Raw genomic sequence first — 144,179 nt, 5'->3', positions numbered from 1 at the left:
GTTACTTACGCGGTGTTCACTGAACTGGGATGTGACAGCATTGTTGATTAGGTGCAGGACGAGCTCCACAGGCATACGGTTGACTGGCGTCATACGCAACTGTTGCATATGCCCGTGTGAAACGAAAAAGTTGCTTGACAGGGCTGGGACGAGAACGTGAATGGGGAGACTTGCCTGAGGCTGTACCGCAAGATGCTGCGGCTTCAACAGCTCTATCGCGCATCAAAAAACTTTTCTTTCCAAATAAAAGTGCTTCTCGAATTCATTGAACGTGAAAGTGTCTCGGAACTCTCGAACCATGCTTTGCGACAAGGCTTCTACTTCCGTGCGGATAGTTAGTGCGGGAGCGTGGGAGTGAAAGGTGTCGTCTATACGCCATACGCAATTTGGTGAGCGAGTCCACAATTTCACCTATGTGTGCCGCAAACCAAGTGATGGTGTGCATAGTTATAGTCCTGTTTTTAAGAACGTCATGTGCCTTTTTCGCTATGGAGCCCGACACAAGTGCCCTGACTGTCGATAGAATCTGAGTACATTTGCATCATCTTGTCATTCAATAGTGACAAAGCAGTAGCAACCTGCTCCACTTTAGAAGAGTTGGTACCAGTCACGAAGGCCGTCGAGATGAATTGACCTTCGTTCGCCTTTGCGACCACAACATAGTGAGATGAGCATTTCTATTGTGCCGCATCTACGAAGCAGACTGATTGGAGATCATACTTGACTTTCTTCAAGATCGCAATCGCTCTTGCTCTACGGCTTCCTTCATTGTTCTGTGGGTGCATTTCGCGAGAAATTGGTGCTACAAGAATATTTTCGCTTTGCTCCTCGGTGATTCGATAGATTTTGTTCTCTGCCGACACTGAATAGAGACCCAGAATGGCCAAGATTTTCCTCCTCGACAAAGAGGTGGATAGTCGAGTGGGCTGGGCTGATTTCTCTGCTTCGATGAGTTCGTACAGCGTATTGTGAGCACCTGATTTACGGAGGTGCTTTGTGCTAGAAGTTATAGGAATACTGAGCATCCTTTTGATTTTTTTCTGAATGAGGCTGATAAGTGTCTTTCTTTCGAAGTTGGGCCAGTTGTGCATGGCCGCTAGATATAGATGATTTGGCCCACGAGGAAGGCATAGAAATTTTGCAGCAAATTGTCTTCTTTCAGTTCTCCTCCTCTATTTAACACCCTAGTAATGAGTCTGATGACCATTGCCATTTTCTCAGTAATCCTGTCAACGTAAGCTTGTTCGATCTATTGGTATTGACAATCACGCCCTACATTCAAGGAATGACGTTTTTAATCACGTGTTGTCAGCCTGATATGGACATCGGCAAGTGGCTTGGGAGTTGGTAAACACGGATGCATTTTTCAGTCCGGCTATGTCAGGCGTCTGTCGAGATCCGTCCACGACCGTCTCCTCTAGCAACAGCTGTGGACGCGCACGCCCTAGCAACAAGAGCCCCCACCATGTCACGCTTCAGCGTCGGCAGCTGCCAGCAACAGCGGCCGGCGCGCGCCCTTATCCTCGCCGCTAGCCAATCGGAACCCCCTTCTCTTTGAATTGAACATGGCCTGCCGCCACCTGAATGCGGTGCGTTAGAAATGCGTTCGCAGTGTTTGGGCTGCCGATGAAGATTCCTTGGAGGTCACCCTTCGCAAAATTTTCAAGAGAGCCCTAGATCTCCCGATCACTACTTCAAATGCAAAACATCTTGCGTGTGGTAAACACCTATCTTGGGAGTGGTAACTTCTTGGGAGTGGTAAACACCTATCGGGAGCTCCGGGAGGCTCACCTAACAAATCTATACACGCGTCTGGCAAAGACCCCGTCAGGCAGACGGCTCCTAGATCGCCTACACATTCGGCATGAATTCCACACAGAGGAGCGGGCTCGAGTGCCCGAACATTGGAAATACGCGATTCATGTTCGACGCCTCCCCACCAATTTGTCACGTAAATCACACGCTGGCCGTCGAGAGGCGCGGGCTCTTGCTCTCCAGCACCAATTCGGCTCTAAACAAAACGTATTTTACACGGACATCACCGGCCCTCACCACGGTGGTTGGTATACGGCCACCGTAATCCATCAGGAAAGGCAGGTGGATGGTGTGTCCTTCCGCGCAACCAATGCTACACATGCTGAAGAGGTGGCCATAGCTGTGGCTATATCACACGACAGTTCTCAAATTATATTATCAGACTCTAAAGCAGCTTGCCCAAATTTCGAACTGGGATGGACCACACCCCTAGCTGCCAAGATTCTTAAATATTGTCCGCGAGTAGGTTACCCCTCTCCGCGTTCAATAATCTGGACTCCTGGTCATCAGGGCCTCACAGGCAATGAGGCGGCGCACGCTGCCGCCTGCGCAGTCATTCCCTGGGCTACTGCCTCGCCCCCCGATGACCCCTGGGTTCCAGAAGAAAACGCTCCTCTCCTAACATATATAGAGATAATTACCCATTACCGGGACTCCCACCACCATTTTCCTCCGCCCTGAAAAGGACTTAGGAAGGCGGACGAGAGAATTCTTCCCAGCTATTTACCAATACTTTACTGTGCCCGGCAGTGTTTAAACACTTAAGCTATTCCTTTTCCGGCCTCTGCCAGTACTGTGTGGATGTGGTTGACACCTACCACATGGCATGGGCATGCCAGCTCAGTCCTTCTTTACCCCCGAACCCAAATCCAACAAGAGAGGACTTGAAGGCGGCCCTGCTCAGTTGCCAGGACCTTGCGGCCCAACGAGCCATGGTCCAGCATGCCAGGACCGCGGCCACAATCAATGGGGTCCCTGATTAGGGACTCCAACTAGTACTGCAGGGAGGCTGACTCACTAGAGGCTAGTCTCCCAAGCAACCACTGTTTTTTTTAAAATAAATGTTTACTGCTACTACTACTACTTTGTGCTGCTGGCGTTTGTATGGCATTGCCGTGTTGACCAGTTCATGTTGAATTTCAAGGGAAAAGGTGGAGCAACTTTTTTTGCTCTTTTCGGAGCAAGTGTCTTTCTATGGCATAGGGAGAGCGGGAGTCAAGAGTTCTAATGAGAGAAATAGAGGGATCTCAGAGCGGGAGTCACTCCGTGGAGCAGAAAAATCTGCTCCGTCAGAATCGGTGGAGTGGATCGGAACTCCACAAACCTGCATAGGGACGCGACGGCACTTCCGGTCACCCGCGAGTTGTGATTGCAATGGCGGAAAACATAGACGGCGCAGCTGGCCTGGCTGCCCCTGCTAAGCGTGCGACAATGCTTCTGCTTCTGGACAGTGACAGCTCCGAATCGGACAGCTCAAATTCCAACACTACAGGAAGCTTGTGCGTACGAGCGGGAATTTCACAAGATATTCCGCATTCCTGCGAAGACACCCAAAGACGTGTGTTTCGTCGAGGACGTCTTTCAGCAGTACTCGGACTATGATGTAAAAAAAGAGAAAGCTTCCTACGCAAGTTTCAACACGTTGTGGAGATTTCGTGTGTTTCTTTTTTTGCAGTTCCGGAGGCAATTTCGGCTGGCTCAACCTGTGGCCGAGAAGTTCATCACAGAGTTCGCTGCCTCGTCAATGCGCCCTTTGACTACACATGGAGGAGTTCCAGCGAAATCTGCGGAAACGCATGCCTTGGCAATTATCTGGTAAGTTACGCCCCCCCCCCCCTTTTTATTGTGCGATGCCTGCATAAGGTCGTTGCTTGCGTGCAGTGTGCTGTGAAGCTGTTTTTTTTCTGGTACCTGTCCTCTCACTGCGCAGGTACGTGGCCAACAAAACCTGCATGCGAGACGTAGCAAGTCGTTTCGACTTGTCAAGAAGCTCCGTTCACTTAGTCCTTCAGAGAGTGGCCGAGTTCCTCTTGACGCTGGGACCATCAGTTATAAGGTTTTCTGCAGACCTGTAGAGCCTCGCCGGCAATTTTGAGAAGGTTTGTGCTGATTTTATTTATCATAGGCACCAACGAAATCCGATCAGCCAGACTTTGTTGATGGATATCGCAACATGAATGCATATTTGTTTTGTGTTATGACAAGCTCAATAGTACTCTGTGCGGAGCCTTTATGAAAACATAACAGGTCGTGATTATAAAGCCTAGTTTTTGTCAGTGGTGATCGAAACAATTAAGATATGTCTGTACTGCAGTCACAACCGATACCTTTCACGTGAATGGGGCTGCATTTCCGTTCAGATGTGGCTTACGATAAGTACCGGGTCTGGTCAAATGGTCAAAAGCAACAAAATTTCACAATGTGCTTCACCGGGGTGAAGGAGAAAACATATTTGGGCTTCGTTTTGTTTTCTCTCCCACAATACTGTCGCAAAAAGAGATGTGGACATGAAAATTTTAATATATATTGTGGACAGCTATTTATTTACCTTCACCGTTTTTGGAAATGAATTTGGTTTGCATTTTTGAGCTAAAGTATATTGTACCATGCCATGATGGAGGTACTAGGTTGGAGGACTAGCATTTCCTGGTAAAGATTCTTGCGAATGGTCATTTCTTGCGTAGACATAGATGAAATCACTCAGTGGAAGGGTACGACTTGCTTGCAGGTGTCTGGAATACCTGCTGTCATCGGCTGCATAGATGTGTCGTACCTGAGGATACAGTGCCCAGCCAAAAAAGTCGCCTCTACCTACTGCTGTAGACACTACCACCTTGCCTTGACCGTGCAAGCCGTACAAGACCACAAGAGGCGCTTCTTTGATGCATTCATTGGAGCCTCTAGCAAAATTCACGATTCTCATGTGTTCAGCTTGTCGCCACTGTCAAAGAGAATTGCTTCATCATGTCAGAGCCATTACCACATATTAGGGGACGCAGCTAATCCTCTACGAGAATACCTCTTGACACCATACAGGGATTATGATACTATGACGAAGGAAGATATAGAGTTTAGCTATAAGTTTTCAGCAACGCGAGTGCTCATTGAAACTGCATTCAGCACACTTAAGAAGCGATTCATGCAGCTCATGTACCTAGAGTTACACACTATTCACTGGCTCCATTAGTTTATCATCAGCTATTGTATTCTTCATAACTTTTATGTAGAATATAGTGTTGAAGAGCCTGATAATAATCACGATGAAGAAAGAACGCCCAATGCTATTCAGGTGCAAGACAAAACTGATGACAACATTGATGAAAATTTTGAAGAGCAAGCTTTGCGCAAGCTTGGTGAAATTAAGCGTGCAAAGGTATTGAAAAAGGTGTTACAAAAAGATTGTGGGAACTAACACCATCTAAGGATCTTGCAGTGTGCTGTCTTACTTTATTGTTACAAACATTACAAACGCACTTTATAAATTTGTGGATATTGTAAGCAATTTTAATGCATTTTCAAAATTAATTTCAGCTGCAGTGTAGTCATTTTTTATTTCATAGTACCACTTGTGTTTTTTCAAGCATTATCCGCAGCGCCACATTATGCATTAGTACGGGGGGAAGGGTACAGTGCTTCATAGAATGAATTCACAGTCTTGTGGTGAACTACATCGCCTAATAATATATTACATTCGGCAATAGCTTGTGGAAAAAAAAGTAATGCTGACACAGATCAGTTCTGGAGTTGTATAACCGCACTGTAAATTTGTGGCCATGACGAAAAGATTGATAACGTGCTGGTTTGAAACATTCTGAAGGATTAATGCCTTTTTTGTTATACATTGAAAAAATAGTTTAAATCTTAGATTCTGTCTTCAATCATGCAAGTATTACCAATTAAGATTTCTCTTGATACATTGGGAGCTTCAAAATCGGTCATATATTCCCCAAACAAATTTTGCTGTGAACGACTGAATGCGCTCAAGCACATAATTATCTACTTTGTGAAACTGATTCCACACAGGACATGTGTATTACACTATTGGTTTAACGTAGACATTATACGCGGCCTGTTTAACCTTCTTTTCTAGTGTTTCTGAGGTTTGCTTGCCAAAATGATGCTGTATTCCAGAAATTTCGACTGCCTGCTTCAATATCAAGTGCCACCTCACAACACATGAGGCTTTACTGAAATTTGTATTCAGAATAAACGCAGAATTTGTGCCTTGGAAGCTTAATTTACTCAGCATGCTGCTGTCCTTTTTCAAGTCGACAGCGTTCTTTGTATGCCTGCCTTTCTATGAGACGCTTGTTTTTTTTTCTTCATGGTCAGCTCGTTTTTTTTTCTTTTTCCCTCTGGGAGTTTGGCCATTTCATTGAAGAAATCTCCCATTTCCAAATTTCAGGAATAAGACAGCTTGGCATGTGTGGGCTCTGGTTCCTTTGTTGCGCTCGTCGACTCCTGGATTGTCAACTCCTGGCTAGTAAACGATTGGCTGGTGGATGATTCGCTGGTGGTGGACGCTTGGCTCGGCGTTCTTTTTACAGCCACATTGTCCGAGCTGTTCCTCAGTTTTTGGGGCTCTAGGCTGTCATCGAGCCAACGAATCTTGGCGATGTCATCTTTGTAAGGGACATCGCAAGGAGAATTAGCCGATTTTTTGTTATGTGCTGTGTCAGTCTTTTTGCGTCGCATGACGGTCTTGTAGCGGCTACAGCACTGTTTCCCCGTTTCGCGAGCACCAATTGTCTGTGTGATGCTTGTCGCCATTTTCGCGAACATTTTCTTCCGGTATTAAACTTCTTCAATTGACCTATTTGCGGAAAGTATTGTTGATAATAATCCAACAGAAGTTCCGTCTCTCCACTGGTCGAATCGCAGCCTGGATCTTCAAATAAAAAGTGCTTGAGGCAATAGTAGAAATTTCACCAGTGGCATGTCATCTCACATAGGTGCTTCGAGAGTTATGGTAATTCACTGAGTTGGTACGTACTTTAGAACTTATAAGTACCCTGTTTGGGTTTCTGTGTTGATGTAGATTTTTCTACCCCATTTTTGTCGTTACAGTGCTTGGTGTTCTTTGCTCTGATTTAACTGTACATACCAAATGTAATTCATTATATATATATATATATATATATATATATATATATATATATATATATATATATATCCATTTCTGCAAGGGCCTCTCCTGTCGCATTCTCCAAGAGAATAAAAAAACGACCCAGTGCGTTGCTCAGTCTTTTGGCTGTGCCCCGGCACTGTGGATGGAAAAATGAAATGCATTGTTATTCGTAAAGATGGCGAACATCAAGCGACATATTTACCAAAAAATTGTAATCTGACACAATTGATATGCGAACAGAGCTCATTGAACCACCATGACCATTTTGTGCAACATGTCAGCAAATAATCAAGCTAAGCCACGTGAGGCTTCGCAACACAGTCAAACAACAGTACCTCTGTTTTCTTTGCTACGTTACGGCGACAAAAATATGAAATGACCTCAGATAAACATACATAGTGTTGTGGAAGTCGTTCAACATTAGCTTATGACACGGTGCACAGTTTTGGATCAGCTGACTCTAAATAAACATTGAACACAATCTTTCAGGCCTGAAAGTTGAGTGCACTGAAACTCGCCACATTGTACAGTACTGCGCTCGCACAGTCGCAAAGCTCGCACTGCATTCGTACAGTTAATGCATTACATTAAAGGTACCTCACCAAAAGCAAATACTTGCAAACCTAGTCACTTCTAAAGTGCGAAAAATCACAGTTGGAGCGAGGTGCGGGAGCAGAAAAATATTGTTTTGGACAATTGGTCAACAAGGTTGCCTGTAATAAACACAGTTGTGGGAAACACGGCTCGTTTCTGAGGCTATACATCCTGAAGTGACTGCAAGACGGCACACGATGCGGTTTCTTTCAAGAACAGGGGTGACGCGTGCAAGGTTATGTTTCGCTGCACATATACAGCACTCTTTGTGCGATCACATGTAAAAAAACATGTCAATGCGGCGCAACATTTCTTCTTCCACGGACACATGCAAAAACACCATGGAATAATGGATGCGATGTGTTTAAATGAAAGGATCGCATCAACAGTAAAGTGACGCGCGGACGGACCTGCGTTCCACACAACATGTGCGTTGCCCTGAACAAACAATTACAGTGCTGTGTTAAATTTAGGAGACACCTGCCATGTTTCTCCGCTTCATGAGTGGTCCCCGTAGTCGCCATAGGGGACAACTAACGCTTGGTGAAATGTCCATTCAGCAAGGATGAATAACTATCAACGCCTGCAGAAACATGCAAACGGTGCACCTATGCTGGCGTTCCGATGGTACTGGTGGTGCCGTCAGGTGCCGCTTTGCAGGGGACAGCGGAAAAGATCACGCTCAAGGTGTTGTGTGTAACTCGGCCGCTTCTGCCTTGCTCCAGCTGCAGGGATTGTGTTCCATTGGTGTATCTGGAGGATTTGCTCTACGCCAGAGTCGAGTGCTCACTCGTGGAGTCGGCTGGCTGCTCTGAATCCGCCATTGGGATTCAACATCAGACCCAGTAATCCAGACAAGGACCGTGGATTGGGCCACACAGGTTGCCGTCAACCTTGGGCTGATGGCTCTCCACACGGAATCATCTACAGTTGCATTATGACGACACAAAGTTTTGCCCTCCACCATCTATTTATTGTGTGAAAAGAACTGCAACTGGGAGCGGCTGCGTCAGCAGCACGGGTAAGTGAGCTCTGCACATACCTACCTATAACTTTAGCAATTTTGGTTCTAGGAGAGTCAGAGTGGTGTCTATTTGTTCGCGAAGGTACAAGGAGTTGAACCGCCACAAATACTGCTATTACAAACGAAAATTTTATATTTTAGGAGCGGAAAACAGTGTGAATCTGTGAAAACAACAACAGTCGGACTACGTGTTTTTTACGATCGCTTGTAGCTTCGTTAATATTCTACCGGGAAACTTCTTACTTATAAGGTTGAAAGTCCTTAGGGTGGAGCTGACGCTACTGAAGTTTAATCAGGCTAGGTTTAATAGTTCCACAGTACTTCCGCAATCAAAATTAGGCCTAATCACTAAAAGATTAAATTGTTAGTATCACCTCGAAAACGCATTTAAATTTTGTCCGCTTGTTATAATAATAAACCGCACCCCATAGGCTACCAGGAGGCCCAATTCCGTACACTCTAGGCCCTTAATTAAGGTGGTAATCAGCAAAACGCTCATTTCATTAAAACAAATTTTCAAAAGGAGCTACAAACGCCACCGAAAAATAGCTAATATCTTCTTTTAGAACACAACAGTCTGGTTTTTTTCGTGTAAAAATAATTTTGATAGCTTAAGGTAACCGGAAGATACAGAGTTAGAAAGAACATAACGAGAACCGCTAATAAACGTGTGGCGCCCGCATCTTCCCTCCCTCAGAGGAGGAGGGTGGCTCACTGCTCGGGAGAAAGGTACGCCCGTCAGATCAAAGTCTTGAACCACGTGTTTTTTTCCCCTGACAATCGCTTTTAACTTTCCTAATAACCAACCGGGAAACTTCTAACTCATACAGTGCAAAGCCCTAGTTGTAGACCTGTCGCCGCTCAGGTTTTATCAGGACAGGAGTAATAGTACCGGAACTATTTCATGACCAAAATTAAGCCTAATCACTAAAAAGATTAATTTGGTAAGATCACCTCACAAACAAATTTAAATTTTGTCCGCTTAATATATTAATAAACAGCACCCCATAGGCTAATCGGAGGCCCAAATTCGTACTCTCTAGACCCTTAATTAAGGGGGTAATCAGGAGAAATCTCATCTCATTAAAACATTTTTATAAAAATAACCACAAACTTGACTGATACACCGCTGAAACCTACATTTAGAACATAACAATCCAGGTGCGGCGATGGCGTAGTGGTTAGAGCATCCGCCTCACATGCAAGAGGTCCGTGGTTCAAATCCCGGTGCCGCGCAGTTCAAAACCGAAAAAAAATCCGCGTGTTGATGGAACTGCATTAAGAGGCCTGGGGTGCGGCCTCACTGGAATCCACCGCCGGGAACGCACTCCCTCACCAGAGAAAAATTGGCCACCCTCGTGCAGTATCTGGCCACTACCTCCCACATGCATACGTCAAATAAATCATGGCCTTCAGTCCCCAGCAGCTGCGAAGCAACTGACCATGGCGGCGGTCAGATCTGCAACGCAGCAGAGGGTGCTAAGAATCTCTGGACTACAGGCCGCCATTGGAACCTGAACTTGGCAACGTGTAACGCTAGAACCTTATCTAGTGAGGGAAGTCTACCTGTACTATTCGAGGAACTAGAGGGTGTTAAATGGAATATAATAGGGCTCAGTGAGGTTAGAAGGACAGACGTGGCCTATACTGTGCTACAAAATGGGCACGTCCTTTACTATCGGGGCTTGGCAGACAGAAGAGAACTGGGAGTGGGGTTCCTAATTCACAGAAATATAGCTGGCAACATAGAGGAATACTATAGCATTAATGAAAGGGTGGGAGTTATTGTAATTAAACAGAATAAAAGATACAAGATGAAGGTAGTACAGGCTTACGCGCCTACATCCAGCAATGATGACGCTTCAGTTGAAAGCTTCTATGAAGACGTGGAATTGGCAATGAGTAAGGTAAAAACACAGTATACTATACTGATGGGAGACTTTCTAGCAAATGTAGGGAAGAAGCAGGCTGGAGACCAGGCAGCAGGAGATTATGGCATCGGCACTAGAAACGCCAGAGGAGAGCTACTAGTAGAATTCGCAGAACTCAATAAGTTGCGGATTGTGAATACCTTCTACTGAAAACGAGAAAACCGCAAGTGGACATGGAGGAGCTCTAATAGAGAAAATAAGAACGAAATAGAATTTATAATGACTGCACACCCAGAAATCGTGCAGGCTGTGGAAGTGGTTGGCAAGGTACGATGCAGTGACCATAGATTGGTACGGTCTCGAATTCGCCTAGACTTGAGGAAGGAACGACAGAAACTGATACGCAAGAAGCCAATCAATGAGCTAGCACTGAGAGGGAAAGTACAGGAATTCAGAGTGTCGCTGCAAAACAGGTACTCGGCTCTTAGTGAGGAAACCAACCTTAGCGTAGATACAATGAATGATAATCTGACGAGTATCATTACGGAGTGTGCAGTGGAAGTTGGAGGCAGGGTAGTTGGACAGCACACTGGCAAGCTTTCCCAGGAAACGAAGAACCTAATTAAGAAGCGTCAAATCATGAAAGTGTCAGTACAACAGATAAAATAGAACTGGCAGAGCTTTCGATGTTGATTAATAGACGTAAAGTATGCAACGTAAGAAGGTATAACATGGGGAGAATTGAACACGCTCTGAAAAACGGAAGAAGCGTCAAAGCAATGAAGAGGAAACTTGGGATAGGCAAAAGTCAGATGTACGCACTACGGGACAAAGAAGGCAAAATAACTATATATATGGATAGGATAGTTCAAATAGCGGAGGAGTTCTGCAGAGATCTGTACAGAAGCCGGGACAACTACGACCTTAATAATATAAGAACTAGCAGTAACCCAGATGACACCCCACCAGTAATGATAGAAGAAGTCAGAAAAGCTTTGGAAAGCATGCAAAGAGGCAAAGCTGCTGGTGAGGATCAGGTAACATCAGATCTGCTGAAAGATGGAGGACAGATTGTGTTAGAAAAACTAGCCGCCCTGTTTACGAGGTGTCTGCTGACGGGAAGGGTACCATAGTCTTGGGAAAACGCTAACATCATCTTAATACATAAGAAAGGAGATGACAAGGACTTGAAGAATTACAGGCCGATCAGCTTGCTCTCTGTAGTATACAAGCTATTTACAAAGGTAATTGCTAACAGAGTAAAGAAAACATTAGAATTCAATCAACCAAAGGAACAAGCAGGATTTCGAACAGGCTACTCAACAATTGACCACATTCATACTATCAATCAGGTAATAGAGAAATGCTCAGAGTATAACCAACCACTATACATAGCTTTCATAGATTACGAGAAGGCGTTTGATTCAGTAGAAATATCAGCCGTCATGCAGACACTGTGGAATCAGGGCGTAGAAGAAGTATATATAAACATTCTGGAAGAAATCTACAGGGGATCAACTGCTACCATAGTGCTTCATAAAGAAAGCAACAGAATACCAATCAAGAAGGGTGTAAGGCAGGGGGACACAATCTCCCCAATGCTATTTACCGCGTGCTTACAGGAGGTTTTCAGAAGCCTAGAATGGGAACAGTTAGGGATAAGAGTTAATGGAGAATACCTTAGTAACCTGCGCTTCGCCGATGACATTGCATTGCTGAGTAACTCAGGGGACGATTTGCAACTCATGATTACGGAATTTGACAAGGAGAGCAGAAAGGTGGGTCTTAAAATTAATCTGCAGAAAACGAAAGTAATGTACAACAACCTCGGAAAGGAGCAGCGCTTCGAGATAGGTAATAGTGCACTTGAATTTGTAAAAGACTATGTCTACTTAGGGCAGGTAATAACCGCAGAGCCTAACCACGAGATTGAATTAACTAGAAGAATAAGAATGGGGTGGAGCACATTCGGCAAGCACTCTCAAATTATGACAGGTAGATTGCCACTATCCCTCAAGAGGAAGGTATATAACAGCTGTATCTTGCCGGTACTTAGCTACGGAGCAGAAACCTGGAGACTTACAAAGAGGGTTCAGCTTAAATTGAGGACGACGCAGCGAGCAATGGAAAGAAAAATGGTAGGTGTAACCTTAAGAGAAAAGAAGAGAGCAGAGTGGATTAGGGGACAAACGGTGGTTAAGGATATCATACTTGAAATAAAGAAGAGGAAATGGACATGGGCCGGACATGTAGCGCGTAGACGGGATAACCGCTAATCTTTAAGGTTAACTAGCTGGATTCCCAGAGAAGGGAAGCGGGTTAGGTGGAGACAGAAGGTTAGGTGGGCAGATGAGATTAAGAAGTTTGCGGGTATAAATTGGCAGCAGCAAGCACAGGACCGGGTTAACTGGCGGAACATTGGAGAGGCCTTTGTCCTGCAGTGGACGTAGTCAGGCTGATGATGATGATCTCTTTGTTTAAAGACGCTGGCATTATGACCATCGGGTACGATGACAGGTGCAGTGCTTCGGTACTTCTTGTCTAGTCATTCGCTCCCTCACCTTCCTGCGCCCGACTTTCCCGTCCACTCACGCCTCACTCTCAAACATTCGCTGCATGGCTGGACATCCGAAATTGTGTGCTCGAGACGCCGCTGTGAAACGCCAACGCCGAGCCGAGAACGCTGTTTATTTTGTTCACTGCATAGTATTTTTAACCGTGCACGCTAGCTATTGGAGCTGGAAACGCATACCACGTTTCAAAACGCCACGTACACTGTGAACGGCACTCTTGGCTGCATGGCGTATGGACTCGCTCTCTGGATTTCGTGCCGACCGGTTGTGCCCCACGATCTCCGACGACCGCGCTGCTCTGGCCGACTGACTCGCCCTATTCCATTCCCTGCCGCCGACAAGAGCTCTTGCTGAGTGGTGCCCCGTCCTCGTAGTCCTGCGACCGTGTCCATCATTCCTATCTCCTCGTCACTTACGTCGTTTTCTGTTGTTCGCTGTCCCTGCGCCACGCTCTCTCCTTCTCTCTATCTATTTACCTTTATTCGTATCCGTTTAAGCCCTCTTTATCCGCATCCCACGTGAGCTACTGTTGAGGTGTCGCACTCTGATGCAGACTGTTACGGGGCTCACTTGTCTCTTTTCTCTTTGAGAATCACATAAGATTCACATAAAAATTATTCTTCTAACGCTGGGTTCTGACGCAGGAAACGCCAATATGGGTGTTTCACATTGCATTCACATTTCCTTACGATTTCCTTTGGAGAAGGGGGGGGGGGCTGTTTTTAGGGGCCGAAGCTCCTTAAGGAGCCACTCACTAGGCCCCAAACAAAATTTTAGTTAGACCGTGGAAGTTGTGTGTTCTATGATGAAAATTTTGCAACAAAACTTTTCTTCAAGGTTCATTGTGAGCTCAGAAAACATTTTTTTAAACGGCGCGCAACGAGGATGAGAGGAGGCGAGCTCAAAACTCTTGCAGCTCCTCCGCGCAGCCTTCGCAAGCCAAATCACTTCGCTACCTTACCCGGCATCCGACCAAGAGGTCACGTGCGCATGACTTGCCCGAACAAGCCGAACTTGCCCAACGCCCGTGCACGCAAGCGTCGTTTTTTTTAATGCATTTCTTAGCGAACTTCGGCGAGTTTGAGCGTATCTATCTATCTAGCCGCCTAAGACTTTTAGCTCTCCTAGCCATTTCGATAATGGCGTCAATACCAAACTTTGTATGGCCTGACATGACTGTGTGAACATATTTGACTAGTCATAACATGAAAATTATGACATGTATGTCATGAATGTAATGATTTACATTCGATGGTCCTGCAGGCTCTTGCGGTGGTTTCGTTCACATGGCATGCTGCAAAACTGATATGGTATGGCATGTTGCATGGCGAACAGAAGTGGCAGACCATAACATATGAAAATCATGACAGGCATGTCATGTAACACTATGACTACATGCCACTCTCATGATGCGCTCGTGGCCGTTTCGCTAGCGTCACTTATATCATGTTTGGTATTACGGGACGTGAATGGATGATGAAGGTATGTGAGTGGTGCAAACATGATAATCATGAGATGCGTGTCTTGAGCAACATGACTACATGCCACGCTCATGAGGCGCTGCCGGCCATTTTGCTAGTTTCACTTACAGCAAATTTGGTATTATGGGACGCGAGTGGATGACGAAGTATGATGCTGTTGCAAACATGATAAACATGAGATGCGTGTCATGTAACAACATGAATACATGCTACGCTCATGATGTGCTTGCACCTGTTTCCCTTGCTTCACAGGTACCAAACTCGGTATTACGTGAGGCGAACAGACGACAAAAGTAAATAACAGATCCAAACTTGATTATCATGACATGCGTGGTAGATGACAACATAACTACATGCCACACTCATGGTGAGCTCGAGGCCGTTTCGCTAGCTTCACATATGCCAAATTTTGTATTACATGACGTCAATGGGTGACGAGGGTATGTGACTAGTGCAAACATAGTAATCATGGGATGCGTGTCACATGAGAACATGACTACATGCCACAGTCAAGGCGCCAACACATTTAGACGCGACGCGGTGCGCGTGCTCGCCGGCGGTGCCACGCCAGGCGCCGGTCCTGCCATATATACGCAGGCACGCGCCGCGCTGCATTGCTTTGACGCATGCGCGTTTCAGCGTGTCCGGCATCCCTATGTCACAAAAAATTGCCCGCAGCTTCCCTCGGGGGAACACTGAGGAGGATGCGGAGCATATAATTGGTTAACGGGGTGTTAAAGTGCGACTTACTTGGGTCGATGGCTAAATTGGTTAACGTGGTTGTGAAATGGGGTGTTAAATTGCGACTTACTTGGGTCGATGGCTAAATTGGTTAACGTGGTTGTAGGAGGGGGTGTAACACCCCCTCCTACAACCACGTTAACCTACTGTGATCTACTGTGATCTACTGTGAATCTACTGTGATCTACGTGAATCTACTGTGATCTATCCTGCGCGGCAATCGACAGTGGCACCACAAATATTCAGGAAATCAAGTCCTAGAATTACATCATGCGTTGAATGAAACAGAACAGCAAAATCAGCAATAAAATTCTGGCCATCCAAACTAACAGTCACTGTGCAAACACCAACAGGTTGAAAGACATCTTCGCTAACTCCACAAAACTTATCAGCACGGTCTCAATGGAACATAACCTTTCGTCCAAGAAGGGATTTGAATGCTAGACTCATCACTGATATGGTTGCACCTGTGTCCACTAAGGCCATTGTTGAGACACCGTTAATTAGCAAATGAACCTTAATTTTAAACATGCAAAATAAAGGAGGTATTTCTGTGGAAATCAAAGACTGTCCAGCCAACTCACCTCCAACGGTCGCGCCGACTAGTTTTCCGGAGGCGGCGAATGGTAGCGGTGCCTAGGAGACGGCGACCGATTGGGACGAGGGGCTGGCGGAGGTGTCAAGCTACGGTCAGAGGCCGGAGAACGGTTTCGCAGTGGACTTATCTCATGATATGTGCTTCCAGGGAATTTTGGTGCTCGTGCGGACAGGTGGGATCATGGTGAGCGGTCGTACCTCGGCGGCTGCTGGTAGTTGCAGTACCTGGCAATGTGCGCACGACGCCACAGTTGTAGCAGACGGGTAGGGGTCGTTCGCCGAACCACTGCTGAGAGCGCTCCGCTGTGAAAGGTCGCCTACCCGAACGGAGTGGAGCAGCTTGCTGAACGGGAACTGCCCGCCTCTGTGCATCGGGGCCGGTACGAAGGCGTCGGTCATACCACTGGTCAGGCGCGAATAAGTCTCGGCGTGGCCAAGCAGTTCCAGCTTCGCTAAAGTCCGTCACACAAACCGATGGTGGCAGAGGAGCGAACGGCGCCGTGTAATAGGATGAACAGGTAGGTGGATGATGGATGATGTCGTCGACCAGTGTGTCTTGTCGCTGTAGCTCTTCGCGCACTATTGCCCTGATAGTAGCGGCAAGGTCGGCACGCGGGCTTACGTCGACGCTGGCGGCCGTTGTTACATTTGCCAGCCTACGAAATTTCGGGGCGATACGACGGGTCTTCAGCTTCTCGAAAGTACGTCAGTGACGTTGGACGGCGGAGACAGAAGTGAGGTCTTCCCTGCCTATCAAAAAATTGTAGACGTCCTCTGCTATACTTTTCAGAAAGTGTCCGACCATGTCCTCTTCAGAAATATGCGTGTCTATGATCTCGCAGAGCATCAGAACCTCCTCTATTTAGGTGGTACACCTTTCTCCAGGTGTCTGGGCTCTTTGAGCCAAAGTGCGCTCCGCGCTTTTCTTTTTCGCATCAGAGTCGCCGAAGCATTTTTTTGAGTTCTTCAGCGAAACGATCCCACGTTGTTAATGAATCTTCGTGGTTTTCGTACCACATCAAGGCGGTTTACGTGAGAAACAGCGCGAAAGTCCCCAGTTTTTCGGTGGAGTCCCAGCCGTTGTACCAGCTCATCCTTTTGTAGTGTGTCAGCCACGCATCCACATCTTCCCCTGCTCTTCCCGCGAACGGGCGGGGTTCCATATAGCGATACCGAGGTGCAGGCGGCACTCTGACATTTTAGTGAGCGTTCTCTGCTGCAGCGTTGGCATGCTCATTATGGATGATTCCGCTGTGGCCTGGTAACCAATCAAAAGTTACATCATGTCCTTTCTGTAGTACTTGCTGATACAATTTTCTTGTTTCTAACACCAGTTGGTCTTGAGGTCCAGCACGCGGCGCTGTTCAAGTACGATACATAGCTGGTTTCTAATCGGTGAAAATGCACCACTTTAGAGGTGCTTCTTGATCAATCCTGTGGAGAGCACAGTGGAGTGTTACGAGCTCTGCGGCTGTCGATGTTGTTTTGTGAGGCATTCAAAATTGGTTGGTTTTGGCTTTTGCTGGAAACATCACAGCTCCTGCTGATCCCATAACTTTTGTCGAACCATCCGTGTAAAGTTTAACGTGGTGTTTGTATCCTTCGTGCAGCATATGTAAAGTCAGCTGCCTCAAAGCTGGTGTCGAGAGATCCGCCTTTTTTCTAATTCCTGGCACTGTCAAGCGTAGGTTTGGACGGTCTAAGCACCAAGGGGCTGCTGGAAGGCACTCACGGTAACTCAATACTCCCTTACAGAAAGAGGCACTCTGTCAGTCTTCTGGAATAGAAGCGAGGTGTTGGGTATGGGCACGAGGAAGTTGCCTAATATGCGCTCCAAGCACCTCTAGAGTAATGTACACTAAGACTGGATGATCTTTGACGATTGCGATGGTCTCCGCTGTGAATGTGCAGCGCGGTAATCTAAGACAAATTCGGAGTGCCTGACCCTGGGCGTTTTCAATTGTGCGTATGCTACTTTTGCAGGTGTTCGTCAAAACAGGCAAGCTGTACCACAGGTACGACAGGAACAACGTCCTGTATAGCCGCAGCATTGCGTGTACTGACGCGCCCCCTTCTTTCCTCCGAGAAAGTTTAAACGTTGGGAGATGGCTGTTAGGCGCTTTTTCAGTGTGCCAACATGGGGATTACAGCACAGATTTTGATCAATGGTGACTCCCAAGAAGCTGTTTGTGCGGGTGTAGCAGACAATTTGTCCATTGATGGTGACGGGACATGATGTCGTTGCCTTCCGCGTGAGCGCAACCAGCACCAATATGTCTGGAGAAATCTCGAGACTTTGCTCTCTAAGGTACGCCGAAGTAGAGTTCTGCGGACGTATCTGCGGATGTAACGCGTATCTGCCAACGTGTTACACCGGATGTCCAAACACCAATATCGTATGCATAGATGGATATCTCCACAGACTCTGGTAGACTGAATAGTGTGGTGCTCAATACACTACCCTGGGGAACACCGCGGCGTATGTAATTTTCAGATCTCGGCCCATCATCAGTTTTTATAAACAATGATCTCATATGAAGGTAGCAGCAGATCCAGCGGTACCCTCGCCCACCCGAGTCAACAAACTTGAGAGCATGAAGTACGGTTTCATGAGAGACATTGTCATAAGCTCCTTTGACATCCAAAAATAATGCTACAAATAGCCGTCGGCTCATATAATGGTGTTGTACGTATGTCACAACATCAATGACGTTATCAATGGAGCTACGGAGACGACGAAAGGTGACCATGGCATCTAGATAGATTTTATATCTCTTTAAGAAACACTCGAATCTCGCAAAAATCATTCGCTCCCCATCAGCTTGCCCGCGAAACTAGCCAGCGCTATTAGTCGGTATGACGCCAGCTCTAGAGATGATTTTCCCGGTTTTGAGAATTTGAACCAAACGTCTTGTTTTCTATTCTCTGGAAAGAGCTCCAGCTCGCCAAGCCTCGTTTAACTCGTCCAGTAAAGCACTACGTGCGCGATCTTCGAGGTTGCACAATAGGCGGTATGATATACCATCTGCCCTGGGCGACGACGACTGATTACAAGAAGAGAGAGCTGCGTCCAGATCTTCCATCGAAAAAGGCAGGTCTATCCACGGATTAAAGGAGTGTGGTGCGGTAGATGCAGTAAGGACCCCTGTGCAACGTGATGGGCCTGCAATCTTCATACAAAAATCTTTTTCTATCTTGATGTTCTTTCTACGTTGGAAAAGGGGCCAGGGCTTTAAACGGAAAACGTCTTTCGGGAAATGTGCGTAAGCATCGCATGGTTCGCCATACTTAAGAAAGTGATTTGCGAGGGTCTAGAAAATTGCAAAACTTCGCAGGCTCTGGAACTTATTTTGCATGTGCCTTGCTATGCGTAGACCTTCAATGGACTTCGTCAGTCGATATCTGCGCTCTGCACGTCGACGAATCGTGCGAAGTCGCTCTAACTCTACGTCCATTTCCGAGGGCCTTGAAGAGCACGTCAGCGTGCAAATCGCGTTCTGTACTGTTTCCTGATGATGATGAGTGGTTTTTTAATGGCTCAAGGGCCAATTAATGGCCAAAGAGCGCCATTTCGAAAGACTAGATATGTAAACAATAATATGATGCGTGGCAATAAAGGGGCCTTAAAAGTCCTCGCGCTAACGCGGGTAAAAACATGGAAGTAATAAAATCATGACAGTGGCATGAGAAATGTGCACTGAAAGTGGATGGAAAACTGACATGACAATAAAGCCATGATAGAGATGTCGTCCCTGCAGCTGCGACCACGGTACAAAGGTCGTGCTACGAAGAACCTCGAAATAGGGGGTGAAAGCTGTGAACATCTTATAAAAACGTGAAAAGTGATTGCAGTTTAAAAAGCGGATCCCTACCAATAAGTATCCCAGGGTGTAGTGGAAGATGCTGCTGGTAGGGCAGTAAAAAGTGTTTTTTAGAGCATCTAGCTCATTGCACTGGACGATGGTGTGGAGAACTGTAAGTGGTTCTCCACATCTGTCACAATATTGCCACGTTCCATTTCCCAAGTTTTCGTTATCGTCCCAAAACACCACACGATTCTCAGCGCAAACCGCGCCTGCAGTTTTCCAGAGGGTTCCGGACTGTAGTAGATCATTTCGATAAGATCACGCCCACTGTGCGAACGGTACAGATTGTTCCGGAACCTATGCCACTGCCAGCGATAACACTAGAACATTCGATGGCAAGAGTATAAATGCCGACGCGCTTCGCCGCTTGTCAGTTGTTGTTGAACGAAGGTCGACGCTCTGTTCGCCGCTATCAGTCGGAGACTGCTATCTGTGCAAGACTGCTGCTGTAATCGGACTCTCCGTTTACTGGGCACAGTTTCGCCCAAATAAACAGTTAAATCCCAACACGGAGTCTCCTGTCTTCGGCCACGTCACGACCCCGTGACATCTGGTGGAGGTGCTGCTTCGTTCATGTACCGGACGCCCCCGTCAAGCCGTGAACCCAGCCCACGTCGCGGAGAAGACACTGACGCCAACCAAGAGCAGCGAACAAGCCGCCGAAAGCAAGGTCTCCCACCGGAGTACGGGCTTCTACAAGACAAGGCGCGGAAAGCCAAGGCCATGACCTCTACTGCAGTGACTATGACAACCGGAGCGTCCCAGCCCGCGATTGTCATTCATCAACCCAGGGAACCACCAACGTTTCATGGGTCATCGTTTGAAGACCCGGAAACCTGCCTAGAAACATACGACCGTGTGGCCGCCCTCAACCACTGGGACAACGAAGAAAAGCTCCGTCGTGTGTACTTCTACCTGGAAGACACCGCAAGGACCTGGCTAGAGAATCGGGAGTCCGCGATCCGAACGTGGGATGTCTTCTGCGGCGAATTTCTGCAAACGTTCGCGAGCGTCGCTCGCAAAGAGAGGGCCGCTGCTCTACTAGAGACCCGGGTTCAGCTACCAAACGAAAAGGTTGGAATTTTTACAGAGGAGATGACCCGCCTATTTCGTCACGCTGACCCAGACATGCCTGAGGAGAAGAAAGTTCGTTTCCTCATGCGAGGGGTCAAACAGGATCTCTTCGCGGGACTAATGAGGAATCCACCGAACACCGTCCAAGAATTTGTATCCGAGGCGACCATCATCGAAAAAACCCTGGACATGCGCACCAGACAATATAATCGTCGCCTGACTACAGAATGCGCTGCTGCTCAAGCCAGTGACTCCGACAAGCTGCGTGAAACCATCCGAGTGATCGTGCGGGAAGAGCTGCGGAAACTGTTGCCTTCGGCGCAACCTCAAGTGGATTCGATCGCCGACATTGTGCGAGAAGAAGTTCGGCAATCGCTTCGAATTCCCTAAACACCGCTGCCCGAGCCAGAAACTATGAGCTACGCCACTGCCGCGCGCCACAACGCTCCTCCCCATCCACTCCGAAACGCCGCCCCGTCGCACTTCCGTCGCCAGACACCACCGCCGCCACCGCCCCCACCGACGACCTACCGTTCGCCAGCGGGCCAGCGCAGTGCGCCGAGGAAAACCGACGTTTGGCGCACCCCTGACTACCGCCCACTGTGCTACCACTGCGGCGAGGCCGGGCACACTTACCGCCGTTGCCAGTACCGACAGATGGGACTGCGTGGCTTCGCCGTCGATGCACCACGTCCGCAGCCAGGGGTGACATCGCTGACTACCTGACAGGAACTTAATGGACACCACGAAGTCCTTCCCGTTCGCCGTCGCCCAGCCGCCGCATGTCACCGAACCCCCGGCAGAACTCCGGCCCAACGCGGGGCCGGTCTCCTAGCCCGTATCCGGGAAACTAAGGGCAGCAACTGGTGGAGGTGCGGTTGCTGTGCGACGAACTACCGAAGATCCTCCGATGACGACGACGCCGCGACGGAGCTTTCCGAACACAACGCCAACCAGACAAAGCTTTGACGGCGAAAGCTCACTTACCGAAGGTGGCCTGACGACGCAACATGGAAGCAGCGGAACAAGCCGACGCAGCCGTGACCCGACGCCACGCCCTAACTGTAATGCGAGACGGCGAACTAGCGATCTCGACGTTCTTATCGACGGCCACAGTGTGACTGCTCTCGTCGATACTGGAGCTGACTATTCTGTCATCAGTGGGTCGTTCGCCGCGAAGTTAAAGAAAGTTAGGACAGCTTGGAAAGGCCCTGAAATCCGCACAGCTGGAGGTCATCTCGTATTGCCTGCAGGAATCTGCACAGCGAGAGTCACCATTAACGGCCGTATTTATTCTACAGACTTCGTAGTCCTACAGCGTTGCTCGAGAGATGTCAACCTTGGCATGGACTTCTTATGCCTCTATGGTGCTGTCATCAACCTAAAAACAAAGTCGATAACGTTATCCACAGAAGAAGCACTACCGCCGCGCACGCCGTCAGGACACCATGCCTTGAATGTGCTGGAAGAACAAGTCACCATTCCGCCTCGCTCAAGCGTCATTATTTCAGTCGGTGCTCCTAAATCACCTGACTTGGAAGGCGTCGTTGAAGGCAGTGAGCATCTGTTGGTCACCCGAAATATTTGCGTCGCAAGAGGAATTGCAGAGCTGCGGGGAGGAAAAGCAACGGTTATGCTCACGAATTTCACCAATGAGTACAAACATGTGAACAAAGGAACAACGGTCGCATACATCGAAGAAATTGTCGAAGCCACCAGTGCTTTCACCCTCGCCGATTCTGCGGAACCTGCTCAGAGGAACCAAGCCCCTCCCATAGCTTTCGACGTCAATCCCAGACTTCCGAACGATAAGCAAGAACAGCTCAAGGCTCTGCTCCTGCAATACGAAGATTGCTTTTCGTCGTCATCGAAAATTCGGCAGACCCCAATCACGAAACATCGCATCATAACCGAAGAAAATGCCAGAACACTCTGTCAGAGTCCGTACAGGGTTTCGACGCGAGAACGTGAGGCCATGAAGAGACAATTTGATAAAATGCTGCGGGATGACATTATCCAGCCGTCCAAGAGCCCTTGGGCATCCCCCGTGGTGTTAGTGAAGAAAAAGGATGGGACCCTACGTTTCTGCGTCGATTATCGCCACCTGAACAAAATCACAAGAAAGGACGTGTATCCTCTCCCACGAATAGACGACGCACTTGATCGGCTCCATAACGCCAAGTACTTTTCGTCAATAGACCTCAAGACTGGCTATTGGCAAATCGAAGTCGACGAAAGAGACCGAGAGAAGACGGCGTTTATAACGCCGGACGGCCTCTTCGAGTTTAAGGCGATGCCCTTCGGCCTTTGCTCAGCGCCTGCAACTTTTCAACGCGTTATGGATACAGTACTGGCAGGATTGAAGTGGCAGACATGCCTTGTGTACTTGGACGACGTCGTCGTGTTTTCCTCGAGCTTCGACGAGCATCTTCGGCGCCTTGAAGCTGTACTTTAAGCCATCAAGACGTCCGGACTCACACTGAAGCCAGAAAAGTGCAGATTTGCGTATGAGGAGCTCTTGTTTCTGGGGCACGTTATCAGCAAGTCTGGAGTTCGTCCCAATCCACGGAAAACAGCCGCCATCGCCAACTTCCCGCCGCCCACTGACAAGAAGGCCGTGTGCTGATTTCTGGGCCTGTGTGCCTATTATAGACGGTTCGTGAAAAACTTCGCCCGCATCGCCGATCCTCTCACTAACCTTACCAAGGCCGACGTGGAATTCAAGTGGGAAACGCCACAGGAACACGCTTTCCAGGAGCTTAAACATCGCCTCCAGACGCCTCCGTTACTTGCCCATTTCAACGAATTCGCCGAGACAGAAATACATACTGACGCAAGCAGCGTAGGTCTTGGCGCCGTTCTTGTGCAGAGAGCTGACGAACTTGAAAGAGTTATTAGTTACGCCAGCCGATCGCTATCCAAAGCAGAAGCAAATTATTCCACAACAGAAAAGGAGTGTCTCGCCATCATCTGGGCTACGTCGAAATTTCGCCCCTACCTCTACGGCAGGCCCTTCAAAGTTGTGAGCGACCACCACGCCTTGTGTCGGCTAGCCACCTTGAAGGACCCTTCAGGTCGCCTGGCACGATGGAGCCTGAGACTTCAAGAATATGACATTACTGTCATTTACAAGTCCGGCAAAAAACACTCCGATGCCGACTGTCTCTCTCGTGCGCCTGCCGACCAACCGCTACCCGACGACCCAGATGACGACTACTTCTTGGGAACGATAACTACAGACGACTTCGCTGAACGACAGCGGGCCGACCCGGAACTTAAGGCCCTAATAGAATACCTCGAAGGCAGGCCCGCCGAAGTCCCGAAGGTATTCAAGCGCGCACTTGCGTCGTTCTTCCTACGAAACGGTCTTCTACAAAAGAAAAACTTTTCACTGCTTCGAGCTAAGTACCTCCTTGTGGTGCCTTCAGCTTTGCGACCAGAACTCCTGCAGGCCCTGCACGACGATCCGACGGCAGGGCACCTCGGTGTTTCTCGCACGCTCGCGAGGATACAAGAAAGGTACTACTGACCACGTCTTACCACCGACGTCACTCGTTATGTGAGGACATGCCGGGACTGTCAGCGATGCAAAACACCGCCGACAAGGCCAGCGGGACTTCTGCAGCCAATTGATCCACCTTGTCGACCTTTCCAGCAGATTGGTATGGACCTACTAGGGCCGTTTCCGGCGTCGGCTTTCGGAAACAAGTGGATCGTGGTAGCTACCGACTACCTCACCCGCTACGCCGAGACAAAAGCCCTGCCAAAAGGCAGTGCATCCAAGGTAGCTAAATTCTTCGTCGAAAATATCGTCCTACGTCACGGCGCCCAGGAGGTCCTTATCACCGACAGAGGAACGGCATTCACTGCCGACTTAACTCAAGCGATCTTGGCATACAGCCAAACAAACCACCGCCGGACGACAGCGCACCACCCACGGACCAACGGCCTCACCGAGCGGCTTAACAAGACGATCGCCGACATGCTGTCAATGTACGTCGATGTCGAACACAAGACGTGGGACGCCATTCTTCCGTATGTGACCTTCGCATACAACACGGCGGCGCAGGAGACGACGCAGATATCTCCATACAAATTGGTCTACGGAAGGAGCCCGGCCATGACGCTCGATGCCATGTTACCCAACGTCACCGACGAAGAAAGCCTCGATGTGAGCGAGTACCTTCAACGCACCGAAGAAGCCCGACAATTTGCGCGTCTCCGTATCAAGAATCAACAGACGACTGACAGCCACCGATACAATCTTCGACGATGCTTCGTTTAATACCAGCCCGGTGAACGTGTTTGGGTGTGGACGCCAATACGCCGACGTGGACTAAGTGAAAAGCTTCTGCGACGCTACTTCGGACCGTACAGGGTGGTTTGATGTCTCGGCCCACTTGATTACGAGGTTGTCCCCGACGGCATCACAAACTCTCAACGACGCCGATCGCGACCTGAAGTCGTGTATGTCACGCTCCTCAAGCCGTTTCATGCGCGTAAACAAACTGAAACAGTGATTTTTTTGTATTATTGTTTCATCGTATTTTATTTATTGTACTTTCTTGCATTATTATTGTTGTACCTTCATCTTTAGTTAAAGCATCGGGACGATGCCTTTTTTTTCAGAGGGGGGCAATGCCACGTTCCATTTCCCAAGTTTTCGTTATCGTCCCAAAACACCACACGATTCTCAGCGCAAACCGCGCCTGCAGTTTTCCAGAAGGTTCCGCACTGTAGTAGATCATTTCGATAAGATCACGCCCACTGTGCGAACGGTACAGATTGTTCCGGAACCTACGCCACCGCCAGCGATAACACTAGAACATTCGATGGCAAGAGTATAAATGCCGACGCGCTTCGCCGCTTGTCAGTTGTTGTTGAACGAAGGCCGACGCTCTCAGTCCGAGACTGCTATCTGTGCAAGACTGCTGCTGTAATCGGACTCTCCGTTTAGTGGGCGCAGGTTCGCCCAAATAAACAGCTAAATCCCAACACGAAGTCTCCTGTCTTCGGCCACGTCACGACCCCGTGACAATATGGTCGATTGCCGGTAGATAGGAGATATGAGAGTGTGGAGTGTGTATGTCCTATTCTTAGCCTTGTTAGTGTTACCTCTGTGTGCCGTGAGTTTGATAGTGGCGGCCAATAACCTAGTTGTGGCTTAATAGCATGGAGTTTATTATCTTTTTCTTTATCTCACGTGCTCTGCCATTACCCCCTGAGGTTTCGTTTTAGAAAAGATTTTAAGTCAAGTGCAGGGATTGGTATTGGTGCATTGGAGGTAGTGTCGTTGGCGGAAATCGCCAGCTTGTCGGCGAAAACGTTTCCTTGTATCTCACGGTGGCCTGGAACCCAGCAGACAACAATATGCTTTTTTGATGTGTGCAGTGTGCACATAATTCAGTAAAGTGACACCAGCACGGGGTTCTTGTGTTTTTAGGAGCTTTCTGGGCTTCGACTACGCACAGGGAATTTGTGTATATTACTGCCTTTTGTACTTTTATCTGTTTGATGCGTTTTACGACCGCCAGTTTTGCCTAAGCTTCTCCTGTGAAAATGCTTGCATCAGGATGAAGAAATTCGGCCTCGCAAAAGGATTGGCCTACCGCTGCATATGACACAAAAGTGTTGTACTTTGACGCATCTGTAAAGAACTCAGGGCATGTGTATTTATGTTGCAGTTCAAGGAAGTCTGTATGTATGTGTGCAAGTGGTGCGTGCTTTGTGACTTCAACAAAAGAGACATAACAATCTATAAGCTGCCACGTCGGCAGATATGTTGCAGAGGCCATCAAACTGTGTTAAAGAAGAGGCACACCTGTTTCTTCAGCCAGGCCTCTTACACGGAGCGCGTAGGGCTGCCTAAACGAAGGACGGTTCTCGAACAAGCCAGAACAAGACAAATTATTAATTGTGAAATCGGAAGGGTGTTTCTTGTCTACCTTCACCTTCAAAAAGTACAGCAAGGACAGGAAACATCTTTGTAGGAGGAGCGACCATTCATTCGAGTCCTAGTACAGGCTCTCCACAGTGCTAGTTCGGAAAGCACCCGTAGAGAGGCGAATGCCTAGGTGGTGTACGGGGTCGAGAATGTTCAAGGCTGATGGTGTTGCCGACTGATAGACTGTAGCACCATAATCCAGGTGTGTGCGTACGAGGCTGTTATATAGATTCATTAGACATTTCGCGTCACTACCCCATGTAGTTCTTGACAGCAATTTCAAAATGTTCATTGTTTTTAAGCACCTGCCCCTTAAATACTTGATGTGTGGGATGAAGGTTAGTTTAGTGTCTAATATGAGACCAAGAAACTTGTGCTCGGTCTTCACTGACAGAGGTTGACCATGCAGGTCAATGTAGGGGCCAGAATGGAGACGCCTCTTTCGGCTGAACAAGACACAAGTGCTCTATTGCGCGTTGGGTATAAAACCATTCCCGTTCGCCCATTGGGATACCTTGTTCAACCCTAGTTGAACTTGACGTTGGCTCATTGAGATGTCGCAAGATTTGAAACCAATCTGTACATCATCGACTATATGCAATAAAAATATTACGTGGGAGAGACAGGTGCAAGGAATTCATTTTAACTATGAGAAGTGTGCAGCTCAATACACCTCCTTGTGGCACTCCCGTTTCTTGGACAAGTACTCGAGATAAGACAGTGTCAACTCGAACATGGAATGTACGGTTGGACAGGTAGTTTTTGATAATTGTCAGAATTCTACCCCACACACCTAAATTTGACAAGTCTCTCAATATGCCGAAGCGCCATGTAGTGTCATATGCTTTTTCCATAACGAGAAACACAGAAAGAAAAAAATGCTTATGATACAGACAAGGTTGTCAGTGGTGGACGGAGCCTCTCGAAACACATACTGGTATGGGTCAAGTAGGCCATTAATTTCAAGGAAATGCATCAGGCGCCTGTTAATCATTTTTTAAACAACCTTGCAAAGACAGCTGGTTGATGCTATTGGCTTGTAGCTGGAAACTGAGGCTGGGTCCTTGCCTTGTTTTAGAATTGGGATAACGATAGCTTTCTTCCAGGCTGAGGGTAGCTCGCTGGAAGACCATATCGCATTATACAGAGAGAGGAGAGCTTTCTTGGTTTCAGTGGGCAGGTGTTATAACATTTCATATGCCACACTGTCTGGGACTGGGGTAGATTTATTGTAGCATGTAAGTGAGGCTTGTAGTTCAGCCAAACAGAAAGGTTCAGTGTAGGCCTGATGTGCTGTGGGTTTGTGCTCTAATCTCTGTTTTTCTATTTTTGTTTTGTATACTTGGAACGCCTCACTATAGTGTGATGAGCTGGAGACCTGTTCGAAGTACACTCTGAGAGTGTTTGCCTGGTCTTCCAAACTCTCCTCTTGTGTGTTCACTAGAGGAAGTGAATGTGCTTTTCGTCCTCCCACCTTACCAGCCATGTTCCAGACTCTCGACTCATTTGTGTATGAGTTAATGCCTGATAAAAATTTGCGCCAACTTTCCCTTCTCGCCTGTCAGCGCGTCCTCCTTGCTTGCGACTTAGCATTCTTAAAGTTTACAAGATTCTCAGCTGTGGGCGAGTCTCCAACTTCCATGCCTTATTTTGTTTTTTTTTTGAGAATCACGGCACTCGTTATTCCACCATTCGACTCATCGTTTGCTTGACGGTCCACATGTTTGGCGAATACATTTTGTTGCTGCATCAACCAAGAAGGCTGTAAAATAGCACACAGCATCCTCTATGCTCAACGCCGCCATGTCCGTCCAAGGTAATAGAGTCATTTTTTGAAACTTTTCTCAATCGGCTTTGTCGGTGAGCCATTTGAGAACTTGTGCAGGACGCGTATTTGTTATTGATGTGCTGATAACGATAGGAAAACGGTCACTACCATATGGATTAATAATGACTTCCCATTTAAGTAGAGGCAGGAGTGATGGGGATGTTATGCTGAGGTCTATTGTTGAGTACGTATTGTTAGCGATGTTGTGATATGTGGCTCTTTTCGATTCAGCAGGTACGCACCGGAATAAAAAAAGGAACTGTTCAATCAGGTGACCTCGAGCATCACAGCGAGAGTCACCCCATAAATTGCTATGTGCATTGAAATCTCCAAGAAGAATATAAGGTTCTGGAAGTTCGTCTATGAGGGACTCGAATTCATGTTTTTCAAGACGGTGTTGTGGATGTATGTAGAGAGTGCAGATGGTGACGAGCTAATTCATAAGAACTGCTCGAACAGCCACCGCCTCAATGGTTGTTCGCAGTGGTAGGTCTGTGCATGCAATCCCTTGATTGACTATATTGGCAACACCACCGAATGGCACAATGGCATCATTCCGGTCCTTCCGAAAAATAACGTAATGACGTGAAAACTTGGCGTGTTTAGGTTTCAGGTGTGTGTCTTGTACGCACAGCACCTTAGGTGTGTGTTTGTGTAAACGTTCCTGGATATCGTCGAGGTTTCTCAGCAGTTCTCTGACGTTACACTGTAGTATTTGTGTCATTTTATTGTTGTGTGGTGCTGTGTGTACAAATGTGTTGCGTTAAGTGACAGAGTCTTTGGGGGCCCCGTGTTTCGAGGTTTTTCTTTTTTGGCGCGCTCCAAGGAGTTGTGGCTATCCTTCGGCATCTGAGGTGCCGGAGGACTGGAACTTCTATCCATCACCTTTTGTGAGGTGGGGGATGGTGCCTGCTTAGCAGGCATGGTCATAGAACTTTCGGACCTAACTGCGCTTGCAGTGGTTAAAGGTTCGAGGCTCAGCAGACACGGGGGTCTGCCGGCACTGTTTGTCAGGTGGCGGAGCAGTACAGGCTGCTCCAGCCGGGGGCACAGGTGGCATGACCACGGCCACACACTGGGTGACATTCGTGGGTGCAGGGACATGTGGCGCGGCTCCCCGGCGCGTCACATCTGCGAAGGAGGGATAAGATGGGTTGTGTAGTACAAAACGTTGGCGTGCTTCATGGAATGAGAGATTGAATTTGGCCTCAGGTTCTACTAATTGTTTCTCTTTTTTCCATGCGGGGCATGATCGCAAGTAGGCAGCGTGATCTTCTTCACAGTTCCAACAATGAGTTGTTTCTGAGGTCGGCTATGTGTTGCATGGATGCACACTTTGCGCAAGTGGTGCGCCCTCTTCAACTCAGGGAATAATGACTGAAACGTTGACACTTGAAAAATCGACGGGGGTTGGAAATGTATGGTCTTACACGGAGCATACAAAAGACGGTTTCGATTAATTCTGGTAGGTTACTTGTTCCGAAGGTAATCATTACGTGTTTTGTAGGGTTCTGTTGTTGCGCCTTATTGTTATTCTTTTGACTTTTACCACGTTCTGGTGCTGCCAACCTTCGAGCAGCTCACTTTCAGAAAGCTCAGTAAGATCATCATCGGAAGTAAGGCCACGGACAGTAGGCCTTCTGAAACAGGGGTTTCCCCAAACGCTACAAGCTTAGCTACTCATACTGAGCTCTGTCACGAACTTCCAGAAGAAGATCGCCACTTCCCATTTTGTCACTTTATAACCTGGGCCTATTGCTTCTGTGAGAGTTTTGAAAACGAGGAAAGGTGAAGTGGCTCGGACTGTCTTCTTTTCGTTTTGACTATGGATAACATGGTACTTTGGGAATGTCGGCTTTGGTGTGTTAGGCATAAAAGTGTCTTCGGTGTGCCACCTTTTCAGGGAGCGATCAAGAAGGGGGGGGGGGGGGAAGGTTTTGCCATAAAAATACTATAAAGTTCGGTGGCGATGGTGGCCACCCACCACCGAGCCCAACATGGGGACGCTACAATGTTGAAAGAAAACACTTGGAGACGCCAGCCATACATTGCTGCTATAACCTGTTATAATTATCCTAGGTTGGACAGGTACACCAGGTTAACCCTCACCGCCAGGAAATTCGGAAGTAAACGGAAGAGACAAGATGACAGGACAGATAGAAAGTGAGCGATAAAGAAGAAAGTTAGAGGGAGAGAGGTAGGAAAAGGCGACTGCCAATTTGCCCTGGGTGGGACAGCCCAGGGGTGCCTTCTACGTGAAGCCTGGGCCATCGGGGTGTGTTGCCTCTGCCGGGAAGCCTTAAAGGACTAATTACCCGGCGTCGGCTCAACCCCCAGGATCACCTTTTCTCCGGACACGGCAAAGCCACACACGGCTAGGCGTGGGAGGGAGTCAACCCCCCCCCCCCCCATAACCTCGGGTCCGTGGTGTCGCTACACACCAAACGCCTACTTGCGCAGGCGCCCCTGCGGGGAGCACAGCTTCCTTTATCGCTTGCCCCACCACGGTAGTGTGGCTAAGGTACTCGACTGCTGGCCCGCAGGTCACAGGATCAAATCCCGGCTGCGGCGGCTGTGATTTCGATGGAGGCAGAAATGTTGTAGGCCTGTGTGCTCAGATTTGGGTGCACGTCAAAGAACCCCAGGTGGTCGAAACTTCCGGAGCCCTCCACTACGGCGTTTCTCATAATCATATGGTGGTTGCTGGGACGTTAAACCTCCAAATGAGTCATCAATCTTTTATCGCTTGCTCAATGCCAGAGGATAAACCTTTTGCACTTGCGTCTTCTATGTTGGTTGTGAATGCAGACAAATTGATCCTCCAGATAGTTTTCGGCAGGTGACCACTAGCGAAGCCTTTGAAGTGATGAATATATGATGAAAAGATGCGACATGGTGGTACTTGAAGTTTTCGCTAGATGGACGACGAATAGACGCACGGACGGACGGAGGGGCACAAAGACAGATGCACAGACAGACGGACGCATGGACGAATGCAGGGATGGGCAATAGGACGGACGTATGAATAACTGGACGTAGGAATGGACGCACGGAAGAACGGACGAATGCACAGAAAGACGATGGACGCGCGGACGGATGCAGGAATGGACGCATGGACGGAACGCACGTATGGACGAACAAATGGAGGTAACGTGGATGGACCGATGGATGCTTCCCCACTCATCATCATGCGCTCCGTGGACGTGCTGTGATTTTTTATAACAAGCATGACTAGATCAGTCGAATACATTCAATATTTACTACTTTCGAAATCTCCTTACAAATCTTTCTACCAAAAGGCTTTTTTTTCGTAAAAATTGCTGTGCCTTGTGAGCTCGTTGTGAGCTCATACTTTACGTGTTTTAGAGACGAAACTCCTTTTGCCGTGGTTTGTGCGTCCCCGATGTATGAAGTAGTAGTAGTAGCTGTCGTCGTAGTAGTATGTAGCCACCTCCCGTTTAGTTCTCGGAATGTCCGCTGGATGACAGTTCGTGTACAGGATGAATACATGAATAAAAGATCTGAGATTGCAGTACTTAGAGTGTTCACTAAATAGATGGATGGACGGACGAACAGATGGACGGATGGGTAGTCAGCCAGACACACTGACGGACGGATGAATGGATGGATGGACGCACGCATGAACGCACGGACCGTTGGACGGATAGACGCACGGATGGATGGAAGCAACAATGAACGTATAGACAGAAGCACGGAAGGACCGACAAACGCTCGCTCCACTCATCATCATTCCCTCCGTGGATATGCTGAGAGTTTTTTGACAGGAAATGATGGTTGTCTTACGATCAGCTTTTTCAAAAATTTCCAAACTTAAGGAACCTTTTGCGAAAAGTAATCTGACCAATATAGCTCATATTTTCTCACAATACGCCGAAGTATCTTCCAATAGTGTAAATTTAGAACTCAGAAAACTGCCTATGAAAAAAATAAAATTTGAAGGTCTCCTTCTAGACAAGAGACAAATAAGGGCAATATTTTTTCTTGTGAGATAAATCTAGAAGCCCTTTTTATACCTTTGATTAATACCGCCAAACTGTTGAACACGCGTGACAAATTTCATGGTCATACTATTATTGGCTTTTCAGACTAGGGACATTTAATATTGTGGACGAATATGAAATTTGTACATAACCGGAACGAAGCAAAAGATTGTTATAGCAGATGAGGCCCAATCGTTCTTATTTCATATGTAAAGCCTGCGAACGAAGTATGTTACAACTTCACTGATAAAGGTGAAACCAAAAAAATCTGTTCACCCTGGTGCCATTCTTTCTGCAGTTTCCGCTTCTTCTGGGCTTTTTCGCGAACGTAGCACCACTTATTTTGGGCTGATCCCCTGAAGTTTCCACATATTTCGCAACACTGGGGGAGACGTGGCGAGTGCTGAAAGCCATAGAGTTTTTCAAAATTAACTAGAGGGGACTCTGTCGCTGCGATCGTTCAGTGACTATGGGAATGATGCATAGTATATACATTTGCCTAGTCTTCGTACTTGCGGGTGGCGAATCGTACTTGCGGCTTCATTAATTGTTGTGTTTCGGTTTTGTTTTCAAAGAAAAATTCAACCCTTTTGAACTTCGTGACCCCAATTTGGAAAGGAAAGTCTAAAAGAATAAGGTAGTGAAGTGCAACCGCTGAACATTTGCTCATTATTGTTTCGTGAGAAAAGAGCTCCAAGCCACACGAACACAGGCGGAGCCAAAAGCAGGCCAGAAGTACAAAGATTAGACAAATGGGTGTGCTACCCATCATTCCCATGCTCGCTGAAGCACCGTGCGCTGCAGCTGTCATAGACACTAGCGCCAGAGTTCCCTCCAGTGTATCTTGGGAAACTCTATGCTGGAAGTGATCGGACGCGTCTGCACCGAACTCCGGTGTTTTCCGATACTTCAGTAGGAAGGCGTGCCCATAGCTTTCTTTTATGAATGTTTTCCGCAAGTCCTAGCGGTTCCGAGGATACAACTTTCCAGTAAATATTGGTCACAATTTTCAAATAAGCTTTGCATCTATTCACGCCAGGCCGGCAAGCCCCGGCACTGGACGCCTAGGCCTAGCTTCGCTGTCCCGGACGCCACTCTCGCGGCCGCTGGGACACCAGCCGACATGGAAACCGAGGTCGATGGAGTCGAAATTTCTCTTTAGGAATGGTTAGACGATACCTGGACACCACATCAAGGTGTCCGAGCCCAGGCGGAACGCCACCAGGCAGTGAAGCAACAAGCCCAAATGAACGACGCGCAAGCAAGCAAAGCCCCCAAAACTGTACTAACCCTCCGGCTGCCACCGGAACTGAAACACCAATCCTTGCCAAGACTGCCGTCGCACACTTACCACACCGTGGGACGCCCCAAGACACCCATCGGCCTTACGCGCACATCACCCGAAGACTTGCAAAGATCACTGCTTAGAGTGGCATCTCTGTGTGACCTGGAGCCTGCCAAGCGTGACCAAATACCCATACACCCAAGGAATAACACTATAACCGTTAGTGTGGCTACCACCGACCGAGAAGCCGCGTACCAACGCATCACGTCAGGCCTCCTCGGATAAGACCAGCAGATTGAGCTACACATACGCCTTGCCACCCGACGACGCAATACGAAGCATCGCTTTCTACGCCCAAACGTTTTCCACCGATGATGAGACACTGAAGGGCCACCCAGAAAGCAACCCTGACTACCAAATACTAGGTGGCAGACGCATGGGAAAAACGAAGAATTTACTCATGACGCTGCTCGGGAACCATTTACCTTGATGGCTTTTACACCGTAGACGTCTCGTCCGAGTGTACCCTTTCTATCTAAAATTAGACGCATGCTCCAACTGCAGGAAGACTGGGCACCACTCCATGTGTGCTCTCAACCTAGGCGCCGACGCCACCAGCGTTCCAGAGAAGACCATGAGCCACCGCCACGAGGAACGCCATCAACATGCCATGCACGCTGTATCGTCTGTCAAGGAGGACACATGACTAACAGTTCAAGATGCCAGTACCAGTTCGCCAAAAAGCCTGCACCACTTAACTAAGCACAAGCAGAAAAGACGCTACAAACCGAGTAACCAGCGACGTAGCCAACCTCAAATGACGACAGCCCACCTGTCTTGGACGAGTGTAACTACCACAGTCTCGGGACATCAGAAAAGCTGACGAAACGGGGCAGCCGATCGAAGTCACGATCTCGTCAGGGTCATACAACCTCCCACTCAAGGCCCAAATCAAGAACCCTGTTATCAAGTACCATCTGGCATGCCAATTTATCAAAAACATCACCAAGCAACCCTAGTGTGATATGGGCGCAAAGCCCAGCGTCTCCGCTTGCATTTCGATGGCTTCCCTCACAGTCATCGAAATCGTGTGCCTCCACGCATAAACCACTCGTCAAGGAACTCACGCAAACAATCAATGCGTTCAAATCTCAAATGACAACGCAACCAGCTCAGATCGAAACGCTGCTTGCGCAGAACCGCTTCCTAGAAAGCAGGCTGGCACTCAATTGACAGCTAGGCAAAAAGGTGACACCTGTTACGCCACTTACTGGATCTCGACGACTCGAAAACAGCCGCATGGCACAGACTTAAGCGACTTGTCTTCCAACACTCCGGATCAAACGGTGATCTACTAACCAACCTGGCGGACAAATACATCAAGCAAGCCCACCAACCAGCGGCACCACTACCACCCTATGAAGGTAAAGCAAACCCAACTTTTGATGCCGACATCACAGAACCCGAAGTGTATGCAGCCATTCTAAAGCTTCGCACAACTTCGGCACCCGGTCCAGACGGCGTTTCCAGCAGAAAACATTTCGGAACTTAGACGCGAGGTCAGTAACTGCCCTCACTGAGTATTTCAACGACTGCTGGCATGCCGGCAGTATACCAGAATAATAGAAGCACGTGAAAATAGTGTTTATACCTAAGCCCAGAAAAAAAGGCAGATTTATTAAATCTATGCCGCATCTCGTTAGCTTCAAACCTTGGCAAATTACTTGAGCACGTGGTTTTTGCTTGGCTAGAAACACTTGCTGAAGAGCAAGACCTTTTCCCTCCAACCATACTCGGTTTTCACGCCCACTTATCTACTCAAGACGCCTTGGTAGAAATTCACTCCGATTTATTGAAAGAACCTGTACGTGCGGCCACGTGAGCAATGCTAGGCATAGACCTACGCAAGGCGTTCGATAAGGTGACACATTAAGCGATAGCCCACCTATTGGCTTCAACAAACCCTGGGGAACGTATACACAACTACGTGTGCTCCTTCTTACAAGGCAGCACCGTGGAACTTTCCCTGAATGACAACAACTCCACGAAGCGACTTGCCCTATAGAACAAAGGCACGCCACAGGGAGCCATTATTTCACCTTTCCTCTACAATCTCGTAACGAGGCAAATTCCACAGTTACTAGACCGCATACACAACATGCGACACACCCTATACGCGCACGACGTGATGGTATGGGCCCCTACTTGCTCCCTCGGACAGGTCGAGGAGGGACTACAACGCGCCGTAGACACAGTGGCCGAATACGTCGCACGTTCGGGTAGAAAAATCGTGTTCAGTGTTCAGTAGTGTTCAGTTCAGTAGTGTTCAGTAGAAAATCGGAACTCCTCCTTCTTCGTCCTCCTGACTATTGCAAAGGTTAAACACCAGCCACTACCAACCATCACTCTCAAGATCGCCGGATCCGAAATAGCGATCGAGCAGCACATGCGCATTCTCGGCCTTCGCGTACAAGACCGCAGGAACAATACCGTCACACTACAGAGGCTTGCGGTCACCCTCACTTAGACTGCCTCTCTATTGGGAAGAATCTCTGCGCTGAAACACGGCATGAAACAAAATGAACTTCTCCACCAAGTGAACGCTTTCGTAACCACAAAAATCACTTACGCCTTACCGTACCTACGACTCCTCAATGCTGAAAAATAAAAAGTTGACAGACTTATTCGCACAGCCCACAAAATCACCTTGGGCCACACCCCGTACACATCGACAACACACCTCCTCAGTCTTGAAATCCACGTCACAATAAATGAACATTTTGAAGCACACTAAACTGCACACACATATTGAACGATTGCGTGGTAGTAAGAACTGAATATGGATACTCCAACGTATCGGCATTCCCTCGTCACCAAGCAGACAAGATTTGATCTCGCCACCACCCCTTATCAAGCAGCGCTTCATTGTGCAGCCGTTGCCGAAGAATATGCCGGCCGGCATTCATGACGGTAGACGATCGGTCAGCGCCAGAAACCTTCACAGTACCTACGGTACGAAAACTGAGGCTGCTCACGTCGACGCGGCAAGATACCCAGCCCACAAACAGGCATACGCTGTCAATGTCTCGTCGAAACGTACCCCAGTCGATAAAGAGTAGACCACGGTGTGTACCGGCTCGATACGCACGCAGGACCCAACCTAGGCCGAAGAAGCTGCCGTAGCACTCGCCTCAATTGATTTAAAATAATCATTAGTGACTCCAAATCTGTCATTATCCGACTTGCCCGTGGCACTGTTTCCCCAACCACGGCGCGTCATCCTCTGCCCCAAACGGGACGCAACGCCTCAGACGACAGTACTGCCAGATGCACCGACGATGATGATCTGCGTTTAATCCAGCTCATCTGGGTCCCAGCGAACGCAAGAAACGCAACTAACGAAGCCGCCCACAGACAAGCTCGAGGACTCGTACACCGAAAGGTGGGCCAGACTTCGAACAACAATACCGAAGCAACCGAACCAATCATCACCTTTCACGACATCGCGCATTACTACAAGCTATCAAGGCAAACCAGACCACCCCCACACACGCTACAAAACAAAGCTCAACGAATGACTTCGAGGCGACTTCAAACAAACTTATTCCCTTCCCCGTGCATATACAGACACATATACCCATCCCTATTCACATCTACTTGCACCCTTGTCAAGACACAAGACCGCAACCTTGAACCATCATTTGGGGATGCAGCAAGGACCCTCCCCGAGCTGAGGACCCTCTTAGGTCTGTCAGCTGCAAATGAGGCCTGGGAGAGAACCCTCACCACCACAAGCCTGGACACCCAGCTCCGGGCCATCAAACGCGCTGACAAGGTGGCAACCAGGCATGGCCTGACAGCCCTCGCCACTTGGGAAACCGTGAACTGCCTTAATCAAGTTGTTTGCTACTACTCGCAACACTGCTTGGTCCATTGTCATTATTAGGGATGTCATAGATCATCGTTGTGACAGACTGTTTCTTTCTTATTCCGGTGTCGTTGCTTGATGTTTGAACTCAGACTAAATCTCCTTGCGGACCTTACAATATCCCCCACATATATTTGAGTTAGCTTTGCAGAGTCTGTTGCGAAATATCTGACATTTTTTGTGTCTCTTTGTTGCCAACAGAATCGCCAGAGGACTGGAAGCCGGCACGAATGGTTCCTGTATTACAAAAAGACGACCGTCTTGTAGTAGAAAATTACCGAACGATATCTTTAACATCATTATGTTGTAAGCTTATCGAGCATATAATAGCACACAAATCAAATGAATTCTCAGAACACTCTGTTTTAACAAATCATCAACATGGGTTTCAAAAAAGATTTTCTATATATACTAACACTCAATTGGTTAATACCGTTCACACCTTTTCAGCTTCTCTTTATGCAAACAGCCAAACGGAAATGATGTTCTTAGCTTAGAGTAAAGAATTCAACACAGTTACACACTATAAACTAAGTATAAAGCTTAGGTTAATTCGTATACCTGAATTATTCATCTCCTGGATCTCAGCTTATCTCCACAACCGCAACCAATACGTTCAGCTGGGAGAAGAACAATCCAGCTGCTTTGCGGTGACTTCTGGTGTTCCGCAGAGGAGCGTGCTTGGCATCCTATTGTTTTTATTCTACATAAACGACATTATCAATGTAATTAGCACCCCTGTACAAACTAGTCTATTGGCAGATGATTGTGTTTTGTTTAGAGAAGTAACTTGCATTAGTGACCAATGCGACCTTAATACTAAATTGAGCAATGTCTGAAAGTGTTGTAAACAATCGGGAATGCTTCTTAATGCAAATAAATGTGTGTATCTTCATTTAACACGCAAGAAATTCTCCTAAGACGACACATACAATTTAGCTGAGGCACCTTTGTTTAAAGTATCCTCCCCAAATACTTAGGTGAAACATTAACGGGTACCTTATCCTGGAATATGCACATAAATACCATTTGCTCTGCCGATTTTCGGAAATCATGCCTTCCCCGCCACAAGCTCACGACTGCGCCGCCTAGTGTTAAACTCCTGCCCTACTTTTCTTAATTGGGCCAAAACTTGAGAATTCCTCCATAGTTTGGAATCGCCACACAAAAATTAACATCCAGAACCCAGAAAGATTTCAAATGAAAGCAGTACGATTTATTTATAGTAAATTTAAGTCAAATGACTCCCCTACTGCACTACTAACTGCAAATGATATTGAACTATTACAAACTCGGAAAAACAAAAGTCGTCTAGAGTTCCTTTCCGCCATATTAAGCCACAGGCTATCTTTGGACACCACAGCGTACGTTTCCCCTTGTTAAGCAGACCCACTTGGCACCACTGTCCTAATTTTCTAACGCCAATTTTCGCAAGGACTGACACTTTTCACTACTCCTCTTTCCCACAAACTATAGCTGATTGGAATAAACTAACAGAAGCATTCCCCGAACGTCTGTGACTATACTGTTGTTCTTTCATTGTCATGAGGAAGTTGTTAAATTGCATTTTTTTCGCCTTATAACCAAGAAATAAAAAAAAACACTTTTCAACCTTGTTCTCTGTTACCGTTATGAATTTCGCTCACCCTGCTTAGACTTTTTGCCTGCTGTATTTTATAAATATAATATATAAATTAGTGTATATGCACAGGCAGCATCGTTTGTTCGGGGAACGGCTGCAGAAGTAGCCGAATTCGCTGTGACTAATATTGTACGCCGACGCGGAGCTCCTACGGTGATGATGAGGGCTCGATGAACAACGTTTGCAGCTGAGATGACAAATTTCATTATGAGAGTGACGCACACCTGTTGGAAAAGTAGCAGCATATCATCCCCAAGTCAATGGAATCACCAAACAGCTCAATAGAACTTTGACTCACATGTTGTCGATGTACGTCGAGGTACATCATCGAACATGACACAGAATATTAATGCACCGTATGCTACGTTCACATATACTACCTTTCTCCAAGAGATTACAGGAGTGACGCATTTTCAACTTCTTTTTGGCAGAACAGTTACTTTGCTCTCGCATGACATCCTACCTCCCTATGACAACTGTGACCTAGACCGATACACCGGTGACTTCCCGAAAAGAGCTGAAGAAGCGTGAAAGTCGTCCGCCATCTCTTCCAGCGGCAACAAAAAGACGATACCAATTGGTATAATTTGCAAAAAAGAGGCAGAGTATTGTTACGTACGCCAATAATTGTACATGGGCTCTCCAAAAAGGTACTTCGTCTCTATTTTTGACCGTGCAAGGTGCTCCGCCAGCTTGGTCCTTTGAACAATGAGGTTGTCCCCCAACAGAAAATAACATTGTCAAGACGGTGGCATCACACAGAAGTTGCACACGTCATTCAAATGCAGCCATACTACGAAAGGTGATAAGAAATCAAGTAAGACGGCTCAATGATGCTGCGTCTACCAGCAAACACTATAACTACTAGCCTGGAAGCAAAACAAGCATCGGGACGGGATGGAGCACTCTCGAAATGGGAATAATGACGCAATATACATCTAAAGTACGTGCACCAGCCCATCGCTACGCACTCCATAGCGTTTACAGCATCCGTACAGAACAGAGGAAGCGAAACCATGGCGGAGCCCGTCAGAATCAACGCTCCCAACTCAGGGACATACGAAGTGTGTGGTACAAGAGAAGATGAAGTGTGGAACTCTAAAGAAGGGAAGGTGTGCTTGCATTGGCCGTATGCACATCGTCTCTAAGTTTTTGTTTATATAGAGCACAAGTGCACACCATTTGGCTACAGAATTAAATATGCGTTTATGCGTGACAATATGTGTACTCTTGCTACCTCGCTGTACGAGGGCAGCACCGATGCCATGGCTAGGGTTGGTGTGCAGACAGGTAGGGGCATGCTCATTGAAATGACAGGAGACGAGGTCAGATGTCGGCACCACCTGGAGGGCGTCAAAAGTTATGTCTTAATAGTTTCTGCAAGTGAAGGTGCACCAGGAGCTCCTGCAGTGGCGTTGCTAATGGACGCGAAGGTGATGATGAAGTTACCCAAAAAAAATAGGGCGCGAGGGAGAGAGAACTGCATAATTGCTTTGATATTTGGGTGAGAGAATCATGTGACAGCAATCACTTTGTCTGGATTCGCTGGAACACCCTTTTCCTAGCGCGGTGGCCCACCACTATATTCTTTCTAGCGAAATAACATTCTTTTTGCTATTAAGAAGCCGAGCGTTAGAAGTGCGCGTCGCAAGTTCGTTCAACCCCTTGAGATGCTGACGGGAAGTGGATCAAATGATAACGAAGTCATCCAGATAACATAAGAATGTCCTTCACTTAAGGACACGAAGAACTCAAGTAGAACGTTTTGTTGGGCTAGTTTGAGTGTATTTATAGGAGCATTCACGCAAAAATTTTTCACCTTGCCTTTTTTGGCAATAGTGTGCTTACAATACACGTATCACAAATGCAAACATCGTCTGCCCGAGTGAACCACACTTATTCATATAGAGACGTTTTCAGAGCGCCCAGTATCAGTTTAGGTGTGAAAGAGCACCCAGCAAGGTAGCAGCCATTCCGGGCGTAAGGAAAACACAGCTGGCCACGTCACCACGCACAACTGTGACGTGGCGCTGCGCCCACGTCACCACCCATATAACACACCTGAAGCCATCGGCAAGGAGGAGGAAATTGCAGGGGGCGCAAACGCTAGGTGCGTACCAGCAACCAGCCAGCACGAAGTCATGACGCAGGCTTGTTTACATTGCCCCTGCGTTAATAACGGTGTCGCAACGGTTTCAGAAGCTGACTCATTCACGTGGAGTGAACATTAAAATACATTTCAAATATGGTATAGGCTGTGTGTACCCTTGACATCTTGTAGAAGTTGTGTGTGTCTCCACATTATTCTATCTCACTCATTATCGTGCTTTCAATTTTTGTATCGGTGCTTCTTTGACGGAACAAATAAAGCGCCAACAAGACGAACACAAGACGAGATATGAACAAACGCCAGAGTTCGTTTATGTCACTTTTCTTGTCAATTCTTCTTGTTTGCACCTTAATGATTCCGTTAACTATGAAGGTTTGTATCTCATGCGCTAAAACATTGCCAGAGCGTTGCATAAACCAAACGGCCTTACATTGCGCTCATAGAAGCCATTGGGTACTGCAAAGGCCACCTTCTGCTCGTTGTCCACTTCATGTTTTTTACAAGATCGAAATGCCAAAAATATTCAGCTGCCTGGAGGAAGTTCACGGCGCTGTCATTCTGCGGCACCGGATCAAAAACTTTGTGCATGATCTAATTTAGTGTTGGAAAATTGAGGCGAATTCTTACCGAGCCTTCGTTATTTCGGACCAGCACAACATATGATGACCAAGACCTTGACAGCAGCCTAATGTTCTCCTGTTTCATCATGTGAGTTAAGCTATCACCGATGATTTTGGCCTCTGCCGCAGACAGCTGGTGTGGTCCGTGGTGTATACGTTCGAATTGCCCTCGTTGTCAACACGGTGCACTGCGACTGAAGTTTCCCGAGAAGCTTGGATCTTGTTACAATTGTGTGCAATAATGGGAAGCTTGCTATAACTGTGGTCAGATTGCTGAAAGACTTAGGTAGAGTAAAAATGTTGGCGTACAAAAATTGTGTTTATTGAGGACAATACCGCAAACATACGTCATAATATTATCAGAATTGAACTTTAGTTTTCTGAGTTACACCTATGCACGTCTAAAATTACGGACGCAGTTTCCCTGGCGTAGTTTCATTGAAATTGCACATTGTGTGGTATTTTCGCATGAAATAGAAATAACTCTGAAGGTCGCTGCAATTCCTGAAGAATGCTTCCTCGCAATCCGAGAGGCCACTTCCTTTGCTCCCTTCTTGGACCCAGTAGAGACATTTTCGATCAGCTGAAACGAAATTAAAATGAATAAGATAGAAATGAAGATCAGGTGGAAGCAACGAGCTAACCAATCGGCTTAGTCTCTGACTTCCATTCGTTTTATGGTAAAATAAAACACTTGAACGTTTTACATATGATACTGTGTGTGGTTAAAATATTCGCAATATCACCGCAAGGGCTAAGCAGTCAATGTGATAGCAACACTTTTCAGTGTAGAACAAAGTAAAGCTAGCACCTAACGCTTATCATGCCCTCCACCGCCCTGGGGCCTTGAGTATGACAGATACAGCTGGCCCGTTTCCTCTTCATCGGAGCTGCGGTTGTTGGCTGCACTCGCACGCTTTCACTAGCACACAGGGCATACGAAGCTGGATGATACCAACTATCTTGTTTTCAAAAGCACCGACACCCAGCTTTAAGTAATGGACATGACGAACAAACAGCCGGAGTGTCCATATAATCCATTTATATAATTTATACCTCAATGAAGATTCTGCTGACAGAATGTGAGAGCAAGGCGTATAACAGTGTGCTATGTCATGCGGCAGTGATTCGCATTGCTCTTGTGAACACGTTGGCTGCACTGCATTGATGGCCTCTGGTGAACAATTCGGAATACTTGAAGCGTTCATCGTCCCCTGAATATCTGCTTTGGATTATTTAGTAGGTATTCAATACCAAGCAGCCTTCCTTGAAAGATAGCCTGTACCTCTGACAACTACTGCCGATGGTGCAACATATGCAAAGATTCTGAAGGATCGTGCTCCGAAAGCACTCGTGGTAATATAACTGTGTCAGTAACTTTGGCCACTATGGCTCCTGGTGTTAGTCTCCCCCATATTAGCCACTTAATTGTGTTTCGACAGGAAGTCTTTGCTTGCGCTGTTCAATGCTTGATTTTCATTGTACACAAGCCATCATCCAAGTCACGCTGCGCTGCTAAACGTTCTGAGTGAATTATGTGGAAAGAAACGTTTGAACGCGTTACAATAGGCATTGCCAAATATCCCTGAATGTCTACTGCAACTCCTGCAAAAAAATGAAGTTTCTCTTACAAAAAAAATTATTTTTCAAAATTGCCAAGTACCCACTACGCAACCATCAGGTGCCACGTGCGCGTGCGCAGCTGCACACTTTGTATTGCCTGGGCAGCTTAAAACCATCCGCCCCTTGCCCAATTCAAAGTTTTGAGGCCTTGCGAAATTCTACGATTCTGCCATGCCAAATTACATGCGTTAAGGAGTCTCTTCCCGATATACATGCCATACTTATAGCGCTTTCTTCCGAAGCGATTTAAACCACCACCTTGACTGCATCGCAAAAAATCTGCCCCCTCTCCAACCAAAACAAAGTGGAGCCTTGCGTCAATCTCGAAATTTCACTCACGGACGACAACGAGTTCTCCCCTCCAATCAACGATGCCGCTACCGCCGCCGACACCGAAATGTCTGCGCAACGATCACTTTGACGCATATGTGTTAAAATATCCTGTGTAAAGCAAACACGACCGTGCACATTTTAGCCAAATATCGCAGTAGGGCGCGGCAACGAAAGTTTACAAGCAGGAAGCGACGCTTCCGTTTTGATTGATTGTGGGGTTTAACGTCCCAAAACCACCATATGATTATGAGAGACGCCGTAGTGGAGGGCTCCGGAAATATCGACCACCTAAGGTTCTTTAACGTGCACCCAAATCAGAGCACACGGGCCTACAACATTTCCGCCTCCATCGGAAATGCAGCCGCCGCAGCCGGCATTCGAACCCGCGGCCTGCGGGTCAGCAGCCGAGTACGTTAGCCACTAGACCACCGCGGCAGGGCGACGCTTCCGTTTTCTCAGGAACCCTCTTTCGGGCGTGGTGTCAGGAACCCGCACCCTCTTTGTCTACAAATATCTGAGGTAGCTCTCTTCGGGCGTGGTGTCAGACTTCGAACAACAAATAGCATGCTATTGGCCGGTAGCCGCAGTAAGTCAAGAATGGCGTACGGATCACATATGCTTCTTGCCATGGTGAGCCACCATGTACCTGCGCCGCACTTCGTAATCTGCTAGCACCACAGAGTAGACCAACGTTTCTAGAACTAGGTAAGTTGCAAAACTCCTCGCGTTTGTCGATCCGTGACACGGCGCCAAGACAACTTCCGGTTTGGTAGCGCTGGCGGCGCAACAAGCTTTCGCTAGCAAACAAAAATGCGCAGTCGTCGTGGCAAGACGCCGTGGCAGCCGTTCTGAAAGAACTTTGCCAATAGTATATTATCGAGATTTCTTGTTATGCTGTCACAGAAACTTGATACTGCATAATATTTTTGCGGTGTAAGGCAAATACAGCATAATTGGGGCTTTCTGAAATGCCCACGATAAACAATGCTTGATAGCATAACATACGAGTCTGTGCGTTAGTTGCTAGTTGGTGTACGTTCGCAATTAATTTTAGGCGCAAAAGCACAATTACAATGTCTTGTATCCTCGCTTGTGACTGTGTCTTTTGTGCCTAAAATAAATTACAACTATGGGGCGCACTCCCATGGTTTTTGTCTGGTTCTGTATTTAGCTTTTTTTTTCTCATGTCAATCACATTTTTTAGCAACTTAGGCCGTCGAAAAGCTGCGCGTGCGGCGCTTTTCTTACGCATGTCTTCCCTCTGCTTTTTCTTGAGTTCTTCTAATGAAACCTCTTAACACAGCTGAAGCCAAAGCTTCGAGAAGGGGCCGCACTTTGGGGTATCGGTGAGCACTTCTTAGTCATTACTCACGAGGCTTCCTGCTGACGCATTGGGACACATGAACACAATTTCAGCTTATCTATGTGATCTAGAAGTTCGGCCAATAGGGTGACGGTATCTGCATTGCTGGGCGACTTGTCTAAGCGATGGTGACGGCTACAATTGGTGACTGTTATGTCTTCTGCGACGAATACGCATTTCTCCCCAAATAGCACTTTTTTTCTTCTTTAAGCACTATGAACACCACAAGACGTGTTGTCTCGCTATTCTCAACAACTTTCCGCCAACATGCAGCAGGCAAACGAAAGTCTTCTATGTCATGAAGCGAAATTATGATGCCGCTCGTTGACGGCCTGTCGGAAATGATTTCACCGTCTTCGAGCTCAGTGCTCGGAGATAGTGTATTCTTTTTTGCCGATGATATTCTGGAAAGCACGCCACTCCTATTTGGCAGCTTTTGCTTCTTTCTCGCGGGTTTTGATAGGTAAGCGGGCAAATTTGAGATATCCGTGGAAGCACTTTCCGATGAGGTCCCACTTTCTATTGGTGATTTGTACCTTCTTACTGTCGATGACATGAGAGAAAGTCTTCAGGATGTCCTCCTCAAGAACGTGCCTATCACACACACGTGATGGGCCGGGCAGTTTCTTATCTGCACGAGGATTAGCGTGGTCCCATGCATCTCGCTGCTCAGGTACACACGAGGCACAATAGAAATGTCGTGGTCTCTCTCATTTCCTGTAGCCACTCGTACAGCTGAGAACTCAATATGTGGGCATGATGAAAACACGCCACACATACAAAGCAAAACAGGGCACACTGAAGTACAAAACTGTTCACGCAGAAAGAAGCCTCCACGGTTATTGACGCACTGCAACATGCACAGCCGACGAAGGTTACGGAAGTGACACAAGCGAGCACGTAGTGAGTGAATCCCGATGTGACAGCAGCGCCACATTTGTCTCCGGCAGCGGCGGCGCCAAAAAACAGCGCTCAGTTCTGCAAGTTATCTAGTTCTAGAAACATTGGAGCAGACATACTGTACTCCATTTCGTAAATCAGGTGCAATGATCTGGAAGCTATGCAAGTTCAGCCAGCAAAAGGATTAACTCCACGCGCCTTACGCTTGCTTTCGGTAGTTGTAAGCGTGGCCTCCCCAATCGGCTTCAGTTGCATGCTGGCGGTACTAATTGCAGATGCCAGAATAGAAAAACATCCCGTGTCTTCCCTATTACACTCATGAGCGAGCTCCACCGCACTCATGGAGTCGACAAAAAGGAGAAAGACCATAAATTGTAGCACACAACCAGGTATATTATCAGTAATAGACAGGAAATTTATGGGGCAAATGACTCGTGCACCATGGTCTACTGCACCGAGTTAATTCGATTATTCGTTGCAAACGTGTTTAGGACCCTTTTAGTATATCGCTTAGAACTAGGTAGACATACTGTGCGATCGCATCGAGATATGGTAGAAGATATCGAGGTGATTGGCAAGTTAAAACTGGATGCATCAATCTGGTAGTATGCCATATAAATTGTTTTATCTCTACCAGTTAACTTTTTTTCTTACTCTCACAACCAGGTAAAAGGAATCGCCATTTTTGGGCACTTTGAATTGTCTTCCTCAAACTCCGATATTGTTCAGCATTCCTGTATTGATGATAATATTGTTAAAGTGTGCTAGTGTTTACGTGAAAAGATAAAAAAATGAGCATTATCCGCCAAAATAGCACGTTTCGGCGAATCTCATCACATTAGCCATCGATGCAAGATAAATTAAAAATAAATTCGACATTTACCTGTTGAGTCTCTTCTACATACTGTTGTCATAACCCCTCGTCTCCCTCTAAGGTGCGTTTAATCTAGCAAATTGAGATGCCGCGTTTAGGAGACATAGGGGAAATTCCCATAAAAATAATGACCTTTTTTGCAGATGTAAACGTAGACCGTACACTTCTGGCTCACACTCTTGGCACCCTCGGCAAAAATTGAGTAGCTTAGGAAAAATGCACACCATTAAAAATAGAAAAAGACTAATTTTTTGTTTTGTATCGCAAGAGTTCAAAATAATATTTTAGCGTAGATCGTAATCCGACGAGGCTCTGTTTGAACAATAACTGCGAAGTGTAGCCCAGAAGGCCCGGTAAATGGGGGGAAGATTCGAATTCTGACGCACATGCGTGAATAATGAACTAAGTGGAATAAAAAAATGCAACAATTACATATCACTATTATCTTTCATGCGTTCAATTATGCCGACATGCCACGTGATGTTTGTTGTGAAATAAATATATTGGTGCTTAGGGCACTGTGCATACGTACCATGCATTTATACAATATCAAAAAATTAAGAACCCAGATATCTTACATGGTTGCGTTCTATTTCCTACTATGCCCATGACGAAACAATTGGGGTCAGCTCCGAGGAGGTAATAATCGCCATACAAGCCTTTGCCGATCTTGGTTATATCTGCACAAAAATTATGCATAGATTTATTTTAAAAAATTATAAAGTTGTAATATTATTCCCTCGTAGTAATATTTATTATATTACTATTACTATTATCATAAGAATCATTATATTGTTGTTGTTGCTGTTGTTGTCCGGTGTTAGCTAAAAATAAAGTAAGTCAATACTTGTACCTTACTCTTCTCTCATCAACTTGTGGATCTTGTGACCGCACGGTATACTAGTAATGAAACAAAGAGTTTCGAGTACCTCCTTTTGGCTCTTTAAAAACTATGGTTGCTAACTTTGGCAACTATACGCCAATTCTGTTGCCGTTTCAGGCAGCAGACACAAGAAAAAACTTGCAGGCTGCTTTGCTTCTTAGCTCAAAATGGAAAACCTGCTCCGACTCTTTCAGTGAGTCTCGTGTCAATGCTTTTATAGACTTAGCAATGTCTTCATAGACTCTCGCGCCACCATTCGGGCTTACCAAACCGGCAAGATTGGTTGAGAAGCAGCCTACATTTTACAAGCACGCAAATACATGGGCTTGCACTACCTCTCTTGGTTCCCTAGCAACATGGGCCAAGAGGTTCATCTACAGCAACCGAACCTCAACGAAATGGCTGATGATTGAGCACGAGAACTGACCTTCCGCGACAAACAATCAGCCTCTAATGAGCCCAGAAGTACAGAATAATGACCCTTTACTCACCGTCATCGGGATTACCTCTCACCACCGAAACGACAGAAGCCAATGCCCTTTACCACTTGCAAAGCTCGAACGCTCGCAAGAGGTAGCCTTTCGCGTGCTTAAAACGAGGTCGTACCCATCGTGGGGTCGACTCAGCCGCTACAACTGAGGCATAAATCCACAATGCCCAGACTACACAGATATTACTGTTCAATGGCACACATGCTCTGTCAATGTCCCTCATTACCTCAGGGGCCTCTCACCAGTGAGTCTAGGAAGAGGCCCACAGGAGCCTCTAGTTCCAACACAAACTAAAGGCAGTCAAGAGGGCCCAAAAATGGGCGGAACGCCACCACGTTCCCGCCCCGTCTCGGGCGTCACCTTCAGTAGCCGCTGATAGGATGTCCTTTGTGGACACACCGGTAGCTTAAACTCCTCAGGACCGTTTAAAAGAGTTTTTGAATGACTTCTCGCCTTTTTCAGCTACATTTTTGTTCCATTAGTTTGAGCTAAATTACACACATGTGGTGATGCCACCGCTATTTGCCTTGGGGCATGTGGCGCCAAAATATGGCGGTCATGACGGCAGGTATGAAACTCCCAAATCTATATTTGGCACTTGCAGTATGCAACCTCTCACGCTTTCAGATATACGGCAGAGACTAAGAGAAAGTTATCGCGCGAGCCAGAATGAGCAGGATCAATTGAAAGTGCTTCGCGCTCCCTAATGATAGGGTTCGACAGCCAACTCTTGAATTTCAGTAGAGGCTCCTACAAGGAAGCTTACACACTAGTCAAAATGACGTTACAGAAACCACGTCATTAGCCTCCTTGTTGTATTATTTCTTATGCCCCTGTCACACGAAGACTTAAGTGAACTTTGAACGAGTACACTTAGCCGCGAGTGTCATTTGCGTGCTGTCTCACGAGCAAGTTAAGTGCCACTCGCTGCAAAGTACACTTGCCGGCAAATGTGTTCCTCAACCCCACTTTCCTGCGACGGCTGCGATTAAGTGTGTAGTATAGCAGTGGCTTGTACAGAAAGACGCTGTTGCCTAAAGCGGCGCTCATACTATATTTAAACCATTGTTTTTGTTATTATCAGTACTGTTATGTAGAAAAGAAGTCATCAAATACAACAATAACGTTGCTACTTTCACTGTCGGGCTGTTTGCGGCCACGTCCGCTTGGCGGATGCGATAGCCCATGCACAACAATGGATGCGTCCGTCGCATTGTTTACTTCCAGGTACACTTGCCACACTTGCACATGTGTAGGTAAGTTCTTTACTGATTTAAGATGGCATGTGCCAAAGGTGCTACTTCCATGAAGACAACGTGGTCCGACGATAAGACACAGGCGCAAAAACAACAAATATACGTAGTGCTACAAATCCGTCTGTTGCCACTGCCGTCATGAAAAATAAGGCAGGAACTCATGGAGGTCCGGTTTCTGTAAAACGAAATTATCGAATACCCTCTGCTGCTGGCGGCAACGTCCCGTCGAAGTCTTAGGAAGAATGATTGATTGATTTGTGGTGTTTAACGTCCCCAAACCACCATTTGATTATGAGAGACGCCTTAGTGGAGGGCTCCGGAAATTTTGACCACCTGGGGTTCTTTAACGTGCACCCAAATCTGAGTACACGGGCCTACAACATTTCCGCCTCCATCGGAAATGCAGCCGCCGCAGCCGGGAATTGAACCCGCGACCTGCGGGTCAGCAGCCGAGTACCTTAGCCACTAGACCACCGCGGCGGGGCTGTCTTAAGAGGAAGCCGCAAGCCAAATGGGGCCGTACTATGAAACTCCCCCATCTCCTCCCTCCCCCACGGAAAAAGACGTGACTGCACCACATAGAAAGATTGGAGCGAGCCGACGTAGCCGTAATCCTACACCACGACCAAACCGCAACGCATGAACAAGTGACCTTGAAGTTCTCATCGAAGGCCATAACGTCACCACTTTCGTCGACACCAGGACTCACTACTTCGTCATCAATGATCCGACACTGGGGGACTACTCCGTTCACTGCCTAAATTGAGGAGAGTAAAGACCGCTTGAAATGAACCCGAACTCTGCCCAGCTGGAGGCCACATAATAACGCCGGTTGGAGTTTGCAGAGCAAGTCACACTGAAAAACTGAACATAACTTTTGAGCTTTGTAATTCTACAACAATGCACCAGGAATGCGATAGTTGCGATATACTTCCTAAGTCAACACGGCACTGTCGTCCACCTGAAGTCTGAGCCAATAACGATATCCACAGGAAAAGCATTGCTGCCGCACACAACATCAGGAATGTGTGGCTTGAATGTGCTGGAAGACTAAGTGTCCATTCCTCCTCGCTACAGCGTCAGATATTCTGTCGGCAGTCAGGAATCAACAGACATGGAAGGCGTCGTTAAAGGCGACCAGCCCCTGTTGATTAACCACCAAATTTGGGTCACCAGAGAAATAGCCGAGCTGTGAGGAGGAAACGCAAGAGTTATGCTCACGAGCGTCAGCAACAAGCACAAACACGTGAGCAACGGAATGACGGTTTCCTACATCGAACAAATACTGTAAGCCAGCAACGCTTTCGCCCTCACCGATTTTAGCGAATCTATTCCGACGGCTCAAGCCCTTCAACCAGTTTTTGATGTTCATCTGAGCCTTCAAACGCACGATCAAGAACAGCTCAGAAACTTGTTCCTGAAATGCAAAAACTGCTTTTCGTCGGCGTAAAGATTTCAACAGACCCCTGCCGCGAAACACCAAATCGTAACAGAAAAAAATGCTATGCCACTCTCTCAGAGTCCGTACAGAGTTTTGGCGTGAGAACGCGAGGCCATAAAGAAACAAGTCGACGAAACGCTACGTCATGACATCATCCAGCTTTGGAAGAGCTCATAGACGTCCCCGGTGGTGTTAGTGAAGCAGGATGGAACTGTACACGTCTGCGTCGGCTATCACCACCTAAACAATATCACGAAGAAAATCGGGTTCCCGTTCCCTCCAATAGACGACACCTTGGATCGACCCCACAATGCAAGGCATTTTTTTATGGAGCTCAAGACCCGCTACTGGCAAATAGATGTCGACGAGAAAAACCGAGAAAAGACTGCCTTCATAACAACGGACAGCTTGTTCGAGTTCAAGAACTGAGCAAAGACTTTTTGGTCTTTACTTGGCACCTGCAACTTTCCCATGAGTCATGGATACAGTCCTGACTAGCTCGAAGTAGCAGGCTTGCCTCGTTTGCTTGGACGACGTCGAGGTGCTTTCCTTGAGCTTCAATGAACACCTCCAGCACCTTGAATCCGTACTTGAAGCAAACAGGACCTCTACACTCACCCTTAATCTAAATAAATGCTGCTTCGCGTGCAAGGAAGCTTGTTTTTGGACCACGTGATCAGCAAAACGGGCAACTGGCAGGATCCATCAGGATCAGGCAACAATTCATCGCGAAAGTGACCACTATCACTGACGCTCGAATCAGATAACTCACACACTGAGCCCACCCGCGTCCTAATCACTTTTCGTGTTTTAAAGAGGCTCCTACCCCTAATTTTTTTTAAAGAAGAAACATGCATTACTCATCAAGAGCGCTTCGTTTATGCAACAGTGCAAGAGCAAGACACTTTATCCCGTTGCGAGAAATTGTTAGGTAAGTATTATTTATGTAAATCTCACCAAATTTCATTGAAAAAAGCTCATAGTGTCTTCATTCATACTTTCGCCTAACGCTATTGCAAGTAGTCCCCTAAATATTAGTGTGGCAAGTATTTGCACAAAACTTTGGCTTACTTGAGTGCTTTGGTTCTCGAGAAAAAATGTACAAAGCTTCTAAATGTGTATTGAGAGAAACGCAGGAATTACTTCGAGAAACGAGCGCATTTTTTGTCAGCATGTCAAAGAAATAAACCAAATATTAGCTTAGAAACAACAAGCACCAATGTTTAAGACATTTTCTGGTAGATAACAAGAGAGAACTGAACACAACATAACATTGAGTGAACTGAGAAGTTCTAACGAAAGGACGGATTCTCGTGGTGGTGAAGAGGACACTGGACACAGGCAAAAGCCAGACATGTACGTTAAAAGGCAAGGAAGGGGAAGTAACTACAATGTGGATAAAATTGTTAAAGTAGCAGAGTAGCTTTACAGAGATCTGTACAGTAGGCCGGACAACTGCGGTGATAACGTAACACGTAGTAGAAGCATTCCAGGGATAGTGGACATGACACCAGTAAAGACAAGGGAAGCAAAAATAGCCTTTGACGGTATTCAATCAACAGCTTACTGTTGATGGAATACCATTACATAACAATAGCGACAGCTAAAAAAATTATGACTGCGTTACGATTCAATCGACTGAAGGACCAAGGAAGATTTGGTACAGGTTGCTCAGCAACCGACCATATTTATATTATGAATGACATAATAGTGGTATGCGGAAAAAGTAAGAAACCGTTACGTACAGCCGTCATATATTACGAGAAGACATTTGATTTGGTCCAGATATCAGCAGTCATGCAGGTGTGGCAGATGTGGAGAAAAGTACGAGCCGCCGTCCCCATGGCGAAGTCCACCCATTGACCCCCTCTCTATTCCAAATGCACTCCTCTCATCCTAATGATGATAGTGACTCTCATTGTCGTTCACGCAGTATTTAACAGCAGAATCAGCCCTCGAGGAAATATCTATAAACATACTAGGATAAATGTACCATGGCTCAGCGCACATGCCTGTCTTGAAAAAACGACAAAATCGCAACAAGAAAGGGTGTGAGGCAGGAAGACACAATCTCATCAATACTTTTAGTCCTGTGCTTATAAGAGATTTTCAGTGTTTTAGACTAGGGAGATATAGTGATGCGAGGAAATGAAGAGCAGCTGAGTAAGCTGCGAATTGTTCATGACTTTGCTGTGACGGCTAACTCAGGGGACACACTGAAACTCAAGATTACTGATTCGAAGAAGGAAAGCAAAAACGTACGTCTGAAAATTAATGTGAAGATATCTAAAATAATGTACAATAAACAAAACAGTGCTTTACAATAGGTAGCGAGGAGCTGGAAACTAAAGTAATAAGTCAACTTAGAACAGGTAGAAACCATGAAGACAATCTATGGGATTGAAGTAACAAAAACCATGGATGGGGTGGACCATTGCGGACGTTCGGCAAGCAGTCTGAATCAATAATAATAGTTCAGTAATACTTCTCATTAGGGAAATCGTTATATCTCTCATGCTCTATTTCTGAGCAATATTCTTCATGAGCGATCAAGAAGACAAGTGTAAATTTAAAGGCTCGTTTTCTCTGTTCAGCACAATGTTGAAGAGGACTACCAGACAATGACGCCAAGTAAAATACAGCAGATACTATTAGAAGCAATTGTATGGGTCCAATTGCTTTTAATAACATCCCATACACTTAACGTTGCAAGATTGTTTGTTAATCCTAGATAAAATTGCGCCCCATGAGCGATGTATCAGCTGCATTTTACCAGTACTGAAGTATGAAGCAGAAAAAAAGAGGTTTAGAACGAAGACTCAAGTGAAATTGAGGACTGTGCAGCGAGCATTGGAAAGGAAAATTGTAGGTGTAATATACAGGGACAAGAAGATATCAGAGTGGGTCAAGCGGAAAACGGAAGGTAAGGGCATCTCAGGCGAAACCAAGAAGCAAACATGGCAAGTAGTGCGTAGGCAAGATACTGCTGGAATGGAATGAAATGAAAAAAAACTTCATTTCAGTCCTCCAAGACGCGCTTAGCGCATACCGGGCGCCTCCCACGTAGGGACTGACAGGGAGTACCTGGCGGCCGCTTCGTGGGCCTGCTGGACGGCGCATTGCTGGTAAACTGACTGAATTTCAAAATAATGCAAACGCGCAAGGTAGAGAAAGAAAGTTAGATGATCAGATGAGATGGCGTTCACGACTATAAAGGGGCAGCAGCAGCAGCAGCAGCAGCACAGAACTCTTTTGACTGGCCTTACATAGAGGAGCCTTTCAGCCTGCACAGGCAGTAATGACCGATGGTGATTATGATGATGATGATCATAGGTTTATGCAACATGTTATTACAGGCAGTGTTCTTTCTTCGTCCGAATGTTCACGAGAGTATAATATGGGTTGATGTCAGATCAACGAAAATCCCCTTTTCTTACATATATCATGGTGCGAAGCGAGGTTTGTCTTGCTCCCGCAATAATGATGGCCCAATCAAGCTCAGTGAAAGTCAGTATTACGGTAAGATGCAGTATGGGTGAGGCATTAAGTGCCCCACTCGAACTTTGCATTGGAGGTATTTTGCTTCTTTGCACAGTTGTCTGTGTCATATTTCACAGAGACGTCTGAAATTTTAGCATTTACTGGAGGATCTGGGTTTATTTCAATTTAGGTGGAGGTCCTTTAAATTGCATGCATAGGGGTTTATACACACGGAATCTTTTTTATAGGCATTCAGGATACGTTTTGCGTACCTAAAAGATTGATGGAACACTTTCGTGTGCTCATTACTGCTGTATGTCCTATCATTATTTTTGTTGCGGTCATCTTCGCTCTCTTATTAGTCACTAACATGGTGATGTTTAGCAAATGTAAGTTTACATAAATACTCTTCAATTTTATACATTAGGCTTCAATATTTATGTGTACAAGGCCATGAAAACGAGGCTAATGAGAATCATAAGTAGGAAAAGAAGTCATACAGTATGGGTTAGAGACTATGCAGCCATAGTGCAAAAATAGGAACGCCGGGACAGACAACGTCACGGTGGTTAGTATGTCTTTCAATGGCTGAAGTAAGAGTTTCAGACAAGTGTCCCCGGTGGGGCCTCTAGTACTTCATATTTTGATGACAAAATTTGTGTTTTTGCCCCATCATGAGAAACGTTGTGAGAATCACAATCGGTCGATTAGCGTGGCATCTAATTTTGCTTGTTATATAGAATTATCCGTATTAAAACATTTTGCTTAAGTTGTACTTTCGTAACTTTAGCCCGAAAATCACCCTGCGTGGTAACAGAGCTCCGAGTTAGAGGACCTCTTTTGAATATTTTCATAATTTTTTGCCATTCAGTCCCTGCTACATATTGGGATGACGCGGGATTGGCGAGCACATAAATCACCTCGTACAAATACAGTTATTTATAAAAACTGCAACGTCTTCTTTGTCTTTGCCTTCGGCCAAGCACACTCGCACTGCTTCGTTGACGCCACCATTGGTACATACGCATGGCATTATTCTCCCTTAAAAAACATTGCCCCGATCGCGAAGCAAGGTAAAACCAAAACTGCACAGTAGGTCACTGAAAGTAAGGCTTCATCCGAACCACGTGGACAATTTCTTGTGAGTGTCTGTGGCTCTTCGAACACTGAAAGCCGCTCGGAACAACCTCCTAGTTGACGTCACTGATGTGTCACAAAACCTTGTAGGGTCCGAAGTACCTTCGCAACAGCTCTTCGGAGAGACCACGCTGACGAATGAATGTCCAGACCCACACTTTGTCGCCCACGTTGTATATGATGGGTCTGTGTCAGAGGCTGTAAGGTTTGGCATCGTCATCTTGTTGTATGGTGATTCGAAACTTGTCGAATTGTCTGGCTTGTTCTGCTCGGTGGGTAAACTCTTCGGCGTCTGTCTCGTTGCCGTCATATTCATGAAGGAGCATCGCGTCTAACGTTGTCGTAACTTCGCGTCCATAAAGGAGACTGAAGGGGGTCTTCTTAGTTGTCTCCTGACGAGCCGTGTTGTATGCGAACGTCACATAGTGCAAAATGTCCCAGTTTGTGTGCTGTACACCTACGTACATGTTGATCATGTCCGCCAGGGTCTTGTTGAGGCGTTCGGTGAGCCCGTTGGTCTGGGGATGATACGCCGTTCTCTTCCCGAGAGCTGTACCACACAGTCAGAAAACGGTGCCCAAAAGATGAGCCATAAACGCAGTACCTCTGTCGGTGATGACTGTTGCTCCCGCAACAGTCATCACCGCCATACGAAGCGCGAAACGGCCCTACAAAATGGCCATACGAAGCGCGAAAAATCGCCCATAAACCGCCAGTAATAGGCACAGAGTCTCAAAAAATGTCACACTGAATTTTTTTCTGTAGGCGCCGGGAAATTCGTCACCACGTTTGAAAGAAATTCATGTAGCGCGAGGCGAAAAAACGAACACAGGAAAGAATAGACTGAGAAGACAGAGCGCTACTAGCAACATGTTTATTTTCGACCTCGAAGCCGCTTTTAAGCCACAATCGTCAGGCGAGCAAGCAGATAAGCAAGTGTAATTCAGATACATGCACGACAATGCCAACTACCTACAAGAAAAAACGATAAATAGGACAACAAAAAAAAACCTCACAGATAAAATTACGTATCACTGCGTACGCAGGGACGCCAGTTCCTTGGGTTACAAGGCAATTGAAGGTTTGCTAATAGATACATCTCCAAGAGCATCAATAAGTTCGGTATGTATGTATGTATGTATGTATGTATGTATGTATGTATGTATGTATGTATGTATGTATGTATGTATGTATGTATGTATGTATGTATGTATGTATGTATGTATGTATGTATGTATGTATGTATGTATGTATGCATGTATGCATCTATGCATGCATGTATGTATGTATGTATGTATGTATGTATGTATGTATGTATGTATGTATGTATGTATGTATGTATGTATGTATGTATGTATGTATGTATGTATGTATGTATGTATGTATGTATGTATTAGCAAACCTTCAGTTGCCTTGTCACCCAAGGAACTGGCGTTCCTGCGTACGCAGTGATACGTATTTTATCTGTGAGGTTTTTTTTGTTGTCCTACTTATCGTTTTTTCTTGTAGGTAGATAGCGCTGTCGTGCATGTATCTAAATTACGCGTGCTTATCTGCTTGCTCGCCTGACGAATGTGGCTTAAAAGCGGCTTGGAGGTCGAAAATAAACATGTTGTTGCTAGTAGCGCTCTGTTTTCTCAGTCTATTGTTTCCTGTGTTCGTTTTTTCGCCTCGCTCTACAAGAATTTTTTTCAAATGTTTCACCAACAAGCCCACATCGCCACTCTTGTCGTCACCACGGCACGTTTATACGGATCGGGTCGGATGCTTTGACTGCTTACGACGTGACCAAGAAATTGAAGTTCGTGGAAGCTAAAGTGGCACTTTTCAGATTTTAGAGTAAGACCGGCCAAGCGTATCGCTTCAAGAACTGCTTCGAGCCTTTGTAAGTTTTCCTAAAATGTCGCCGAAAAGACAATCACGTCGTCGAGGTACACCAAGCAAGTTTGCCACTTAAGTCCCTACAGAACCGTGTCCATCAGACGCTGGAATGTTGCTGGCGCCGAACACAAACCGAAAGGAAGTATACTGGAATTCGTAAAGTTCATCGGGTGCAACAAAGGTGGGCCTTCTGACGATCTCTCTCATCCACTTCAATTTGCCAGTAGCCGCTTTTCAAGTCCATGTTCTGATTGTAGCGTGTGTTTCATAGTCCATCCACTGATTCTTCAATTCGTGGCAGAGGATAGACATTCTTCTTTGTGATATGATTGAGCATCCGGTAGCCGACGCAGAAACACAAGCTGCCGTCCTTCTTTTTGACGAGTACTATGGTGATGCTCAAGGACTGTTAGATGGCCGAATAACAACATCTTCCAGGATTGTTCTCACTTGTTTTTGAATTGCCTCACGCTCCTTTGAGGTGATGCGATAATGATTTTGCTGGATGGGTTTGGCGTCGGAATCCGTGATGATGCGGTGTTTCGTCGGTGTCATTTGACCAACTCTTGTTGTGGATGAGAAGCAGCCGTAGAACTTTTTGATCAGCGTGAGAAGACGGTCTCACTCAATGGGAGAAAACGTTGGACTAACGTCGACAGGTGCCGTCGTAGTGATGGTAGACGCTGCTGCTTCCTCCACTAAATGACAATCTTCAATATGAGCGAGTTCGTCGAAATAGGCAATAGCCGTGCCTTTAACCATGTTTCGGTGTTCTCTGCTGAAATTGGTCGACTTGAGTTCAGCGCATCCGCCAATAACAATGATGACAGCCCTGGCAACACAAATGCTGCTAGTGAATGCGAGCTCCTTGATGTTTTCAGCGAAGCCAGTACCGTTTTGCAAGATGTCGCAGCGCACGGATATGCGAGAGCAACTTCATGGCGGCTGTATGACGTCGTCATCAGCAATACGGAAGTGAGGTGGCTGGTGTTCTTCATCAGTAGCAGTGTCCGAGCTTATGGTGAAGGTTACGCTTCTGCCACGAATGTCAATCACAGCCCCGTATTTGCTCAAGAAACCCATGCCCAATATGAGCTGTTTACAGCACTCGGAAAGAAAGACGAGGGTGGCGACAAAGGTGGAACCAGTGATGTAGAGTCAGGCCGTGCACTTTCCCAACTGGTGTCATAAACTGACCGCCTGCAGTTCTTATATTGGGTCTATGCTAAGGCATCTCCACCTGCCTTAATCTGTCAGCTAGCTGTAGGGTTGTTATAAAAAATTGGACGCCAGTGTCCACAAGAGCCGTCACTTGGTGGCCGTCAGTGTGAATGACGAGGCCAGCGCTGATGACGTCGGTTACGTCCGCAGTTGTCTCATCCGTCAAATAAGGCGTTCCTGTCATCCTCTTCAGCATCGGTGGCTTCAAATTGTCGTTTGTTTGCATTGGGGGCTGTTCAGAATTTCCATTATTGGCAACGCACCCACCAAGGTCGCTGCGTCTAGTTTCCCCGTCGCGGGCTAGGGGACCTGCCCCTGGTGACATCGGCAAAACTGCGACTATTAGGCAGACTGCGCCACGCAGAAGACGGAGAACGTCTTTCAGGCATTACTGGATACTGCGCCAGTGTGTTCACAGGAGCGTCGTTGTACGTTTGTCGATCATCGTACGTAGCGTAATCAGGGTAGCGATGAAATCTTGAGTACTGAGTGTCGCGATAACGACAAACTCTATAGACGTGCCCAGCTTCGACACAATGAAAGCGTACCGGTCAACGGTCAGCGGTACGCCACTAATCGGTTTTCAGACGCTGGTAGGTAAGCGGGGACTCGCTACTGAACTACGTTGTGGGGTTCACATTTTGACTATGCGGCAATCGTCTGGGCAATATCCACGAGGTTGGAAAAGTCATCGGCGCTAAGAGCGGCTGTGTTTGCAAGGTTGGTGGTGGTCCAGTCATTGGAGTCCACTGTGTTGAAGGTGCGACGACGGGGCGCCGGACTTCATTAGGTTAAGTTAGATGCTGTCGCACATCAAAGCCGGATAAAGAGAAAGCCTGACAGACCTTATTCCGGACAACATCGGCCTCAAAAGACAACGCCGTTGTCGCCGGTGCGCAGCCGTTGTTCGGTTGCTGGAATTAAACAAAGCTGCCGATGCTCCTCCCTCAAAATCTCCCGGGTGACTTCCCGCAGACGTCTGTCGTTGTCGCGGTGGCTCGCCACAGCCGGGACTACTCACTCGAACGTTCACCAGGTGCTGCTGGCGATAGCGTTTTTGTAGGGCCCGTTCAATAGCGGTGGCTTCTTTTCTGAACTCAGCTACCGTGGTTGGTAAATTTCTCACAAGCCCAGCAAACACATGCTCCTTCACGCCTCGCATTAGATACCGCAGCTTCCTGTCTTCCGGCATCTCGGGATCTGCCCTGCCGCAAAAACTGGCCATGTCCTTGGCGAACATAGCAGCGCTCTCATTTTGTTTTTGAATTCGACCTTCCTAGAGACGTTGCGCATTCTGCTTTCCGTCGAGACTAGTAAAGGTGTCAACCAGCTGGTTGCGGATGTCGTTCCACGTAGCCAAGCTTCTTTCCCTTTTGATGTATCACGTCTGGGCGTTGTCTTTCAGGTAGAAGTACACATTCGCGAGCTTGTCTTCTGGGGTGGCCCACTGGTTCTACTTCGCACAGCGTTCGAACTGTTCCAGCCTGTCTTAGGCACCTTCATAAGTATCACCATGGGAACAATCCGAAATAATAAGATTCTGAAGTGTCATGTGTGATGGAGCTGCAGTGGCGATGGTGGCTGAAGGAGGCAAGCGATTGCTGGCAGTTTCTCGCAAAGGGTTGAGCTCGGCAGCTAGGCCTAGCAGACGGCGACTGAAACGGTGGACTGGTGTGTCGACGCGTGGTAGCAATCCCGGTCTCGATTGTTGGATCCACGAAGTGTACCAAGCATGAAGAGTACTCAGCACCTTCACCAGTGGGAGGACGTGGGATCGACAATTACGAAACCTTTAACAAAACATCGAACAGATAAACAGCCACCTTGAACAAATATGCTTTATCGATCAAAGACTGCAACGTATTCTTCGTATTAGCCCTCGGCCAAGGACACTCGCGCTGCTTCGTCGTCGCCACCACTGGCACATACGCGTAACAATATCTAACAGAAAGAAAAAAAAACACTTTCGAAGTTTTCTTTTACAAATGAACCATAATTGCGTTTTCCGTGACCAAGCTAAGTTTCAGTAGAAACGTTTCACAACTATGCATAATTTTAAAAGTTTGAAGTTTAGGAGCTAAGTATGCTTCAAATCTTTAAAAATTGAAAAAAAAACTTAGAAACCCAACAAATTTTGTGAAGTATTGCATTTTTTTTTACCATAGCTATAGCTCTGACTCATTGGACGTAAACCTGCTTTGTTGATAACCCTTATTAAAACAAGTCCATTCCATACAGACAAAAATTTTTAGAAAACAGTTTTTCAGGAAGGAAAAACCTTTCCCAGTTTTTTTTCTTGTAGCAATTTTCCCGCACGATAAGTAGTAGCTGGAGCAGTCTGAGAGGTGGCGGCAGGTTTTAAGGTACAGATCGTCGGCTGATGAAGTTTAGACAATATGGTCATCTGTGGTCAGCTCTTCAAGTACAGAACTTGGTTTACACTGCGAGCTTTCTTGGCCACCGCAATAGAAATGTAGACCCCGTTGAGCATCTTTTCGCCTTTTTAATGAAACGTTCTACGCAGTCGTCTCTGCAATTGGCATGCAAGGAAAACTGTATATGATTCGTCTATTTGAAGGTTATTATAGCAACCCGAGTGAGGTGTTTGGCAGGCTATTTATAAAACATGGTATAAGCAGAGCCAGACAGGTACATGAATAAAAAATATTAGTTTACATTTATAAAAAGAAACTTCACCTATGACATCCCATGAAAGTGCACTCAAATGCCCGCTCCGTAGACAACGAGCTCACGTTTGTGCACTTGGGAATGTATATGGTAGAGCCCTTATTGCATGTTACACCCCTCTGCTTCCAAATAACTTTCACAAACAATTGAATATTCAGCTCTCACTAAAGCGATTGAAATATAACATCAAGGTTTTTTCTGTTGTTAATGGTTTAGAGTAAAACTTATGCCTCCACTAAATTCCCGGCAAGGTTCCACATATATATTTCACTGTTTGTCACCTTTATGTACGAAAACCAAGTGTATGCAGAAGTATGTACGTATATAATAACAAATGTATGTATGAATATAAGAGAGTAATATATGAGTGCATGAATACGTATTAAATATTGTGTATCTTTTGAATATATATTATATATTGAAAATAGCCACTGTGGCTGATTTTGTGTGTCGTTATAGTCTGTTTTTTTACATTTGTTTATGCTCTTGTGCAGTGCTATTTCATCCTGCTTTCAATTTTTTAATATATATTATACAACAAAGCACTGTCTGCAAAAAGTTTTGACATTTTGCTTAGCGGAGCCAGGTCAGGCCAAATGGCTTTTACCATTGCTTCATTTTTTTATGTTTTCAGACACAAAATATGTTTATTCATTCATTCAAAAATTATTGCGCGTATCACACTGTGTTAATAGATTTTCCGTGGGATTGAGCAGATGAAAAAAACACGTGGTCTTACACATACGAAAAACGTTTGCACGAGCTTGTGTAGCTCCGCCATAAACAAGAATATAAATACTTTGAACAGGGCGTCTAAAAAGTGCGAGTTTTTTACGTGCAGAAGGTTGCGTAAACGCAAAAATTAGTTCTCACTTTCGGTGTGCAGTAGAACTGTTTGAACTTTTATGTTGAGACTATAGTTTGTCGGATGCAATTCGATAGTTTTTGGCCCAACACTGTAGTCACAGCTCCTGCAATGACAAGGTGGCATATATTGCACGTCAAAAAATACGTTTGCTTGAGGAGTCTGTGTAACAAATGTTTACAAATAACGCCGTAAATCGGTGCGCAATAAGACGATGATAGTGTTCAGGATGTTATCGTCTCCGGCAAAAAGTCCTCTGTACGCAAGTCTTTTGTTTAGACTTGCGAGCAGGTAGATAGGCACTGTTTTCACTCTCTAGGAAGTTCAGAATCACTCCTTTAGTGAATGAACTAATCCATCAACAATAAAATCAAAGTACGCAATTATAATGATAACAGGCATTCCCTTGTACCACCAGACTGAGTGATGATGTTGGCGCAATAAGCAGTATTTGAGAACTTTGTGCAGAATCTTACTTCTTGTAGCTACAAACATTTTTGCCTGCAAAAAACAAATCAGCAAATATTCGTACTTTGTGACCAAGTGAATAAAAAAAACGAAAGAAATTCCTGAACTGCGTGGCCATGATGGGGCTTCGAGGTCAAAGTCAACGTAAAATTACACGCGCTAAATACTGCTGCGAGCTTTCTTTCAAGAAAGAAATATGGGTATGGTATTCGAGTAACCTTCTAAGAGTGGTTAAGCAGCTACTTTAGCCCAAGGTGCGGCATACGGGAAAGATGCATCGCAGTGATTTCAATATAACACGATAGCGTTGAAGAGCTCCTTTTCCTAGAAATTCCGCTATCGGCGTCGGTGTTGCTGTTCGTGAGCGTCGCCCTTGAGTGAAAGTTTGATAGGGATGTCATTAAAGAAAATAATAAATAGCTTCGCTTCTAAGAAGAATAAAACCAATGACTCATGAGTGACAAAGGAGCGTGTTACAGTTGAGCCATGTCCATCGCTAGCCTTCAAATAAATACATGCTACATGGCCCTGCAGTGCGAGCATGAAGAGTACTTAACGTGTTTATTATATATAACGTTGCAGAAGCCTAGTTCTCCAGCAGGCTTCAAAACATCTGAATTGCCCAACATTTGGTTGCTCTAAAGACACACCAGTTGCAAGGCATAATTGATCAATATAGGCAACAGCGTGAACAACGGGCGTAGTTGAGAAAATACGCGTATTTCTTTAAAGACGAGTAGTAGGTAGTCCTTCAATTCGCTAAACGAGAGAATTATGTGTTAAGGAATTTTTACAACTGTACATAATATAGTAATTACAGAATAGTTCCAAACAGTCGGTGTATTTCAGCAGAGACCTTTCTTTCCTTGCGCCACGCTTTAGGCGTATACCTAAAAGCGAAGCAAAATTAGCAGTCAAGAAGCTCCCGAACAGAGCCCAATTACCCTATCGTGTTCTGCCGCTGAAGGCGAAGCTCAAACGTCGTTCACGTTTCATGTTCCGCCACAACAGAAACATGGGGCATAGACACTGAGGTACCACAACCGTTTAAATTGTTTAAAATGAGTGGCGATGCAGGCATTAAAAGTGGTAGGTTACCACGAGCACAAAATCCCTGAAAGGCTACTATAGTGAGCTGCAGCGAAGTGTTTTTCAGCGCAGTTGTATCTTGTGTGGCTAGTAGTGCGGCAGATGCAGACAGAAAAGAATCACATGGGACAACAGATAATCTTCAACGATTTTCTATTCACAAAATAACAGACTTGAAAAATAACAAAACAAAGCAAACTCAGCACTCCTACACCCGGCCATAAATAAAAACCAGCTATAGATTTAGTTCGCTGATTACAGTGAACACAGACAAAAACGTGGCATGACTTTTTTTATTCACCCACCTGTGACCCACCTCGTGCATGCTCAACCGTTTTTCAACAGCGCTATTTCATTAATTAAACACGTTTTTTTATGTTTTATTGCACATCAGGGCACTAATACCTCACGCACTTTCTCATTTTTATGGCTAATGAATACTGCAGGTTCGCCAAAAGCCAGTGCGGAGTCGTAGCTTATGCAAAGAATGTGACCTGCGATGCCCGCGAATTGCATAATAAGGCCTGCCGTGGTCTGGCCGCAGAGCAAAAGCGATGGAACTGCCAACAAATCCTCGCAACTTGACACCCATGAAGTTAACACGTCCACTTTGTAATTTTCGACCACTTTGATGATGTGTTGTAACAGAGAATGGACATGAAGGATGATATAGACACTGGCTCGATGTGGATTATTCCGTTACGTTTACAATGAAAGTCATATTTGCTGGAGTCCACTAAGACTTCAATTACATATTTCCATCAGGGAAATCACGTCGAAAAATTCTACGTAATCTGGTGGAAAAAAAGAAAAGAAACTTCAAGAAAAGTTTTGCCAACGACCGTCGAAACCACAATTTCTAGGTCCGCGTCAACAGTTATGTTTTGCGCTGTCAACTGTGCCACGATAGATTTTTTTTCTTGATTGCTTTCGTACTCGGGTGAAGCTAGTCAAACAACTACACCACAAAGCAATAGAAAAACACAGCACGACAGGATCTAGTTTGCACCAGGATGCCCTACCAATGCTCATAAGGTTGACAAATGACACATAAGTTGGCAAGCAGAAGTAGTCGCATTTGGTTTTTCGCGGTGCCCTGGCGTCCAGCATAACACAACATGTCGTTTCAGGGCGTACAGCGTGCATAAAAGAGAGTAAAGCGACACAAGGACAGGAGTTTTACGTTTTTGGGTGTTTTAAAAGCCATTACGATGCTGAGGGAATCTGTGTATACAATCACGCAACGTAGTTGTAATTTCCTTATATGGCTGACAGCCACAGATATCACAATGGGCTTTTGCGGTGGAATGCTTGTTTGGGTGCAGCACACTGGAATTTGAAAAGGATGGGCCACAGCTGCATAGGACATACCAGTGTGAGACTTTGACGCATCTCTGAAAAATTCTGGGCAAGAGTACTTGTGTTGGAGTTCGAGGAAGTGTATGCGGATGGGTTTAGTTTGGAAAACGATAAGCCGGGGTGGTTCAAGTATGTGAGTTCATCTGTGCGCAGCCGCTTATGAGAGGGACGATAGAGTAGACGGGAAAACGAGGGTGTTCCAAAACATTTTTTATTGTTGCTACAGCAATGGTGGCCATCAAATATGGTATCCAACTCGGAGACACTGCAGCACTTGTGTGAGGCTGCAGATTCTAGCCGTACATTGCCACTATAACCAAATACAATTAGCCATGGGTGAGTGACCACACAAGGTTAACCCTTGCCCCAGGAACACTAGAAATAAGCGAAAAGAGTAGAAGACAGGACAGACTGAAAGTCAGATAAAAAGAAGATGATGATGGAAGAGAGAGAAACAAAACGGTGACTGGTGGTTTCCCGTGAGTAGGTCAGCCAACACCACCTAGACTTTTTTTCAGGCCTCCGCAAGCCTACGTGACGTCATCAGTGTGAGATCTGCCTGGAAGCTGGCTTCACTCAAATGACCGGCCCACGTTCGCGTTTTGTCGTTCCGCGGCCCAGTTGCACTCGTAGCATTTTTTTTCTCAGAGGTTTACATCTAGAAGCAGGCCCGTGGCCAGGGGGGAGGCCCCCTCCCACCCCCCATGAAATCCGGATGGAGGGGGCTGTTTTACTGAGAATAAATAGTGAAAATAGGGGTTTGTCAAGGACTTCAATAGGTGCCCCACTCCCCGAAAAATTAACTTTTGGCTACGGGCCTGCCTAGAAGGAATTTTCGTTAGCAACAGGTGTAAATGTTATGGACCCCGAAACGTTTTTGATATTTACACCTATATTTACAATTGTAGCAGAACCTTGTGATGAGCTCATCGTGCAATGGACAAGTTCACACCTAGCAGCAAAGCAGTGGTAACGGGAAACGAAAATAAGTCTATTGGCTATAATATGACACGTGAGAAAGTGTGCCTCAGTGAGTTATGATTATACTGATGTAAGCCACGTTATCGGACTCGTCGGTTCGTGTAAAGTTTTTGAAGGCATTGGAGGGTCTATTTTGCATTTCAGTAAATGGACCAGAAGATTTGTGTCAAAACAAGACTGCATGTTTTATTAAATAAAATGCTTTTAAAAACTAACCAACAATGAAATAAAACCATTGAACGAAGATTCATGCAAAGTTTTTCACATACGATATTTCATAAAAAGTAAAATAAAGCAAACATGACATTACCTGTAAAATCTTTTCGACACTTAGTCGACTTATTTTCAGTAGATGTATTTGAACACACACGAAATGGGTTAGATATGATCTATTTAAATCTTCAAATTATTCTTCCACATAACAGCTCAAGTGCCAAAATAAAGGCAATGTTCACAGGAAAAGGAAAATTGTGACAATACTTTAAAAAATTGTGGAGATAAAGCTTTTAACATTTTAAAATGATCTTGTAGAAGGTGTTGAAACTGGGAGCTCAAACGATTTGGATTTATAAACACAAAAGACAAATCATCAGTCATGTGCGAGAGATTACGCCTGGAGTGTCTTCAGTTTCCGTTTAGCTGCTTTGGCTTCAGACAGCTTGTTGTTTTCTCGTTTGCAAAGGTTGTTTAACAAAGTGTTGGCTGCTGCACTAAGTATGTACCCCATCACTACATGTGGCGTATGGCCATTGTCACAAACATCAAAGTCTTCATTCCACTCAAGGAAGAGTGTTGTCATTGAAACCAGCAGTTCTTTCTGCTTTTCACAGGCATAAAATTTGGCTGCGTGTTTTTCACTTGTCAGTTTCTCGAGAACAATATTCGTCATCAGTACGGCGTTCACAACAATGGCTTGGGGAAACTTAAGTCCACCTCTTGTGATACTCGTTATGAGCTCGTCTGCCTCAATTGTAAGAGTCCTACTCTCAACAACTAGATTCTCTTTACAGAATGCCCATTTAAGCTTCTTGAGTGCAGCATGTGCGCAATAACCAGCGACATAAGTTGTAGCTGGAAGTGTGTGCTGCTTTGCAGCAATGTCCTCTTCTTCAACTACAATCTGGAATTGCTTTGAAGCATCACGAAATTCATCAGCGGAGGCACATAGAGGAATCTCGTCACTCTCTGGCAGCTCGAGGACCTTCTGCAGCCTCAATTTGTGCTCCGCTTCATACATATGCCGTATGGAGATATGGTACTGCGCGCCACTTAACTGTCGGTATCTGCCAAACCTGTCTTCAAGGCAGTCCGACTGGGATTTCCCCAGTAAGACGTACCTGAATCCAAGCTTTTCAAGGCAGTAGCTTGTCACCTGAACAAGAGCAAGAGACGTGTGACGCAATGCATTGTGCGTCTCAAGACTGAAATGACCAGTGACATGCTTGAGGATTTTCCAGTAGTCGATCCAACTGACTATTTTGTTCAAAAACTGAACTTGGGGGCAACAAACTGCCTTTATGGGCTCTTGTAAGTCATCTCGAAGGTGCCTCATTTTTTCCGGCGTCTTAACATTCACTATGCGCCACCACATTACGACAGTGCTGATAAAATTGGCCGTGCTTTTGGCATGCTGCAGTTCTGCTGCTTGGGCACTGTTGAGAGCTGCGATTGTGAAACTGTTGAACACCTTGAGAACAAGTTTTATGTTTTGTCGCTCTAAGTTCGAAGGTTTCAGTGTCTTCAAATACAATGTTGGAGCAAGTCGCACAAGTTCATTTCTTTCTCTCTCATGGAGCTCTAGCAGCGTGTTGAATGAAGCTGTTAGCACGCACGGCTTGTCAGGTAGTCCATTGATGTCTGGAAAAAACATACATTTACCACTGTTACGATGGTTAAGCCAATTGTTTCGTATGCGTTTTAAATCATGAACAGAATCTAAAATAAAAAAAACAGTGGTCTTGATTGGTCTGATGGATGCTTGTAGATCCTATCAACCTTCCGTGGCTCTGAAAAAATGACATTGCTTTCCTATTGATGGAGTTGTTGTCTGAAACAACCGCGATTACTCGAAAGCCTGTTGCTTCAGCCCATTAATGAGCTCACGAAGAAATTGATGCAGCTGTATTGCATCTATTTTCGCCACTGGAAGGATGTACACTACGTCTTTGCTTGACGACAGGAGGCTTTGAATCTTAAACACATATGCAGTTTTTGCGGCGTTTCGACTGTTTGTAGCCATTCCTACTAGACCACCACCTTTGTAGTCAATGTAGGGCTGCAGATGAATTTCGTCCATGACAAGTGTCACAGTTTTTTTGTGGTCATCCATTCCTACGACCAGCCTCTTTGCATACAACAGAAATAAAGCATCTTGTTGCTCAGAGCATGCGTTCACACGGTATGACCCACAAGCACGTCTAATTGTGTCGGGATGTGGAAGTTTCAACTTTGATGTGGACCTAATAAATCTGTACGCAGGTGAAGATATTGTGAACACAAGGCTAGCAAATACCAGCAAGTCCACAGGGTATCTCGAAGTTCTGCTCAGTAAAATGCCGACTTGCTGTTTTACATTTCGATTGGAAGTCCTGCGGCGGTCTCAACGAGGCGGTCTCAACAACGCGCAGCGAGTGATGAAAGCGTTGCTCGAGGCGAAACTGAGAGCAACAGCTCCGGCGCTAGAACGCTTGCAGAAGAGCAACGCGGAAGAGCATCTGACAGGGGCCGATGACTAACGCGCGCGGCGCCGCTGACCAAAAACGATATGAAGATTATCATGCGGCCCTGACCAGGGTTAGTTGTGAAGGAACTGAAAGCATACCAGGTTGCGCGAGCGATAGAACATGCGAGCGGTGACCCGGAGGTCTGTAACAGCCACACATTTCTGCTTCGCCTTCGCAACGGATCAAACATAATTTTTGCAAGCACTTCGTACGAAGATGTAGCAGAAAGGATCTTGAAGATAAAGACACTGGAGCTCAATGGCACCAGCTATCCCGTGAACACCTACATATCCACTCCTGCTGGATACCTGAAAGGAGTGGTACACGGATTAGAACGCGAAACACCAGAAGCTGAACTCCTGAGCCATCTCCGAGTGCGCACTCAAGGAGTGACAATTGTTCAAGCCCGCATGCTCGGACAGTCACAAACTGCAGTGATCACGTTCGATGGACCAATACTGCCGCGCTTCGTGTATTATTACGGTGGCGAAATGCCGTGCGTGCCTTATCAACCCACACAGCAGTACTGCAAACTCTGCAAGAGCCAGGGACATAGGACGGATCTTTGTCCCACACCAATGACAAAGGCGTGCAGTAACTGTCGCCTAAGAGACCCACCTGAGGACCACACTTGCGATCCAGAATGTGCCCTGTGCGGCGGACGCCATCCCACGGCGGCATCGGAGTGCACCAAGAAACTCAAACGCGTCCCTCAAAAGGGCCGGTCGCTGCTGTCGCACCAACACAGCACACCAAAAACCACTGGCATACTCAAGAGGCGCTGGTTCAGCACGGACCGCGAGGACTCTGCACCGCCAGGCAGGGCCCGTTCCAGTTCCCGATCCATATCTCGATCTACATCCCGATCCAGGTCCGGCTCTCGAGACTGCTCCAATTCCAGGAATGGTGGCCACAAGCAGGCCCAATTAAAGCAACAACAGCACAAGGGCAAGAAGGCGCAGGAAAAGGAAGGAAAGAACCAGGTGAGCTGGGCAGCAAAATCCTTCCCTCACTCACACTAAACACCACAACTCATGCGCTTAGAACGTGAGTTAGAGATAATGCGGGTGAGAATAGGTGACCTAGAACGCGAAAATAGGGAACTAAAAAAGCAACAAACGCAGCACCCGCAACAAAACTCTATACCCACCCAGAGTGGCGAGAAATCGCAGACGCAACCGAATGCAGGAGGTGACTCAATGATTACGTCGTCGATGCTGAAAGAAACATTAAAGGAAGTTATACCGACAGTTATAGAGCAAGTAATGATAAATGTAGGTGGAAAGCTCGAGATTCTGGACAAGAAAATCCAGGCACAACACGTCGAATTCACGAAAGCCTTGCGAAAGCATGCCACAGGCATCAACATAAGAGAAAAAGCAGAGAAGATTTACAACAGGCCCGGATTGTCGGCCATGAACCAGGAGACGCATAATGGCTAATCATCAAACGCAGCGGTCAGAAAAGTGCGAAATATGGCAGTGGAACTGCCGCGGTTTCCGGCGGAAAAGAGGGCAACTGTTGCAGCTGGTGGCGTCGAAACAAAAGCCACCTGCTGTCATAGCAGTCCAGGAAGCCGGAACACAACCAAAAATATGGGGCTAGGAAACTTATAGTGCCGGGGACGCAGAATGGAAAGTTGCTACATTAGTCGATAACTCAATTACAGCAATATGTCATCAGCCCATTGAAGAGGCGGATATCCCGCATATCGTAACAGAAATAACCTACAAAAAGAGCCATGTAAAGAGCGCCTTCATACTTAATATCTATAGTCCCCCAAGACAAAAGAGAGCAACGTTCGACAAGCTCTTTCAAGAGACAGCAAAACTGGCGAAAGGGAATCCATTAATCATAGTTGGGGACTTTAATGCCAGACATGCAAGCTGGGGATATAAGATGCAAGACACCAAAGGCAAGAATATCGCAAGACAAATAGATAAACTGGAAATGACTCTGTTAGCTGACCCTGCTATACCAACGAGGATAGGCAACAGCGTATCCATGGACACAAGTCCGGACTTGACGATAGTACAAAACTGCCACAGCGTGGACTGGTACAACACCCTTGAAAACCTGGGCAGTGATCATTACATACTAAGCACCACAATCCGCACCGGCCGAATCCGCAAACACATCGGCACAGCCAAAATTACAGACTGGCACGCATATAGAAAAGTGCTAAAAGCGCACGTGACCGCCATAGACGACTTGTACGAGTGGTGCAAAGTAATTCGAAATGAAAAGCAAATGTACACCAAAACTGTCGCCAGAACAGATGATACCCCTGAAGTAGACGCTCACCTTCTCCACCTGTGGGAAGCAAGAAGAAACCTCACTAAAAGATGGAAAAGGCAAAAGCGAAAATTGAAGAAATAACGCAGCAAGCCGAACAGTACGCTAATCAACTCGCGACAGCCAACTGGGAACAATTTTGCGATTCACTAAATGGAACCCTAGGAACAGCAAAGACATGGAATATCCTAAGAGCCATGATTGACCCTCTGAAAACTAAACGCGAAGGACAAAAATCTCTAGAAAGATTATTGCACACATATCCAGGCACACGAGATGACCTGCTTCAAGATATCTATATTAAGTGTTTCGGCGCCCGAGCCATCACAGCCCCTTACCAGGCTAAATACACTGGGCTCTCAAACTCAGAACTGGATGCACCTTTCACGCATGCCGAGGTCAGAGCGGCAATCGTCAGCATGAAACGCAACACAGCGCCTGGGGCGGACCAAATCACCAATGCCATGATTCGCAACATGAATGACGAAGCCATAACAGCGCTTCTAAATTTCATTAACAAACACTGGGTGAATGGCACTATACCTCAGAAATGGAAGCATGCTGTAATAATTATGATACCCAAACCAGGAAAGAAATTGGCAATAGAAAACCTCAGGCCAATCTCTCTTACCTCGTGCTTAGGCAAAGTGTTTGAGAGATTAATAAATACCAGACTTCAACAGCACCTTGAACAAAATAACTTGTTGCCAAACACCATGTTTGGTTTCCGCTCGAACCTTTCGACACAAAACATCCTTCTGCTTTTAAAAAAAGAAGTACTAACAAATGTTCCAAAAGCAGGAGAAAACATTGTCACGGCCATTGACATAAAAGGCGCTTTTGATAACGTAAGCCATAAGGCCATATTAGATGGGCTAGCAGCGACAAACTGCGGTCAAAGGACGTACAAATATGTACAGAACTTCCTTACTAAAAGAACCGCTGTTATCAGATTAGGAGAAGACGAATCCAATGTCTTCCACCCACCAAGCAAAGGCACACAACAAGGCGCTGTGATCTCGCCTACGTTTTTCAACATAGCCATGATTGGTCTAGCCAAAAAACTGGAAGGTATTCCCGACATCCGACACTCCTTCTATGCGGATGACATCACTGTATGGACAACCAAGGGTAGCTTGGCGGAAAAAGAAGAGCGGCTTCAACTGGCAGCTAAAACCATCAAAGATTACACTAAAGAAAGGGGGCTTCAGTGCTCAGCAGACAAATCGGAACTCATTCGGTTCTCCAAGAGTAAAAAACAAAGGACAGACCCGAGCCTCCGCCTTGAGGTCAAGCTAGACGGCAATATTATACCAGAGAAAACAACTGTTCGAATCTTAGGGATGTGGTTACAGTCCAATCAGCGATGTCTCCACACACTGAATATGCTTAAACGAACAGCTCAACAAATCATTCATATGATAGTTCGAATAACGAACAATCGTGCTGGACTCAAAGAACAGGACGTGCTTCGTTTGGTAAAGAGCTTAGTCATCAGCAGACTAACATACTCGCTACCCTACCACAACATGAATTGAGAGGAGAAAGAAAAAGCAGACAAAATAATAAGGGTGGCATATAAAGCGGCTCTGCGACTACCACAAAGCACTTCAACTGCGAAGCTATTAGCGTTCGGACTTCACAATACATTTGATGAGTTGGCGGAGGCACAAGTAACGACCCAGATTAACCGCCTGCTAGAGACGCCAACCGGCAGAAAACTTCTTCAGAGGATCGGCCTCGGCGAACAAGTACAGGCACATGGAAGAGCTAAGGAATTGTCGTGCTCAGTCAGAGCCTGGTACAAAATATGCCCCCTACCGAAGAACATGGACCCAGTCTTACATGCTGGAAGACGTAAAGCAAGAGCCGTTTACGTAGATAAACAGACAAAATATCTGAATACGGCAAGATTCACTGACGCTGCACCATATCAGGCAAATGCAAAAAACATAGTGGCCGTGGTCACAGACCGAAAAGGAAACGTCACAAGTTGTGCCTCCATAGCCCAAGCCTCTATCACAGAAGCGGAGGAGATAGCGATCGCGCTGGCAATCAAGGAGGGCAGGGAGCGAAAAGCCCAAATGACAATAATCACAGACTCGAAGGCTGCATGTAGAAATTACGAAAAAGGTAGAATATGTATGAAGGCCTTCCAAATTCTAACCAAAGCTCACAAGGACTTCCCAATCGAATACACCCAAACCATTATCTGGGCACCAGGGCACGAGGGCGTCACCGGGAACCAGTTTGCGGATGAGGCGGCTCGAGGCTTCACAAATTACCGAGCTTCCTTGCACACTGCAATAGAGGATCCAACACCCCTAGACCCTAACTTTGGTGCAATTCTTCAGTATTACAGGGACAATAGAAAAGTGTATCCAGCACCGCATAAGAAACTCACAGCAATGGAATCGGTGGCATTAAGCAGAATCCAAACAAACACATACACGAACTTACACAGGCTGCATGTATTCTACCCCACAGCATACAGAGATATATGTCCGTGGTGTGGGGCCACACCAACTCTGTTTCACATCACGTGGGAGTGTACGCATCACAATGAAGAACACCACAACATGAACAACACATAGGAACAATGGGAGGCACTGCTGTCCAGCTCAGCCATTGTTGATCAGCGCTGTCTTGTCCAACGGGTAGAGATGATGGCTAGGGCCAGCGGAGCCTTGGAATAGGGGCCCGACCATTTGGAATGCTCCGCGTTATGCGCAAATAAAGTTTTCTCTCTCTCTCTGCTGTTTCACGAACTTGAGAACTTCCACTTGCCACTCATGTGGGAAACTTTGTGACGCTAGTTCATCCAGTGTTTCCACTGTCTTCTTCATGACAATCTGCAAGCGTTCTTCGCTGTCGGAGAAGTTTCCTGCCAAACTTTGCACAGCAATAAAGACCTTGTCGATTTCCCGCAGATCACACAAGTAAACAGGAAGCACGAGGGTCCCAAGCTTGTTAAGCTGCACGTCACCAACGAACACTTTCACAATCAAATAAGCTGACACTGTCACAGAAAACGCACAGTTGGAGCTTCTTGAGAATCGAAGTTTAGGAAGAGGACTTTGTCGTGAGTAACAAGTTTTGTCCTGAAGGTGTTTGTCTGGAAACTTGTCAGAGCGGTGAGCAAGTCTTCAAAAGTACTGATGTTATTATTTTTCTTCTCTTCTTCGTGAGCTTCAGCGGACTGTCTTATTGCTTTTTGTAGCGATTCTCCCTCCAGACGAAGCCACTTCTCTTCAGGACCTCCCCGGACAACAGTAGTAGGACGAGAAAGATACGAAGGGCAGTTTGGAAATAGGCTCGGGATAGCACCAGGCTTGAGTCGTCTCAGCTGGAGAGGAACTTCAAGTACTCGTCCGCTTTTCTCATGTTGATAGGTCGACGTGGTCACAAAATCACTTGTATGAAAGTGCTTCTCACACACCTGAAAAAAAAAGAAAAACGAAACAGAGCTTATAGCACAAAAATCAAGCAAGAAAAAGTTAGTGGACATTCGTCAACTACATATAAGAAATTGTGGCTGTATTATTAGGTATTATCATAGTAGCAATGGCTTGTTAGGCGGCCCAACAGGCGAGTGCTGTTTATTAAATCTAACTCTCATAGGATTTGATCAGGCGCGGCAGTTCGTTTAGAGCGACTCAGGCCATCAGCTAGGCGTGAGATTGCGAGGAAAGTACCCGTTTGTCAAGACTGGTCGCGCGAAAACAAAAATTAGGCAAACAGCACGATTACTGATACTGGGTGTCTCATGTCCTTCGTAATATATGCTAGAAGTGCCCCGAAGGCATAGCTCACAAATAATAAAAATTGAAAGGTTTTTAGTTGCATGGCTGAGTGAGTTTACACATGCGTAGGCACCTGCGACAAGTGAAAGAACGCACTTACCACAGTGTACTTTGTGGACGCAGAATCCTTGCGAGGGATCGCTCGCGTCCATGCGGTTTTTTGGTCGGCGTCCATCGCAAACCGATAGACGCGCGCTTTAGGTCCATGAGCATAGTTAGAGTTGCGCCCCGGTGCACAGCAGCATCCAGGCATATTGCGCAGTTTACCCATCCATGCTCACACAGCACTAGAGAAAGAAAAAACAGCGTGAGTGGTAACAAAATGCATTTAGCCTACAACCACAACAGCCAGCAGAGCGAGCGAGCACGTAAGATCAATGTGGCCAGACGCACTCATGTGCTGCTAACTTTGCTCGGCTGTGAACAAAAATGTTTAAAACGTGAATAAATTAAGTAAATAAGTACATCATTTTAAAGATAGAATATTGCTGAGCTTTTTTTGTTAGACAGTAGGTAGTAATTTTCTACAGTTTACCCACTGAAAACTTGTTTCGAAGCAAAAAAAGATTGTCTGTCTATTTGGCGAACAGAATACGCAATCCATTCCGACCTCAGCCAGTCGAGCGTTGCGTTCTCACAGATCTCACAGCAGTTACGTCACGCTGACGAGACGGAGGCTTGCCGAGGCCTTGAAAAAAAATCTAGGCGGTGTTGGGTCAGCCCAAAGCCACCTAGAAAAAATATCAAGGCCTCCGAACGCCGATGTGACGTCACGCTAGCGAGATTGGCCGGACCATTGGCCTCGACGCGTCTAGATTCGTCGTGCTTGCAGGTGGTCACTTTGCGAATCACTGTTATGGTGTCGAAAAATTAGCGTTGTCCTCCAAGTTCATCCACTACTGTAGTGTATATGCTTCGACCCCAACACAAGACACGTATTTGGAACGCAAAAAATAAGTACCTCGCGCTGGTTCACCGCAATCTACACCATGATAGCAAGCGCATTCTCTTACCCTTTACTTAGAATAATGTGCTAGAAACATTTTTTCGTGTGTCATAACATTACATCTCTTATGCACCGGTACGTGTCGGAAAGCACCGGTACGTGTCGGACAGAAAATTATTCAGCCCCTGCATCATCGTATTCACACACATCCGGCAGTGACTTACGCGTTCTGCTTGTCAAAAGGCCTTTTTTTTCTCTCTTAGACTTATTTCCAAATCTACAGGCCGATTAGCAGTTATTTGCTTGTATATAGTGTCAGTGTGGCAATGAACGATTTTGAGAGCTTACTTCGAAGCTATTCCGTGCAATGCCAGTCTAGAACTTGACGTACTTCACGTTGGTAAGAACGCACAGCTGTATTCTATAAGTGATCATGCACGTAAAGTGCGTATTTCCAGTGCGCACACAACTAACACGCAGCAATATTTTCCGGAGAAAACGACCGTTCGAATCTTAGGAATGTGGTTACAGTCCAATCAGCGATGTCTCCGCACACTGAATATGGTTAAACGAGCAGCTCAACAAATTGTTCGTATGATAGTTCGAATAACGAACAATCGTGCTGTATTGAAAGAGCAAGACGCGCTTCGTTTGGTAAAGCAGACTAACATACTCGCGACCCTACCACAACATGAATAGAGAAGAGAAAAAAAAAGCAGACAAAATAATCCGCATGGCGTATAAAGCAGCTCTGCGACTACCAAAAAACACTTTAACTGTGAAGCTATTAGCATTCGGACTTCACAATACATTTGATGAGTTGGCTGAAGCGCAATTAACCACCCAGAATAACCACCTGCTACAGACGCCAACCGGCAGAAAACTTCTTCAGAGGATCGGCTTCGGTATACAAGTACAGCCACATAGAAGAGCTAAGGAATTTTCGTGCTCGGTCAGAGCCCGGTACAAGATATGTCCCCTACTAAAGAACACGGACCCAGTTCTACATGCTGGAAAGCGTAAAGCAAGGGCCGCTTACATAGATAAAAAGACAAAATGTTTGAATACGGCGAGATTTACCCACGCTGCACCGTATCAGGCAAATGCAAAGAACATGGTGGTTGGGATAACAGACCGAAAATAAAATGTTACAAGTTGTGCCTCCATAGCCCAAGCCTCTATCACAGAAGCGGAGAGGAGAGCGATCGCGCTGGCAATCAAGGAAGGCAGGGAGTGAAAGGCCCAACTGACAATAATCACGCATTTGAAGACTGCATGTAAGAATTACGAAAAAGCTACAATATGTATGAAGGCTTTCCAAATTCTAACCAAAGCTTATAAAGACTTTACAATTGAGTACACCCAAACGATTATCTGGGCGCCAGGGCACGAGGGCGTCACCGGGAACCAGTTTGCGGATAAGGCGGCTCGAGGCTTCACAAATCACCGAGCTACCTTCCGCACTACAATAGAGGATCCAACGCCCCTAGACCCTAACTTTGGTACAATTCTTCAGTATTACAGGGACAATAGAAAACTTTATCCAGCGCCGCATAAGAACCTCCCAGCAATGAAATCGGTGACATATCGCAGAATCTAAACACATACACGAACTTACACAGGCTACATGTATTCTACCCCACAGCATGCTGAGATATATCTCCGTGGTGTGGGGCCACACCAACTCTGTTTCACATCACAATGGAGAACACCACAAGATGAACAATACCGTGGAACAATGGGAGGCACTGCTGTTCAGCTCGGCCATTGTTGATCAGCGCTGGCTTGTCCAACGGGTAGAGATGATGGCTAGGGTCAGCGGAGCCCTGGAAAAGGGCCCCGACCATTGGGAGTGCTCCGCGTTATGCGCAAATCAAGCTTTCTCAGTCTCTCTCTTTGGTATGAACGACACAACTTCTAAATATGCGGCATGATGCCTAGAGCACTAAAAACGAAAGTTCGCATGTTGACGCAATGAGTAAGAACCAACGTAGCGTACTGTAGGTGAGAGCTCCACATGCATGCCATGCATTATTGATCAACACTGAAGCGAACATACGTGAAAAGTGCCACCAAAAACATCCGGTGGTGCACGCGATTCGCACCGAGTATACACTACAGCAGGGCATCCCACAGCTCTCATAAACGCGCAAAAGAAGCAGCACTCATCCACTGACTCGCTGCCGGCAGAGGACACCTGCCACTTAGCCAGCGCCGCCACAGAATCACTGCTTAAGGCCGCTGCAGCGGCTGCCTACCGGAAATCGCGAAGTGTTTATCTGCTTTTCCGCTAGGAGGTGGTGCGAGTGTTTGCTACGCAAGGAAGCTAGCTGCAAGATCAAATTTGTGAAGCGAATGGGAGAAATGGGAGAAGAGCGTTGGTCTAGGAAGGTATTCAGCTACTTGTCCATGAAGAATGTCGATACAAAATGAAGGACGCGAACCAGAAAATTGACAGGTAAATACTTAGAAAACAGCAGGGGGCCAAACCAAAAAGAATTATCGGTTAAAAAGAAGGTGAAGGAAGCTGAGGCCGATATGTGGAGAATCGGCACAATTAAGTCCGCACTAGAGATCTATAGAACTGTTAAGCAGTAAATTGCCAAGGAAAAGATTTATGATAATACTCGGGGTAGTTCACTACTGTTTGAGGCCTGTACGGGAGTATTGCGAACCAAAATATATCGGGCCAAATACGAATTGGTAAACACGGTATGCAGTGCGTGTGGAGAGGAGGAGAAACCTGCCGAATACTTTGTAATGTTCTGTAAAGGACTTCACCCTATAGTTCAGGATGATGGCGCAGAGTTTCTCAAAGCACTGAGGTTTAGGGACAGGGAGGGCAAAATAGACTTTAAGCGGATAGAATCAACTAGAAGGAGGTTATCTGATCGGTGGCTAAAGTCAAGGCACGAGTGAAAATTGAACCCATCACTACAAAGTCATCATCATCATCATCAGGCTGACTACGTCCACTGCAGGAAAAAGGCCTCTCCCATGTTCCGCCAGTTAACCCGGTCCTGTGCTTGCTGCTGCCAATTCGTACCCGCAAACTTCTTAATCTGATCTGCCCACCTAACCTTCTGTCTCCCCCTAACCCGCTTGCCTTCTATGGGAATCCAGTTAGTTACCCTTAAGGACCAGCGGTTATCCTGTCTACGCGCTACATGCCCGGCCCATGTCCATTTCTTCTTCTTGATTTCAGCTATGATATCCTTCACTCCCATTTGTTTTCTAAACCACTCTGCTCTCTTCTTGTCTCTCAAAGTTACGCCTACCATTTTTCTTTCCATTGCTCGCTGCGTCGTCCTCAATTTAAGCTGAGCCCTCTTTGTGAGTCTCCAGGTTTTTGCTCCGTAGCTAAGTACCGGCAAGATACAGCTGTTTACCTTTCTCTTGAGGGATAGTGGCAATCTACCTGTCATAATTTGAGAGTGCTTGCCAAATGTGCTCCACTCTATTCTTATTCTTCTAGTTACTTCAATCTCGTGGTTAGGCTCTCCGGTTATTACCTGCCCTAAGTAAACATAGTATTTTACAACTCGAAGTGCACTATTACCTATCTCGAAGCGCTGGTATTTTCCGAGGTTGTTGTACATTACTTTCGTTTTCTGCAGATTCATTTTGAGACCCACCTTTCTGCTCTCCTTGTCTATCTCCGTAATCATGAGTTGCGATTCGTCCCCTGAGTTACTCAGCAATGCAATGTCATCGGCGAAGCGCAGGTTACTAAGGTACTCTCCATTAACTCTTATCCCTAGCTGTTCCCATTCTAGGCTTTTGAAAACCTCCTGTAAGCACGCGGTAAATAGCATTGGGGATATTGTGTCCCCCTGCCTTACACCCTTCTTGATTGGTATTCTGTTGCTTTCTTTATGAAGCACTATAGTAGTTGATCCCCTGTAGGTTTCTTCCAGGATGTTTATATATACTTCATCGATGCCCTGATTCCGCAGTGTCTGCATGACAGCTGATATTTCTACTGAATCAAGTGCCTTCTCGTAATCTATGAAGGCTATGTATAGTGGTTGGTTATATTCTGAGCATTTCTCTATTACCTGATTGATAGTAGGAATGTGGTCGACTGCTGAGTTGCCTGTTCGAAATCCTGCTTGTTCCTTTAATTGATTGAATTCTAATGTTTTCTTCACTCTGTTAGCAATTACCTTTGTAAATAGCTTGTATAATACAGAGAGCAAGCTAATCGGCCTGTAATTTTTCAAGTCCTTGTCATCTCTTTTCTTATGTATTAAGATGATGTTAGCGTTCTTCCAAGACTCTGGTACCCTTCCCGTCAGGAGACACCTCATAAGCAGGGTCGCTAGTTTTTCTAACACAATCTGTCCTCCATCTTTCAGCAGATCTGATGTTACCTGATCCTCACCAGCAGCTTTGCCTCTTTGCATGCTCTCCAAAGCTTTTCTAACTTCTTCTATCATTACTGAAGGGGTGTCATCTGCGTTACTGCTAGTTCTTATAGTATTAAAGTCGTGGTTGTCCCGGCTACTGTACAGATCTCTGTAAAACTCCTCCGCTATTTAAACTATCCTATCCATATTGGTAGTTATTTTGCCTTCTTTGTCCCTTAGTGCATACATCCAATTTTTGCCTATCCCGAGTTTTCTCTTCACTGCTTTGACGCTTCCTCCGTTTTTCAGAGCGTGTTCAATTCTCTCCATATTATACCTTCTTACATCGGATACCTTACGCCTATTAATCAACTTCAAAAGGTCTGCCAGTTCTATTTTGTTTGTTGTACTTGAGACTTTCATGATTTGACGCTTCTCAATGAGATTCTTCGTTTCCTAGGAAAGTTTGCCAGTGTTCTGTCTAACTACCCTGCCTCTAACTTCAACTGCACACTCCGTAATGATACTCGTCAGATTATCATTCATTGTATCTACGCTAAGGTTGGTTTCCTCATTAAGAGCCGAGTACCTGTTCTGAAGTGAGACTCTGAATTCCTGTACTTTCCCTCTCAGTGCTAGCTCATTGATTGGCTTCTTGCGTATCAGTCTCTGTCGTTCCTTTTTCAAGTTGATTGATTGATTTGTGGGGTTTAACGTCCCAAAACCACCATATGATTACGAGAGACGCGGTTGTGGAGGGCTACGGAAATTTTGACCACCTGGGGTTCTTTAACGTGCGCCCAAATCTGAGCACACGGGCCTACAACATTTCCGCCTCCATCGGAAATGCAGCCGCCGCAGCCGGAATTCGATCCCGCGATTTGCGGGTCAGCAGCCGAGTATTTTAGCCACTAGACCATCACGGCGGGGCGTTCCTTTCTCAAGTCTAGGTGAATTCGAGACCGTACCATTCTATGGTCACTGCATCGCACCTTGCCAACCACTTCCACATCCTGCACGATGTCTGGGTGTGCACTCATTATAAAGTCTTTTTCGTTCTTATTTTCGCCATTAAGGCTCCTCCGTGTCCACTTGCGGTTTGCTCGCTTTCGGTAGAAGGTATTCAAAATCCTGCTGTCAAAACCAAACAAACCACCGGGTATAGAGGGCCTGCGTCCCATCTCGCTCATGTCTTGCGTGGGCAAGGTCCTGGAGCACGTTCTTAACACCCGCTGGAACCGTTACATGGAAGCGCGACATGTCTACCCGGACTCAATGCTTGGCTTCCGGGCCAAGTTGGGAACGCAAGATGCCATGCTCCTGATTCAACGAGAAGTCCTTGACCCACCGGGCGGGACTCCAAAGAATGACAACCGGGCGATTTTGGGCCTGGACCTGCAGAGCGCCTTCGACAACGTTAAACACTCGTCGGTCCTGGCTCAGGTGGCCCGCCTGGGGCTGGGCGCAAGATCGTACAACTACATCAGAGCCTTCCTCTCTCGCCGCACGGCCAGGCTGGAGGTGGGAGGAACGAAGCTCGAAGAACGAGAGCTGGGCAGTGTCGGGACCCCACTGGGCTCGGTCATCTCCCCGTTACTGTTTAACATTGTCATGATCGAGGTGGCCAGGCGTCTGGAGGCGCTGGGCCCAGGGATACGACACTGCCTCTACGCCGACGACGTAACCATCTGGGCCACGGGTGGAAGCGACGGAGACATCGAGGCGGGTCTGTAGGCGGCGGTGGACGCCGTGGAGTCCACACTCTCGGGCACGGGCTTGCGGTGTTCGCCACAAAAATCGCGGCTACTCATCCTGCCACCACCTGGGAGGCATAGAAAGAAGGCAAGTCGAGAGGCGGCCGAGAACATCATCGTGCGCACCAGTGACGGTATCCAGATCCCGCACGTCCCGGGGCTTCGAGTCCTGGGGATGTTCGTGGACGGCACCCAAACCAACGCCACGGCGGTCAAGAACATCACAACCAAGATGGGCATCGCAGCGCGTCTGGTCAAGCGAATGTCGTCCCGCTACCGGGGCATGAAAGAGAGGGGGCTCCTGCATTTGCTGCGTAAACCTTCTGGATGGCAGCGTCGATCTTGGCTCGTTCCGCGCCGGTCCAGTGGTGAAAGGCCCCCGCATTTGCTGCAGGCTTTCGTTATAAGCCACGCAGCATATGCGGGGGCCTTTCACCACTGGACCGGCGCGGAACGAGCCAAGATCGACGCTGCCATCCAGAAGGTTTACGCAGGGGCTCTTGTGCTCCTACCAGGCACAAAGACAACGGCCTTACTGTCTCTGGGAACACACAACACGCTCTCGGAGATCAGCGAGGCCCAGAAAGCTTCGCAGCTGAGCCGCCTGAGCGACACAGCCGCGGGCAGAGGATTACTCGATCAGGTGGGATTATTACCTCCTGGAGAACGCCCGGGAGCAGGACCAGACGGGGAGCTAGAAGAACAAGTCCCCCTGAGCGATGAGGCAGCGAAGAAGATCATTGTCTACCCGCTGCCGAAGAACATGGACCCAGAAAGGGATGCGGGCAGGCGAGCGGCGAAAGCAGTGGTGCTGGCCCGTCAACATCAGGGAGACGAGGGTGCAGTCTACGTGGACGCCGCAAGATATCCGGGAAGACGCAACGCCTTCGCAGCAGTGGTGGTCAGCGCAACTACCGGTAAACTACTAACAGCAAGCACCGTGCGCGCCCGAACAGCTGGCCAGGCAGAGGAGGCGGCGATAGCCCTGGCCACAGGTAGGCCGGGCACACGCACGGTGCTAAGCGACTCAAAGCAGGCAATCAGAAATTTTGCCCGAGGCGTGGTTTGGCGGGGCACGGGGCGGCTAGTGACGTTCATTACGGCTTCGCGGGCTGCTCGCGGCGCCACCACAGGGCCAACCATCGCCCTCAAATGGTTCCCAGCCCACATGGGACAACTGGCTTCCGACATTGAGAACCGCAACGAGGAGGCGGACGCTGTGGCCCGTGATCTCATCACGTGCCGGACCGCGGCAGCCCGTCTCCCTGAAACCAGCGGTGAAGAACGAGAAGACCTCGATCCCCTCACCGACTACGGAGGGATCCTGGCGGCCTACAGAGAGGCCAGGAGAGCCTTTCCGCCCCCGCATCGTGAACTGTCACGTGCGGAAGCGGTGAAGCTCCGACAACTGCAAACGGAATGCTTGCTAACGCCAGCACTGGCCCAGCACGTATGCCCCGACATGTTTGTGGACGCTAAGTGTAGCGTGTGCGAACGTGAACTAGCCACCCTCCGCCACATCATGTGGGGCGGGTGTAACAGTGGTGTGAACGATGGGAATGGGCAGTGCCAGGACACCACGTATCCCGAAGAGGTGGGAGCATGGATACGCTCCCAAGACCCAACCACACAACGAAGGGCCATCCAGCGGCTTGAGGAGGCCCTGGCAAAGCAGACGAGAAAGGGAACCGACGCCCCGGACAACGGGAGCGGAGGAGCCCGAGTATCCAACGCCTAGCCAGAGCACAACGTCCTCAAGATCTAGGGCCTGGACTATAGGACTATTAGCCATAGTCTTTAGATAGGGAATACCCGTGCCCTGCGCGGCCGGTGACTTCCCGCACGCCGGGCGCGAAAAATGTTGTTTATCTCTCTCTCTCAAAATCCGTAAATTATTGCGTTCTGCGAATTCTACTAGTAGCTCTCCTCTGGCATATCTAGTACCGATGCCAGAATCTCCTACTGCGTGGTCTCCAGCCTGATTCTTCCCTACCTTTGCATTAAGGTCTCCCATCAGTATTGTATACTGTGTTTTTACCTTACTCGTTGCCGATTCCACGTCTTCATAGAAGCTTTCAACTGAAGCGTCATCATGGCTGGATGTAGGCGCATAAGCCTGTACCACCTTCATATTGTATCTCTTATTCAGTTTAATTGCGATACCTACCACCCTTTCATTAATTTCATAGTATTCCTCTATGTTGCCAGCTATGTTTCTGCGAATTAGGAACCCCACTCCCAGTTCTCTTTTGTCCGCCAAGTCACGATACAAAGGACGTGCCCATTCTGTAGCACCGTATAGGCCTCATCTGTCCTCCTAACCTCCCTGAGCTCTATTATATCCCATATAACACCCTCTAGCTCCTCGAATAGTACAGCTAGACTTCCCTTACTAGATAAGGTTCTAGCGTTAAACGTTGCCAAGTTCAGGTTCCATTGGTGGCCTGTCCGGATCCAGATTCTTAGCACCCTCTGCTGCTTTGCAGATCTGACCACCGCCGTGGTCAGTTACTTCGCAGCTGCTGGGGACTGAGGGCCATGAGTTAATTGACGTATGCATGTAGGAGGTAGTGGCCAGATGGTGCACCAGGGTGGCCAATCCTTCTCTGGTGAGGGAGTGCGTTCCCGGCGGTGGTTGCCGGTGAGGCCGCACCCCAGGCCTCGTAACGCAGCTACATCACCATGCGGATTTTTTTTATCCAGTTGGGAACTGTGCGGCACCGGGATTTGAACCATGGACCTTTTGCATGTGAGGCGGAGGCTCTAACCACTACGCCATCGCTGCGCTTCCACTACAAAGTACCAGTCATCAACTTCGCTATTTAATGAAAAAGAAAAAAAATAAATCTAATTTTTCGTTCACTAACTATTACGGCTTGGTGGCGTTAGACACCGCCCGATCTAAAGCGTAAAGCCATATTAATCCATCCATCTATCTATCCATGCGGTGGATTCACAAATATGATGTCACGGCCTCTCCTATATTTTTCCTTCCTCTATGGCCGCAGTGGCCTTGGAAGCCGCGCCAGCCACCGGCCGGCAGCGAGTCAAATGACAAGTTATGCTTCTTTCTCGTGTTTTTATGGAAACCTGTGGGATGGCCAGCTGTAGTGTATACTCGGTGCGAATCGCGTGCACTGCCGGATGTACCTGGTTGCTCTTTTCACATATGTGTGCTTCACTGTTGATCAATAATGCATGGTATTTGCTGTGATATCTGATTCGGAGCTCTCAGCTGTACGCTCCATTGGTTCTTACTTATTATGTCAACTAAGAACACACGCGAACTTTCATTTTTACTGTTGTAGGCATCGTGGCGCGTTTTTAAAAGTTGCCTCTTTCGTACGGAAGGAGAATAAACTTTTCTTATTATCGAGCTAAGTGCGTATGTATTGTACAGTGTGCGCTCACTGCGTGTAAGTTGTGTGCGCACTGGTATTACACACTTTGCTTGTACGAGCGCGTATACAATACAGTGGTGCCTTCTTATCGACGTGAAGTACGTCAAGTACTAGGCTGGCGTTACACGGAATAGCTACGAATCAAGCTCTCAAAATTGTGCATTGCCACACTGACACTATATATGAGAAAAGAACTGCTAATCGGCCCGTAGATTGGGAAACCTTGCAAAGAAAAAAAGGCCGTACGGTGAGAAGAACACATAAGTTCCTGCTGGGTGAGATCGAATGCGATGATGCAGAGGCTGAATGATTTTGATTACGCCACGCACCCGTGCTTTCTGTGAAGTTACACAAACACACTCCACGAAGTATTTCAGCACGCCTCGCTCGGGCTTGCCACACACGAACAGTATGGGGAAAGTGTGCTCGCAACATTTTACTGCATGCAAGCCATACAGCACGTGTTAAGTTTACGCGGGGACTAGAAGTCCACCCAGATGCAAACCAGCGCTTAGAGCACACCGCGGAGCGTCTGCTGTTTTGTTTGCCCCATACCGGTTTTTTCTGCCCCATAAATTTGACGTCACTTCCGCCACACTTCTCGTAATGCATGGGAATATGATAGGGCCTCTCCTCAGTATTTCCTTGCTCCATGGTAAAAAGTGTGGAGAAAATGACATCATTGCGGCCATATTCACTGGGCACAATGGCGGCATTGCTATGGTTACGTGTTGCGCAGTGTAGCTGGTCTAGCAGTGAGCGGCCCCGGCTGGCGGCGGCATGTGTGCCTCCGCAGGTCTCGTGCTGAGCCGTGGTGGACGTAGTTACGCGGTGTTCACCTTATAGTTACTGTACTCTTAGCAACGTTTACAAAACCTTTCGCCCTCCACGGGGACTGAACAGTGCGTAGAACAAGCGTATATGCATGTGTCGTGCGGCGGATAACGCGGATGAAGCATTTGAAGTGTTCAGCAAAATGCGTTGGGCACCATGACGAAGTGAAATGACGACGAACGCCTTGCAGGTCAGTGCAGTTGGGCAGTGCTCCTGCTCGTGGCAACGAACGAAACTATTGTGCACAGCAAGAAACAGTGAGCACCACGTGCACATACGTAGTTTTGTGTTCGGTATGTGTACAGTAACAACTTGCATGTGCGCAATAAAACACCTTTTCTGTTCCGCTTGGTATACTCGCCCCCAGCATTGTAATCCCAACGTTAGAGCAACCGCGTTCAAGTGTCACTTGCACCGTGCTCAAAGTCACCACGGTCGCAGAATGCTGACGCCGGTGAGTTTCACGCGGAACACGGGCACAGTGGCCGAACGCTGCGTCGGCCTCGTGTCGGAATGCAACCGTAGAAGAGGAAGCATGACCGACCGTGATGTCTGTACAGACGTGAAAGCACTCGCCGTTTTCAGAGCACCTAGCGCGCCTCCTCTTGTACTTTTCTTCGTTGGCAGCAAGTCGTTACTCCCTGTTAATACTTAAACCGAATCATTTCGCCGATGGTGTCGCGCTGGCCCAGAGTGTTGAGTCCCGTTCTATTAGTTTCGGACCGTCCGGACGCGCACGCTGCGCAACCCACGTGCTTTCCGAGCCAAAGAGAGGCGCGCCTTCTCCTTTACATTCGGATGTAAGCAACAGAGGTGAATTTTCCCAGTCAATATGGCTGACTTCCGGCTTCACCACGGCATCCCAATGACTGACGTCAGGACCTTTCCTAAGTTTTTTTTCCTTCCTCTATGCATGAGATGGTCCGGTCAGCCCGTTTCTTGAGGAGGGTAATTTGAAGTACGCTTACCCGATGATTACCCAGGAAAACGTGATTTTATTTCAAAAAAGGCTTTTCCTTGGCACGAAAGTAACACTACGAGGTTTCTGGACGGCCATTTCAACAATCAATGTCGACTTCATAGTTGGGTTTAGTGTCCCTTTAAAAGGGAATAGGCGTAGTAGCGTGTGTGCCTTTTCTAGTGGGCTACCGGCTTTCAACCAGGGAGTCGTTATGATAATCACATATTCTGGCGCCCGTTGGCAATGGATGCTTGTACCAGCATTGTTACTAAAATATTACATGTTGCATGGTGAAACTTGTATGCAGGACGCGTGTGTTTGTGGAGCGTGAGAGATACATTCACAACATTTGCAAGCAGAAGAAATTATTTTCACTATTTTCTCAAGTATAGCCGCGGCCGTGTGGTAGAACACATGCTTACCACGCAAATAACTCGGGTTTGATCACCTTTTTAACCCAAACAATTCTCGTTCGGTCCACACTCTTCTCCCAGATTTTTTCATTTATTTCCATTGTTCTCGATTTTTCGGCCATTCATCAGATGATTTTTCGCTTACAACCAACGGCGCCAGAATTGCTGCGAAACGAGTTATTCAATGCTATTGATTAAAAAATTTGAAATGTACCCTGCCAGTAGGGTTATTAGCTTGTGGTTTATTACGCTGACGTTTATTCGCTTACGGTGAGCGTTCTTGTACTGCTCGCCGTCACTAAAACGTGACGATACTACGAATGTACAAAGGCCATCAACATACCTGTTCATTGGTGTTGGAGGTTCCTACGGAAAAACATTAGAAAAACTCACTTTATTATGTAACGAGTTTGCGACATAGCGCAAGATATATGTTTACATAGTTCGTGTCAGCTGATTTTGAATTTCAAAGAAATCACCTGGCAATGAGAGCGTGATTTCAATTGTGCTTTTGCGGCAGGCATTAGTTTTAGGTAAGCAAACGATCAAAATAATGAATTTTCTAAGATATCAGCTTCAGGTATTGACCGAATTTATAAATTAGTTTGTAATTTATTTTCACAAGAAGACTTCAATATCTTTTTCCTGTCATGTGACTTGAGATCTTAATATAAGTTTATGGGCTTATAAAACACGGCACTTGTATTTCTTGCAACTACTTTCATTTTTTTCTAAAAACGTTGTTGTGGCATTGTTTTACGCATGCAGTAAATGAGTATATTGTTATACTCAGTAAATACACACGTAAAAGCACCCCAACACGGCACTGCGGTTTTGCAAACATTTGTATTTGATATCGATTCCTTTTTGTTCATTTATGTTATGAACATAAATATTTACTGTTGTATATTTTGTACTTTTGTTTTATAGAATTGGGGCTTTCTTTGTTTTTGTATCTACTAGCTGATTATCTTATGATAATGAGAAGGTTTCACGCTTTAGTTTACTTTCAGAGGTCTGCATTCTGTGCTTTTATGTATAAACCTTGTGTTTCTTGCTGAGTTTTCTGCCATGCTTGTAACACACTTTAAAAAATCATTGTCGCTTCAGTTTAGCTTCAGTCCATTTTATTTGCAAAGTAATGTTCCATTCAACAGCATAATTATCTGGTATCGACCAAGTTATACCTCATCACTGTGTTTTCGAACATTTAGAGTATTGCTCAGCAACTGGCACCCTTCTTTATAGCAAACGCAAAAACGAGGTATTGCTCACCGTCGTCTTATTTTGGAAACGTATGGTATGGTGGAATGTAGGAACTGTATTCGCAGATTTCTCTGACGTCCAACAAATGAGATCATCTTCCATTGCACCACCCATAGCAGCAAACAGTAGAAGACGTTTTGTGCTGTTGAGCAGCTGCTCTCGCCAGGAGAAAATGAATGGTAAGAATTAGCCATTGTAAGTCAAAATGTAGCGCCACATAATAATCAAGTAAAATATCTGCTGTATTTAGAGACCGACGAGGAATTCCGTAAAAGAGCTTTTGTGAATCGAAGCTGAATATGCGGCTCTGAAATCAGCTGTCCGTCAACAGCATATGTCACAAAAGTTATACTCACTATATCTTTATGCTACAACTCGGTTCTTATCAATCAAAACTAGCGCAAGCGGCTAAAGGTGAGCGAATATTGACAACTTGCTTGATTATAAGGCTGCATTAGCATGAAAGTAACATTTTGGTCCAAATTTTGCTAGAAGAAACGATACCAAAAGATGAGATTCCGCCATAAAGAAGGATCCGGCGTTTGCGTCTGTTATTGTTCGGTTTCGCATCATTCAGGCCAATATGGAATTGCTGTAGAACACCTGTTAGGTATTAAGGGGAGGCTATATCTCAGGTTACCACCTTATAAAGTGTATATAACCCAATCAGTATTAACATTCCAATACTGACCGAGGCAGAAGATTTTATTCCCTTTTTTTTCTTCCGCCAGTTTCCCGCCAAAGCAGTTCTTTGCCGTCTTTGGGTCACTGTACTCTCCTTGGCTTTGTTTTGTCCCTCCATTGGATACATGGAAGTACCGTTTTTCACTATGACTGCCATAACCTTTCGTACCAAAACTAGATCCCCTAAAATATTAATGGGATCCTGTGACGCTTGTCGAATGCTCGTTTAAGCGACTCTTTGTGTTTTCTTTGACTCTCTGCGCTTCTTTTGGTCTCAAGGTGTAGTTTTGTTTTGATTTCCAACGTGTCGTCTGCAGGCAGATAGTCCGGTTTACCGAAAGCCGCATACCGGAGACTGCATCCCAAGGCGCTTCTTCTACGGTATCTATTGTGATGCGACAATGCTGCTTGTAGGCAACATTTCCACCCTCCTGGGAATTCTGGGTGCATGCTTATGAACTGTTTTGTGTCCCGTGTGACCCGTTGTGGGAGCCCGTTGACTGACGGCTGATATGGGGCTGTAAACTTCAGAGTGATTTTTTTAGCACTTTGCGAGCTCCTGCTTCCTAAACGCCAACCCATTGTCAGACACAATAGATTTTAGTCCCTTAAACATCTCTGTTCAGTAGTTCTATGATGGTTTGCGCAATATCTCTTCTTTGCTTAGCCGCAACAATCCTTGAGCATTCGTGAATGCATGAAAAAGTGAAGACTAAGTTATCCTCATGTCTTCGCTTTTTTTAGCCTAGCTAAGTCAACACGGAAGGTCTCAAATGGCACACTTGCATAAGGTGGGAATATCATAGTGACCCTTTTCTGCTTGCATTTGGCCTTGTTGGGTTGACAATAGGGACAGGAGCTGATGTAATCAGCCACATCGTCCTTCATTCCTGTCCATGTTAATTGCTTTCTGAATTTCTAATAGGTTCGCCAAAACCAATCGTGTCTTCCTGAATGTGGGCTGTCATGGTACAGTGTAAGGACCTTTCGTACCAACGTAGCTGGAACATGGAACTTTCCTCCCATGGGCATCAAATGCTCTGTACCTTCTCAGAGGTTTTGAGTAAATTCACACTTTCTTGATTCCGACAGCCAATGATTATATAGGAAGCCGAGAAAGTGCCTCGGCATATGATAATGCTTGCCCACTTCTCCGTGCAGCTTCAAACTGTTGGGTTTCACTGATTCAGTGGGTTATTCCACCTTTTGGTTGAGAAGCATTCGGTCAATAGGTAAGTGGGTGATGAGCAGTGAATAGTTTGAATTTTGTGTGTTCGATGGAAGACAGAAAATACTTAATTGCTAGAATGGCAGCCAGTGCCTCCTTCTCTGTTGCGCTGTAGTTCTGCTCTGCCTTCGTAAACGTTGTGGGGGTGCTCACACCCCCTGTAAAGTTGTTTGCGCTCCGTGACGCACATCTCTCACCCAAAAGCCGCATTTTGGGTTATGACTACCGGGTGGTAGGTGGCGTTGTGTTCACGTTGACCACCTGATTCGGTTCGAACTGTCATGGTGGATGGACGTATTTTTTGAGCACTCCCGATTGACTGCGCAGATAAGTGGTTTTGCATGTTTTGAGCTTGTCCTTGTAATTATAAGGATGCAGTTAAAATCCCGGTAGCACTTATTTTATTGTACGGCTTTTCGGGGGTCAGTCACCAGGTATTTATTAGTTTGCGCGTCTGTGTGTGTTTGATTTTTTTCTGTTGTTTTTTTTCTTTTGCCACCTCGTGGGGAAGGTGCACGTACATTGAACACGCAAGTTTTTGTAGTAGAGCTTAGACTTTCTCTTTTTCGTAGGGAAGGGCTCGAGTTTTGTATTTATCGAGTGAGACAAGTCATAGGGATCATTGGTGTCAGAAAGACAAGGTTAAAAAGAGTGTAAAGTGTTCGGGATGTTGGGTGGGTTTTAAAGTGTACCCAAGTGTAGAAGCGGATGGAGAAGAGGCTGACGCGAAGTGCAGGCAATGTGAGGTCGAGAAAAAAAATGGAGAAAATGATGTTTGCCCGGAGTGACCTGCTGGTGAGAATCACCGAGCTCGAGACTGCGTTAGCGACAGAGCAAGAGAAAACAAGGGCAATTGGAGAAAGGCTGAAGTCCGCCGAGGAAGCGCTAGCCAAGGTGAACAGAGGAGTGGCCTACGGAGAGAACAGTAGGGAACCAGCCACCAGAACGGCGGAGAAGAAAGAGCAAGCAAGTTTGGAAAAAACAGGTTCAGCCGGTTCAATTGTTCCAAGGCCCAGCTTCAGCGAAGTAGTGGTGGGGCTGGGAGAGGACAAAGCAGCCGGCTTCACAGGTGCAAATAACCCCCAGGTGCAGGACGCTCCGGCTGAAAAGTCACAGCATGTGATAATCGCCGGGGACTTGAATTTAAATTGATGCACAGAAGCCATCAAAGAGAGGGTAAGAGGTGACAAGAGGATTGCAGTAGGGGCGTTCCCAGGACGCAAGCTGGAAGCAGTCATGAGGCGAGCGAGCGCAAAACTCAAAACCACAGCTGATAGACGAAACCTCGTGATAATTTCAGGCGGTTTAAACGATGTCTTAAACGAAGATACACCAGGACTAGCAACTACACTGGCGAAAGGTGTAGATGACATGCGCGCCACTTCTCCTGAGGTACAGGTAGCGATATGCACAATACCGGAGGTACCGGTGCGTGATAGCAACCTGCAAAGAGCGGTTGTCAACGCAAACCAAGAGGTATGGCGGATGAGTCGAGAGAAAGACTTTGAGGTGGTGGAAATAAACAGAGAGGTGCATAGGTGGGGTGGTTTTCAACGAGACAGAATTCACTTCGATGAGCGGCTAGGTCATGAGGTGGGTTGGCGACTTGCAGGACGCACAGTAGCTTTTTGGGGGGCAAGCGGACCCTTCGGGGTGCAGGATAGCTAGTGACGAGGAAAACAACCAGGGAGACTTTTTGACAGGTGGTATGGACAGATACGATTCCAAAGAGGCACTGGTATCTAAGATGAGTAGGGTCCGGGGCAGAAATAGACGTAGCCACGAGTGCCGAGCCAATTCAGACGTAGGGTATATTAACATGCAGGGTGGTAGGAACAGGATGAAATGGGAAGAGATAGAAGAACAGCTAAGATAGGAGAGGCTGATGGTATACGGTTTTGTAGAAACACATCTCAGGGACATGGAACAACCTCCTAACAATCCGGACTACGCGTTGGAATATTGTAATAGAACAGAAAGCAGCACAAACGGTGGTGGTATTGGGGCATTCATTCACAAAAGTACTGACTGGCAAAGGGTAAGCAGGAGTGCAAGGAACATTTATGGCTAAAAGGAAAGTGGCAGGGCAAACGACACTTCTTGGTTTTGTGTACTTGTGGACGGGAGCAAAGGCCAGAGAGGAAAACTAGGCAATGGTAGAGTGTATATCACATGACATTCAGGAGTCAGGAGGAAAGTGCGAGATAAATATACTAGGAGATATGAATGCGCACGTAGAAGATATAGATGGGTTTACTGACCCGACAGGCGAAATGATCATAGATATATGTGAAAGGCTTGATTTGATCATTTGCAACAGTACCAAGAGGTGTGAAGGGCAAATAACATGGGAGGTAGAAAGGCTGCAGTCGACGATAGATTACGCACTGTTGTCACATAGGATGTATGATAAGCTCAGGGGAATGCACATAGATGAAGGTGGCTCCAGAAGTCTGGGTAGTGATGATAAACGTATCAAGCTAAGTTTTGGAAGAGCAGTGAAAATGAGAAAAAGACAAGATGAGCAACTACAAATAAATTTTTAGTCAGGAAGAGAAATTTCAATAGCCAATAAACAAACTGAGAAAGTAATAACTGAGGATAATAAAACAGTGGGGACATACACAAATCTAACTAGACTGTTGGAGCTAGAGCTTGCTAAGGCACGTGACAACTCACCCCGGAAAAGAAGACACAAACCCAAAAGTTGGTGGGATGAGGAAGTTGGGAGAGCAATCGCAAAGCGTCAGGAAGCCTCTAGAAAACACAGACGTGCTAAGCAGCGGGTGAACCGACAGATGATGTTGAAAGAAAGTGGAAAATCTTTCTAAGCTGTAGAATGGAAGTATCCCTTCTGATCAATGAAAAATATTAGAAGAAAGGAAGCTCAGGGGCTGGCAGAAGTACATAAAAAAATATTAAGGCAGCTGCGAAATTTTGGAACCATCTAAACTCCCTAAGAAATAAGACAAGCCTAGAGCAGAGGTTCGTAACTACAGCTCAAGGTGCTATGCTAGAAGGGGACGAAGCTATTGATTATATAAGAACAAGGGTGACAGAAAAAAATTCAACAAGGAAGTTCGTTATGCACCACAATAGACAAGGATGACTCAAGTGGCGCCATGGCTCCATTTTCACAACGAGAGTGGGAAAGGGCTGATAAAAGGGTTTCTAGTAGTACATCAACAGGCCCAGATGGCATTCCGTTTATGCTGATAAAGACATAGGTCCGAAGCCTAAGCAGGCTTTGAGAGAGGCAGTGAGCAAAATAATAATTGATGGTGAAGTTCCCGATGGATGGAAACTTAGCAGGATTAGCATGATCTATAAAGAAAAGGGGGACAAAGCTGACATAAACAGCTACCGTCCCATAACAATGACATCAGTGGTCTACAGGCTGGCGATACAGATTATAAAGGAAAGATTGCAGGCATGGATAGAGGATGAGGGGGTGCTGGGGGAACTGCAGAATGGGTTTCGTAAACACAGGAAGTTGGAAGACAATCTGTTATCACTGACGCAGTGCATCGAAATAGGAGAAAAAGAACACAGGCGCCTGTGGCTAGCACTTTTGGATATCAAGGGAGCATACGATAGCGTGGTTCAAGAGGAATTGTGGGGAATGCTGGGCACACTTGGCATGGAAGATGTAGTCAGTAATCTTTGAAAAGATATCTATAAAGGTAAAAAGGTAGTTATAAAGGGGGAAAAACAGGTATCCAAGCCTGCCGAGGTAACACGAGGGCTTAGGCAGGGGTTTCCCCTGTCACCCTTATTATTCATGATGTACCTACAAGGATTAGAGGCCAAATTATAGGGAAGTGGACTGGGCTTCAACCTCTTTTTCGTCAAACAAGGAAAACTCATTGAACAGGCACTACCAGCATTGATGTACGCAGATGATATAGTGCTAGTGGCCGAAGACAGGAAAGATTTGCAGAGATTGGTGGACATCTGTGGTAATGAAGGAGATAGGTTAGATTTCAGATTCAGTAAGGAAAAATCAGCAGTCATGATTTTTAATGACAATGAAGGTAGCGAGCTTAAAATACGGGAGGTCACGCTAGAGATAACAGATAAATACAAATATCTGGGCGTATGAATAAGCAATGGGGCCGAGTACCTAGGGGAACACGAAATATACGTGACGACTAAAGGTAAAAGGAATGCAGCGGCAATGAAAAACGGGGTTTTGTGGAATTACAACAGGTATGATCTTGTGAGAGGAATATGAAAAGGGGTCATGGTTCTTGGACTGACGTTCGGCAATGTGGTCTTGTGCATGAGATCAGAAGTTCAAGAGAGATTAGAAATTAAGCAACGTGAAATAGGTAGGCTTGCTTTAGGAGCTCACGGGAATACACCAAATCAGGGAGTACAAGGTGATATGGGATGGACATCATTTGAGGGCAGGGAAACTAGCAGCAAGATAAAATTTGAGAAGCGATTGAGAGAAATGGGGGAAGAGCGTTGGGCTAGGAAGGTTTTCAGCTACTTGTGCATGAAAAATGTCGATACAAAAATGGAGGAAGCGAACCAGAAAATTGACTGGCAAATACTTAAAAAACAGCAGGGGGCCAATCCAAAAAATAAATATATCGTTTAAGAGGAAGGTGAAGGAAGCTGAGACCGATATGTGGAGAGTTCGAATGATTAAGAAGTCCGCACTAGAGATCTATCGATCTTTTAAGCAGGAAATTGCGAAGGAAAGGATCTATGATAATACTCGGGGTAGTTCTTTAATGTTTGAGGCCACCCGATGGAGGCGGAAATGTCGAGGACCGTGTGCTCAGATTTGGGTGCACGTTAAAGAACTCCAGGTGGTCAAAATTTCCGGAGCCCTCCACTACGGCGTCTCTCATAATCATATGGTGGTTTTGGGACGTTAAACCCCACAAATCAAATCAATTAATGTTTGAGGCCAGGAAAAGAGTATTGCGAACCAAGACATATCGGGCCAAAGACGAAGGAGTAGACACGATATGCAGTTCGTGTGGAGAAGAAGAAAAAACTGCCGAACACTTGATAATGTTCTGTAAAGGTCTTCACCCTTTAGTTCAGGATGATGGCGCAGAGTTTTTCAAAGCTTTGGGGTTTAGGGACAGGGAGTGCAAAATAGACTTTAAGCGAGTAGAATTAACTTAAAGGAGGTTATCTGATTGGTGGCTAATGTAAAGGCACGAGTAAAAAAATAACCCTTCACTGCGAAGTACGAATCCTCTACCTCACTGTTTAGAGGAAAAAAATAAATCTAGTTTTTGGTTCATTAAGTATTACGGCTTGGTGGCGCTAGCCACCGCCTGATCTAAAGGGTACAGCCACATCCATCCATCCATCCATCCATCCATCCATCCATCCATCCATCCATCCATCCATCCATCCATCCATCCATCCATCCATCCATCCATCCATCCATCCATCCATCCATCCATCCATCCATCCATCCATCCATCCATCCATCCATCTGTTCGTCCGTTCGTCCGTCCGTCCGTCTTTCCATCCACCCACGCACCCACCCACCCACCCACCCGTCCGTCCGTCCGTGATGCTGACGTCCGTGACGCTGGTGATGGTGTAGCAATCCGGGCACGCCATCTCGAAACAACAAAAAATTGGCCATCTCGAAACAACATATCAAAGTCAGAACGAAGGGCACTCGATGAACTACGAAAAAACACTGAAATTACCACCAAACCGGCTGATAAAGGGGGCTGATAGTAAGTCTAAACACGTCGGACTACTTAAAGGAAGGGGAACGACAACTATCAGGCACAAAATTCTACGAAAAACTTCCAACAAACCTGACTCCCGAGTTCGAAAGGGAGATAAAAGTAACTCTAAATAATCTCCGCCGGGACGAGAAAATTACCGGCAAAATGTTAAAAGCAATGTTACCGGCCCATTCTGTTCCCGTTCGATTCTATTTGCTCCCCAAAATACACAAGGCAGGTAATCCGGGACGTCCGTGAGTATCCAGTAACAGCACATCAACAGAAAATATATCATAATTCATCAATTCCTTAATAAAAAACATCCCCCCAAATTTTCCTTATTACCTAAAGGACACAAACAACCTCGTCTGCGAAACTTCAAGTCTCGACATCCCAGACGGTAGTTTTCTGGTGACCATGGACGTCTGCTCACTGTACACCAACATACCCCACCATGACGGAATAGCGGCTATGGTTTCTGAATATGTGAAATCTGACTCATCAACTAGTGTAAGTGGCGAGGTACTGTTTACACTTCTTGAACTTGTACTAAATTATAACCATTTTGAGTTCAATGGCAAACATTTCCTTCAGGTCAGTGGCACTGCAATGGGCACGAAAATGGCCCCAAACTTCGCGAGCACCTTTATGGCTTCACTTGCAATCCCATCCATGAAGGGACGCACCTTCAAACCTTTCTACTACAGAAGATACTTAGGCGATATTTTTATGATATGGTACCATGATGAGGGAAGTCTTTTCCGCTTCATAGAGGATTTTAACAAGTGCCACCCGTCAATTAAATTCACGCACAAAATTTCCAAAACTAGCATTAACTTCTTGGACGTCACTGTCACGGTCAAAAATGACCGCTTGTCAACAAACCTTTACAACAAGCCTACAGACCGTCAAATGTACCTACATTTCTGCAGCAGCCACCCAAAGCATTGAAAAACGGGCATTTCATATTCTCAGGCCTACCGGTACCGAAGAATATGCACCGATATGCGGGAATTTGACAGACACGCAGAACACCTAAAGCATTCCTTATTGAAACAAAATTATCCGGAAGACATTATTGACGATGCCATACTACGTGCTCGCAACGTGAACAGGAATGATATAATTAAGGGACCAAACAGAGTATCTAAAACGACTTCCCAAACGAACTTTATATTAACTTACTCCTCATCAGCGCCACAAATCAACAACATACTTTCCCGCCATTTCAACATAATCAGGCAAAGCAAACGACTGACTTTTATTTTCGCGAAGCCACCTCACGTGGTGTACCGCAGGGATAAAAATCTGAAGGACATTCTTGTCAGAGCAAAAACAAACACCCCCGAAATTCAATCAGGGTGACATCCCTGCGGAAAAGCTCGATGCAAGGTATGCCGACAGATGGTCACAACACGTGAATCCAAAGTAAACTTCTCGGATTTCAAATTCTGCATAACTGAAAGCCCTAATTGTGACTCCAGTAACGTAATATGCATGCTACAATGCAACATCTGCGGACAAGAATATATCGGCCAAACAGACACGCCATTTCGGCTGCGGTTCAATAATCCCCGGTACGATGTCACTTCACTGCCGAAGCTACCTTTATCTAGACATCTGCGCCTGCCAAACCACAGTTTTGATAATATCAGCGTAACTCTTTTGCAGTCCGGTTTCTCAAACAGGCGCGAGCGCGAAGAGCGCGAGGCATATTTTATTTTCAAATTTCGAACATTAGTAGCCGGCATCAATGAGGACCCCGGAAGACTCTCCTGCCTCCGAGAAGTAAGCCAGAAGGAAATTGGTGACAAAGATTGATAGCTGGAGACCATGCTTGTTTTTTGTGACTGACTCGTACGTGTACACTGTCCTTTCTTGTTTTTTTTTGTTTTTCTTCTTTTTTTCTTTTTTTTCTTTTTTTCACATGCACATACAAAGTGTTTATGTTTGCCTACCACTTGATGACCACTGAAGGGAAACGGACGAAGATGAAAGGTAAGGAGCCGACTGACCCATTAGGGGAAACCCTTTCTTTACGCACGCCGTCACGGACCCTCCCGCCACCGTGGCGACAATCTTGGGTGGCCCGACACACGTCGAGAACTGACCAGCACGTGATAAGAACCGGATGTGGACCTACACGGACATTTGGTTTCGTTCTCAGTGTTGACAGTGGTTCTTCCTCTTTTTTACTTTCTTTCTTTTCTTTCTTTTTCTTTTTTCTTTTTTTCTTTTCATCCTTTTCTTCCCTTTCTTTCTTTCTTTCTTTTTTTTAGTTCTCTCTCACTCTCGCAAACATCTTTCAAGGCGAGAGGGACGCGGCAGCAACGAAGTTTGGAAGTTCATGTTAGTATAACTCACCCCCTGATGAAAGGAGGACCCCACCTGAAACTGTTGGGAAATAAATATATTCATCCTTGTTGACAACGCTCCCGTTGTGCCATGTCCTATGTATATATATATATATATATATATATATATATATATATATATATATATATATATATATATATATATATATATAGTAAAAAAGAGGTCGACAAACGTGCGAAAACACAAGTTTTACTAACCCTTCGGCAAGTGGGCCTGCCTTCGTTGGAGTGAATGGTTACAGATGCCACACAGGGCACATTTATAAGCCTCTTCTTTTCGTATCACACGGCTAAGTCATTATCAGCAGTTCAAGAAACAAGATTATATATCACCAAAGGCACGTGGCTATAGTGCATATACAACTGAAAACGCGTATCATTGTGCAATATTGAATTGGCACGTATTAGATACCGTAGAACTTGTGTGCAATGAATCAGTTCTACAATATAACAAACTGCGCACGCAGTCGCTCACTTGGCCATAAGTTCTGCTGGATAATCACAGCCTAAGGACATTCAGTAAGCCTTAAAAAAACAACACTATCTGACTGCAAAAAGGACATTCAGTAAGCCTTAAAAAAAAGTACACTATCGACGGCATAAACGAGAGCCCGGGTACGCTTACTTGCATATTGCCTTAGTAAATCCCCGTTTCGTCTTACTAGCTAGTGTATAATCTTTACACGATGTTGACTTCTTGTCTATTAGTATGTACATAATGTAGGTGGCGTTTGTCGCTTAACCATTTTACTCGCATTCCTTTTGCTCTTCCTGCTTTTTCTATTTTGTTTTTGTCTCTCTAAACTTCTTTTTCTTTTTTAAAGGGTTACTGAATGTTCTTAGGCAGTGATAATCCCGCAGAACTTATGGCCAACTGAGCGACTGCGTGCGCAGTTTGTTATTTTCTAGACCTGTTTTATTCCACACAAGTTGTAGGGTATCTAATACGTGCTAATTCACTATTGTACAATGATACGCGTTTTAAGTTGTATATGCACTATAGCCACGTGCCTTTGGTGATATATAGTCTTGTTTCTTGAACTACTCATAATGACTTAGCCGTGTGATACGAAACGAAGAGGCTTATAAATGTGCCCTGTGTGGCATCTGTAACCATTCACTCTGACGAAGGCAGACCCACCTGCCGAAACGTTAGTAAAACTTGTGTTTTCGCATGTTTGTCTACCTATTTTTCTACATTTTCCACCGCATCCATTGAATGTCACCCCACCATATATATATATATATATATATATATATATATATATATATATATATATATATATATATATATATATATATATTTATTTATTTATTTATTTATAGGCAGGCATGGTGGTTGAGTGGCCGTAGCATTGCAATTAGTCAAGTAGATCCTCCGTGAGAGTTACAACGTGGTTTATTTCGACGTTTCGGCCTAGGTCTGGCCTTCATCAGGATTGAGGGTATAGTTTGCTGGTGCTCAGCTTTATACAATCTTGAATCATAGGATGAGAGAGAGGAAGAGGAGAAAAGCAAAAAAAGAAGAAAAAAATAAGAAAAGAAAAAAAAGAAAAGAAAAAAAGAAGAATATAAGGTGGACTCCCCCGGGCGCCCCTTCCACTCTTCCTTCCCCTTCATCTTTCATCTCTTTCCCTTTTCTCCTTTTCACCTTTAGGATGTCTGTGGTCTGTGTATCCTTCCTTTCACTAACGCATTCTTCCCCACCAGAGCGCGTTTCCTGGTTCTGGCGGTTCGGTGGGGGGGGGGGGGGGGGAGAGCTTTCTTTAGGAAGTTTATGTCGTATTCCAGGGCTTCCGGGTATGAAGACGCCACCAGTACTCAAACATGCTTCATTCGCATGCCAGCAACATAGCGATAACGAAGAGTGCCGAAGGAAAATGACCCCGGCCCACCGCGCGCCAAGCGCTTTTATTCACATCGTTGGCGAGGGTGTTGCGATATGGGCTGCGTGACAGTGTATCGCACAAGCGCGCGTGTACATATATGCGACAGTTTAAGCCTTTAACTACTCAGCGCCCTGCCGAAATCTCGTCATAGAAAGAGGGGCGCCGCGTATTGCCGCTGGGGCTGGCAAGCGGGTGCAATGGCAATTCGTGCGCGCTTCTGGATTAGGCGTGCAGTAGAGGCCTCCCGATTGCGCACAGGGTTGCTGTTGGGCATGTCATGTTTGGCGCAATTGATTGTATAGCGAGGTAAAAACAGAAACAGATGACAGGTGTACTTAAGAAGAGTAGTTACACTTGCAATTATTTTGAGTTGTCCAGTGCCCTTCGCAGCTGCAGTGCCGTGCACTCAGTTACTTCTTCATTATTGTCGTTATTGTTTTTAATGCTTTAATTGCTGAAACTGTACCCGGATTCTCCTTTATTTCTCTATCGAGGGTGTTAAATCGGTGGATAAGGTATGACTCTCGTTGTTCACGTTCTCGGTTTGATTTAAATCTCGTCTCTAAGAGCGTTACTGATAGTTTGTCGAATGCATGGTCGGGAAGATTGAGATGTTTTGATAGGGGCAGATTTGGGGCTGATTTCGCATGGGCTCTGATTATTGAAGCGAATCCTGAATGGTGTTTCTGTTTGTCCGATGTACTGCACACTGCACATGTTGCATTTGAGTAGGTATACCACATTAGAGGAATCGCGTGTTAGGTTCCCTCGTATGTTAATCGAAAACTTGGATTGTGTGCTGGTTGCTTTGTGTGTTTCTCGCATCGCTTTACATACAAGACATCGTGACTTTAAACAATGATTGATTGATTGATTGATTGATTGATATGTGGGGTTTAACGTCCCAAAAGACTTTAAACAAGGTCGGCAGGAATAATAGGGGGTGAGGTATTGATTTGAGAGTGGTTGCGTGGTCGTCGGTAAACGACGCCAGGAGCGGATGGGAATGCGCGTTTCAGACGTTCACTTTGTTCCCGTATGTTGTAATGTCGTTTAAGGATTTTGTTTACATTGGGGAAATTCGTGCTGCAAGTTAAGCAGAGGTTTGTTCGTTGTGGGTCTTCTTGTGGCGGTCGCTTCATAAGTAAGTCATCACGCTTCAGTTTTCTCAATTTTTGAACGGCGTCATCAATTACATGTGAGGGGTATTTTTGTTTATCGAGCATAAGTTTTAGCCTCAGTGAGCTCATGTCAAAATCAGAATCTCTTGAGCAGATTCGCTTAAACCGGTGAGCCTGGCTGTATGGAATACTGTTTTTCAGTGGCGCGGGTGATCGCTTTGCTAATAGAGGTATTGTTGTCGATGACAAAAGTCCACGAGTGTTTTCACATCACGGTGTCCTCGGTGATCGACAAGCGCACTGCTGCTGCAGATTGAGAAGGCCACTGTTTCAGCGTAAAGTTTCATACCACAAAACCTAAAATCAGGAGTGAGTGTCTACGCAAGTAGAACTACTTGGTGTTGGGCTAGTTGGTAGATCATTACAAAAAATCAGTTTGAGCGCACACACACACACACACACACACACACACACACACACACACACACACACACACACACACACACACACACACACACACACGCACACACACACACACACACACACACACACACACACACACAGAGAGAGAGAGAGAGAGAGAGAGAGAGAGAGAGAGAGAGAGAGCGCTGTGCGTATTTGATGCCTGGGTGTGTGTTTGTATGAATGTGTCGTGCGTTTGCGCTCAAATTAATTTTTTAAAATGTCTACATGGAGCACGCGGGGCTAATTGAATGGTGCTTCGACCACCATGGCTTAGAATCGAAGAACCCAGCCTCCAAAAAACACATGACAACCACAAGCCTCAGCGTGTGTGGTTGTCCTATTTGTCTTGTGTATGTGATTTATGAACGCTGGGTTCCTAGATTGCAAGCTATGTACCAACAGGCCAGACACCAGGCTCTCCAACCACAATGAGGTTGATGGAAAGTAGACGCTTCATATCTGCTTCGAGTGGACTTTGTTCTTGACATTGGCGGCACTTGTCCATCGACAATAAAACAAAGTGACATGAACTTATTCTCAATAAAGACTTGCTTCATTCTTCCAAATATAAAGCTGATTGCAGAAACTCTGCGCGACCTTGATATTGACCCAAAACCAGGACAAATTCAACAGAACTGGGGTAATATACAGTGCTAGGTATTCTTCTAGAAATCTGGCGCCTACAAATGATGAAAAAGTTTATTAAAATTTCTAAAACAAACACGCGTTTTGAACTCTGAATATGCATAGTGACTTTATAGAAATAAAAATTCTATATAAAACTGTTAGTCATAAACATATGTTTTTATACCAACGACAGGCACGTGTGCTCATGCGCAGAAAGATCACGAAAGCAGTGGTTCGTACACAACGGATCTCTTACTCCGCTGTAAAGACAAAGAAGAGGAGATATTTTTCAGGGCAGAGCAGAATACATTTTTTTTAACACCGTGAGGTTCAGCTGATCATTGAGGGGCGCTCGCGTAGCTTCGTCGTTGTTTTGCAGCCACGTTGAGTACGTCTAGGGAAGATGTAATTATAAAGACAAATGAGCGAAATATATGCAGTGCCCTTGGTAAACTTCGTTTCATATAATAATGAAGATCGTTACGTAAATGACACTTTGCCAAAACTATCAAATACAAACCGTGAATATGCAACGTTGCCTAAACAAGGAAAGCTAGCATGCTTCCGCCGCTTTCAACAAGATGACGTTCCTTGCGTCACTCTCCGACACACACATATACGCACGCCTGTGAATACTGTATGCGAAATGAAGCTGTTGCGTGCAGAAGCAAATTGAAACTGAGAACCCCCGTAAGCAGCCCGCTAACTAACGCAATTCAAATCTGTGTACTTCCCATCATTCCCACCATAGTTGAACGACCACGCCGCCCAATTTTTCTGAAGGTTATAGTACGAATCTGTATGATCTTCAGCGAGCGAAAGAAGCAAAAAGAAAAAGATCGCCGCCCAAGCGCTACGTACAAATGATTAACCAGCCAAATTGATTGCAGCACCTCAGACGTAATCTTGCTTTATTGTTCCCCGTCCCCGAGCAGCCATATCTGACGTTACTGGTCTTTCGGACAAAATTTGTTCGGTTATAGCAACTTTCTGTCACTTTAGCGCCCGGTTACATGTTGCTGCATGCAGACGCTCTTTCGTTGCACCTTATTTTTCAGTATTCGCCATATGCATGCGATTCAAGGCAAAAGGTATTCACAACTGCGCGGAACATCGCTATAGGACGACATTGACTTCATAAGAAACTGAGGCACAGACATTGCTGGGTCCAATCAACCCCTTCCCGATGCGGCAGAGTATGCTTCCTTTCCTAGCGGAAAGCTCGCGAGGCGCTTCTTAATATCGTATGCTTCCATCCTGGCCATGGCAATTTTCCCGGCCCTTATGAAGTACCTCCCGAAAAGGACAAGGAGCAGCGATGACAACGAAGGCGGCTTCCACCATCATACTCCGGAGCCACGGAACACCACCGGTGTGCTGCGCAGAACCGAAGGGGAATCTAGCAATACAGAGCTGTGATTTCCTTGGTATCGGTAATTTTATTTCCGTTTTTCTCAATTAGGACGACTATTTCCTCTCTTCTTGTCAGTCTGAAGTGCAGCCCCCACCCTCTCACGTGCCGTCGCCAGAGGTGAAAACACCTGCACGCCGCCACCGGCAATTTTGGCACCGGCACACAGGTCTACTTGCAGGGCGCAGCCCCGCCAATGCTGACATGTCCCTCTCTAGCTGCCCTACAGTGCTACGGTGAACGGGATGATGGGCAACCTGCTTACTGCGAGTGAGAGTGATGTCAAAACTGCTGCTTGGGTGAGGTGATATTTGATTGAAATAAATTAACCAGCGCCAAAAAAAGACGCAACACTTAGGAAGGACACACACACAGTACTCATGTTCCGTCTTTCTTTAGCGCTAGTACTTTTATTCCCATAGAGATTTCAACTTGGTGAAAGCGGGCGACTGCACCACGTGTTCCTAGGTACAGTTTAGGTGGCGTTTGACTCGGACGCAGGCGAAAAGTGGTGGGCATTACCGTCGAAACGGGTCATATTCATCGTTGGGCATGGTGCTGAGAACCTTAGGCTGTAGCAGTAGCGAGCATGCGATATGCCCAACGCGGTGGCAGGTGAAGCATATTGGGCAGTCGTCTACTCTTATCCATTCACTCGGGTTGTGGTAACACGCAGAAAATCGTTGCCTTGGGAAGAACATAGCAAAGAATCGTTCGCTAATTCTTGGGGTGGCGACAGAACACGCGACCCCAAGTCCGATATTTTCTAGTTTCTGACGAAGGATGGCTTCCACGAAAGGAACTGAAACAGGGCTGGCACTGGAGCTGCGCGAATAAATCTGCGGGAGCCATCACTTCCAGTTCGCGACCAAGAATTCAGCTAAGGTCATTAGAAAGTGAAGGAGCTGCAGCACCGACTGGTCTTTACACGTGTTCGTTGTAGCAGTGTTTGGAAGTCTAGCAAAGGACTGCTGAATGCAGCGGCTTTTAGCATGTTCAAATTGCCGACACTCCTTGATCAGTGTTGCCAAATGTCGGATAACAAAAATAGTAAGGTGAAAAAATAAAAGCAGCTCGAAGTAGTTAAAAAACTCTAGCAAGGAACTGAAAAGTAGCCAAATTATCTTTCACGAATTTACGAAATATTATAGAACTGCAAGAAATATAATGGCAGCTGTGTTATTTTACAGTTTAAACAGAGCTATCAAGCAACATTTCCTTGGACGCAACTACGTGGAGCACGTAGAGACAAAAAAAAACATTTCAGGTTTGCTTCAATAATTAGGGCAGGTGTGGTTTTTAGAAAAGTATCCAGGCTTCCACAATTCTGAAAGACAATCTGCGTATCCAGAGAGCTCTATACACATTAGGGGCGTGCTAATTTTCGAAAATTTCGAATAAAGAAACGAAGGTGATATAACTAAACAACCGAATTATTTTGGACTCATATGACTAGCACTGAGGAGAATGCCCCTTAAGACAACGCATTGGAAGAGCAAATCATGAGTTTTGTTGCTTCAATTAGTGAATTACCAAGATGCCTGTAAGTCAAGGTGCATGCAAGATGCATGAAGGCGAACGAACACCAAAGTCAAGCTTTTACGGGAATGTTAAAACTCTGCTAATATCCGCAGTACAGATTTGTTTGCTCTAAATTCATGTGTCACAGAAGCGAACGTGTCTTAAATCCCCTAGCTACATTTATCAAGATACTGCTAGTGTTCCTTCGTGGTATATTGTTCATGTTGCACGTCTTAGCTGGTGACAAATCTAAAAAATATTGAGATACGATATGTACAACACGGAAAAAAAGATTTAGAATACACCCGTCTATAGTGTTATGTACAAACACACTGCAAGAAAGACTCGCCCTTGAAGTTCGCAAAAAGGCAGTACAAGTATGAAGCTGGGGTTATGAACGGCAGTTTGTCTGGTGGTACATATAATTATTCGACTTTATCTGCCATTTACAGAGCATCATCTTTTACCTCTGAATATGACCCTCTCGCGCCGATCTCTGAATCTATTAACTTAGCAAGCACTGTGATCTTGTCTTTTAAGAGCTTGCTTCTTTTCCTGGGGGGTTGTTTCTCGTCATTGCGCTTGTGTGTACGCTAGTGCTTATTGCTACCGCGAGAGGCGCAGCTATGCTCTTCGGTTCAAAAGCCCTCACTAGATGGTGGGCCGCCGCACAGGCGACGCTCATTGCACTCTTGGCGCGTGCTCTAGTTTGGTAGGAGACCGATAGGTGGCCACGCCTATATATAGCGCTCGCTCTCGACACGCTTCTTTCACTTTTCCCTGGCATCGCTCAGTGCACGTCGATACCGCTACCCACAATGAACACCACAGAAGCCAAGGTGGCGGCGCGGAGGGCTCGCAATGCGGCTGCAGCACGGGCTCGTCATCAGGTCCGTTCTCAAACTTTACACTACATCCTATATTTCAAGATTCTCTGGCTTGTAGTTTACGGATCACATAGCTAATTTTCTAAGAGGAAAACGCTTCTCCGAGCTTATGTGATCCGAAAATAAGCTCTTGAACAAAATGTGTATACTGCATCAGGATATCAGTATCAATATATAGTACAACTGATATCTAAGTAATAGACATTGTGTATAAAACATGTATATACATTCACACCACAACTCTCGTGTCACATCTTCATATGATAATGACTGAGCATATGCACAGAGGACTCACGGCTTATCGAATTTAACCTCTGGAGCAAACTTCTTCACTATCAGTCACTTTGTGGATATGCGGAAATATTTTTTGAGTGTGTGCCACAACATTTTGATGCAAATTGAAAGTGAATCAAGTGGACGAAAATTCATTCTTTCTATGGGTAGAATTCAGCACATGGGACGGGTGATATTTTTTGTTTTCTGTGCAATTTCCTCGACTAAATTTTCTATAAAGGTATTTCTCGAAAATTTTATAACACTACAGCAAGAGTTAGCTAAAAGCTAAAATAGCGGCGAAATTTTGAATGAAAAGCTAAAAAAGCTAGATCAGGAGCTAAATTTCAAAAAGAAAGCTAAACTAGCTATTCGTAGCTAAATCATATTTTTGGTAGCTAGCGGAGTCCAAAAGTAGGTGGATCTAGGTGCTAAATGGCTAAATTGACAACACTGTCATTGATTATCGCGCCCAAGGTGAAAGAACCTTTGCACATGAGAATATTAAATACGTCGTCGTCAATCCCCTTAAGCACGCGCTCGACCTTCGCACCTTTCGTCATGTCCCTGTCGTCCTTTCGAAAAAAAGGCAGCACGTCCTGGATATAGGAGAAGTAGGACTCAGTGTAAGATTTGGCGCGGCTGGCCAATTCTTTTTTTGCGGCGATCTTGAAGCCGGCGGGTTTGCCATATGCTTTTCTTTCAATACGTCCCAGCTGGCGAGTTTTTCGTCGTTCTCATGCTACACGTTTGCTCTGCCTCGAAAGTAGAACAGCAGATTGGCTAGCTGAAGCGTGGGATCCCATCTGTTGGTGCACTCACGCGCTCAAATATGACCAACTAATCTTCAACGTCCTTGGGCGCTGTGAAAACGTGTGGTGGAAATATCCCGGTGAATGGAGAAGGTGATAGTTGAAGCGAAGAGCTCAACGTAAGCCATGGTTCGCAAAGCTTCGCGAAGTCGGCTGCAGAGCTCCACTGGCTGCTGTACCCCACACCTCCCGCCAGTATGTCACGAAGGTAATTGCATATATGTTGCACAAAAGGGCAAAAGCAATAGTCAGGATGGTTGACCAACACACTTGTGCGCCTGACAGCTTCTCCGGCTCTTCATCGTCTCAGATTTCATTCCTTCGTAGCCATATGTTTGTGTGCCGTGCCAGTTCGTCCTCTTCCTTGCTAACCTAGCCAGCATCTCTGATATAGAAGACCGTGGATGCTCCCCGAACCTTATTGCGTGTAAGTTTGAATGTAACTTAGAGCGCGTCATGTAACTGCATCATAATCAGTAATTCATTTCTTGATAATGATTGATATGTGGGGTTTAACGTCCCAAAACCACAATATGATTATGAGAGACGCCGTATTGGAGGGCTCCGGAAATTTAGACCACCTAGAGTTCTTTAACGTGCACTCAAACCTGAGCACATGGGCCTACAACATTTCCGCCTCGATCGAAAATGCAGCCGCCGCCACCGGGATTTGATCCCACGAACTGCGGGTAGTGATGCATTTCTTTTAAAACAAGGTTAAATCATAGCAGCTATATGTGCGAGAATCATGAATGCCTGTTTTAAGTGTGATCTTCTGGGTATTGACGCCATTATCATCACCATCAGCCTGACTACGTCCACTTCAGAACAAAGGCCTCTCCCATGTTCCACCAGTTAACCCGGTCCTGTGCTTGCTGCTGCCAATTTACGCCCACAAACGTCTTAATCTCATCTGCCCACCCACCTAACCTTCTGACTCTCCCTAACCCGCTTGCCTTCTCTGGGAATCCAGTTAGTTACCCTTAATGACCAGCAGTTATCCTGTCTATGCGCTACACGCTCGGCCCTTTCAATTTTCTCTTCTTGATTTCAACTATGATATCCTTAACCCCTGTTTGTTCCCTGATCCACTTTGTTCTCTTCTTGTCTCTTAAGGTTACACCTACCATTTTCCTTTCTTTTGCTCGCTGCGTCGTTCCTAATTTAGGCTGAAGACTCTTTGTAAGTCTCCAGGCCTCTGTTCTGTAGCTTAGTATCGGCAAGATGCAGCTGTTATATACCTTCCTCTTGAGGGATAGTGGCTATCTGACATGACTTGAGAGTGCTTCCCGAATGTGCTCCCCCCCCCCCCCCATTTTTAATCTTCTAGTTACTTCGATCTCGTGGTTCTGGTCCTCGGTTATTACCTGTCTCAAGCAGACATAGTATTTTATAACTTCAAGTGCGCTAATACTTGTCTCGAAGCGCTGCTCTTTTCCGAGGTTGTTGAGCATTACTTTCGTTTTCTGCAGAATACATTTAAGACCTAACTTTCTGCTCTCCTTGTCTAACTCCATAACTATGAATTGCAATTTATCCCCTGAGTTACTCAGCAACGCAATGTCATTGGCGAAGCGCAGGATACTAGGGTACTCTCCATTAACTTTTATACCTAACTGTTACCATTCTAGACCTCTGAAAACTTTCTGTGCGCATGTGGTGAATAGCATTGGGGAAATTTTATACCCCTTCCTTACACCCTTCTTGATTGGTATTTAGTTGCTTTCTTTATGAAAAAATGGTAGCCATTGATTCCCTGTAGATTTCTTCCAGCATGTTTATATATGCTTCGTTGACGCCCTGATTCCGCAGTGTCTGCATGACTGCTGATATTTCTACTGAATCAAACGTCTTCTCGTAATCTGAGAAGGCTATGCATAGTGGTTGGCTACATTCTGAGCCTTTCTATATTACCTGATGGATAGCATGAATGTGGTCGATTGTTAAGTGGCCTGTTGGAATTCCTGCTTGTTCCTTTGTTGATTGAATTCTAATGTTGTCTTAATCCTGTCAGCAATTACCTTTGTAAATAGCTTGTATACTACAGAGAGCAAGCTAATCAGCCTGTAATTCTTAAAGTCCTTGTCATTTCCTTTCTCATGTATTAAGATGATGTTGGCATCCTTCCAAGATTCTGGTACTCTTCTCGTCAGGAGACAGCTCGTAAACAGGGTGGCTAGTTTTTCTAACACAATTCATCCTCCCTCTTTCAGCAGATCTGATGTTACCTGATCCTCACCAGAAGCATTGCCTGTTTGCATGCTGTCCAAGGCTTTTATGACTTCTATTATTACTGGTGGGGTTTCAACTGGGTTACTGCTATCGTATATGATGGTTGTGGTTGTCCTGCCTATTGTACAGATCTCTGTAAAACTCCGCTATTTTACCTATTCTAAATTTCAGGAGCCCTCCACTACGGTGTCTCTCATAATCATATGGTGGTTTTGGGACGTTAAACCCCACATATCAAATATTTTTACCTATTCTATCCCTATTGGCAGTTATTTTGCCTTCCTTGTCGATCTCTTAGTGCAAACATCCAATTTTTGTCTATCCCAAGTTTTCACTTCACCGCAATATATACTGAGAGGCAAAATGTACATTCTAAAGCAAACTGCGCGATATAAAAATATAAAGAAGCTTGATTACATTTTGTGTGATACAGTGGGTTTGTCTGTCAATGTCTTGATTGAAAACCAAGTATATACCAGAAATAACTCACATTTCTGACGTACTTCGTCCTGTTCTGGTCTTTTTCAGGAATAGTTGAATGATCACCTACAAGAAAGGTTGACAATGACAACTCATTTTTCAGTCTTCAATTACCAAATGCAAACTCCCGGTTAGTTAACATACACATGAGTGCTGTCAAGCAGAAGAAAAAACTCAAAGTAGGAAACAAGGAACTATTTCTGGAAAGTCGTAGCTGTGAAGTGAGAACTTAGGAAAGATAAACACGAGATCATATCACCACAATTTATATTCAAGTATCGTTAGCAAAATTTAATTATTATACATGGATCCTTGAACATATGTTGGTTAATAAGGACCCTTAATGAAACGTTCTATCGTAGTATGATCGTTCAAGCCATGCTGCATTTCTCACATACTTCAAGTAAGAAACAATTTTTTTTCAGAGAGCACCCGACGTCGGGCACATTTGCAGCGGAAAGCCTTGTTGCAGATGCTAATCTGACGGTCTTCGTACACGAGCGATGACTTTGTACACGAGTTACGGAATGATGAATGTTTGAGCGGTGCACTGCCCAAAATACGCTTTTCCAGAGGTCAGCTGAATCCATCTTAAAGAGGCGCAATAAATGCGATGCCAATTCTTCTTTCAGTCCCCTTCAGCAATTTGTAACGAGCAGTAGTTAAATGGAAGCTAAAGCACCGGCTTTCATATGTCGCATCAACTTGAAAAGAGTGTTACTAGCCTTATAGAACATATAGCCGCTTAATAATCGTGGCAAGACTTGTGTCATATTATCACGTGCTTGGGCAAGACAAGAAAGGTGATAGAATTATGCATGTGCTATAAAGGACAATACATAGGATGAAGAAAAAGAACTTGCTTGCGCGTTTTATTATAAAAATCACAGCTTATCTACGATATGAATGATGATAAATGGGGCGAAGGGTCCGTCAGCTCGCTCGTGCTTCCGTCCGTCCGTTCGTTCTTGCTTCCGTCCATTTACCTGTCCGTGCATCCGTCCATGTGTCCATCCGTGAGTCCTTCCATCCGTCTGTCCGCCGCGGTGGTCTAGTGGCTAAGGTACTCGGCTGCTGACCCGCAGGTCGCGGGTTCCAATCCTTGCTGCGGCGGCTGCATTTCTGATGGCGGCAGAAATGTTGTAGGCCCGTGTGCTCAGATTTGGGTGCACGTTAAAAAACACCAGATGGTCGAAATTTCCGGAACCCTCCACGACGGCGTCTCTCATAATCATATGGTGGTTTTGGGATGTTAAACCCCACATATCAATCAATCAACCGTCTGTCCGTCCGTTCGTGCGTCCATCCGTCTATACATCCGTGCTTTCATTCATCCGTTCGTCCGTCTGCTAGTATGTCTGTCCGTCCATCCGTGTGTCCTTCTAGTGAACACTCCAAGTACCACGATCTCTCCATCTCGCACATAGTAGTAGGTAGCCACTGGTGGCTACCTACTACTACTACATACATCGGAGGATGTACAGACCCACGTTTAAGGAGCTTCACTAAAAAAAACTGACCTGCTTGTGGTATCTTGATCTCTACTACAATACTTTTGTTATGACGTCACGACAATATATACTGTGCTTTTATGCACATGCGTACAATGTATACATCGGCTATATATTGATATTTACACGTTCTATTCATCGCACAAGAATAGCGAAGAGAGTATACGCAGTGGTTAGGTCTCAAAAGTCACATAACCTTCTCTTAAAAAAATTAGTCTTTCCAGGTCGCACAGGCTTGAAGGCTCTCGCATTGCGTAAATAACTTACGGAATTACCGCTGCCGCATACACAAACCGGCAAGCAGGGAGTGAAATCACAAACTCGTATGGAGGCAACTCTTCTGACGAAAACCTGAAATGACTACGCTATTATTGTTCTCTTCTGATGTAGACCCCATGCACAATAGAAACTCAACTGATTAAAATAAAGCAAACATGCCACATGTACCTCATTTAAAACAAACACATTACTTTATATTTACCTGAAGGAGCCCATATTTAGTGCTTTCCATCAGTTAGTATTCCCTATACTTGTAGTTGTACGTACTGAAATGTCTCTCACGAAGGGCGTAACTTTACTATGTATTGTCAACTCATAGCATTGCTATCTAAGTGGTAACTTCGAAAGGAATTGAGAAACTTGCCATGATATATTTATTGAAGTCTTTGGACAGCATGAAATCTATAGTAGGTCATTATTGCGACTGAAATTTTCTCATTCCTGTTTTCTTGGTCCAGCGGAAACTCAGATTATATATCTCAAACGAATTTCGCGTTCTGTGTAAAGCGTTGAATTGTGGAACACGACTTTTCGACACGACATAGAATGCTGCACCGAAAGAAATGCAGGGGACAAATGGTGGAGTTCAACTGAACTTAACCGACAGGTACAGGCAAGCAGATATTTCTTCGTAGGCGTGAGTGTCATGTGAGTCAAAGCGTGAGAAAAAGCGAACAGAGACTGAATGAGGCAGGATTCTGTGAGTGAGCTATGATGTCTGGCTTCATAGGTCTAGAAATGTAAGTAGTACTTGACTTGAGGAGCAGGAAAACCACAAAAAGACCCCAAAGAATAGCAGTGATGACGCCTTACATGTACATTTTTTCTCAACGCTTCAAAGAAATGTCGCCCGTTAATGTAGCACTACAGTGATTATATTCGCTCCGGAAAGCTATGTGCGAGTGAACCAAGTCGTGTCTCATGAATGAACTCGGCAAATATATCCATAAAAACCTCGCGCGTCCTTTTGATGCTGCCAGACAAGAGTAATTTATTACCTGCCCACCACGACCGGGTTTTTGAAATGGAGACATGCTGATCGTAAGGCGGATGCTGATAAATGGAGACCATACGACTGTTTCCAGATAAAAAACTTACATTTTGAAATATAGCTTTAGTTCTCCAGCGTTCACTGACACATCTATTGTTATAGGTGTGTCGGAACCATAGAGATTTGTACAAAGTGTGTCTACTAACGTTCAAGCCTGGCACCGCAGGATAGCCAAGGAAAATACCAAGTGGTTATCACTCTCCGCTTTTAAGAGCAAATGAATTCCCGGAATTTCGGTGGGAATTTTGTGGGTCTTGGTAATTTCAGTCAACAGCGTTTTGTTTTTATTTGTTCCTCATAGATAGCAAAGTGGAGCAGAAAGTGGTCATCAACTTTTGCACAAAACTGGGAAAAACCGGTATGGAGACCATGGACATTGTTGAAACAGCTTACAGCAGTCGTGCTTCATATGAGTGAACATTCTTGTGTTTCATCAATGCTTTCATCAGGGTCAGGAGGCGATCACGGGTGACCGTACACCTGACCATCGGGTAACAATTATAATTATTGAAGTGTGAGAAAAACTGTCTGAAAACGGCTGTCAGTCTCTCAGGAGGATTATGCAGGCGATGAACACCAGCAAGGGTAATATCATGAAACAAAGTTGTGCCCCCAATTTGAAAACGAGCAAAAAGACAACCGGGTGTCTTCCCGTTAGGAGCAGGCATAAATGGCAGAATATTGCTCAGAATGGTTGAAGAAATTGTGACTGGTGATGAATCACTCTTTCATGTGCATGACCCCACTACAAAAAAAAAACAGTGTCCTAGGTTTGGATAAATTTCCCACAGCCAAAAATACATTGAATCTGGAAGTTGCATCAAACGAGAATGATAATGGTGTTTTTTAGGCAAAGCGTGTACACACGTGGGAAAAGACGGTGACATGAAGACGAGCCAGCGACACGTGGCACACGCGGTGGTGGCAAGAGAACGGAAGAATGAAAAAGAAAGGAAGACAAGTGGAAGCACATGCGGAACGCGCAGACGGCTGAGCCGAATCCAATAAAACACGCCGGAACCCCTCCTTCAATATTCTCTTGGCCCTGCTTAGCGAGGGCCTGGTGGCTAGTGGTTCAGACGGTGGCTCCCGCCAGGACAGGCCTGACGAAAGTGCTCTTCGCGGAGCTCCTCGTGCCTGTTCGTTGCGAGGCCCGGGAGCCGAGGTATCTACCTGGCGCTACCGGCACCGGTCATGGATCCTGCTGTGAGAGATGCGGAAGAGGAACAACCGGCTACTGGACACCGTCGCCACCTGAGACGGCGCAAGGCAGTTTTCAAACATGAGGCCTTACGGTGGCTTTTGAGCCGACACTGCACGCGGGACATGTGCCACCTTTGTGCGTGAGCTCGCCTTCGAAAAAGTCGTCGCCGCACGCGAACTGTCACTTCCTGATGATGAAAGTTAGACGAGACGAGTTACAAGACCGTGAGAGCTTATTTGTTTCCCTAGATCAAGCACTCCGCTGTTCTTAGGGCTTTCAGTTTAGTTTGCTTGGGTTTATTTCTCTACTTCTTCTTTCCGATCATACCTAGAGTTCAAATTGTCCAATTGTCTTGAAAATTGTTGTTGGTAGCATACTTATACGTCTTCTCTTAATTGGCATTAACTTTGTTAGCCACGCGCACGCAAACGTTACGAACCTTCTCTGTCATGGCAATTTTCTACACAGAACATTGCACAGACACACAACGACAATACACAGAGACATTTTAGCGCGCTTAGTGCTAAGAATTCAACTGGTCCGTCCTGCTATGGTTAATTCCAGTCTCTGGTTCTCGTTACTCGTTAATGCACCGTGTTACAGAGCGATTGAAAAACATAAATTTGTGCCCCCCCCCCCCCCCCAAAAAAAAAAAACAGGTGACGTGTTCGAATCGTTGCAAAAAAAGAAGGAAAACCAACCACAACAAGAACAAGCAATGATCGTGTGTACGAATAGAACTGATGAACTGATGAGGGAAGCTCCATAAAAATTGGAAGCACAAGACTATCAACTTTTTGAGACTTTCTATTAGGACCATTTTATTCCAAAATCTATGGTTTTTGAATGATACCGAAGAAGACTGCCTTGAGTTGTAGTATCGGTCTCTTGCAAAGCTTGATTACAACGCCTTGCCAGAAAACTCGACTTGAGGTGCGAAACTGTTTGATGGTAATGTAAATATCTACGTTGTTTGCCAGATTACACGGTGAGCCACACTTCTTTTGAATATCTCCCAGCACGTTGACGCACTGTCCCTTGATACCGTATTGTGCTGCTACTTTAGTAAGATGGCAGATGCGCACGAAGGTAATTAGGGGTGAAATTAGCCATTCTTCAATGAATTCAGCCTTGAAAAGTGACGCGGTTTCAGCGCGCAGTAAAAGTCATTCGTCATGCTGAACGGCGGCACGTTGTCCCGCCTATGCGATCCGTTGCACGCTTTGGTCAATTAAAACTCGGCGTGCTCGTTTGCACTGGGGAGGAACGCTTTCGCGAGCGCTCCGACTGCGAATTCACGTTTTTCCTCGTTGCGAATACTACTGATGCGAGACAGATAGTTCTTCAACCAAGCTCAATCACTTACGCGGCAATTGTGTCCGAAAGTGCGCTCCGGTAAATTAGCGTCTGAAACGACTGTAGGCACCAGTGTTGAGGCGAGGGGGCCTACTTCGTCGTTTTACAGCTGCTTCTCCTGTTCGGTCCACGTGCATTTCTTGAAAAACGGACACACTTTTTTTTTGCCGAGAGCCTGGCCGGCCGTATTTGGCGCTGAAACGGTTCCCGTTCTTGTTGGTTTTTGTAACTCGCATGCTAAGCCCGACCACGTGCGCTTTCTTCTTGCGATTCCCGAAGTGCATTGCGGACGCGTGCTTTTTTTGCGCGTAGGGCACGAGTCACGATCACGGTGTTGTCACGACTACGCGCCGGATCTCGCTGCTGGCACGCGCACCACGTAAACCCAGGCAACGCAATGAAGCAACCAGTAGGCAAATGATAGGGTGAATTGAGGTTGTCGTGCATCCTGGCGCAACGTGCGCCATCTGTCGTGGCACCTGCGCTCGCCATGAGCGCAGACCTGTAGTTTTGCTTCGCCCGGCGGCGACGGCAAAGGTGGAATGTCAGTCTAAGAGATCGTCCTGGTGATTTGATGTTGCTATGAATTCTGGTGCGGAAGTGCTGTTTAAGGCAAAATCCACGAATCTCCGCCAAGTGAATGGGGAAGTCCTAAGGTTCATAATTTCGACGTCGAAGTCGCCGGCTAGTATAAAGAACGGACGGGCGTACGGACGCATGAACGAACAGGTGGGCGGACGAACTGACAGACGGGCGGCTGTTTGAACGCACGGACGGATGACGAATGTACAGATGCACGGAAGGACAAACCAATGGACGGCGCAGGTGATCATGTACTGTGCTGTCATGTACTTGATTGATATACACATGAAGTAGTTTTTCTATACAGATGCTTTCGTTTGTCATTGTGCTGGTGTTCGGTATGGGTTTTAGTATTGTGGAGTAGTATGAACGCCAACAAGGCTCGATTCTAAAAAGCTTCACCCTTAAAAGCAACCATGGATCCTCTGAATAACATGAATAGAGCTGTCAAGTGCACCGCCGAGAAGAAACAGCATGGTACACCATCTTTCTTTAGTGTACTGATTAATTGCAACAATCATGTGCTATTTTCCTGCGTGCACAGAAAATCCCCCCACACTGGTCGTTATTTGAAGTTTTAACACCGTGCATTCAGCCAGCGATAACAACGTCTGTGGTTTGGTCAGTGCTGCTTCTGGCGAACCGCATTTGCTTAAAAACACAAGATGTAACAGCCAACGTACTGAAGGCACATCGTGACCTTATCTTTAGCAGATACCCGGATTTTCTTATTCGATGTATTGAAAACAGACTGTCATGCTCACCAGGACAAATTAACGTGCCTCAAGGGATCTATGCATGTTCATCAAGTGAATTATGACAACTCGGGGAAGCACTAGGATCACTCTTACCGTAAATCACCCGTAACATTGCCCACATACGCATGTGAATCAGTGATAAAACAGGTGTATAGTTCATACAATGTGTTCTTGTCGTCGATCCGCCACTTCATATATCCTGAACTCCAGGGTAGCAGCTTGTTGTCAACGTTGCCCTTCACTGCTCCAAACCTCAAGGGTAGCTTGCTGTCCGTGTAGACGTTGAGCAGCCACATGCAGCGCTCTCACTTCCGGATAACAGCTTGTTTTGTTGTCATCGCTTTGCCGCTTCTCCGCGAACTCGCGCTTCCGGAGAAGCTTGTTGGCTGCGTCCTCGGTGCCTTTCGCGTGCAACAGTGCGTTCGCATTTGTTTTCATTCATGGCAAAAGGAGAATGTGTGGTCTAGAAAACGCTTATTCTTCCTCGTCATCAGCGTCATCGTCACTGGGAGCGCGGACAACGCATACTGAGCAGACCTAGACCCTAAAGGGCTTCGAGCCCAAAAGGGGGCACTAGTAGCCTGTGTGACTTGAATCATCGAGACGTTGGCCCGGTTATTCAGCAACTACAATATACAAATCACCTACGTCTCAGCACACAAGCTAAAATGAATACTCGCTGGTGAATGCGGAAGGAAAATCCCGCGAATCTTCATGAAGTGAATTACGAAGAGTGGGCGAAGCACTGGTAAATTATATCACCCGCCCATTCACACAAGTAAATGAGTGACAGTGCATGTGTAGAGCACAATGTTTTATTCGTTACAATTCCTATGTCGTGTTTGATATTCCTTTTTGCCTTCAGTATTGCTTTTCTTGTTCTTGGGACGAAGCTCCTCTTAGTCTAACGTTGCCACGAGTCACGCTCAACCGAGAGAAGAAGAGACGAGAAAGAAAAGACGGCAAAAGAAATAGATGACCATTTCTCGTCTAACTTTCTGGATGGCGTTTTTGCCACTACTCTTTAAAGTTCCGCTACTGACTGTTTGGCTGCTGCGCGCGCTTGGCCTGAGTGCGCGGAGAACGTGTGCCTCTGTCTGCCTCTCTCAATCTCCTGAATAGTCGTCGTACGTGGCGAATGACGACATGAACGAAGTGGAACGGCAGGTGCGTTGAATACGCTTGTGCTCGGTTTCCTTGACTCGTTTCTCGTCGCTGTTACCCGCACGCCGTCTGCATTCTCGAACGCGATCGGACGCATGGACGCATGCACGAATGGATGGACACATGGACGGACAGACGGACGGACGCCTCACCTCACTCATCATCATTCACTCCATGTGTATGCTGTGACTTTGTTGTGGCATGAAGAGCCAATGGTTCTTCAATAGGATGTAGCCTGAAGCTGGCAAAGACCAGTTATACAAGCATTTTCTTTCTACGTAGGTGTTGGCAGAGGTATGAGTCTTCCAAGCGCTTCCACTACGCGCGAATGTTTCTCTTCTTGACTAGTGGTAGCTTGCTGTCTGCGTAGACGTTGAGCCGCAGCATGCCATGCTCCCTCCACCGGAGTAGCAGATTGTTCCCGACATTGCCGCTTTAGCACTGCTTCCCGAACTCTCGTCTCTGGACTAGCTTATTTTCTGCATTTACGTTGCATTTCGCGGGTGAGAGTGCGTTCACGTACATATTGATCCATGGCAGAAACATAATGTGTAGTTTTGAATAGGCTAATATTAATCGTCATGAACCACAGCACAAAATGTACATGTCTGACAGATGTGTCGCGAGTACCTCACTTGTTACCAAATGATGAACTACATAGTGTGTGTTGCCCTACTTGATGGACGTTACAGTGCACGTAAGTGGGTACCTTGTACGTCCTGAGCTGGATAACGCACAACGAACAAGACAACACCCTGAGGTGCTGCGCCCCAAAAACTGCCGGAAGAAAAGTATCCCTCAGCTGTATGGAGCGTCCCTAGCGCCTAACGCAATCACGTTTAGGTGGACGAGACAAGAAGTTTCTAGCAAACAGTGAAATAACATCGCTACGGTATCAAGAAAAACAACGCTTCATCTAATGCATTGGCAAAACACGCAGAAACGACGGACCACGTAATCAATTGTGACAATGCCACATCATTGAAAAAGACGAAAAGTTGTCTTCGCGTCTCCATCTCGAATTATTGAAAATACAGATGACCCCAGGCTTGCCCTCAACCACAATGATGTAAACTTTGCCGCGTGTATGCTTGATGCTTGCGGAATTTTCATATATATTCCCATACATTTAACTTCATTGTGAGCAAGGCTCCGGTGTGGGAGCCTTGTTCACCTTCAGAATAACGTTTTGAGGAGACAGTCTTAAAATTTAGTGGACACTCGGTATATTAGGAATACTGCATAAAAATGAAGGTACAGTCCATATTACCGCTGTGTCTGTTTCTCATTTATGAGTCCTGTAATTTTAAAGTATATAGTTCCCTGTACAGTCATCAAGAGTAGCCTACACATGAATTGTCATTTGGCAAAAGAGTTCGGCTGCAATTTATACAGACTACAACCTTATGTATGCTGGCAAGTACGTGCCCCAACATGCAACAGCACGCTACTCTGTACACTCACGTGTACAAACTCTATGGGCGTCTTTCATTCTGCGATAAGCATTGAAATTTTCTAGCATAGCACATGCAGCTGATGTTGGCTCAGTGCGACAGGAGACATGCAGCGTCGCGCTGTATTTCAAAAAATGCGGTTACCCAACCGCGAAACCACTGCCTCCAAGATTACACCTGGCCGCTTGCCCTCTCCTCACCCACCACTTGTGCTCTCTTAAAGCACTGACTCAGCGCTATGTACGACCCCGCATCTCCTTTAAAATGGTCACTATAGTAAAAGGTAGCTTGAGTGTCAGCACACAGGAATATACACTTCAGTGTAACGGTAGTAATATTGACAATACTGTGTTGTATATCACCCATCATGGCGGTCCTGTGGTTACAGCACTCAAGTACTAACCTGCCGTTGACGGGATTGAATCCTAGCGACCACGGCCGCATAATCTACGGAAACGAAAATACTTCGAGCCTGTGTGCTCAGGTTTATGAGCACGTTCAAAAACCCCAGGGGGTCAAGTTGTCGGAGCCCTAACTACAGCTTCCCTCATAATCATGTCCTAATTTTCTCACGTCAACTCTCATCAAATAGTATCAACATGTATTATAGTTCTACTACATAGTGAACACAAGGAACACCGGTTCCTTATGTTTCTTGCAGACACGCATTTCTCCCGACTGCGATTTTCGGGGGAAGTTTCATAGCAGCACAATAAAAACTCTTACGCACTTGAGTGGCAGGAGCCGATCATCCAAAACGCTGTAGTTAGCAGTGTAGCAACACACAACGACTTTGTAATTCTTGAGGGCTGTGCAAAATCTGAAAATTATGAAAATATTGATTTATTTGTAGAAATAAATACACGCGAGAAAGTAAACCGTGCCACAAACAGAAAAACTGAGGAGCATCTTTGGATTAAGACGAACATCCCATTACAGTCTATTCGGGATATTGATCCCATTATTACCGGGTCAATAACAAAACTACAGGGAGTTATGATTTTGTTTTATTACATATGTAGAGTGACTATAGTGTCTTTCCAGAGCCTAGCAAGCTCAGTGACGCAAGATGATGTTTTCTGTGATCTTTGCTGTCATTCATTAGGTATTTTGTCAGAGATGCGTGGCATCTTTAAGTAGATAAAGTGGAATTGTCATAAAATATTTTTACCGTACTGGATATATTTCAAAGATTCTCCACCCTACATACAGTGTAGCGAACGCTAATTACAAATGAAAGTATACGCCTATGGACGCAGCACATTATGGAGATCTGTGCATCAATATATAAATAGTGAACGAAAGGAAAACTCAAGGTTACTTAAGCTTACATTTTTACGTGAAGCACAATAGGAATTCATTTTGAAAGGCTAAGGTTAAGCGTCCTTGAATTTTCCCCCGCTCACATTGCCTACTTCTTTGCCTGTCATGCTTCAATCTGTGGTTAGTGGGCCCTCAGACTGCGTATTAAACAATGTATGTATGTGTTTTTGACGTTCGCCTTTCTGAAACATTGGGGGGTGCTTTCCCCAAGTACAGTTGCAAAGAACCGAGCAAACTATAATTCAACAATTTGCGAAGTATCGATTTTTTTGCGAATTTGCGAAGTATCAAATTTACGTAAAGATCGTTCACGATTTTTACGTAAGGTAACCCGCGTACCTGAAAGCTGGTGTGGATGCTGTTGCCCATTAGAATAATAACGATTTAACAGTGCACGATTTGTGTAAGGCGTATCTTCAAACCCCTCAATCATTCCGCAGCTAACAAGGTGTGACACTAGAAGAATTCTACCGTCGGTCACACAATATTGAACCTGTCAATGCTGGTCTTCAACCCGCCACGGTGATCTAGTGGTCGTAGTACTCGATTACTGGCCATGTTCACAAGCGTGATATCAAGAATGCTGTCGCGCCGTGGGCCTTGTTTTCATCTTCAGTCCTAACCAGTAGTGATTAAGGGTGAATCAGTAGCGGCAGTGCTCTTCCACCGTGTTAGTGTTGAGGTCACCACACAAGAAGATCGGTGTACCATGTCGCTTTCAGGTTGTGATGATGACGTCACGCATAGTGACAGCTCAGAATGCTTTGCGTGACGCACGTACTGGATTGCAGATGTGTACAGTTCATCTCGCTGACTTGGCATCGAAGTTCCTCGGCGAGATTTTTTTTTATTTTCTGGGCGAAACAGACGACGACGAAGGCCAAGAAAGAACATTACACTGGCGAACCTTGACTTCTAAGTCCTAGTCTGTTTCTTGATGTTCGTTGGTTTTCGCCCTCTTCTGATTTGCGCTGAAACGCTGGTTCCTGATAATAAACCTTAGAACTCACACATTATATTAGTGGTGGTTTTAAGTCGCGAAAGCAGGATATGATTTTGAAAAACGTTGTAGTGGAGAGCTCCAAGAGTTTTCAACATCTGGTGCTCTTTAACGTGCACTAACATCGCACAGTGTGCAGGCCTCCACCAATTCGCCTCCACCAAACGCTGGCGCCGTGGCTGGGAGCGAACACGCAAGCTTCGGGTCATCAGTCAAGCACCGTTGCCAGTCATCCGCCGTCGTATGCAACTAACTCAAACAAGAGTCCTGATGTAGTCCCCAATGTAGGAAAAGCTGCTCACGTATAGCAGCAATAACCGTGAAGACAACCATATTGCTATGTCATCTGGCCTGTTCTGTACAAAAACAGCCGATATGCAATCACAGGTAAAAATGAGGCCACTAAATTAACCACGATATTGAATACGCGCTGCCGGCTAATGCCTTTTGCGAGCAGTTTCTCTGTGCCGTCGTTCAGCGCTGCGGTGGTGAGAGCAGAAACGAGTGTTCTCACAGGCGCAAAACAACATTCGGAAGGCTCGTACCACTACAGGTGGGTCGCGCACGTACATGGCAGTGGCCAGTAAAAGAGGAAAGCTGGTGGCAGCAGCGATAGTACGCACATCTTCCGTTGCAACAGCTGAGGCCACTGCCATTGCCCTGGCCATCAGTGATGCGGACAAGCGAGGTCAAACTCGTCAAGTGGTTCCCTGCGCACGCCGGGGAGCTGGACGTGGGCCCGAACCGCAACGAGGAGGCAGATACGGAGGCACACACGCTAACTAGCCGCGGGTCTCTGTCAACGCATTCCTCGGAGCCGCAACGACCCGATGCCGAAGACGGAAAGTATTTTATCACAACCTACGCCGACGTTCTGCAGTGGTACAGAACGAGCAGACGCCTCTACCCACCGCCTAACCGAGACCTACAACGCAGAGAAGCAGCCACACTACGGCAGCTGCAAGTACAAGCAATATGGACCCCGTCTGGGCAAAGCACATTTGCCGGGAGGTTTACACCACTGATGTATGCCAACACTGCAAGAAGGCACGAGCCACCCAGAGACACCTCCTTTGGGACTGTGCACCACCGTCGGGTAACCAAAAAGTAATGCCAACTGCCATAAGCAGCAAAATCATCAGCCGAGAGCAAGGCAATCAAAGAGACGTGGTCCAGCACGTGCTTAGCATCCTGGAACGCCAGCGGCCGAAAGCGGCGCCCCCACAGGTTTGACGCGAGTAGGTTGCTGCTCCGGGACGTCCGAGCACGCTAGTGGCTCGCTTTAATCCCCCTACCCCTTCCCCCTTTATGCCGGATCGTCAATAAAGTTGTTTCACTCACTCAGGTCAAACTCCACCATCCTCACGTATTCACAAACAGCATGTCGACTTTACATGCGTGTTACGATATCATGAACTGTTCTAAGAATCTTCGGCTAACACATCGTGTCTGACCACGGCATCATTTGGTACCCGGTGCATACGGGTGTTTCTGTTAATGAACGGGGTGACCAACCTCCTCACGCAAGTACATACCGGGTGACAGGCGCGTGTATAGACGACACCTTATTATCTGCCTACAATGAGCGACCAAGTGGCCAAGGGAACATGCTCGAAGGTCAACGGCTGGAGCGATGCACTATAGCTGCCACCTCACCCGAAGCTAAACAGAGCACAATCGAGAGACTGGCGCCGTCTCCAGACGAACACGTACCCCAACCTATATGCACACTTTCTAAAATACACCCTTACGAATATCAAGATGAGTGCTCTGGTGCAGAGGGGTACGCACACTTACACACATTACTTACAGCTGTCCCTCGCGTCCGGTTGTGGCAAACTTGACGCTCATACACGCACACACGTTCATACAAGCACACGAAGCTCATACAAGCGCAAAGACGCGACTCTCAAATCAGGCCTTGGGAAGCCAATTGGCAACCCTGAACCAGGCCCAGGGAGCCGCTATAGCCAGGGGAGCTCTAGACGAAGGAACGCACCAACTTTAGTTACGGGCAGTATAATAAACGTTTATTCTCTCTCTCTCTTACTAAAACCATTCCACAAGCTCGCAGAACAAAACCTGAATACAGGCTTAGTGCTAATTCACTCTGAAATGAAAGTTATTGGCTCGCAAACAGCTTGTTTTGGGTTTGAAATCCGATTATTGGTACGTTATCTCGGTCATGCTGTCTGTTCCCTTCCTATTACCATCACATTTCTTTTAAAACGCCGTAAGTGCCTAAAAATACATCGAAATTTACAAAAATTTAGGGCTTGGTGTTTCTCATATTTTTAGTTGGTATATCAATAAAGTCTTCTAATAGCGCTAATCGCACAGGCAGCAGAGTGAAACAATAATGCGTAAAAATTCCTGTAAATATATAGCTGGGATTTATTCGTGTAACTATAAGGATAACCTTGGTTAAATCTGGCGTAACTATTTCTATATTTGATTAGGCGTGTGTATGGTTAATTGTTCTGTTTTTTTTAACATAGCTTAGTATACCACCTTTTACTCAGTATGCATGTTCATCTGCAGCCTCACGTGTTACTATAACAAAAGAAGATACAAGGCACCACTTACCCATCATCCCTGCTATATCAAATGCTTTGTAGGAACTCGCAGGTGGGCCTTATTAAAACAGGCTTCAACCACTCCACATTTCACTGCTTGCATTTTGCACTTTGATCACAGCATAAACACTATGTGGTCAGCAATGTTCCCACCACCGCATCTGCCCATTGACGTACGTCAGAAATGAAAGGGTAAGTACAATCAGGTCGAGGGATGTGTGTGACATTTTGATTTGCCTTAATCATTCAGAAACACGCTACTAACTCCTCTCATGAAACAATTAGGAGGGGCTGTTTCTGTTGTACTTGTTTTGTGATATGGTATCGCTTATTTCCGAGAAGTGTTACAAGCTCACACGGCACTAAAAGTTCCAAAACAAAGCTATACACTTTGCTTCCTGCATGCTCTCTATCATGCATTAGGCATGCGAAGTTAGCAACTTCGAGCAGGCACTTCCTTAAACAACCTGCTCGTTTACGGCAGTCAGTCGCAGCTGGCAGCTTCCCTGTGCCTTTGTTGTAAAAATTAAACGACGCCAAGTAAAAAGCAAAAAAAGTGATCTCTGGATAGTGACATTTCAAGCTCGTTACCTTGTGCAATTGCTTACTGAGTTATTCAAAACTGTGCACCTGTTCCGTTGCGCGACATTCATTTTTGTAAACAACACTTGCTGGCCCAAGACACAGTCCAAAGGGCCACTTTGGTATACCCATTTACGCCCGAGTACACTGGCATGTCCCACGTCCAGTCTTCTGCTTAAGTTCGCCGTCATGAAGGCCATATCTTTTTCAGGTGAACAAGAACTCTACAATGTAAGCAGTATTGAGTCTAATGAAGAAGCGTGTTTTCCTATATGTGGGCACTTGTGAAATACATGCGACAAGCTAAATTTTGCATGCATATAGAGTCTTTCAGGTCTCCCCATGCCTCGTCATGGTGCCCATAATTAGGAATTTCGAAATTGACCCTACTGCCACTCGCTGAGCTTCGTCGCAGTTAAGTAACAAGCTAGACACGAATAGGACATTTTAACAGATCTACCAAGGATTAAGCATGCGAAGTTAGCAACTTCGAGCAGGTACTTCTTTGAATAACCTGCGCGTTTACAGCAGTCAGTCGCAGCTGGCAGCTTCCCTGCACCTTTAGAGCAGTCTTTAAGTCTCAAACAATTTCCGCAATATATCGCGTGGATGTTGCGTGTTAATGTAGTGAGTATTTCGATTCGTAAAATCCCATGACCTTACATCAATATTCCCTATCGACATGGCAAGAAAAGATTGACGTTTGGTCAAACTATTTTGTTATCACAAATCGTGTTGCCATTTGCACGGGTGAATTGTGGTGAAGTTCATTTCACTGCTGTAGGGTCAACGCTGGATCTTCCTCGACATGTTCCCTAAAACGTGGCTTGAGGTCATTCGAGATTGTATACCTAAAAGAAAGGTTTTGTTATTATAGTCTTCAAAAAGAGATCGAAATGGGACATTACCCTCGATTGATGTGCTTAAGGAAATGTCTCAATTGAAATATATCTACATACGGACAATTCATACGGAAATGACATTTATTGGTCTCAGAACTTCACAACGGCAGTCGTTGAACTCCACGCGGCAGTTTTCACCACTGTACGAGTAGTAAGTATTCGCTAAATACCTTAATTACCGATTTATTCAGGCCACACATCATAACAATCAAAGCGTGAACATCTTCTATCTTCGGGTAGCGCAAACTTAACTGTGGTGGAACTATTGTAGACCTAGTGATCACGAGCGAAATATGTTTGGCTTGGTTTTGCGAAGGCTATGCATACAGCGATTTATTAGAGTAAGGCTATACTGGCAATCCGATGATGTGCCTTTTTCATGTTTTTCGAAACCTGAGAAAAATGATCTTGGGGACCAGAACTAAGTTTTAAATCTAGCCTGCCTTCGCTACGGTGCTTCAGTAGGCATATTTCCCTTTTTGAATGAAGATTATATATATATAGTCGACCGTCTGGCGTAGTCTATTCAATGGCGATATTTAGACTGTCACTTGCGCTGACGAGCACGTACAGACGGCGAAATTGGCACGTTATTCATGGGGAGAACGAGCGCGACAAAACGACTGTTACGCAGCATCAAAGAAATCATGAACCACTCAGACCTCTCACAGCAGTCTTTACGTTGCCCTTCCAGTATAGTCTACAGCAAACACTGGCGGAGTTACGAACATATACTGAGTGAAACACGGCCCTTTCACGTTTCACTGTTTGATTTGCTGAATTTTTTTTCTTGAGCCTAGCCTTCCAACTCTCTAGCACTTCTCACTGTGCCAGAATAACGAGCAGGAAGTGCAAGCGTCCCTACATAGCAGAAAAACAGATTCTTACTGCATCTGTTACGATTGTTACATTACCTGGTCGGACAGGTGACGTAACGACAACCACTGGGAATGAGTGTAGGTAGTGGAAAAACACAAGGAGCGACACGCGAGCGTCAGTTGCTTGATCACCTTCGCCTGGCCACATGTTGTCATGGCACTGAGGCTTCTTGCCAGCTGTGAAGCCTCTCTGCAGCGACTGACTCACCGTGACGTCATATTTGCCACACTTGCTCTCTAGCAACTCAAGACCATTGAGATGCGACTGACACCTTTGGGAAACGTGGCGTAATAGAGATTTCGCTCTAAAAATAAATCAGAATATGCAGTGACATTTATTTTCGTGAGTGACTGAGTGAGATTGACTTTATTTAAACATATCCTGATAAGGCTGAGAAGAGGCCATTTTGACCCTTCATTCTGCCTGGGGGCTCCGCCCAGGATGGCGCTGGCAGCCGAAGGCTTGTAGTGATGTCCCGGGCCCTCAGGCCACACACACATGTTCCTTACTGCGAGCACGTCCGTTATTAGTGCAGAGATCTCCTAGCCATACTGTAAAAGTGATCTAAAAGGGTGTGGTGGCATTGGTACACTTCCACAGTGATCACCGTCACACTACACGGCTAGTATGAACACGTTATTAAATTGTTAATATATATTGTTCTTATGATAGTTCAACCGCTCACATATAGTACTGTGAGATATGGTATAACAGTGTTCGCATTTTGCTCAGAGCGCTGGAAAACACGCATAAACAGTTTGCTTAGAAATATTGTAAAAATCCCTCAACCATGCCCGTAGTGAAGTCAAGGTGCAGAGCGCGTGTCACAGCGTATGAGAAGACGGCTACATAGGCCCTAGAGCAAATATTTTTTTGCTGTATGGTAGTAAAGTGGCCCACAAAATTCCACGCCGATAGCCGCAAATAGCCTTCCCTTTGTCTCGTAAAAACGATGCCGTAGGTGCTGCTTCTGGCGTAATGTTATGCCTTCACCGCACCAAACAACTGCTAAATGTGGACTTTACGACTTTTTTTACCATACAGCACGCAAACACGTTCTCTCAATTCGACGACAGCGAGATCAACGTCTGAGTGAGGCATTCTATCTTGAGTGGCCTGAATCAGTAGCTCTGTGACCACACCGTGAGGAGGAAGTATGGCAGGGTGGCGAACTTACAAGTAGCCGGACAAATTTCGAGATGCCCCCTCCCCCCTTTCTTAAAGTTTGGTCGTCATCGCGAATGAATGCAGAGTAGGTGGTGCGGTGAAGTAGGCAGAGGTTTTTCAAATGACAGCGCTGCAAGCTCACCCGGAAAGTGTGAATGCTGGACTTGCTTGATCCAGCAATGTGGAGCTTGTGCGATTTTTCGGACACTTACTTACCAGTCTGACCATGGATGTTCGCCTTGTTGATGTGTTATTGATGAAAGAGTAGAGCCACGCCGTTACTCTAAGAAGGCACGACTACCGTGTAAAGTCTGTGCCCTTGAGTAATGCTTGTTGTTTTGTCCACGTTGTTGACGTGAATCAACTGTGACTGACAGAAAACAAGCTACAGCTGTTTGTATGTCGCGAGTTGCCATCTTTCCGTGATATACTAGACTTGTGCTGACACGTGACGGCGATGGCACCCTCTCGATACAGAACCCGAAATTGCGGTTTTAAGGTAGTATTCTGGCACTTGTGGTCTGTGTTTTTCTTTGTTAGTTCCACGCAGTTAATTTACGCTCAAAGATTTACTTGTGAGATACCAACTAACTCACCTAGCTATCGTGGTACTCAACACAATCTTAAGCACTACGATACCCTAAGCAGGGGTTCTGCCGATCACCCGAATATACTTGAAATTCGTGTCAGCGCTATTTCTACACTGGCTCGGCACAGATCGAAATGTGTAGCTTGTAATATCAGGTTTATTTGAGACGTACGAGAATGTAGAGCACACCACCAGTCTCAATGCAGTAAAAATAACTTGCCTTAATGCATTACACAGTGTTTCCACGAATTCTTCAAAGGCAGTATTTTGATTGATGACGTTTTATGAGCGTCATGTTATAAGCTGTAATTGATTGATTTAAATGTGGGGCTTAACATCCCCAAACCACCATATGATTATGAGAGGCACCGTAGTGGCTGCCTCCTGAAATTTTGAACACCTAAGGTTCTTTACGTGCACTCAAATGTGAGCACACGGGCCTACAGCATTTTAGCCTCCATCAAAAATGCAGCCGACGCCGCTGGGATTGGACCCCGTGACCTACGGGACAGCAGCCGAGTAACTTGACCACTAGACCACCGCTGCGGGGCTATAAGCAGTAAAGGAAAGTTGCTTTTAGTAGTGTGATTACCTCAGTTTTATGACGCAAGAATGTACAGATGTATGTACATGTGATGACACGGCGTTAGTAACGTCCGCAAGGGAAATGCACTTACTGCATAAGTAAGTGGTTCCAAACACGTGGCGCGCAGGCTGTATGTAGCCTACGAACATCATATCATAGCTGTCGTCATAGTTTCGTCTTTCTCTCACTTTTAAATGCGAAGCAGCTGCTTGACTCACATGTGTAACGCCATACCTACACGCTTCTATACGAACGCGTGCAACGCGTTGCCCTCACCGCAGGCGTTGGAGCTTTGCCAAGTAGGTCATGCCGCAGCTGCGGGCTCACATCACGCTCCTCTCACAGTGCGCGCTGACTTCACTTTCTCCCTCGTCTGCCGCACGCTCAGCTTAGCGAACGCAGCGCCTGCAGCTGCCGCCTCGTCCGTTCACCCGCAACTCCTGCCGTTACCGGCGCTCACTCCGCTACCAAGACCGCCACTCGCTGCACCGCCGACTCGTTGGTAAACACACAATAAACCTAACGCGCGCCTAACGTACGCATTGAAACATATCTGTACGCGCCCCAAGACCTACGCCAGCCATCACTTCAAACGAATGTTCTAGCGCTTATCGCAGCACTCGCATCAACCCATGACGCCACCCATGCTCAAGGCTGCTTCTTCGCAACCCATCAGAGTTCCCTTTGGGAAGATGGATGGTGTAAATTTTGTTCTTTTTTATTTTGATACCAAAGCTCTTGATAAGCTACACAGGCATGACTGGTTTCAATAATTATCTTTTATACGCATCCCATATGATCCTTTGTACCTTCAAATGTAACCACGGAGCCAAACTATATTTCGGAATTCACGCACACATTTCTGTCGAGCATCATATGTAGTACGTTTCTAGGATTCCGACGTCAAATATTCCTCAAAAACAACTAACATAGGATATATCTAAAGGGCTTCCTTTGAAATGCCAACGTGAGCTGACATTATGTTCAAGCTGTTGACTATTTGAAACAAATTCTCTTTTCGTTATATTTTTCAGTGTATGACAATCAGTGCATTATTATTTTTATGTGATAAAACATTCTGGCCACCACAACTTGATCCTAATATATTTTATTCACACAGAATGTGACGAAGATCACAGTAATGGTTTTTCTTTGACTTCATAAATAATATTTCTCTTAAATTTGGCACGCCAAAATTACTGAGGTGGACTTTTTAGACAATTTTGATGGAGTGATCACAAAGCGAGTTGGTGCAGTCACATCAAACATGGCAACTCTAAGGGAACCTGCACCATTGGGATGACAAATAAAAACAATTATTTTTTTACATTAAAAAACAAAGGTATCATTACAAGACACGCCATAGTGGAGGGCTCCAAAAATTTTGACAACGTTAGTCTTCTAGTGTACTTTAACGTGCATCAACATGTAAGTGCGCGAATCTATGGCATTTTGTCTTCATCGAAACGTGGCCTGGACTCAATCCCGTGAGGTTAGTGTAAACAGTCGAGCACCTGCCCCACTTGTTCCAACCGATGGCTGCTCAATAATAAATCGACTCGGCCAACTCATTTCCGGCCTGCGGAAAGATTCTGATAATGATTTATTTCTTGTACGCATGTGCGGTATACTTTCGGTTGTGTATCTCTGACGGGCCAGCGCACAAGAATAATAATGTGATTATTGAAGAGCGACAAGCTTTGGGAGCTTTTTGACTATGCAAAAAATTTACAGTTTCCCATGTTTCATTTTATGAAACGTGAATGCCCATTCTTTGCATAATCTCTATTCTAACAATACAAACATAGTTGATTGGTTTTGCAGAAAGATGGTGTCGCTCCTTAATTTTACGTCTAATCAGGAGTTTGTAACAAGATAGTGTTAGTGCCGAGGTCCACCAAAACCTTTTTGACGTAGTGGCGTCGCAGATATAACGTTAATAAAATTGACGCTAACGGATGAGAAAAACTATAAGTGAAAGTTCCCCCACCGGGAATTAAGCTCATGACTTCTTGACGGCGATGATAGGCACCCGGTGGTCCACCGACAAAGCTACCGAGGCAGATACATGGCTCCACACAAACGTTTCTTCTACCTCTCACACATGCTCACAAAGTGCTCTATGTTGGTGAGGCTAGGTAGAGTGAGTTGGTGCCGCAGTCTGTGAGCGTGAAAATGAACTAATGTGACATGATACTAGCGTCGATAAAGATTATTTCAAGACGTTCCCGGTGAAAGCATGGCCTCGGAGATTGCAGGCCGGCGCTCGAACATGAAGGCCATTGAAAAACACAGGCTACGCTAGCATCTGAGATTCTCCCTATAGGTTAAGCCTTCAACGCTTGCAGGCGTTCCGCATCCTGCTAGCCTCTGTATCACTCCACCCAGACATGAAAATTTCCCTGTCGAAATCCTTGCTTTTCGGCAGTGCTTATTTCAGCACTTCCATTAGTCGGCGCTACCCCATCAGAGCACTTTCCGCCAATGCACCACTGGTACATTGAGTGGCTGTATAAGTGCAACTTCCTCCCGTGTCGCTCAAGCAAATAGTGTGGCAGTGTAAGCAGAAGCACCGGTGTCGGTTACCATATTACTCACGAGCGCAAACCACGCCGCTTCTCTAGTTACCTACCGACAGTGTGAAAAAGAGCATATCGTGGAGCAGGGTATTTCATGTGCTTCCAATTTAATCGTTGCGCCTAATTCACGATTCGCTGCGTCAAAGTATATAAGTTAAAATTTATTTACCATAATTGTTAGGTAACGCACATAATCGTCAGGTAACAATTATGTACGTTAGTCGTTGTGATGAAGATATTTAACTAGGCGACAATGTCGCTGCCTCCACGCCAAACACCGTTACACATTCTGCGAGATCGGCTGTATCACTGCACAATAAGCATTACTTTTGTAAAAACATGTTTCACTTTCGCGCTACACCAATTGCTGTGACGAAGGCATCAGCCATTTTATTCAATGATCCTCGTTTCGGTGTTTCTAAACTTGGGGTTTTGACTATCTGAGCTCAAACAGCTACAGCACATTTATATTTTAATGTGCTGCGAGACCATTCCATCACGTCAGCGTCTGTTATGTTGTGAAAATAAAATTTCGCAACATGCGCCACTTACAAGCTAAGCTCCTACTCTGTAGACATGGTATTGTCATGCTAGAAGACAACCTCTTATGAATAAGAAATAATAAAGTGATTGCAATTATGTGTGATAAAAAGTAAGTGTCGGTATTTTTTATTTATTGTCTAGGCCATGCCGAATACGCCTCCTGAAATACATGCAAATTTTTGCATATATAACCGAGGACTCGCTCACTGGATTTCGTGCCGACTGGTTGTGCCCCCGCGATCTCCGACGACAGCGCAGCTCTGGCCAACTGGCTCGCCCTACGCCATCTCCTGACGCCGACAAGAGCTCTGACTGAGTGGCGCCCCGTGCTCGGACTTCTGCGACCGTGCCCACCTTTCCTATTTTCTTCTTGCTCCAGGGTGTCGCTCTCCCTGCACCACGCTCTTTCCTTCCTCCTATCTCTATCTCTTTACATTTTAATCCTTTCCTCTTAATTCCTACCCCCGTCCCTTGTGAGCTACTGTTGAGGTGTCGCACATGATGCAGACAGTTACGGGGCTCACTTTTATCTTTTTTCCCTCGTCTAAAAATCACTTACATATAATACTGATGAAGCAAACCACTTGCCCTCGTCACGTCGCCGCTCGCTTTCCCCTGTGCGTCGACGGCCTACACTTCATGCTGGCAACCAGACGGCGTAGTTTTAGGGGCAAGATCTGCGCAAGTCTTGAATTGCCTATGTACGTCAGTCAATTTTACTGATGTATTTGTCGAAAAGAGTGGCGGTATACTCTCTTTTAGATGCATCTTTCTGGACTGTCGTTCCGTACAGCAATCGCTCAGTCCATACTACCGACCTCAGTCTGTACGACCTCTCTGACTACTAACAACGTTATGCACTCAGGAGTAAAGATCATTGTTAATTGACAGTGCCACCATGCCATTCTTTTTTTTGTTGAACTTTCCGTCGCGCGACAACACCGTAATTGATTATGCTTGTTGTGAGCACAATGAATTCTGTTCAACCGACAATGTAGCCTCCATCGAAATTTGATTTTCCATTAAAACTTGTCTGGAAAGATGACACCTACATGCCCTGTGATTGTGCCCTTCAGCATTCGTGCGGGTCGCGTAAAGCGCCATATCCTACAGGGTGGCCTACTTCATGCCATCTTAAATACTTGTTACCCGAAGAGCGTCTCCATCGCGCTTCGCTGCTCTTTATCTTGTCGCAAGTTTCACCACAATGCCCATTTATAAGCATTATTAATCACCGCTGTCATTGCTTTATCGCGAGGGCCTTGGCCACGTTGAAGCAGTGCGTGGTCATGGAAGAGTGGCTAGAAGGCAGACGCATCTAATGTTTTTCTGCATTTTTCTACAGATACTACGGCCAGCCGGCTTGGGCTTGTCGCTCTCGTGTGCAACAGCTTGGAAATCCCTAACCAACTGCGCTTACGTAGTTTATTGCTGAGCGACCAGCCATGCTGTCTGCTGTATGTCTCCTTCTTTTCTTGTCCCTCCTTATCGGCGCTGTTTTTTATGTGAATCATACTGTCTGGTTTCAAGTGGACACGCCTGTTCTAGTTTATTTGTGGTATACGATGGCATCCTCGACCCAAACATCATGCTTACAGCCGCTTTTAAATCAAGGCCCGCCGCCTGACTTCACCAGTGGGCATGAAAGAGTGGTTACAAGGCAGACGCATCAAATGTTTTTCTGTATTTTTCTACTGGTTAGGCCTTGTAAATTTTTGCACTGTAAACATTCTAGTAACGTCAACTTGCTGCTCTTTCCACGCCCCTAGTGTTTTGATGAGCTGTACTTGTGAATAAGTGCATGTTATGAAGCTATTGTTGCTAGGCGGCGACGTGGAACTTAACCCTGCAGGCCTCTGAAACCCCACCCTTGCCATTCTAACAAAAAACTGATGGTGTTTCTCAAAAGTTTCGTTATAATGAACAAAAACCATGTGGAAGTACTTTGCCAGACTACTGAAGTAAAACAAGTGCAACGATATCTCGAAAAGCAAGTCAACAGCACAAATGAAAGACTTAGAACTATCGATAAAAAACTGGCTGTTACGCAAAAGTCGAGCGAACTTCAGACAGCAAACGCAGAAGCAGCCCGTTCAGAAGCAAGCAGTCTCGCCAAACGTCTAGACGAGTTTGAAGACCACTTGAGGCCCGATAATTTTTTATAGCCCCAAGGACAGTCAGTCTGAATCTTGGCCCAAATCCGAAAAAAGAGTGCGCGAACTTTTGTCTTCCATGCTTGACTTGCAACAATTTGAGGACGCAATTCAACGGGTTCATAGAATAGAAAAATGTTTTCCTGACAAATGCCGCCCAGTTATTGCGAAGTTCTCAAACTTTAAGTTAAAGGAGTCTGTTTTGTCCGCTCGTTCAAAGCTAAGGAATTCCGGTATTTAAATATCCGAAGAATATTGTGTTGCCACGCGCACTTCATGTAAGAAATTACATGAACATGGAAAGGGCAGTGGGCAGCAATTTTTCGTTCGCTGCAATAAATTATCCAAAAATAAAAAGTCTTATGCTTATATCCCGTCATTCGGTAGCGTATGCGAAATATTCGCGGATGGCAGCGAAGTACCTCTTGTGAAGGACGCTACTTTATACAATAGACAGGCCTCGTCAGCGTAGCTATCGGCCTGAGAGCAAAATGATCCCGAGGTTATCAGTTGAAATGTTTTTTTTTCTTTTTTTTCAAATATACGCAGTATAATGAACAAGCGAACTTACCTGTCCTCTCTTATCGACACGTGTAATGCTGATATAGTATCGTCCACCAAAACGTGGCTTTCTGCAAGTGGAACTAACGTCACAGTGCTTGAATGTAACGTGGACTTTAACATGTATCACTGTGATCGCAGTAATAGACAGGGAGGAGGTGTTTTAATCGCCGTTTCAGATTACCTGTACTCACACGTTTTACCTATCACGTGTTCCTCAGAGCTTATTTGTGTGTGCGTACGCAGCAACCACAATCACATTTTTTTTTGCTGCTGCTACCTACCGCCTGTTTTTTTTTTTGTTCCTCGTTTTGCACTGATTTGCATGACACATTGTCTTATGTTATTGACCGATTCCCTTACGCGCCTTTATTTTGGTTGGGTGATTTCAACATTCCAAGCATTAAGTGGTCTTCCCCAGGTGCTCTTCAAAGCAACTTACCCCGTGAATTCTCAGAATTCGTCAACTTCTGCCATGACTTACATCTTTCACAAGTTATCACCGAACCAACCCGAACAACTTCGACAAGCGAAAATATATTCGTCCTTGTCTTAACCACATTTCCCGATATAGTTCATTACCTATGCTTTTTACCCAGTTTAAACTATCTTTTTATCGTATACTTTACCATTTACGGTAAAGTTAAACATCCTGTTCACCCACCGAAGCTTATTAAAAATTACAACGGGGTAGATTTTGCTGCAGTCAACCACGTGCTTAGTATGTTCCTTGACGACTACATGCTAAAATTTGAAGAACGTTCTGTTGAATCTAACTGCAGCATTTTCAAAGATAAAGTTGCAAGTTTGGTTAACAGGAACGTCTCACTGCGTGCTATTGCACATAAACATTGGTCCCCTTGGTTTACTTTTTCGTTAAATCGCCTGTTAAATAGGACGAAGCACGCGTTTGGAAAAACCAAACAGAGTAATGAATCAGGTCGATGGAGCACTTATTGTGAACGTACTACGCAGTATCAAGAGTCAGTCGAGAAAGCCAAAGAAACGTTTTATAAAAACACACTTCCCTGGTTACTTATAACGAACACGACAAAGTTTTAGAATGTCGTAGGTGGTCATAAACAAAATACAATATCTTTAGGTGACAGTAGTGGCGTGCCAATTACGAGTTCTGAGTGTTGTTCAGTGCTCAATCGTGCATTTTCAAAACCATTTTTATGATCAGCTGTGTCTTTTCCTTGTATTACTAAACATAACTTCCCCGTGATGGATCCTGTTATTGATTTTGATTGTGTGCAGAAACAAATCCGTGGTCTGAACTTGTCTTCGTCTTTCGGAGTGGACAGCATCACTCCAACGTTTTGGAAAAGTACGGATGTTTGTTCTTCGATATTTTTGTCAAAACTGTTCTCCCAGTCCTTATAATCTTGTTCTTCACCACGTGACTGGAAGGGGGGCAAGATGGTACCATTATTTAAATCTGGTGATGCACAGTCCCCTTTAAATTACCGACCAATAACCCTCACCAGTGTACCTTGTGAGCTTTTAGAACACAATTTATTTTCACATCGTAGCCTTTCCAGATCCATATTCATTCTTCTTTCCCAATCATAATGGCTTACGTAAAATTTTTTTATGTGAAATACAACTGGTTTCGTTTACACATGACGTTTTTGCGGCATTGGACAGTTGACTAATCATTGATTGTATACTTTTAGACTTCTCTAAAGTTTTTGATCTTGTTTCTCACCAGTTATTATATTCTGTTTCAAAATAAGTAAAGTAAACTTTCACCGCAATATATTAAGATGGATCGAATGCTTTCTTGCTAACCGAAATCAATTTATTACCACTAACAATAACGACTCACAAGAGTCTCCTGTCACTTCTGGTGAGCCACAAGGGTCATTTTTGGCCCTCTTATCTCTCTTTTTTACATCAATGACCTGCCCAATAATATTCTACCTTCAATTAAATTATTTGCTGATGACTGTGTTATTTATAGAAGTGCTTCCACTAATACTGACACTCATTTCCTGCAATAAGATGTTGATGAAGTTTCTTCCTCGTACACTAGATGGAACATGTGACTTAACGCTAATAAATGCGAGGTAATGCGAGTTTCTTGCACCTCTAGTTCTATTGATGTTCCCAAATACCTAATTAACGATATTGTTTTAGAAAGGGTATTATGCTACAAGTACCTTTGTGTAAAGTTTACCTCTAATTTCTCGTGGCACATTCATGTCACCTACGTAACTAACAATGCCAATCGCCCTCTTCGCTACATACGAAGACACTTTTCAAAGGTTCCTTCAGCTCTTAAACTCATTCTATATAAAACTCTTGTTCGTCCTAAGCTCGAGTATGGAAGCGCTGTATGGGATCGCGGAACTAACACACTAGTTGAAACACCAGAATCCGTCCAAAATCGCAGTGCACGTTTCATCCTCTAAGACTATGCACGCACATCTAGTGTATCATCTATGAAAACAGTTTTTGGCCTTCCACTTTTTTGTTCGCGCAGAAAAGTGTCAGTGTTGTTCATTTTTTATCAAATGTTTCACAATCCACAACTGAAATAAGATCTTCTTTCCAAACCACACTACATGTCATATAGATGTGACCATCTTCACAATGTGCACATTCCTTTCTCACATATCAAGTTCTTTCACGATTCCTTTATTTCCACTACCTCTACCGAATGGAACCACCTACCCTCCTCTGTTGCCCAATTGACCGATGTCACTGCTTTTAAAGCTGCTGTTGAATACGATGTTTACTCTTAGCAGCATTTTTCTTTCTTCCCTCTTATTTTTCTTATTATGTATACTCTGACTCACTCCTTCTGTAACGCCTTCGGGCCCCGAAGGTACTGAAATAAATAAATAAATAAATAAATAAATAAACTCAACCAGAATTATTTCTTAGCACACTACAAAGTTCTAGCATAACCTTTCAAAGAAACTTACGAACTCATCGTCTGCCTTTTTCTCGCCTTGCCGCCGGATGACCTTTTTCGTAGAAAACTGTTGCAAGATAGACGACAACCACCACCGCAGACGTCTTGACATCAGTGATATGCATTGACCAACGAAGAAAAGCTTGCTTAAGAACTCCACGCACAATTGGCACAGCTGAGTGGTATACACGTTGCTTTTTAGGGGCGAAGCTCCATACGCCATGGGTCGTACGTGCCGTGTTGGCGTCGTAGTAGCCGGTTTGGTGATATGTGGGGTTTAACGCCCCAAAACCACTGATAAATATGAGAGGCGCCGTAGTGGGGGGCTCTGGAAATTTTGGCGCCTGGGGCTCTTTAACGTGCACCCAAATCTGAGCACATGGGTCTACAGCATTTTCGATGGAAGCGAAAATGCAGCCGCCGCAGCCGGGAGTCCATCACGCTACTTGCGGGTCACCAGCCGAGTACCTTAGCCACCAGAACACCATGGCAGGGGCAGTAGCCAGTTTTGAGTCATAAATTTACATTGCATGTAAGCGAAAACAGTGTTACAGCACATCAACGGAGTGAACGATGATGAGTGGGGCGAAGCGTCTGTCAGTCCATCTGTCCGTCAGTCCATCAGCCTGTCCGTCCGTCCATCCGTTCGTCTTTGCACCCGGACGAACGCTTCACCTCACTCAACATCAATCACTCCGTGGATGTGCTGCGATTTTTTTTTGTTCTCTCACACCACCATTTCGTGATAAGTACCTCCAGAATGGATGTCGAGCGTAGTAAAAGCTACTCTTATCGATCGAAAAATTGACTAATTCTAAGTGCGCCGAGCCTTATTTGAAACTGAGCAGAAACCAGCTGCCTTAATTGGGGGGGGGGGGGGGGGGGCGGTTTAACAGTTCTTGTGTTGCTATCCCATTTATTTATACAGAAGCGCTTCCGGAATCCGGAAAACTATTGATTAGAACTGTACACGCATTGTCGGAGTGCACTCAGCGTGACACAGTGAAACAATTACATAAAATAAACATGCTAAATACTGTTCAGCTACTGATATAGGCTCGAAGAAACATTAGCCCGATGAAACAACTCTGCTGAGGTGCGTTGTGTTATAAAAAATCCAACAAGTGTGCGTCCTCTGAAATACTTGAAAAAGACTTATTCGTACATAACCTCACGCGAACAAACCTCGTGGGGCAGTTAACTGCAAAGCTCGCTAGGCTTGCACAGGCAACCTACCACATCATCATCGAAACAATTTTACCAAACGTCTTGATTTGTATAGGACACATCTCGAAACGCAAAAAGCAGCGCCTGAGCGAAACACTGAAGTCCCCGTGCTGCCACAGATTCCTCATAGTACAACAAGAGCGTCACATTTACAGAGAATGGTGTACCAATGGCTTTGAGATGGTGGTTTATTGGCAGTAGCGTAATTGAACGTATGTGAAAAAGTAATAAAATACTATAACAACAGTTTGCATCAGTAGTTGCTTCGAGCTGGCTTCTCTTGTAGTAGGAAGAAAAGAAGGTTAAAGTTGTCGATAAAGAATCTGAGAAACCTATACAGGCTTTTACAGCGAAAGCTGTTATGAGATCACATCTCGGGTTTCGCGCAGCGCCATAGTTGTCCGCCGCCGCCGCCACCGCCGTCGCCACTGGTGTCTAACACATCGCGCGAAATTAGAAAAGAAACCTAGCACCAATAACACAGTGGGACTCAAAGCCGTGTGCGTTGTGTGCCAGCCCAGTATTCTACCACTGAGCCACGCCGGTGCTTATGATTTGTCGGCCAACTTGCCTTGGGCAGGCTAGATGTCGGGAAATAAATTCCGTCAATACGACTTCTAAAGCGTTTTAATATAGCGAAAGAACAACCAGTCATCGCACAATGCGAATAGCGAAACAAGTGGGCTGTCTAACGCTCCAACCCAATACAAAAGTCTGTTATTGTTCACCTAATATATGTGGCTCATACCCACTTCAGCCATAATTTCTCATTGTCGTCAGCCACTGCATGAACGATTGTCAACAAAATTCCTTGCAAGTGTTTAGCGGATACGGCACTTCTCAAAAGAATGAACGAAAAATAGCATAGCAAATGCCAGCCTACCACCCTAAAATGTTTACTATCAATGTCATAGTGGGTATCAAGCAAGTATGTTTGCAGCAGTTACCCAAGGCGTGTATAAAAAAAGGCTCTGAAAGGGCGCTTTTTAGCTTTCGCTGTGACTGTGCTGCGCCTTCCGTGCAGGCTTGGTGCTTTTTATATTTTATCTTATAAATCTCCTCACGTAATCCCAATACGAATCTCACGAACATATTTTAAAGACACCATCACACATACGTCACGTTTGAGCATCTCTTTTGCTAAGTCGTAACTCACGTCCAAATTTCCAGAGTAAAAGGGAGAATCAATGTGCAGCGTAAGTAACTTGTCCTATTGTTTCAAACTTAAATGTGGATATCAGGTACATTAGTCGTTTCCGGAACACTAAAATTTATAGTCTGTATAATTTGAAATAGCAAATCACTTTCTAGAGAGGTACTGATGGCTTCAACGCTGCCAATCTATCAACAGCGTTTCCTTACACGTATCCGGCATGTATACTAATGACCTCATTGACGTCAGCGTTTCAGTAGTAAGTGATGAACTATGCCATTCCCCAAATAAAAAATCGATAGACCGAAATCAGTATTTGATCTTTTTGAAACATCGGTTTTCAACATAGCAAGACTCATATCGCTGACAGATCGGCTTTACTTCCTAATAAAATGTGTTCTGAATAGAGTTTTGAAAGAGCTCAGAATACTGAAAATACCTTAGTCAAACAAAATTTTCCACCACTAGCATTACCAACAGAATAATACGCGCACATGTGCAGGATGGGAGAGCGCCGCAGGGCAGTTCGAAGGAAGCCACTTTCTCAATTCGAATAACATTTGTACTTATTGCCAGACATTTCTTTTTTTTTCTTTGAATTTTCTTGTATTCGGTTGACGCCCACATAGATTGTCCGGGACAAGGTATGTGTAAAGCGGTAGCATAACTTCCATAGAAGCTCATGCATCCAGTAGTCGGCGGCTCGTCGGTACCATTTCCATCTACGAATGTAGGGGTCTACTTGAAGTAAACGAAAAATAAAAAATATAACGTCACAACCATTCGTGGTAGTGACGTCGTACATTTGTCCTACATGGCACGAAATCGAACTTTCACGTAATTGCTGGACTTTAATTTTTTGTATGCATTTTCACGCATACACGCTTTTATTGCAACTTTACAGTAAGCTCACTAATTTTGTTTGCGATAGAATAGGAAGGTCAACAACAAAGAAAAATCAAGGTTTCTTCATTAGCCAAATAGCGTACTTGCAACGTACACAAAGGACTCTGCTTTAGGAGAATTCGTGACACAGCCTCGCCACGGTGGTCTAGTGGCTAAGGTACTCGGCTGCTGACCCGCTGGTCACGGGTTTGAATCCCGGCTGTGGCGGCTGCATTTCCGATGAAGGCGGAAATGTTGTAGGCCCGTGTGCTCAGACTTGCGTGCACGTTAAAGAACCACAGGTGGTCGAAATTTCCGGAGCCCTTCACTACGGCGTCATTCATAATCATATGGTGGTTTTGGACGTTAAACCCCACATATCAATCAAATTTGGCATATTAAAATCTCAGCTAGTCTAAAAAAAAAAGTCATGGCTTTGCCGCAAAGGCGAAGCAATGAACGCAACAGCAACAAAAATTGAAAGGTCACGTGCAGAATGGCAAGCAGATCAAAACGTTCCCCGCGTTTCTCAAGCACAAAGAACGCCCAAAACGTACTCAGAGGTACACATTAACGTGAATCATCACCTCAGTTGTAACTTCGCTGTGTCTGAAAAGCGGGCCCTTTTCGCAAACGGAGGCTGTGCATTGATTGCAGTGACCATTGTGCACCTGGTATCTACAATAGAACCGTTCCGACGAAACTCAAAGGCTAGCCAAGACGTACGATTCTCCCCACTTCAAGATAAGGGTGCGCGATCACGCGTACACCCCCTTATTCTTTACGCGGGCCAAAGTACGCGTTAGAGATGAGAACCGCCGCACGCACACTGTGCCATCTTGCTGATAATGACAAAAACATGATACATCCCGCACCCCCCCCCCCCCCCGTCCCGAGATGCCCACCAACAGCAGTAAGGAGTAGATATGAAAAGCTTGCCGTTTGAACGTTGAAGGAAGTTCCTCTCGGTGGCTTAGTGGTTAACGCCTCGCATTCACGACGTGGAGGTCCCACACATTCCACGCACTGGAGTCTTTTTTTGTGGGATTTTTTTTCTTGCATTTTCATATATACAGATACGTACACATATACAGTGCATGACATCAACGCCGAGGCCGGCGGCAAAATACAGCTGAGAGTGTCCATATATTTGCTATCGCAATACAAGAACAAGTCTAATGAGCTTTTGTTTTCATTATTTGGCCATTATTCACTTACCTAATCACGCTTCAATCGCCACCGGCCGTGGATGCCTGTGACAGTAGATTTTCCAACACTTTTTGTTCAAAGTTTCGCGACCCATATACATTGACCGTTTTCAGGAAGGTTCAACGCAGGCCATGCATCGGTGTTCGATAAGCTTCACGATTAAATGTAAATCATTATTTTTTTTTTTGAGATCGCGTGCAAGACGTCAACAGTCAAGCCTATTCAGAGCTTGCATGACCGCCAGTAATAAAGCTTGGAAGTTCGTAGTGACGTCACGGTGCTTTTGATTCACTTTGACCACACCGAACCTACCAGCCCATTTCCAGCGTGAAAAGAGAGTAAATGGACAAAATGTAGAGCAACTGGACTCCTGAACTTGGCAAGTCTGAACGTGCGTGTAAACGCGTTGAGCTGTTCGAAGAGTGATTCTGGAAATGCATATGGACGTCTCAGGGGCGTCATGCGGGCGGCCGCGTAAAACCTAATTCAAGGACTAACGTGTTAGAGTTGATGCATGGCCTCCGAGATGAGCGTTTAAAAGCGTATCTCTGAGGGAAACATTCGTTGAGGCGTGCTATCCTACTAACTTTGTGTCAAATAAGACTACATAGATTGTTGCCTGAGTTTGTTGTGAGCACTCAAGTTATGAAAGGTGCAGTGCAAGGCTACTTGAATGAAGTTGTGGCCAGCATGCGGTTTTTGTGTCTCCGACTGATCACCCGTGTTTTGATGAAGAGAAAAAAAAACTTTACACTGAGGCACGCTAGCGCTTAAAACTTGTTTGCAAACTTGCCTTAGACAGGCTCGATTTCGCGAAAAGAATTGCGTTAATATGAGTAACAAAGCGTTTTAGAACAGCAACGAAACAACCAAGCGTCACACAATACAAATAGCGTAACGAGTGGGTAGTCCTATGCTCCAAACCATTACAAAATCTTGTTCCCGATCCCCTATTAACTGTGGCGCAAACCCACTTCATTGCATAATTCTTCATTGTTGTCAGCCATTGCATAAAAATTTACACAAAATTTTTCGCAAGTGTGTAGCGGATACCAGACTTCTCCGAA

General features: G+C 45.8%; 2 protein-coding genes and 1 long non-coding RNA gene across 4 annotated transcripts; all 3 read right to left on the bottom strand.

The window, feature by feature from the left end:
* Positions 1-42,420: 42,420 nt before the first annotated feature.
* Positions 42,421-125,333, bottom strand: LOC142767547 (uncharacterized). The gene is made up of 8 exons (XM_075869440.1): positions 125,185-125,333; positions 121,006-121,095; positions 110,927-110,982; positions 89,210-89,353; positions 88,278-88,300; positions 62,567-62,664; positions 47,794-47,895; positions 42,421-42,705 (listed from the first exon to the last, which is right to left on the bottom strand). The coding sequence occupies exons 1-8, from the start codon at positions 125,189-125,191 to the stop codon at positions 42,530-42,532; spliced, it is 696 nt and encodes a 231-aa protein (XP_075725555.1). The 5' UTR covers positions 125,192-125,333; the 3' UTR covers positions 42,421-42,529.
* Positions 64,155-75,558, bottom strand: LOC142767546 (uncharacterized). 2 transcript variants are annotated; one of them, XM_075869438.1, is made up of 2 exons: positions 75,377-75,558; positions 64,155-74,912 (listed from the first exon to the last, which is right to left on the bottom strand). In XM_075869438.1, exon 2 carries the CDS (start codon positions 68,323-68,325, stop codon positions 67,063-67,065), a length of 1,263 nt encoding a protein of 420 aa, XP_075725553.1. In that variant the 5' UTR covers positions 68,326-74,912; positions 75,377-75,558; the 3' UTR covers positions 64,155-67,062. The 2 variants fall into 2 exon arrangements, with proteins under 2 accessions (XP_075725553.1, XP_075725554.1); XM_075869439.1 differs by having other exon boundaries at positions 73,927-74,912.
* Positions 125,334-136,777: 11,444 nt separating the features above from the next.
* LOC142767010 (uncharacterized) lies at positions 136,778-141,099 on the bottom strand. Its single transcript, XR_012884705.1, has 3 exons — positions 141,022-141,099; positions 138,395-138,551; positions 136,778-137,121 (listed from the first exon to the last, which is right to left on the bottom strand). It is a non-coding gene; the product is annotated as an uncharacterized LOC142767010 (long non-coding RNA).
* Positions 141,100-144,179: the final 3,080 nt, after the last annotated feature.

The sequence above is a fragment of the Rhipicephalus microplus genome, chromosome 7 (genome assembly GCF_043290135.1).
Source record: "Rhipicephalus microplus isolate Deutch F79 chromosome 7, USDA_Rmic, whole genome shotgun sequence".
Taxonomy (NCBI): domain Eukaryota; kingdom Metazoa; phylum Arthropoda; class Arachnida; order Ixodida; family Ixodidae; genus Rhipicephalus; species Rhipicephalus microplus.
Note: the sequence above shows the minus strand (reverse complement) of the source record. Positions and strands in the feature narration are given on the sequence as shown.

What these genes read in the sequence shown, in the direction of transcription:
- LOC142767547 (XM_075869440.1), bottom strand. An exon ending in GATCGGCTCCTGCCACTCAA is followed by an intron (nt 110,983 to 121,005) that starts GTGCGTAAGAGT and finishes CCTTTCTTGTAG; the next exon opens with GTGATCATTCAACTATTCCT. An exon ending in GTTTCCAAAATAAGACGACG is followed by an intron (nt 88,301 to 89,209) that starts GTGAGCAATACC and finishes GTTTTTCCGTAG; the next exon opens with GAACCTCCAACACCAATGAA.
- LOC142767546 (XM_075869438.1), bottom strand. Translation starts at nt 68,325, where the DNA reads ATGTTTTTTCCAGACATCAATGGACTACCTGACAAGCCGTGCGTGCTA.